Here is a 144,179-nt window from a genome sequence, read left to right as displayed (position 1 = left end):
GTAGGCCTCCTTGCTCGCACATGCTTTTTCAGTTCTGCCCAGAAATTTTCTGGGATTGAGGTCAGGGCTTTTTGATGGCCACTCCAATACCTTTACTTTGTTGTACTTAAGCCATTTTGCCACAACCTTGGAATGATTGAGGTCATTGTCCATTTTTCCATTGTCATTTTGTCCATTGTCCATTTGTCAATTGTCCATTTGGAAGACCCATTTGAAACCCAGCTTTAACTTCCTGACTGATGTCTTGAGAAGTTGCTTCAATATATCCACGTAATTTTCCTCCTCATGATACCATCTATTTTGTGAAGTGCACCAGTCTCTCCTGAAGCAAAGCATCCCCACAACATGATGCTGCCACATCATGCGCCAAAGTAGGTTTTGAGCGATATGACGGCTGCATGGTCCCATGGTGTTTATACTTGCGTACTATTGTAGGTCTTGGACGATTTCTTTTGATTTTCCCATGATGTCAAGCAAAGAGGCACTGAGTTTGAAGGTAGGCTATGAAATACATCCACAGGTACACATCCAACTCAAATTATATCAATTAGCCTATCAGAAGCTTCTAATGCCATGACATCATTTTCTGGAATTTTCCAAGCTGTTTAAAGGCACAGTCAACTTAGTGTCTGTAAACTTCTGACTCACTGGAATTGTGATACAGTGAATTATAAGTGAAATAATCTGTCTGTAAACAATTGTTGGAAAAATTACTTGTGTCATGCACAAAGTAGATGTCCTAACCGACTTACCAAAAGTATAGTTTGTTAACTGGAAATTTGTGGAGTGGTTGAAAAATGAGTTTTAATGACTCCAACCTAAGTGTCTGTAAACTTCCAATTTCAACTGTATATAATAGGCGGTGTCAGAGGAAAGCCCATAAAATTGTCAGAGACTCCAGTCACCCAAGTCATAGACTGTTTTCTCTGCTACCGCACGGTTTGCGGTACCGGAGCGCCAAGTCTAGGACCAAAGGCTCCTTAACAGATTCTACCCCCAAGCCATAAGACTGCTGAACAATTAATCAAATGACCACCAGACTATTACATTGACCCCCCCCCCCCTCCCCATTTGTTTTGTTCACTGCTTCTCCTCGCTGTTTATTATGTATGCATAGTCACTTCACCCCTACCTACGTGTACAAATGACCTCTAACCTGTACCCCCGCACACTGACTCAGTACCGGTACCCCCTGTACATAGCTTCCTTATTGTTATGTTATTGTGTTACTTTTTATATATATTTTTATTTTAAATGTATTTAATTTGGTAAATATTTTCTTAACTCTTCTTGAACTGCACTGTTGGTTATGGGCTTTTAAGTAAGCATTTCACAGTAAGGTCTACGCTTGTTGTATTTGGCGCATGTGACAAATAAAGTTTGATTTCATTTTATTTTATTTTTGATATGATTAATCACTCTTCACCATCTGGAAGTCCATTGGGCGAATCTGGGTTTGGCAGGTGCCAGGAGAGTGCTCCCTGCCCGAATGCATAGTGCCAACTGTAATGTTTGGTGGAGGAGGAATTAGGGTCTGGGACTGTTTTTCATGGTTCGGGCTAGGCCCCTTAGTTCCAGTGAAGGGTAATTCTGAACAATGACATTCTAGACAATTCTGTGCTTCCAACTTTGTGGCAACAGTTTTGGGAAGGCCCATTCCTGTTTCAGCATGACAAAGTGAGGTCCATACAGAAAACGTTTGTCGATATCGGTGTGGAAGAACTTGACTGGCCTGCACAGAGCCCTGACCTCAACCCCATCGAACACCTTTGGGATGAATTGGAACGCTGACTGTGAGCAAGGCCTAATCGCTCAACATCAGTGCCCGAACTCACTAATGCTCTTGTGGCTGAATAAAAGCCAGCACCCACAGCAATGTTCCAATATGTAGTGGAGTGGAAAGCCTTCCCATAGGAATGGAGGCTGTTGTAGCTGGGGCGACAGGTAGCCTAGTGGTTAGAGTGTTTGGTCAGTAACCGTAAAGGTTGCTAGATCAAGTCCCAGAGATGACAAGGTAAAAATATGTTGTTCTGCTCCTGAACAGGGAGTTAACCCACTGTTCCCCGGTAGGCATTGTAAATAAGAATGTGTTCTTAACTGACCTGCCTACATAGTGTCCACATAGTTTTGGTCATGTAGAGTATACACTACCATTCACTTTCCTTGTTTTTTAAAGAAAATCACATTTTTTTCCATTAAAATAACACAAAATTGATCGACATTTTTTACAGTATATGCTACATTGTGTGTGTGCATTTGTAACATAGTGTGCAAATGCATGTGCGTGTGTGAGATAGCTGCAATCAGTTGTATTACGCGGCCTAAGGGCTTTGTGCTGTGGGTGTTTACGTGTACTGTGGATCAAAACATATGCTGATCAGGTGTGGTCATAGGCCTACCTGGCTCTTAGCAAGGAGCCCTCAGGAGCTGTAGTGAGAGGGATCTCATGTCCCATCCATACCTTTACTTCCTGACACCTGGCACAGCTTTCAAAATCACAAGAGAGAGTGTGATTTACATTTCATGTCCTGGCAAATAGTCATTATGAATTCATCTTCAATGTAGAGTCAGTAAGCCAATTCATATTCTAAATATTCACTGTAGATGTATGTAAATGTGATCCCTATATTTCACTCTCTTGAATTCTCTCTGTCTTTCTCTCTCCCTCTCCCTCTTTTTCTCTCTCACTTTCTGGCATGCCCATACTCCACTCATCTCTCTGAGCCAAAAATCTATATGTCGGATTTCGAGAGGAGGGGTATCCATAACACACTGTGGCGGTGACATCTGTTCTGTGTGTGTGTGTGTGTGTGTGTGCGTGCGTGCATGCGTGCGTCCGTGTGTGTATTTGTGTGTGAATACCTGTGTACCTTCAGGTGTCCTGTCCCTTCGATACTCTGATGGCTGCCGATGACCTCCTGTCATCTCTTTATCAGCTTCTATTCACCATCAGATGAGTCTTCTGCAGCTCTCTACCCGACGACTGATACCTAATCATACCTAATCTGTCATACCTAATCACAGGTAGAGAAAGTGTTGCTTGATCATGCATTTCTTCATAATATGTTTAGGTCTCTAGGTTATGTATAGAAGGTAAAATAGTTCCACAAAGATGTATAGGTTGAGACAGACAGACAGACAGACAGACAGACAGACAGACAGACAGACAGACCGACATTGCTAGCGAGAGAGAAAGAGACACACAGACAGACAGACAGGCAGACAGACAGACAGACAGACAGACAGACAGACAGACAGACAGACAGACAGACAGACAGACAGACAGACAGACAGACAGACAGACAGACAGACAGACAGACAGACAGACAGACAGACAGACAGACAGACAGGCAGACAGACAGGCAGACAGACAGACATTGCTAGCGAGAGAGAAAGAGACAGACAGACAGACAGACAGACAGACAGACAGACAGACAGACAGACAGACAGACAGACAGACAGACAGACAGACAGACAGACAGACAGACAGACAGACAGACAGACAGACAGACAGACAGACAGAAAGACAGACATTGCTAGCGATAGAGAAAGAGACAGACAGACAGACAGACAGACAGACAGACAGACAGACAGACAGACAGACAGACAGACAGACATTGCTAGCGAGAGAGAAAGAGACAGACAGACAGACAGACAGACAGACAGACAGACAGACAGACAGACAGACAGACAGACAGACAGACAGACAGACAGGCAGACAGACACACAGACAGACAGACAGACATTGCTAGCGAGAGAGAGAGAAAGAGACAGACAGACAGACAGACAGGCAGACAGACATTGCTAGCGAGAGAGAGCTCACTGACTTCAACGGTGGGTGTCTCAGAATTGTAGGCTACATTTGGCATGTTCAAACATGACCTCCTGCTATTCTTGCCATTGAGCACCAATGCCAAACTGCAAACCGTTTAGGGCATAGCCCTTGGAGACGCTATCACTTTCACAACTTTGAATTACGTTGAGAAAAAAAGAGAAATGTGTCAGGAAGAAAATACCTTGACAGAGAAAACAGGTTCAGTAAAACCAGTCTGAGTCTGATGAATAGAAAACTAAATGGACAGATTCATGAAAAACAACGTTTCAAACTTCAGAGAGGGTTATGGATTACAAATGGAACGTATTAAGTTTTATACATTTTTGCAGTATTTATTGGAGGCACAACAAGTGGGCAAGCCAACCCAAATGACCTCATGACAGCCTCACTCAATCATTCTTGCTCAGACCACATAGACAAACACCACATAGATCCCGAAACCATTGCCTGGTGCAACAGATTCAAAAATAGTTAGAAACTAAAGTAAACTGTTGAACAAATGCTTATTTATTTTTTGTTGTTAACAATGCGTTTGGGAGTTGCCTCAACCAGGCTCAAATCAAAATGTCAGAGTGAGTTGAGTGACAACAAGTGTAAATCAAAACGAAATGTTAAACTGATGTCTGTGCCAGGTGGGTACTGTTATGTGTCAACTCATACTGTACTTTGAGTCAAATTGAAAACAACTTTGAAATGATTTACCTGAATTGAACATGACAAGATGAGTTTTTATATTGGTCTAAATCTCCTGGAGACATTTTACTACGAGCTTAATGACCGAGTCAAAAGAGAAAAGAAATCTGTATGAAACTGCTCCATTACACTGAGAGAGAGAACATTATTATTATTATAATTTTTTTAATTTTACCCCTTTTTCGTGGTATCCAATTGTTGTAGTAGCTACTATCTTGTCTCATCGCTACAACTCCCGTACGGGCTCGGGAGAGACGAAGGTTGAAAGTCATGCATCCTCCGATACACAACCCAACCAAGCCGCACTGCTTCTTAACACAGCGTGCATCCAACCCGGAAGCCAACCACACCAATGCGCCGGAGGAGTCACCGTGCACCTGGCCACCTTGGTTAGCGCACACTGCGCCCAGCCCGCCACAGGAGTCGCTGGTGCGCGATGAGACAAGGACACCCCTACCAACCAAGCCCTCCCTAACCCGGGCGACTCAAGGCCAATTGTGCATCGCCCCACGGACCTCTCGGTCACGGCCGGATACAACAGAGCCTGGGCGCGAACCCAGGGACTCTGATGGCACAGCTGGCGCTGCAGTACAGCGCCCTTAAACACTGCGCCACCCGGGAGGCCTCGAGAGAGAACATTATTAAGCAACGTGCAACAATTTCAAAGATTTGACTGATTTACAGTTCATACAAGGAAATCAGTCAATTTAAATAAATTCATTAGGCCTTAATCACTTGATTTCACGACTGGGAATAAGGATATATATATCTGTTGGTCACAGATACCATAAGAAAAGGTAGGGGTGTGGATAAAAAAAAACAGTCAGTATCTGGTGTGGCCAAGATTTGCCTCATGCATCGCGACACATCTTCTTCGCATTGAGTTGATCAGGCACGGGAATGTTGTCCCATTCCTCTTCAATGGCTGTGCGAAGTTGCTGGATATTGACGGGAACTGGAACATGCTGTCATACACGTCAATCCAGAGCATCCCAAACATGCTCAGTGGGTGACATGTCTGGTGAGTGTGCAGGCCATGGAAAAACTGGGACATTTTCAGCTTCCAGGAATTGTGTACAGATCCTTGAGACATGGGGCCATGCATTATCATGCTGAAACATGAGGTGATGGGGGCGGATGAATGGCCTCAGGATCTCATCACTGTATCCCTGTGCATTCAAATTTCCATCGATAAAATGCAATTGTGTGCGTTGTCTGTAGCTTATACCTGCCCATACCATAACCCCACCGCCACCATGGGGCACTCTGTTCAGAACGTTGACATCAGCAAACCTCTCGCACACATGACACCATACACATGATTTGTGAGGCCGGTTAGATGTACTGCCAAATTCTCTAAAACGACGTTGGAGATGGCTTATGGTAGAGAAATTAACATTAAATTCTCTGGCAACAGCTCTTGTGGACATTCCTGCAGTCAGCATGGCAATTACACGCTCCCTCAAAGCTTGAGTCATCTGTGGCATTGTGTTGTTTGACAAATCTGCACATTTCAGAGTGGCCTTTTATTGTCCCTGCACAAGGTGCACCTGTGTAATGATCATGCTGTTTAATCAGCTTATTGATATGCCACACCTGTCAGATTATCTTTTCAAAGGAGAAATGGTCACTAACAGGGACCAACACTTTACATGTTGCATTTATATTTTTGATGAGTGTATATAATAAATATGTAATACATGTATATAATAAATTATCCGAAAATCAGTTATAACCACCTGCTCAAATACTTTTACCCCCGGTAAAAAACTTCATGGTTGGTTTGTAAATAAGAATATGGCTGAAAGTAGGCCTACCCTAGCATACCTCAAGACAAATAGAAATAGGCCAGCCATATTTTGATTTCCCTTGAAACTTTCATGTGAGCACTCATTGTCAAAAAGTTATTTAACATTTGGAGAATAAACTGTTGCATTGCGTCCTCCAACACTCAAATGGTTTGGCACAAGTTGCCCTTCCTATCCTGGTCCAAATACAGATGGGATTCACAATGAAATATTTCTTCAATTTTCATAATCTACTTCATTCACCTCCTTCAGCCTTTAAACATCAATTCCCTCATCATGAGGCCATAATGATTTATCTGCAAGCCTAATGGGTACCAAACTGCACAAGAAGACACCGGTAAGCAGAATCTACTAGCCCGAGCCAGTGAAATGGTTCTAATACCAAGGCTGTTTAATGTTGGTCCTGGAGGGCAGAAACAGTTCTGGTTTTCATCCTCTCCATCTAATAATGGAATCATGTCGACCTGCAACACCAGCTGAGCATAGCAGTGGGAAGTAGGGGTGCTGAGGGTGCTAAAGCACCCCCTGATCACAGAATAACATTTTAAAAAGTCATATAAAAAATGTAAATGCCCACTAAATTAGTGCACTGGGCCTTTATTACACCTGTATGGGCAGAGGAAAATAGTCAGAGCAGTGAGAAAAACGTTAATTTGCTGGTTGAAATGATGTGGAAACGATGTTGATTCAGACAGTTTTTGCCCAGTGGGCAGGCTTTTAAAAACGTGAATTATATATACAACAGATGCGTCCTGCTAAAACAGAGACTGAGTATTGCTTTGTAGCTAGACTGTGACTTTGTTGTTTGCCCAGTGTGGTCTGTAAACTGGTGTGTTGGTTCGGGGCTGCTGTAACAACAAACTCGGAGAGGAACGGTGACCGTCGAACGACCCCCGAGTTTCCTTTTGGGGGTCAACTGTGTGTTTCTAATCCAATCCGCATCACCCCTGGTACGGAGGGTTCTGACGGGGTTGTAGCTAGTGCACGATAAAGTTCAGCGGTTCCAAAAGGCTCATGCAGGTTACATAATGAATGAAGATAATGAAAGGAGAGGAGAGGGCTCTATAGACAGATGGAAAGAACACTCAAAAAGTATTTTGAATTCAATTGCATATAAGTCTAGCCTACATATAACCTGAACAGACATTGATATGTATATAATAGCATCCATAATAGTTGTAGAGTAGTTGCAAAACATATGTTGACTAGTATAGGCTATAGTAGTAGGCCTAGTGAAACACTGACCATAGTAATATCTGACAGTTTGTCCTAGTTGTGAAACATTATTGCATTAAAAAAAATACATTTTCAATTTAACGATGGATCAATAGTGAAGAATTAAGACTACTGAATTAATGTTGCAAGAGCAATTCCAAATATTATTGGAAATTATATTTTCTATTTAGGAAACTTCTTTTTGATGAAACTAGAACATTATAATATATAAATAACATGTCTTTTGAGATTCAAATTATCAAACTACAAATAAATGAATTAAACGTTGTTTGTGGACTAATACCCTGCAGGCGACGTTGTCTTTAGCTATAGGACACTCTGGCATGCACAATTACGTTGACATGTTTTACAATCAACATCGACATACATTTATTTTCCAATAGGCCTATGTTATTATATGTCATTAATTCCCTGTTCTTCGTGCATTTTTGGCATTTTAAACAAGTCCAAACAGGTAATCGCGTTAATGATTTCGTACGCAAAGGCCTGAACCGTGACCCAAAGGATAGAAACTAGAGGTCTCTATCCTCATGGCAGAAAGAAAACAAATATAATAATTTCGAAAGGTTCGAGACCAAAACAAGGAACAATGTTTATCGGAACGGTATGTCTACTATTTGAAACGATATTGGACGTAGGCTGTTGTCAAATTTAATATTATAGAAAAGTCCCAAATATTGTAAATATTTGAATACATTATATTTCTATTATTTCAAAAAAAATGTGAAGCAAGGAATATAATTGTATTTTAAATAATGTAAGACTATTATGTTATGTTCTATATGTCACAGGCTAAACATTGGTGTAACATGTTATCGAAAGGATGTTTTTTATGTTCGGCCGTCATTGTAAATACGAATTTGTTCATAACTGACTTGTCTAGTTAAATAAAGGTAAAAAAAAATGTAGCATTCACGAGTGAAAGCGAGTGGCCTATAAGTAGGCAAAAGTATGAGCAGCAAAAACGACAATGATGTTAATTGACTATTGGGAACTTTTGGTCACAAATATGAACCATTGTAGGAAAAGTGTGCTATAGGAAAATAGCATAGGCCTATATGTATAGGTCTAAATAGCATAGGCCTATATGTATAGGTCTAAATAGCATAGGCCTATATGTATAGGTCTAAATAACATAGGCCTATATGTATAGGTCTAAATAGCATAGGCCTATATGTATAGGTCTAAATAACATAGGCCTATATGTATAGGTCTAAATAACATAGGCCTATATGTATAGGTCTAAATAACATAGGCCTATATGTATAGGTCTAAATAACATAGGCCTATATGTATAGGTCTAAATAACATAGGCCTATATGTATAGGTCTAAATAACATAGGCCTATATGTATAGGTCTAAATAACATAGGCCTATATGTATAGGTCTAAATAACATATGCCTATATGTATAGGTCTAAATAACATAGGCCTATATGTATAGGTCTAAATAACATATGCCTATATGTATAGGTCTAAATAACATAGGCCTATATGTATAGGTCTAAATAGCATAGGCCTATATGTATAGGTCTAAATAACATATGCCTATATGTATAGGTCTAAATAGCATAGGCCTATATGTATAGGTCTAAATAACATAGGCCTATATGTATAGGTCTAAATAACATAGGCCTATATGTATAGGTCTAAATAACATAGGCCTATATGTATAGGTCTAAATAGCATAGGCCTATATGTATAGGTCTAAATAACATATGCCTATATGTATAGGTCTAAATAACATAGGCCTATATGTATAGGTCTAAATAGCATAGGCCTATATGTATAGGTCTAAATAACATAGGCCTATATGTATAGATCTAAATAGCATACAGTGTATATACTTTGACTGTGCACAGCCTAGGGCCTAAAATAGCTGGTTGTCCTGTTTGAATGAGGCTGGACAACCGACCAACATGACCGGTATGCTCTATCACCCAACACAAATACCAAACCCCTGATCAACACTGCTTTTTACATTTATAACTATTTACACAGAAACACTATTCAGGAATAAGGGTGTCCTTTTTGGAATTTAACCTTAAAAAAAGGATCAATGGGTCCACACTAATGGCTTTTATGATTATTTACACAGAAACAACCCTACTATTCAGGAATGAGGGTGTCTTTTTGGATTTTACCCTCAAAAGAAGGTTAAATGGGACTTCAAAATGCCCATGTCAAATCAAACAATCCAGATTTTTTGGTCCAAAACTGACCAAATGCTCCCGTAATTTCAAACCAGTACAGACAATGTGAAATAAAAACAGATAATTTATCATTAGAAATAACAAAAAAATGACCCAAACTCCACTGAATAAATACAATAGCATTACTTATGCATCTAGTCTCATTGGTCTCTGCTATCTGCTGGGTGTGCAAGTGAGCGGCCCCATGCAATCTGGGGGCTGCTACCAGCTCTCACAGTCTCAGATCGGAATTAGAGCTTCATCCATGTTTCTCAAACGTCAAATTTCGAAGTTGTCCCAAACATCAAATTTCAGAGGGTTAGTAATTAACTCCGAATGGTTAAGGTAAATTGTTGTTGCTATTGTTGCTATTGTTGGATGTGAAGTTGTAACCTTAGAAATGAGTGGCAGGTGCTTATGTCCATATGCCATGCACACATTGACCTAAAAAAATAGAGATTTTAATTTAAAGATCAATTGCCTACATTTGAACACTTAATTTTCCAATTATCAATGAAAACATGTCTGCTAGCTGGCATATAGGTCTATTCTATTTCTTTTGATGTTTTCATTTCTGGTGTGCAAGGTGAGAGTCGATCCTGCCATAAAAAGAAGAGCTCGAGGTTGAAATCGAATCATGATTAATGGATCACTTGCTGTTTTGAGACAGCTTGAAACTCATCAAATTCATGCCAATCTTTTGCTAAGCCACTTTACAACAGCAGATAACCAAATACACATGGTTGCAATCCAAATTCAAAAGACACATGCAAAAAGTCAGATTGATTTGAGAGTTGTGATGTTGATCAATTACAAAGCCCACTGTTCTGGTTCATTTTCATATCATTTTCATGTATTTAATTTCTAGAAGCTATTAAAATGAGTAACAATAGAGGTGTTAGTTCCAGCCCACATGTATTAAAATAACACACGGAACCCAGTCAACATTTGGGAGGCTAAGCACATAGACCTAGTCCGTTGCTTTTTGAAACGCTGCATTTTTAACCTTGTTTTGAGAACCTAATGGAAAATATTGGTGTGTGTGTGTGTGTGTGTGTGTGTGTGTGCATGAGCATGTGCGTGTGTGAGCATGTGTGTGTGTGAGCATGTGTGTGTGTGTGAGCATGTGTGTGTGTGTGAGCATGTGTGCGTGCATGTGTTGTGTGTGTGCATGTGCGTGCGTGCGTGCGTGCGTGCGTGCGTGCGTGCGTGTGTGTGTGTGTGTGTGTGTGTGTGTGTGTGTGTGTGTGTGTGTGTGTGTGTGTGTGTGTGTGTGTGTGTGTGTGTGTGTGTGTGCGTATGTGTCTGTGTGTGTTTGTGTTTCAGCTCCTGACTTTATTACTGACTTTATACACTCCATCATTATGACAGATGCTTCTTGCATAATAATGACACCTTGTGAATTACCTCAACATATTTATATTTCTCTGTACGCAATTTATTGGGCATACAGTGCATTCAGAAAGTTTTCAGACCCCTTGACTTTTTCCACATTTTGTTTAGTTACAGCCTTATTCTAAAATGTATTAAATTGTTTTTTTTCTCATCAATCTACACACAATACCCCATAATGCTGAAGCAAGAACAGGTTTTTAGAAATGTTTGCAAATGCATTTACGAAAAAAATGAAATAGCAAATTTGCATAAGTAGTCAGACCCTTTACCCAGTATTTTGTTGAAGCACCTTTGGCATCGATTCCAGCTGCAAGTCTTCATGGGTATGACGCTACAATCTTGGCACACCTGTGTTTGGGTCACTTTCTCTCATTCTTCTCTGCAGATTTTCTCAAGCTCTGTCAGGTTGGCTGGGAAGTGTTACTGCACAGCAATTTGCAGGTCTCTCCAGAGATGTACAATCAGGTTAAAATCCGGGCTCTGGCTGGGCCACTCAAGGACATTCAGAGACTTGTTCCGAAGCTACTCCTGCGTTGTCTTGGCTGTGTGCTTTGGGTCGTTGTCCTGTTGTAAGGTTACTTCGCCCCAGTCTGAGGTCCTGAGCGCTCTGGAGATGGTTTTCATCTAGGATCTCTCTGTACTTTTCTCTGTTCATCTTTCCCTCAATCCTGACCAGTCTCCCAGTCCCTGCTACTGAAAAACATCCCCACAGCATAGTGCTGCCACCACCATGCTTCACCGTATGGTGCCAGGTCCACCATCAGGCCAAAGAGTTCAATCTTGGTTTTCAGAGCAGAGAATCTTGTTTCTCATGGTCTGAGAGTCCTTTAGGTTCCTTTTGGCATACTCCAAGGGGGATGTCATGTGCCTTTTACTGAGGAGTGGCATCCGTCTGGCTGCAGAGATGATCGTCCTTCTGGAAGGTTCTCCCATCTCCACAGAGGAACTCTGGTGCTCTGTCAGAGTGACCATCAGGTTCTTGGTCACCTCCCTGACCAAGGCCCTTCTTCCCCGATTGCTCAGTTTGGCCAGGCGGACAGCTCCAAGAAGAGTCTTGGTGGTTCCAAACTTCTTCCATTTAAGAATGATGGAGGCCACTGTCTTCTTGGGGACTTTCAATGCTGCAGAAATGTTTGGTACCCTTCCCTATATCTTTGCCTCAACACAATCCTGTCTCTGAGCTCTACAGACAATTCATTCGACCTCATTGCTTGGTTTTTGTTCTGACATGCACTGTCAACTGTGGGACCTTACATAGACAGGTGCGTGCCTTTCCAAATCATATCCAGTCCATTGAATTTACCACAGATGTTGTAGAAACATCTCAAGGATGATCAATGGAAACAGGATGCACCTGAGCTCAATTTATAGTCTCATAGCAATGGGTCTGAATACTTATGTAAATAAGGAATTTCTGTTTATATTTTTTATAAATATGCAAACGTTTCTAAAAAACCTGTTTCCGCTTTGTCATTATGGGGTATTGTGTGTAGATTGACGAGGGGAAATGATTTAATCAATTTTAGAATAAGGCTGTAACGTAACAAAATGGGGGAAAAGTCAAGGGGTGTGAATGCTTTCCGAATGCACTGTAAGTCTCAAATAAATCAAATGACATAGGCCTGCATATGTCCTGTAATTTCCCTCCTCAATGTGGACCGGGCATCCAGAAGGACATGACTGCCATCGCACACTGTTGGCACTTGGCACATTGCTGTATTTACATTGCAATATTTACATTGCAGTATTTACTTGTATGTGTATTGCCACAACCAAGTCACTGCCCATGTTTCTTCTATTTATTTTCTAGAAGCTATTGAAATGAGGAACAATAGAGGTGTTAGTACCAGCCCACATGTATCAAAATTACACACACTGAACATTTGGGAGGCTAAGCACAAATAGGCCTAAGGCAGTCCCTTGCTTGTTGAAACACTGTATTTGTGTGTGTGTGTGTGTGTGTGTGTGTGTGTGTGTGTGTGTGTGTGTGTGTGTGTGTGTGTGTGTGTGTGTGTGTGTGTGTGTGTGTGTGTGTGTGTGTGTGTGTGTGTGTGTGTGTGTGTGTGTGTGTGTGTGTGTATGTGTTTGATTGGACATACAGTGCATTTGGAAAGTATTCAGACCCCTTTACTTTTTTCACACTTTGTTAAGTTACAGCCTTATTCTAAAATGTATTAAGTTGTTTTTCTTCTCTCATCAATCTACACACAATACCCCATAATGCTGAATCAAGAACAGGTTTATATACATTTTTTCAAATGATTAAAATACAAAAAAGGAAATATGACATACACATACACATAAGTATTCAGACCCTTTAACAATGTGTATTTTATTGAAGCACCTTTGGCATCGATTACAGCCTAGAGTCTTCTTGGGTATGACGCTACAAGCTTGGCACACCTGTGTTTGGGGAGTTTCTCTCATTCTTCTCTGTAGATCTTCTCAAACTCTGTCAGGTTGGATGGGGAGCGCCGCTGCACAGCAATTTGCAGGTCTCTCCAGAGATTTCCGATTGGGTTCAAATCCAGGTTCTGGCTGGGCCACTCAAGGACATTCAGAGACTTGTCCCAAAGCTACTCCTCCGTTGTCTTGGCTGTGTGCTTAGGGTAGCTGTCCTGTTGTAAGGTGAACCTTCACCCCAGTCTGAGGTCCTGAGCGCTCTGGAGATGGTTTTCATCTAGGATCTCTCTGTACTTTTCTCTGTTCATCTTTCCCTTGATCCTGACTAATCTCCCAGTCTCTGCCACTGAAAGACATCCCCACAGCATGATGCTACCTCCACCATGCTTCACCGCAGGGATGGTGCCAGGTTTCCTCCAGGCGTGAGGCTTGGCATTCAGGCCAAAGAGTTTAGTCTTGGTTTCAACAGGACAGAGAATCTTGTTTCTCATGGTCTGAGAGTCCTTTAGGTGCCTTTTGACAAACTCCAAGCAGGCTGTCATTTGCCTTTTACTGAGGAGTGGCTTCCTTCTGGCCACCCTACCATAAATGCCTGATTGGTGGAGTGCTGCAGAGACGGTTGTCCTTCTGGAAGGTTCTACCTTCTCCATAGAGGAACTCTGGAGCTCTGTCAGAGTGACCATCAGGTTCTTTGTCACCTACCTGACCAAGGCCAATCTTGTATCTCCTCTGATTGCTCAGTTTGGCCGGACGGCCAGCTCTAGGAAGAGTCTTGGTGGTTCCACACGTCTTCCATTTGAAAATGATGGAGGCAACTGTCTTCTTGGGGACCTTCAATGCTGAAGAAATGTTTTGGTACCCTTCCCCAGATCTGTGCCTCGACACAATCTTGTATCGGAGCTTTACAGACCTCATGGCTTGGTTTTTGCTCTAATATGCACTGCCAACTGTCAGACCTTATATAGACAGGTGTGCCTTTCCAAATCATGTCCAATCAGTTGAATTTACCACAGATGTTGTAGAAACATCTCAAGAATGATCAATGGAAACAGGATGCACCTGAGCTCAATTTCGAGTATCATAGCAAAGGGTCTTAATATTTATGTAAATATTTATATTATTTTTCTCTTTATATATATAAAAAATATATATATATATAAAAATTTCTACAAACCTGTTTCCGCTTTGTCATTATGGGGTACTGTGTGTAGATTGATGAGGGAAAAAATATTTGATCCATTTTAGAATAAGGCTGTAACGTAACAGAATGTGGAAAAAGTCAAGGGGTGTGAATACTTTTCGAATGCACTTTAAGTCTCAAATAAATCAAAGGACATAGGCCTGCATATGTCCTCAATGTGGACCGGGTATCCAGAAGGACATGACTCCCATCGCACACTGTTGGCACTTGGCACATTGCAGTGTTTACATTGCAATATTTACATTGCAGTATTTACTGGTATGTGTATTGCCACAACCAAGTCTCTGCGCATGTTTCTTCTATTTATTTTCTAGAAGCTATTGAAATGAGGAACAATAGAGGTGTTAGTACCAGCCCACATGTATCAAAATTACACACACTGATAACACGCACCATTATCCCAGAAACCCTAGACACACTCCAATTTGCATTCCGCCCTAACAGATCCACAGATCTCTATTTCCAGGAAAACAACATCTCCCTCAGCGTGATCTATACAAAGGAGATGATTGTAGACTACAGGAAAAGGAGGACCGATCACACCCCCATTCTCATCGACGGGGCTGTTGATGAGCAGGTTGACAGCTTCAAGTTCCTTGGTGTCAACATCACCAACAAACTAACATGGTCCAAGCACACCAAGACAGTCGTGAAGACGGCACGACAAAACATTTTCTCCCTCAGGAGACTGAAAATATTTGGCATGGGTCCTCAGATCCTCAAAAGGTTTGACAGCTGCACCATCGAGAGCATGGTTGTATCACTGCCTGGTTGTATCACTGCCTGGTATGGCAACTGCTTGGCCTCCGACCGCAAGGCACTACAGAGGGTAATGCGTAAGGCCCAGTACCTCACTGGGGCCAAGCTCCTGCCACCCAGGACATCTATACCAGGCAGTGTCAGAGGAAGGCCCTAAAAATTGTCAGAGATTTGATCCCATCAATATTTGGGAGGCTAAGCACAGGTAGGCCTAGGTCTGTTGCTTGTTGAAACACACTGCATTTGTGTGTGTGTGTGTGTGTGTGTGTGTGTGTGTGTGTGTGTGTGTGTGTGTGTGTGTGTGTGTGTGTGTGTGTGTGTGTGTGTGTGTTTGTGTGTGTGTATGTGCTGAAACAGCACTTGCCTTTATTGCTGACCTTATTCACTCCAGTAATTATGACAGACACTTCTTGTGTTATAACGGCACATTAGGAATTACCTCAACATATTTACATTTCTCTGCAGGTCATATATTGGACACAGGCCTACATCTGTCCTGTATTTTTTTTTGGGGGGACAGGAGATCTGGAAGAACATGACTCCGATTGCACACCGTTGGCACTTGGCACATTGGAGTGTTTATATTGCAATATTTACATTTTCACCTTTATTTAACCAGGTAGGCAAGTTGAGAACAAGTTCTCATTTACACTTGTGACCTGGCCAAGATAAAGCAAAGCAGTTCGACAGGTACAACAACACAGAATTACACATGGAGTAAAACAAACATACAGTCAATAATACAGTAGAAAAATAAGTCTATATACAATGTGAGCAAATGAGGTGAGATAAGGGAGGTAAAGGCAAAAAAGGCCATGGTGGCGAAGTAAATACAATTTAGCAGGTAAACCACTGGAATGATTGATTTGCAGTGGAAGAATGGGCAAAGTAGAGAGAACTAATGGGGGTAAAAAGGAGCTAAATAAATAAATACAGTAGGGGGAGAGGTTGTTGTTTGGGCTAAATTATAGATGGGCTATGTACAGGTGCAGTAATCTGTGAGCTGCTCTGACAGCTGGTGCTTAAAGCTAGTGAGGGGGATAAGTGTTTCCAGTTTCAGAGATTTTTGAAATTCTTTCCAGTCATTGGCAGCAGAGAACTGGAAGGAGAGGCGGCCAAAGTAAGAATTGGTTTTGGGGGTGACCAGAGAGATATACCTGCTGGAGTGCGTGCTACAGGTGGGTGCTGCTATGGTGACCAGCATGGTGAGATAAGGGGGGACTTTACCTAGCAGGGTCTTGTAGATGACCTGGAGCCAGTGGGTTTGGCGATGAGTATGAAGCGAGGGCCAGCCAACGAGAGCGTACAGGTCGCAGTGGTGGGTAGTATATGGGGCTTTGGTGACATAACGGATGACACTGTGATAGACTGCATCCAATTTATTGAGTAGGGTATTGGAGGCTATTATGTAAATGACGTCGCCGAAGTCGAGGATCAGTAGGATGGTCAGTTTTACAAGGGTATGTTTGGCAGCATGAGTAGTGAAGGAGGATTTGTTGCGAAATAGGAAGCCAATTCTAGATTTAAGTTTGGATTGGAGATGTTTGATGTGAGTCTGGAAGGAGAGTTTACAGTCTAACCAGACACCTAGGTATTTGTAGTTGTCCACATATTCTAAGTCAGAACCGTCCAGAGTAGTGATGTTGGAAGGGTGGGCAGGTGCAAGCAGCGATTGGTTGAAGAGCATGCATTTAGTTTTACTTGTATTTAAGAGCAATTGGAGGCCACGGAAGGAGAGTTGTATGGCATTGAAGCTCGTCTGGAGGGTTGTTAACACAGAGTCCAAAGAAGGGCCAGATGTATACAGAATGGTGTCGTCTGCGTAGAGGTGGATCAGAGACTCACCAGCAGCAAGAGCGACATCATTGATGTATACAGAGAAGAGCGTCGGTCCAAGAATTGAACCCTGTGGCACCCCCATAGAAACTGCCCGGACAACAGGCCCTCCGATTTGACATACTGAACTCTATCAGAGAAATAGTTGGGGAACCAGGCGAGGCAATCATTTGAGAAACCAAGGCTATCGAGTCTGCCGATGAGGATGTGGTGATTGACAGAGTCGAAAGCCTTGGCTAGGTCAATGAATATGACTGCACAGTATTGTTTCTTATCGATGGCGGTTAAGATATCGTTTAGGACCTTGAGCGTAGCTGAGGTGCACCCATGACCAGCTCTGAATAGCATAGCGGAGAAGGTATGGTGGGATTCGAAATATTTGGTAATCTGTTTGTTGACTTGGATTTCGAAGGCCTTAGAAAGGCAGGGTAGGATAGATATAGGTCTGTAGCAGTTTGGGTCAAGAGTGTCCCACCCTTTGAAGAGGGGGATGACCGCAGCTGCTTTCCAATCTTTGGGAATCTCAGACGACACGAAAGAGAGGTTGAACAGGCTGGTAATAGGGGTTGCAACAATTTCGGCAGATAATTTTAGAAAGAAAGGGTCCAGATTGTCTAGCCCGGCTGATTTGTAGGGGTCCAGATTTTGCAGCTCTTTCAGAACATCAGCTGACTGGATTTGGGAGAAGGAGAAATGGGGAAGGCTTGGGCGAGTTGCTGTGGGGGGTGCAGTGCTGTTGACCGGGGTAGGGGTAGTCAGGTGGAAAGCATGGCCAGCCGTAGAAAAATGCTGATTGAAATTCTCAATTATAGTGGATTTATCGGTGGTGACAGTGTTTCCTATCCTCAGTGCAGTGGGCAACTGGGAGGAGGTGTTCTTACTCTCCATGGACTTTACAGTGTCCCAGAACTTTTTTGAGTTTGTGTTGCAGGAAGCAAATTTCTGCTTGAAAAATCTAGCCTTGGCTTTTCTAACTGCCTGTGTGTATTGGTTTCTGAAAAGTTGCATATCACGGGGGCTGTTCGATGCTAATGCAGAACGCCATAGGATGTTTTTGTGTTGGTTAAGGGCAGTCAGGTCTGGAGAGAACCAGGGGCTATATATGTTCCTGGTTCTACATTTCTTGAAAGGGGCATGCTTATTTAAGATGGTGTGGAAGGCATTTAAAAAAAACAGGCATCCTCTACTGACTGAGGTCAATATCCTTCCAGGATACCCCAGGCCAGATCGATTAGAAAGGCCTGCTCGCTGAAATGTTTCAAGGAGCGTTTGACAGTGATGAGTGGAGGTCATTTGACCGCTGACCCGTTACGGATGTAGGCAATGAGGCAGTGATCGTGAGATCTTGGTTGAAAACAGCAGAGGTGTATTTAGAGGGCAAGTTGGTTAGGATGATATCTATGAGGGTGCCCGTGTTTACGGCTTTGGGGTGGTACCTGGCAGGTTCATTGTTAATTTGTGTGAGATTGGGGGCATCAAGCTTAGATTGTAGGATGGCTGGGGTGTTAAGTATGTTCCAGTTAGGTCGCCTAGCAGCACAAGCTCTGAAGATAGATGGGGGGCAATCAGTTCACATATGGTGTCCAGAGCAGGGGGTGAAGGGTGGTCTATAGCAGGTGGCAACAGTAAGAGACTTGTTTTTAGAGAGGTGGATTTTTAAAAGTAGTATTTCAAATTGTTTGGGTCCAGACCTGGATAGTAGGACAGAACTCTGCAGGCTATCTCTGCAGTAGATTGCAACACCGCCCCCTTTGGCCGTTCCATCTTGTCTGAAAATTTTGTAGTTCGGAATGGAGATTTCAGAAGTTTTGGTGGTCTTCCTAAGCCAAGATTCAGACATGGCTAGAACATCCGGGTTGGCAGAGTGTGCTAAAGCAGTGAATAAAACAAGCTTAGGGAGGAGGCTTCTAATGTTAACATGCATGAAACTAAGGCTATTACGGTTACAGAAGTCATCAAAAGAGAGCGCCTCGGGAATAGGAGTGGAGCTAGGCACTGCAGGGCCTGGATTCACCTCTATATCACCAGTGGAACAGAGGAGGAGTAGGATAAGGGTACGGCTAAAAGCTATGAGAATTGGTCGTCTAGAACGTCCGGAACCGAGAGTAAAAGGAGGTTTCTAGGGGTGATAAAATAGCTTCAAGGTATAATGTACAGACAAAGGTATGGTAGGATGTGATTACAGTGGAGGTAAACCTAGGTATTGAGTGATGATGAGAGAGATATTGTCTCTAGAAACATCATTGAAACCTGGTGATGCCATCGCATGTGTGGGTGGTGGAACTGAAAGGTTGGATAAGGTATAATGAGCAGGGCTAGAGGCTCTACAGTGAAATAAGCCAATTAACACTAACCAGAACAGCAATGGACATTGCAATACTTACTTGTATGTGTATTGCCACAACCAAGTCACTGCTCATGTTCAACCTTCAAGGGCGCATTTGTGTCAATATCATCCTCTCGATGTTTTAATCAATGGCCTTTCTTTTCGTCCATTCAATAAGCCAGCAGCTCGATAAGGTTGTCATCGCGAATGACAATGATGTTAGCGCTCTTATCCCCTCCATGGATAAACCTGCCTTTATTATGCCAATAATGCTTACCCCATGAGACAGGGGCAATGCGATCACTGCTGCATGCATTGAGAGCGTTTTAGTGGAACGCTTAAAGCCCTATGCTGGAGACATACTACCGTTGGACTGAAAAACCTTCCCACTGGGCACACACTGGATGAATCAACGTTGTTTCCAAGTCATTTCAATTCAGTTACGTTGACCAAATGTGGAATAGAAGTTGAATTGACATCTGTGCCCAGTTGGTTAAGCTACACTCGTTGAACAAAAGGTTATAGATTGAACTAAAAAGGGTTCTATGCTTGCTTCATATATGGCACCTCTTTATTGATCCAAAATTGGTTCCATATCCAAGGGTTATATACGGAACCAATGTTGGTTCAGTGAAGAAGCACCCCTGGGGTTCTGATTAAAGAACCCCCCTAAAAAAGGGTCCTATATAGAACCTTTAGGGGTGCCATATATGAAGCAAGTATATATAACCCTTTTTCGTTTTATCCAAAACCTTTTTTCTAAGAGTGTATTTTAGTGTAGCCTATTCTTATGGTCGGGTCATTCTCATAGGTGTAACGCGGTTCTTCCTGGGAAGGAGAGGCGGACCAAAATGCAGCGCGGTAGTTGTCCATGGTTTTTTAATTAGAAAACTGAACATGAACACATAACCAAAACAACAAAGTGAAAACAACAAAGTGAAAACAACAAAGTGAAAACAACAAAGTGAAAACCCCAAAACAGTCCCGTGTGGCACAAACACTAACACAGGAAACAATCACCCACAAAACCCAACACCAAACAGGCTACCTAAATATGGTTCCCAATCAGAGACAATGACTAACACCTGCCTCTGATTGAGAACCATATCAGGCCAAACATAGAAACAGACAAACTAGACACACAACATAGAATGCCCACTCAGATCACACCCTGACCAAACAAAACATAGCAACATACAAAGCAAACTATGGTCAGGGTGTGACAATAGGTTTATAAACTTGCAATGCTCTTATATAGAAAAAAAGAACACTATTGTACAAGCCTCTATGAGCCCTTGTGTCTTACTTTCCACTGGTCTCCTTTGTCATTAAAAAACTTCTCTGTGTCATATTTCTTCAACAAACTTTTTTTTTCTTGACTTCTTGAGTGTTTCTGAGCTACACTATCTGGTAATCTTGACCCGTGGAGTTGCTGGATTAATAACAAATCAGATAGTTTGGCTTGGCTTGGTAGTTAAGTAGCTAGCTGGCTACTCATCATTTGATGCATCAATATAGCACTGGCATTTTTTCATCTACTCTGATAACCTGGTCTCAAAGCATTTCGTATTATTCTGTACATAAATCCGAGACTCCATTTACTATGATGAGTTACATTTTGTATGGTATGTATTACTTTGTGGATGTCAATCACAGATTTCATGTGATATGTTACAAATTACAATTGTATTATATGTTATGAAATTGCAAAATGTACACTTGTAAATGTACTTGTTTTTGAAAGATAATCACATTTTTTCCCATTAAAATAACATCAAACTGATCAGAAATACAGTGTAGACATTGTAATGTTGCAAATGACTATTGTAGCTGGAAACAGCAGATTTTTTATGGAATATCTACATCAGAGTACAGAGGCCCATTATCAGCAACCATCACTCCTGTGTTCCAATGGCACGTTGTGTTTGCTGATCCAAGTTATCATTTTAAAAGGCTAATTGATCATTAGAAAACCCTTTTGTAATTGGAACACAGGAGTGATGGTTGCTGACAATGGGCCTCTGTAGGCCTATTTAGATATTCCATTAAAAAATCTGCCGTTTCCAGCTACAATAGTCATTTACATCATTAAAAATGTCTACACTGTATTTCTGATCAGTTTGATGTTATTTTAATGGACAAACATTTTGCTTTTCTTTCAAAAACAAGGAAATCTCTAAGTGACCCCAAACTTTTGAACGGTAGTGTACATTATGTTATGAATTTACTAAATATATGATATGTTATGAATTCTAGCTAGGTGGCTAGCGTTAGCTAGTCTGGGCTTAGGGTTAGGTGTTAGGGTTAAGTTTAGGAGTTAGGTTTAACAGTTAAAGTTAGGTTCAGGGTTAGGGGGAGGGTTAGCTGAAAGGATTATGGTTAAGGTTAGGTTTAGGGAAGGCTTAGCTAACGTGCTAAGTAGTTCAAAAGTAGTAAGTAGTTGAAAAGTTGTTAATTATCTAAAATGCTAAAGTTGTCCGTGATGACATTCAAATTTGCAACTTTTGGGTTGCTAGACGTTCATGTTATAAACCCACCCATCGATCCCGACCAACTACCCTACTTTTGTTTCTGCCTTAAGTAACCATATGTCTTATTTCGGCATTTCAAACAAAATATATCGTACTAATTTTGAGTGTCCCAGATTTAGATTTACTATGTTATGTCTAGTCTATAAGACTAGGCTGATCCTGGTTTCATGACTGATGTGGACTGTGATGTGGGGTTGAGAGAGGCCTGCCTCATAGTGGACTGTTTCCTGACTACTGCCGAGGTGTAGCGGTCTTTCTGGCGCTTATAGCTGCCGAAGCATCACTCAGATGGGTGCTACACTTGAGTAGGGGACTATCCAGCCTAACTACAGAGGAGGAGGAGACAACAAACCTGATGAAGAGCTCAGAGTCCAGACCTGTCTAAGTAACTGGTGCTGCTCCCTCCTCTTATTAAACTACTGCCCAGCCTTTCTGAACTGCCTGATGAAGAGCTACGAGTCTGGACCTGTCTAACTAACTGGTGCTGCTCCCTCCTCTTAAACTACTGCCCAGCCTTTCTGAACTGCCTGTCTGAACAACACATTATCATCTGAATCTGTGGAAGACCTTCGCCCAAGACCTGACAGATCTTTTATACATTTTTACAGTGTCTTTGAGATTGTCTTTGTAATGAAAAGCGCTATAAAAAATAGTAATAATAATTATTATTATATTGATGAGAGATCCAAGTTTGGTCGTACATGGCAAGACAAAGGGCCTGCACCGTTTGCGTCACAATAAACATATCTACAAAAGTCATAGAGGCAAAAGCACTTTAATACACGTATTCTGACCCATAAACAACATGCTGAAAAACACTTTTCATGTGCTCTGCTCGAATAGATAGTAACAGACACAAGCATATAATACATAATCAACCTCCTAACTGATAAAACTCAGTGTCCAATCAAGTATAGTCGACATGAAAGTGTGGCATATCATGCAAACCTCACACAATACATTCAGACTGACACACAACACTAGGATAGCAGGCTACAAACACAGGCCAGAAACACATGTTTGAACATGATTCAGTAGGTATTCTAAGAATGTACCAGCAGTGATTCCATATGAGTTCTCCTTGCTGATTGTGACGTAAAACACAACTTCAAGTGCAACCAACTGTCTGTGTCAGTGATGCATTTTTCAATTAGTCAATTTGATACACAGGTATTTCTTTAGTCCAGCTCGTTACGTAACAATGGTACGTACACTCGGCAGCTTTTGACATGGGAGAGTATAGCATTACACACGAACGTACGAGTGGAATACAAATCGGACAAATTTGAACTCACAACTCCATAGGCTGGTTAGATATTTTACACTGTTCAAACCACAAATTACACAACCTAATCTCCAAATACAACGCCAACCCATGGCATAACTGCAGTAATAGAATTAAGGTAGAGCCAGGACTAAAGTAACAAGAGGTGAAAGTAGCATGCCCATTTTCTCAGATAAGACAGAAGCTACAATGAGGTAGTGAAGTCAGCATGTTCCTAATGCGGAAGACGAGCTCCCTGCAAAAACTTAGCCCAGTCCCACCATGTTTCTCCCAGTTATGGTTATGAGCGATGTACAGTAAGTTTTTAAAAAACAGACCCGGAAGTGTTTTTCTGTTGTTGAGCTTTGTTTAGTTGTTTCAGGTTCCAAACAGGTCATTTTCTTACCCCATCTAGTGACTAAATGACAGCGTTGGTTTCAAGTATCATGCTGGCTAGTCGTGGGTGTTTGTCTGGGAGAAGAGACGGATGGGACGAAAATAGCACAATGATAACTGATGATCTGGAATAAAATAAAATATAAGTTTAAGCAAAAGGCCAATGTCTCCTCTAGTTCATATTGCTTGTATACTGTTAGCAAAATATGAACAAGTGACTGAATGTTTAAACATTATATATGACATCACTAGAATGGCATTTTCTACAGGAAATCTCTCTCCAGAAATAAAAGCTTCTCCCAAATGGATGTGACACCTACTCCCTTTGCCTGCTGCACTGCTGCTTGGATTCCACCTGGTGATCTGTTCACCGTCTGCCCTGGTTGTCTCCCCCTACCTTCACACCACCCCCCCCTTCCTCTCTCCTGAGCTTTTGCTCGCCTCCAACACACAGGCACTGTTGGGGCGAGTAACTCTGAACATTCAATGGCTAGCCCCAAGTCGTTATATATATATTGTTTAATCTTATGCATTTTTCTATTTCACTATTTGCCTGCTTTGTTGACTACAAACTTTCTTTACCCGACTGTGGGACAGACTATGCTTGTTCCCACACTCAGGACTCTGACTCTCTATTGGTTACACGATCTTTTGGCCTCCCATCTCATTCTAACCACCTCTTGCTGGCTTTGTATTCAAGTTACCTGATGAAATTGCTGTACAATATGATCTTGTTGCTATCTGATGCACATTCAGATATCATAAATCAGCACAGCAGAGCTCTCCCTGTACTATGCCGTGCCTTGATTGTATTACTGTTGATGATATCTGGAAATGTGCATGTACACCCTGGCCCACCTACTGTAGCTAGCCCCAATTCAGACATGTGCTCTGATATCTGCTTCACTGATTTCTGCTCTCGTAAAAGCCTGGGTTTTCTGCACGTTAACACTAGAAGCTCATTACCTAAAAATTGATAAATTGAAAGTGTGGGTTCACAGCTCCAATCCAGATGTGTTGGTCATTACTGAGACGTGGTTAAGAAAGAGTGTTTTGAACACTGATGTTAACCTTTCTGGTTATAACCTTTTTCGGCAAGACAGATCTTCCAAAGGTGGGGAGTGGCAATCTTTACCAATGATCGCCTTCAGTGCTCGGTTGTCTCCACCAAGTCTGTCCCCAAACAATTTGATTTGCTAGTTTTAAGTATTACACTTTCAAATAGCTCTATGTTGACTCTTGCTGGGTGCTAACGTCCTCCATCAGCACCGGCCTGTACCCTACCTGCCCTACGCTCTCTCCTGGCCCCTTAAACTAAGTCTGAATTTGTCCTGCTAGGTGACCTAAACTGGGACATGCTCGACATGCTGTCGAAGATGCTTGGACCTTCTTTTTTGATATTTTCAGTGGTATTGTTCAATTTGAATTCAAATTTGAATTAAAAACAGGTTGAGCCCCTGGTTCAACTGTGATCTTGGAGAGTTCCTCCACCTCAAGAATTGCATTTGGCAAAAGGCTCGGCACACACATACTCGGGCTGACTAGCTCTCGTTCAGGCAAATGAGAAATAAGTGCACTCAGGCTATCTGGAATGCCAAACTTAGTTACTTTAAGGAGCAGTTCTCTCTCTGTGGGTCTAACCCCAAGAAGTTCTGGAAACGGTTAAAGACCTGGAGAATAAACCCTCCTCATGTCCCTTAAAGTTGATGATGTGATTGTTAATGACAAGAAACACATGGCTGAGCTCTTTAATCACCACTTCATTAAGTCAGGATTCCTATTTCACTCAGCCATGCCTCCTTGCCTGCCCAACTTTTCCTCAACTCCTACCCCTTCTAATATGACTATATCCGATGCTTCTCCATCTTTTTCCCCTGCTCCGTAACAAAGTTTCTCCCTGCAGGCAGTCACTGAGTCTGAGGTCCTAAAGGAGCTCCTGAAACTTGACCCCAAAAAACCCTCTGGGTCAGACGGTTTAGACCCTTTCTTCTTTAAGGTTGCTGCCCCTATCATCGCCAAGGCTATCTCCAACCTTTTTAACATGTCTCTCCTTTCTGGGGAGGTTCCCATTGCTTGGAAGTCAGCCACGGTTCGTCCTTTATTTAAAGGGGGAGATCAAGCTGATCCTAACTGTTAAAGGCCTATTTCTATTTTGCCCTGTTTATCAAGTGTTGGAAAAACTTTTCAATAATCAACTAACTGGCTTTCTTGATGTCTATAGTATTCTCTCATTCTTGTTGGCTAAGGAGTTTTGGTGTCTCTGAGGGGTCTATGACCTGGTTTGCTAACTACCTCTCTCAAAGAGTGCAGTGTATAAAATCAGAAAATCTGCTGTTTCAGCCACTGCCTGTCACCAAGGGAGTACCCCAATGCTCGATCCTAGGGCCCACGCTCTTCTTAACTTACATCAACAACATAGCTCAGGCAGTAGGAAGCTCTCTCATCCATTTATATGCAGATTATACAGTCTTATACTCAGCTGGCCCCTCTCCGGATTTTGTGTTAAATGCTCTACAACAAGGCTTTCTCAGTGTCCAACAAGCTTTCTCTACCCTTAACCTTGTTCTGATCACCTCCAAAACAAAGGTCATGTGGTTTGGTAAGAAGAATGCTCCTCTCCCCACAAGTGTGATTACTACCTCTGATGGTTTAGAGCCTGGGGTAGTCACCTCATACAAGTACATTGTAGTATGGCTAGATGGTACACTGTCCTTCTCTCAGCACATATCAAAGCTACAGGCTGAAGTTAAATCTAGACTTGGTTTCCTCTATCGTAATCGCTCCTCTTTCACCCCAGCTGCCAAACTAACCCTGATTCAGATGACCATCTAGATTACGGAGACATAATTTATAGATCGACAGGTAAGGGTGCTCTTGAGTGGCTAGACGTTCTTTACCATTCGACCATCAGATTTTCCACCAATGCTCTTTATAGGACTCTATACTCCTCTGTAAACTGGTCATCGCTGTATACCCGTCGCAAGACCCACTGGTTGATGCTTATTTATAAAACCCTCTTAGGCCTCACTCACCCCTATCTGAGATATCTACTGCAGCCCTCATCCTCCACATACCACATCCATTCTGCCAGTCACATTCTGTTAAAGGCCCCGAAAGCACACACATCACTGGGTCGCTCCTCTTTTCAGTTCGCTGCATCTAACGACTGGAACGAGCTGCAGCAAACACTCAAACTGGTCGGTTTTATCTCAATCTCTTCATTCAAAGACCCCACATGGACAGTCTTACTGACAGTTGTTGCTGCTTTGTGTGATGTATTGTTGTCTCTACCTATTTGACCCTTTGTGCTGTTGTTTGTGTCCAATAATGTTTGTACCACGTTTTGTGTTGCTACCATGTTGTTGTCATGTTGTGTTGCTACCATGCTGTGCTGTCATGCGTTGCTGCCTTGCTATGTTGTCGTCTTAGGTCTCTCTTTATGTAGTGTTGTGTTGTCTCTCTTGTCGTGATGTGTGTTTTGTCCTATATATATATATATATATATATATATATATGTGTGTGTGTGTTTTAATCCCAGCCCCCGTCCCCGCAGGAGGCCTTTTGCCTTTTGGTAGGCCGTCATTGTAAATAAGAATTTGTTCTTGATTAACTTGCCTAGGTAAATAAAGGTTAAATAAATAAACAAAATCATTATTTCTTAATCAATTGTCTTGATGGATCATTTTCTCACATAAGTTTTCATCGACGGGTTTAGTGGTTAAAAATATATCTCTTTATGAAGATGGGGGTTAAGTACCTCGTCAAGCCATAGAAATGGGATGAGCCTCGTTAGTTTCCCATTTGTGAAGAGAATAGAAATGTTTATTTTATCAAGTGACAAGGACATCTGGAGTGCACCTGATTGTTAGGGCTAAGTATGAATAGTCATTGAAAATGGTGAGAGACATCCTTCTACATTACCATTATAGTGAGATGAGAAAAGTACGGTTCAAATTTCTACTATGTGACCCATTTTAGTCTGATTAATATTGTCATGCAAAATATTGTGGTTGCGCAACACTGGATGTTGAGACATGGTTCATTTTCATACATTTCGAAACCTATAGCATTAATTATTCAAATCAACACAAACATTAAATTATGTCTTATAGTACATTTGTAAAGTAAGGAGCATTACAAACCAGAAACATGGAGATTAGACAGATATTGTGCACTTCTCGCCACCTGTTACTCCAGTCCCAAGACTGTGTTACTCCCTCCCCACCAGTAGGTGCAATAATAATGTAGCGGTAGTTCTGTTCTCAGTCTATTAAATTTCAACTCATTTACCCTAGAACTGAAGTTACAGTTGCTAAAGATAAAGGACATATATAAGTTGTTAGTCAAGCCGCAAACCTACTAGTAGTCGCTCAAGTAGTGGACAGTATAGGTTCCACATTTCCCCTGGTCCAAACGTAATCTGGAACCTGCAGAATCGGCACCTCTTGGTGTGTTCCATAAGAGAACGGGCTGAAATTTCAACACCATAGATCAGCGGTGGGCAACCCTGGTCCTTCAAGTTTTTGATTTAACTGACCTGGAAGACCAAGTGTGTTGAATTTAGGCAATCACTCAACATATCAATTAGCTAAGTAGCTCAGTGTGGTGCCTAGTAGGGACATAATCCTGAAGTACTTGTGGCACTCCTGTAACAGGGTTGTCTATCTCTGCCATAGATTAACCACCTAGCCTGGACAATCGTCCAATCTCTTTGTCCACTCTCGCTGTCTCAGTATCCCCCAAGTAGTGCATACTTTTTTTTATATTTGCTCTTTTAGAAATAATTGAACATATCCGAGTTAGGACATGTATATCGTCTTTGGTATATGTAGACCATTGTTTCCATGAGGTAAGGGTTCTTTAACTCCCAGAGGACACTGCTGAAGAGGCGGGAGAGGAGGTGGAAGGGGCATAGAGGGACTTCTCAGACTCGGCATCGTCAGCTATCACCAGGTCTGACGCAGGGGCTTTGTTGGGCAGCAGGCCTTCCCTCTCACGCTTCTTCTGTTTCATCCGGCGACTCTGGAAGCAGATTTTGACCTGAGTCTCATTTAGCTGAAACGCTGTGGTGATCTCCACGCACCGTACCCGGGTCAGGTACTTGTTGAAGATTAACTCCTTCTCAAGCGCAGTGATCCTTCTGTGTAATCATCCTATCCTGCCAAACTGATTCCAAACCTGCTTTCTTATTTGTACGTAGGGGTAATGGAGAGGGCTGGTTGGGTAAGTAACTGATCTTGACTCAGGTCTTGGTAGTGGTGGTCAGCTAATGAAGAGGTCCCTACGTAATCATGTCACATAGGCTAGTCTAGTCGTCTCCCTACTGAATTTGAATTGTGGGAAAGACAAATAAAAATGTAGAAGAAAAGACAATCGAGTTAGACATTTTTCATGTCCAACAATCCAGAGAAAGATGGTGAATCAAACCCAGAATGAGTCAGAGAACTGTCAGTGCCGGAGGAGAGGAGTGAGGGGCAAAGTGTTCCTGATGGTGATGCTAATCCCGCCAGTTCAGCATCACCACCGGCATCTCCACTAGCTAGTAGGCCCACTAGTGAGTCAGATTCAGCATGGATGGAGAAGTTATATTCCGATAATGTTATATTTGTTCCACCGCTACATTGACTCACCTTGGGGAGAGCTGTCCATTTCACCACCATAGATAGTAGCCTACTTCCTGCTACATTAACTCACCTTGGAGAGAGCTGTCCATTTCACCACCATAGATAGTAGCCTACTTGGCTGCTACATTGACTCACCTTGGAGAGTGGTGTCCATTTCACCACCATAGATAGTAGCCTACTTGGCTGCTACATTGACTCACCTTGGGGAGAGCTGTCCATTTCACCACCATAGATAGTAGCCTACTTCCTGCTACATTAACTCACCTTGGAGAGAGCTGTCCATTTCACCACCATAGATAGTAGCCTACTTGGCTGCTACATTAACTCACCTTGGAGAGTGCTGTCCATTTCACCACCATAGATAGTAGCCTACTTCCTGCTACATTAACTCACCTTGGAGAGAGCTGTCCATTTCACCACCATAGATAGTAGCCTACTTGGCTGCTACATTGACTCACCTTGGAGAGTGCTGTCCATTTCACCACCATAGATAGTAGCCTACTTGGCTGCTACATTGACTCACCTTGGAGAGTGCTGTCCATTTCACCACCATAGATAGTAGCCTACTTGGCTGCTACATTGACTCACCTTGGAGAGTGGTGTCCATTTCACCACCATAGATAGTAGCCTACTTCCTGCTACATTAACTCACCTTGGAGAGAGCTGTCCATTTCACCACCATAGATAGTAGCCTACTTGGCTGCTACATTGACTCACCTTGGAGAGTGGTGTCCAATTCACCACCATAGATAGTAGCCTACTTGGCTGCTACATTGACTCACCTTGGAGAGTGCTGTCCATTTCACCACCATAGATAGTAGCCTACTTGGCTGCTACATTGACTCACCTTGGAGAGTGCTGTCCATTTCACCACCATAGATAGTAGCCTACTTGGCTGATACATTGACTCACCTTGGAGAGTGCTGTCCATTTCACCACCATAGATAGTAGCCTACTTGGCTGATACATTGACTCACCTTGGAGAGTGCTGTCCATTTCATCACCATAGATAGTAGCCTACTTGGCTGCTACATTGACTCACCTTGGAGAGTGCTGTCCATTTCACCACCATAGATAGTAGCCTACTTGGCTGATACATTGACTCACCTTGGAGAGTGCTGTCCATTTCACCACCATAGATAGTAGCCTACTTGGCTGATACATTGACTCACCTTGGAGAGTGCTGTCCATTTCACCACCATAGATAGTAGCCTACTTGGCTGATACATTGACTCACCTTGGAGAGTGCTGTCCATTTCATCACCATAGATAGTAGCCTACTTGGCTGATACATTGACTCACCTTGGAGAGTGCTGTCCATTTCACCACCATAGATAGTAGCCTACTTGGCTGATACATTGACTCACCTTGGAGAGTGCTGTCCATTTCATCACCATAGATAGTAGCCTACTTGGCTGATACATTGACTCACCTTGGAGAGTGCTGTCCATTTCACCACCATAGATAGTAGCCTACTTGGCTGATACATTGACTCACCTTGGAGAGTGCTGTCCATTTCATCACCATAGATAGTAGCCTACTTGGCTGCTACATTGTGTTTGACACTTTTTAAAAATGTATTTCAGTTGAATGATTTCCTTATTTGAACTGTAACTCAGTATAATCATTGAAATTGTTGTATGTAGCATTTATACTTTCTTTCAGTATATTACTTGGAGTTATGACTTTATGGCTACATTCCTATCCATACCCAATACAGAGAGGTGTTGCATCAATCTGCATTCACCTGTCCCATTCTGCATGACACTCACCTGTCTCCGGCGGGTTCCTCTTCACTTTCATCCTGTCGAAGGTCTGTGAGTTGGAGGCTCTCTCTGACAGGGGCGAGCAGCACGTGTCAAGGTGGGCCGCGTGCAGGGGTGATATCGGGTTCAAGCACCCGTTGAATGGACACAGGTTGGCCTGCTTGTGCTCGCCATCATAGGTAGAATGAGCGCAGTGGAGCTGACCAAGGGCCGCACCCCGTAACCTTGGCAATGCTGCGGTACCATGGATGAGGAAATGTTCCTGGAGTACATTAACCAGGCGCACTGGGGGAACCCCGTGACCGACTCCTGGTTCAGTGCCTAATGGTTGTGGGTGGTACAGAAGCCCTGGCGTCCATAACCCGAGATGCAGGCAGGATGGGCACCATAGGCTAAACCCAGAGAGCTGGTAGGAGTCTGGTATGACCATGTCTGTGAGGGATACCATCTCTACTGGGCATGAACTGCCCCACAGTTGTTCTAATGACCGCGCATGACTGGAAAGTTGTAATTCCGTGATCCGAGTGGAATGACCTCAGTGAGCAGGACCTGCCATCGCCGCTCTTCACTGAGTAATCTAAGGAGATACTCATTGTAGTATCGTCTCAACAGGACTGAGAGACAGTCCACAACAGGCCCGGTCTTCTGATGACTTTCTATCTGTCTCACCCTGGGTAACCATATCACCTTTACCGCTATCAATGAAACGGTGGGCAGTCACGTGGCCCGGGTCAGCCAGTGAGGTGCTCGGCCGTGTCCCCTTAGCGTGACAGATTTTGAGTGGGTCTTTAAATTCCGATTAGTCGATCAAGGTGACGTGCTTCACCACTAATTTATTGGCGGAGCAAACAATGAGCCGGGAGGCAGACGACGGTGGATGGCGCTCAGGTCCCATGTCGAGCGGGGAACAACAAACATGGCTTCTGCTAAGCTGCCCTGCTCGAATGACTGTCAGGAGAAGAGTTATATACGACGACCCTCCACAACAACAAAAAATACGAATATGATTTCAGTGTGAAGTAGGTAATGTGGCATTTCAAGATTAACAAAGGGGCATATGAAAATTGAACTGAATGTATTGAGAAAGAGAAGAAAGAGAGAGACAGAGGGAGAGAGAGAGAGAGAGAGAGAGAGAGAGAGAGAGAGAGCGAGAGAGAGAGAGAGAGAGAAAGTGTGTGTGTGTTTAGGATCCAGAGTTGCTCAGTCTATGCTTAGAGACCATGGTTAAATTGTTCTAGGTTCCCCTGCTAACCATATGTCAGGATCAATAGAGTGCTTTCCCTGTAATATCAGTCATTTTGTCGACATTATAAAGGAAATAAATTCGAGCACAGCTTTTGCACAACCTTTCAAGAATCCTTACATACACTCGATCGGGATAACTATCCATTAATTATAACACTATTGCGTGTTTGCGCGTGCATGCGTGTGAAGTTGTCAGTCAATAGCATCAGCTGGTTGGCATTGAGACGTGAGTCTGGTGCACCAGTCACTCTCAACTGCACCTTACCACAACCGAATGATTCAACGTGCATTATGTTGTTTCACTCGATTGCGGACTGCACATCTAAGTCGTTTTAAGTGTTATCTGCATTGATAGAGGGACAGAGGCATTGTAGGGTTTTTATTTTATTGGGGCAGGCTCGCTGAGCCACATGTAGAGATTCGAAGACCACAAGAATTGGCCCATCAAAAAGAATCAGTGACACAATATTAATAGCATTGCGCCAAAAGCCAGCATGCAGTGTGTCATTTTACGCCCAGTCCTTTTCATTATGTAGAATGATCAGTTGATTTAATAACGGGATGTCGGTGTTGTAATGCTCTTGCAGCCTCAGGAGAAATTGCTGCTTGATCATCCTGTTATGAGGCCGTTTGAGAAATTAATGGTGATTAAATTTTATGTTGCAGAGAAAGGGGGACTGGTGCTCCCATTCCTAGTGCCAAATGCTCGCTCTCCCTTTCTCTCTCTCTCTCTCTCTCTCTCTCTCTCTGTTATGCTCTCTTTATTTATTTTTCTATACAGAAAGGCACACATCGCCACATATCACACACACACGTTACAGTTTTTTTCAATCGGTTTGGTGCAATTTTCACAAGTATGTGGTAGGCTACATTTTCACAACTCTTAGTACAAAACTCAAAACAGACTAAAAGGCTGTTTTTTCAAAACTCTAAGCACATTTTTTATTGACTAAGTACAACAAATAAAATCACACAGTCACTTTATTACCAATGGTAATCAGTTGAATCTAGAAATACATGTTTCACATTGCAATATATGTTCATACAAAGTAATTGAAATGATTGTGTTTCTATAGATCCAACAATGCATTAAAACAATAGAAATACAATACAAAACCAATATGCAAATAATTCAGAAGGTCCAAACAAGAAAGAAATGCATCTCTTATAGAGTTAACATGTATCCAAGGTGAAGTGTCTGGGGTGTTTTTATTGTGTGTGTGTGGGGGGGGGGGGGGGTTCACACTGCTGTACTGGCCAATACCCTACTCTAACACCGTAATATAGGGCATTACAGGACTGTAGTACCGTAGTATAGGCTATTTACATTGCAGACACTTTCGTCCAAAGATACAACAATCCACACATTTTTGTGTGACCCCAGAATCGACGTGTTGCTAGTGCCATGCTCTTGCTAACTGAGCAACACATGACCACCACAATGCATAACAACAATGCAATCCTGTAAAATATACAATACATGATTACAATACAGGTGGAAAGTATATGATTGCCATCCCCATGAGTGTGCCACTCTCCTCCAGGCCATGGGTGAGGCATTCAATGACATCATTCCAGGCCTATGTGAGGCTTGGATCTGCCATGCCAAAAGGTTTTTCCCCATGTGCATAAACAATGAGGACATTTAATGCGATGTTAATGAGAACCTATGGCCAAATGCTCATGACAGGCTTGATGCAAACTAGTGCCTGCTATACGTTATGTTTATTTATTTCATTAATTTAATTTGTTTTGATTTGTTTGATAATGTTGTAATTATATCTGAACAATATATATTTGCATCAGTGATTGTAAAATATGTCTTTAATGATGACAATTTTTATCACACATGGGATAGAAATTATGGAAATTAGATTTGACATTTTTGATGGGTCAATTTTTGATGGGTAGAGCAAGTGTATTTCCTAATGTTAAAACCAGTAATGTAGCATAATACATTCATACATTTTTTCTATTGGATTAACTTGTTGTTAAAACAACTAAATTGAGAAGATATCATTATGTTGTGTTTAAATCAATGTTCTCATGGTATTTCACAGTAAACGTATATTTTGGATCAATGGGTGTGTGGTGAAAGATGTCTCCAAACAAAATGAAAGCACAATAAAATGTTTTGAAGATAAGACTTGGCGGATTACACGTGTTACCAGTTTGGAGTTTTGTACTAAGAGTTTTTAAAAAGTACCAAAGCGATTGAAAAACCTGTAACAGAGAGAGGGGGGGGGGCGAGGGATAAGAGGGGAATAGTGGTTTGCGCCCCTACTGGATGATAAGAGGATTGTATGGCCTAGTGGTGGTTATTCTTCTAACAGCCTCTGTTGGACCTCTCTTTTAGAAGGGGGGGTGGGGGTTCCGAGTGAGGTCGGGCCCCCCAGATAGCATATGAACATATCAGAAACCATTATTTTATTAATTTTTGAATGACAGGCAATTAGCTTTTAAACTGCAAAACAACCTCATGGAAAATCTGTAGAACAGCAGGAAATTAGATCAAGGATTCTTGAAAGTCGGGACAATCCTTGTCTGACAGGGAAACAAAAATGTCAGGCAGGTCACCTTGATACAAGTCAGTATTTGACGTCCATCCATATCCAAGGATATCGAAAGATAACGTGCAAAGCGGCCACTAGGGGCAAAAGTGAGCGCTGTTACCTTAAAGTGGGTTTTGGCGTAGCATCTGCCTCTGGTTCCATAGGAATATAAAATTGTTTTTCATAATTTTGTTTTAAGCCTATCCCAGACCTTAACCCTTACCTTAAAGCTGCATTATGTATGCTTCCCGTGCTTTTTTGCATGATTTACTTTTGGTTTTGTACACTAGCTTCAAACAGCTGAAAACACAACATTATTGGTTATGTAAAATATATTTCACAGCGGTTTAGATGTTACAATGATTCTCTACACTATACCTGCTTGTTTTGTCACATAAACTGAAATTAGGTGAACTATTACAACTATTACAATTTTAGCAACCATTGTAAGCATTTGCCTCTGATTCCAAAGGTTGCATGTTTGAATATAGCATAGAAAGTTGTTTTAAAATATTTTTGTTTTAAGCCTGTCCCACACCTTAACCCTACCTTAACCATTCAGAGTTAATGCCTAACCTTATGAATTTAGAGGTCAAACTTAACCCCAACCTTAAAAATGTGGAGTTAATGCCTAAACGTAAAATGTGATTTTTGGAACAACTTCAAAATTTGAGAAACATGGGGGAAATTGGATCAATGGGTGTCCAATTCTGATGTGAGACTGTGAGAAGTTGTTGTAAAATTTACATTTCTGAAATTTTATAAGGGAAGGATTTGTTTTTGGAATTTTCTAATGCCCTTGTCTGTAGCAAAATATCCCAATTCAAACTCTACAAAAAAAGTGTCTACAATTCTAAAAACTGGCAATAGTGGATTTTAACTGGGAAATTATCTTATGTAGTTATTTGCAATAGCCCTTTGTGACTTTAAAGAATATTTCTCTCAAAACTGTGATTAAAAGATGTGTCCGGAGATTTGGTCAACTCTAAAATGAATCAGGAATGAGCAGGGTCAGCTATACCATAAGGACCCCTTATTCATGTCTTCATTACATGTGGCGCACTCATGGTCTCATGGCACTCAATGTCTGTCAAGTTCTGTACTTTTGGTAGATTAAAACAAAGAATATTGCAATAACCATGGTCATAACCATGAACGGTCAACTCTTCCTGATATTTCTTCCTGATAAGATTAGATAGAATATGAATGTTGATTCAAATAATTTAATTAGGTTTTAGAGTCATAAAGCAACTGAGGAAAAACAAAATTGCTACTGTGTACGCCACTTGAATGAATAAAAACATGCAATTTTTGTCAACTCTGTAAAGCATCAACTGCCTCAGATTTGTATCTCTTGTTGGACACTAATTGAAAAATGAAAGTTAGTTGCATTTGATAAAAATGAAATAAAAATTTGGTTGTTTCTTTACATGATGTGATAGCTGATACTTTGGTCTATCAAAATATATATTTCAAATGTTGTTACTATTAAAACAAATATTTGCGGGGAAAAAAAGTGAAGTACCTTCTTATAAGAATCCATTATCTCTAAAACAGCAACATTTTCTCTCAACCTCATGGCAAATTGTGCAAAATAGCATGATATTAGCTATAAAACTGCAAATTGTTCACTATGTCCCCTAGCAAAACCCCTCTTGGACACAGCAAGACTCCTTAGTTTCGAACCATGAGACAGTACTAAAGTATCCTACACTACCTACGCTTCGCTCTCTCTTTCTCTCGCTCTCTTCAACCGTGCACATAGCGCGTGGGTGCAGCACTCTTCGCCAGGCGGTGAACGTTCCAGAATGCTTTTTCTGCGAACGTGGAATGGGATGAGAGAAAAGGCGCTTTGTTTCGGAATGATTTGGTTACCAGCCTTTGGAAAGGAAAGCCCAAGTTGGACCAGAGTTGTAAAGTAGCTTTCCTCTTGACATATATATGTGCATGGAATATGTGCATAACCTATAGCCTACGCGTGCAGTCGTCCACTGCCAGTTTTTAATAAATTACATATTGGCTAAACGTCACTCCACCAATACGCTACAGTTGAATGTAATATGGTTATGCACTTTGCTTTGCAATGATACATTTTACGATCGATCCATGCTATGTAGCAACCCGTGGTTAGTATGACCACAAGCATTAGCATGTTGAGTGAAATATTGACAACTAGTAGCCCATTCCAAAATTATTACAGAATTGTAATATTTCTGACCAAATCTCATACAACTCCAAGGTGAAATGAGTAAAACATGCATTTCTCCAAGGCTGTGGAAAAATATATATTTCTGCACAAGGACATAAAACGTTTATAGCCGAAAGCCATTTTGCCCTAATAGGTTAATTGTTATGAACGTCTCAATTTAATCAAAAATATTTATTGGCATACACTGCTCCCCAATCACTAAAAGCTTTCGAGCTATTTTTAGAAAATGTAAAACGTGTAAAATGAATACTAATGTATAGGCCTGCAACAGCCTGTTTTGAATTAGGCTACTTATAGCACGAGGGGGAAGAGACTGCTGCACGCTGCTGCACGCTTGGAGAGCCCGCGTGTTTGAACAGCTATAAAAATTCATTATTACCAAAGGCTTACAAAGCTTCAGAGTTTTTGGCCTCGATTCGCGAATCCCATCTGAAAAAGTAAAGAGGGTTGTTATTTGTGCATTTTATATCACAATTGGTCTCTTTGATAACGTTCTCATTCATGACGGGGTTTGATTTATGAGCTCGTGAAGGCAAACATAGCTCGAGCATTTGCCTCCACATGCACACAGCAAAGGAGGCTAGCAATAGGGAGACATGCTATTTATAGCCTAGTATGTTCACAATTTTACTAACTTTACAACCTGGGGAAGTAAAAGAGATTTATTCGATATATTGTAGTAGCCTGTGAAATGTTCTGTATACTCGAATCTGCTTGAAATTGGACAAGGGAGGTTTTCTAAAGAGTTTCTGATTCAAAATTGTAAACTGATATTTCTATTGAACTCCATTCTCAAATTGCATAGCTATTTATATCACTGAAAAATCATGAAAAGGGTGCTAATTTTAATTAACATAAACAGAATACAATATCAAGGGCTCAAGGCCTCCACGATGAAGGTTCGTTTTTATCGACTAAACATTTATGCTTAGCCTATAATAGAATATAAACCATGCATTTATTAGAATAACTATAGGATTTATACTCCGACATACGGCTATATTGGCCTGCTTTCATCACACTATTTTGACTTGCAAATTAATTCGAGTAAATTTGTATTCAGAATGAGCTACTAAACATTGTATCGATTGGTAATGCCTTATTTCTATTTTGGGGGGTTGATAAAAATTCATTTGATCAAAAATACACTTTACACTTGATAAAAAGGTTTGGATAATAATAACAAAACACAATCTTGCAAGTTCCTTATAGCAAGTCAGATTTATTCTAACAAAAATATCCATGGCACTGTAAGCTATACAAAAATAAAATGACCAGAATTCATACTATTGTGCAACTTTTCACATACCCATATTATTGCATCTTAAGAAATCATTGTGTTATTGTAATTGCAGGCCACAATGGTATATTTTTCCAGACTCTTACCTTGAATTAATCGACTAGGCCTAATCAATTCATCAATAAAAAGGAAATGTGCCGATCATATCAAACAACCACCAACATTTACTTCATAGTTAATACCGGAGTTTTTTTCTATCTTTAAATGTTCCAGGTTGAAAGTCTCGCTCTATTTTTCATTGATTTCAATAGCTCAGATGCTGTAAGTCAATTGTAGTTAATGACTCCGAGAAAAAGTAGAAGTTGTCGGTAGATATGTCCAGATTGTCCACGGGGCTGTCCAGGGATTCTGACACACTAGGCGAGGTGGCATCAGAGAAGTGAAGGCAAGAATCCGAGGAGAATACTTGGAAGTCTTGTATCGAGACGTCCAGGGCCGCGGGACTACCGCCATTGTCCTGGCCAGGTGCAGAGCCGGGCCCTATTGTTGACACGCAGCCTGGAACAGTGGGTGACGGGTTGGGGAAATGCTTCAGATTTTTGTCATTGCTGCTCAGTGGTAAAACTGTGTAACTCTGGGCCACGCCATTGTGCGGGCCAACATTCTGGAGCTGCTGGGAAGTACTGAGTGAGTTCTGCTGAAAGGAACAGGCCCCTCTCTCCATAAGGGCCCCGGTCACTATATTGAGGCTCTGCTCAAACACCGAGCCCTCATCCTCCTCCTCGTCGCTCTGGGTCCTGTCCTCAGCACTCGGCTCTTTCCCTTCGCCATTGTGGTTCTCCTTGCACTGGGTCTGCCTCTTGTGCTTCATGCGCCGGTTCTGGAACCATACTTTAACCTGCCGCTCGGTGAGGTCCAGCAGGGCGGCTATCTCCACCCTTCTCGGTCGGCACAGATACTTGTTGAAGTGGAACTCCTTCTCCAGTTCCAGGAGCTGTGTGTTGGTGTACGCAGTCCTCAACCGCCGGGAACCCTCTCCTCCACTCTCTAGAATCTCCGGCGAACCTGAGACAGCAGCACATAAATCACGAGATAAAGAAGCATTTCACAATTAACCACTATGACTTGATAATGCAATATTACTCCTGTATATACACAAACCACCAGAGATCAACCTATTTAACACAGTGGCTATACTGCAGCAAAATGGCTGCTCATAGTAGCACCCTATGCATTCTCCCCCACAAAATAGCCTACTTGTAATATGGCTATTGACTGATTAATGCACACTATTGGACGAAGTCCTATAGCGCACCATATGTACATCATTTCCCCCAAAATACAGCAGAGAAAGACAGAGAGAGAGCAGTAGTGTGGTACAGACTGGGCTACTATACTGATGAATGCGCCAGCTGCCCGGCACGGCAACACTACTCTATCACTCTTCATTACTGTCACACATCAAAACTCTGGCACTGCTCCGCGAGGAAGGGCACCGTGGAAATTAAATAAATCATTTTACATTACTTAACTTTGCCCAAACTTTTCCGAGTAGAGTAACAATATGGATAACCCAATGCACCATTGTGCCCAGCAGATTAATTTCGAATAGGCTCTGCAACTTGGTAATGGCTAGCCTATTGCCACTCCTTCAAGAGCTTGGAAAGTGCATTCTGAATAAAAATGTCTGCCCTCTAAATTACCCCATTAAAACCACCCACCTTCCGGGGAGAAGCATACAAGTCCACTCGTTATGGCAGTCGCGGTGGAAGTCGGCAGGTGATTCTTCTTGGAGGCTTTCTTCTCTCGCATCCAGGGGTATTCCGGGGGTAGGGAGGCAGTGGGCAGCGGGATGCATCCATCGGGGCTGTGTCTGGGCCGGCTATGCCTCGGGTGGATGCCTGGGTTGAGGCTGGGAATGGTCTGCTCAAAAGGAGGAGGAATCAGTGTCGAGTGTGAAAGCGTCGAGCTCTTGATTGATGAACTTTGAAATGAATCACCGACAGGGGGGAAAGATGTCAGGCACTCAGCAAGCGAAGGCTGACTATTGATAAAACCGCTCTCTCGCTCGAATTCGTAATTCATCTCCGCTCGCTGAGAGCCGAGGAAAGTTTGCTGCGCGTATTTTTATAAATGTAGCGGCTCAATGAGAAAGAGGTGGTGGCATTTTTTTCAAATTCACTGATTACGGCCGTATGGTGACCGAACAGCTATTAAACTATTGAATTCATGGAGACATGGTTGAAATTGGAGCCAAGTCACATGATAACTTCTGCCCAATGACAATTTGGGGTTTAATCAAAAGAAGCCACTGTCTGCGTGATTGATCCAAAAACTCTGGTGTGAAGAACGCCTTGTCTCTATGGGGACGGCTGTTTTTATTTACACCTTTTTTACGTCCCCTAGCCTCCTAGTCAACTGAACTATGAATGTGTTTTTAGAATGGCTGCCTGAGCGCTGTGAAAGTGAAGTAACTATATTGCCCGGGCTCATGCAGTCCTATTTTCTCGTATTGTTTGAGTATGTCTGGAGAGAACGCCCCCGCGCCACACAAATTACACCAGTAGCTACACACTATGCATGCAGTCATTAGCAAAGTTAGCCATTCATGTAGAGTTCTCTCTGGGAAAAAACACCCCAAAAACTGATATTTAGAGATCCTGACAGCAACAACCCCTAACAATCCAATGTGTTCCAAAACGGTAGAGTTTACAATGTGTGACAATGTATGACTGTGTTCATAGACTTTCTTTTCAATTCAAGCATAGATGAGCTATAGGTTAAGCTACTAATTGAGGCATACAACTGGGAACAAAACGTCATACCTATTCTGGAGGCATGGGTTAATCATGCCTACTATACCATTTTAGTGTCATCCACTTGTATGCAGTACATTTATTACACATGATGTAGTTACATATTGTGTTTAACGCCCAGATACCCAAATACACATGGAGCATGTAAGCACACGCAGACAAACCTCAGACAAATACACACACACACAACCGACGTTCCTAAAATGATATGCACCTAATGTAAAAAAAATAAGGTTTTAAAATATCACATTTTGTGTGCATGCATACCAATCATGTTCTGTTTAATTTGAGTCTGGAATTTTTGTGGAGTAATTATACTCTTTCTCAGTCTCTGCAATTATATCACTCTGCAGAGCCCTCCCAGTTACACTAAAGCAAGGTTGACCTATATGCTAACAACATACTAAGTTTAGGGAAACAATTTCCAGCCGGTGGGTGGTGGACAAGGGCATTAATGATCCTCTTTACATTTAACCTTATTTCTCACACATTTCAACTTGTGCTATTGCACAGTTAATAAACCCCTGCCATTGGAATAGGTCATTTTAACGAATTCATTGCGGAGAGATTCTGTAGAAGGAATTGTGTATCGACTGAGCAGCTCCCACAGTTTGGCTATGTACCCTTCCAGTACAATCTGTAAAAGCCACACTATGGATGTTTTTCGTCAAACAGCCAGTAAGCAGCTATGTTGTATGCTTCAAAGGAAATAAAATTGGAAGAGTGAGTGGGAGAGGAGGAAAATAAGTGGTAGGCCTTGCTCAGTTTATTGCTTATATAGCAAACAAAGAATCCTGGAAGCCTGCGCGCGATCAATCTTACTCGCCAAAAGGTCTGACAGCTCGGTGCCCTCAGAACACATTTAAGGCTTCTAACTCTCCCCCGGATCAAATGCAGCCAGGAAGCGGCGAGCAACGCTGGCCATTTAGATTATAACACGTTTCTGTTCGCTGTCACATCTTTTCTGTCGCTTAAGGGATGTTTTAAGACATAAAAAATACATGGAACATTTTGCAGAAGGGCGATAATGCGCGTAAATGGTGAGTAAGCTAAACCAACATCGCCACTGTATTTTCTTTCTGGATTTTTTTGGGGGCGTATTTACAAAACGTAATTATTTTCGTTGGAGCATACATTTGAGTTTGTTGGTGGTGAGCAGAGTCTGTGGTAAAGGACGGGCCTGAGGAGGAGACGGATGGATTTTTGGAATTACGCATAGGCTTTGTGTGTGAGGCAAGGAGTGGGTGGCGGCTTTCTGTGAACCCTACTCAGACCTACATTTTTTTTTTTACAGGGGGATTCTGGGGGAATGATTTAGAACACCTTTCCCACGGATGGAAAATGACAATTCCTTTTTTCAACCCAATACCTTATTTATGTTGCGTTAAAATCTCCTACATATGGGTCAAATCAATGGAGTGTGTGAGCGTGTGTGTGCGCGCGCGCGCGAGTGTGTGCGTGTGTGTTTTGGATCCAGAGTTGCTCTGTCTATGCTGACAGACCATGGTTCAATTGTTCTAGGTTCCCCTGCTAACCATATGTCAGGATCAGTATAGTGCCATCCCTGTAATACGTCATTAGTCGAAATTATAAAAGAAATAAATTCGAGTACAGATTTTGTAAAACATTTGAAGGTGATAACTATAATTTTACTACACTGATAATTGTTTCTTCGATTATCAGTTGGGAAATTCTGAATGCACAATGCATGGCATTGTATGTGGAATTGTGTTCTCCATCATTGGCTTATATTGACCTACATTTCATCAATATACTCACTGAATTATATGTGAAAATAAAAACTTGAATGTAGTCAAAGTAATTAAGTTGAAAATATGTTTCATGCCATGTAAGACAGTTCTTTGTGTGAATTGAATTTGGGCCTGCCACAACAAAGGAAACTGCAGTACACAATCCCAAAAGTTAGTCTTAAGAGAGACATACACAAGCTTATTATTTTCATACTTATTTTACACCATTGCACAATAATAACAGCTGAAAATATGTCGATTAATTTTTGTTGCTTGTAAACGCTTGTAATTGTTATTGTGTGCAGCGAATCCAGGCCCACATAGGCCTATTTAGCTGCATCAGATAGCCTATGACTCAAATATTTAAAATGTCCTGTATTACATATCCTTTCATTTAGTCTAATTTACATGTGTAAAGAACTATAATTATGAGCTTAACAGTCCTATAGCGCCATAATAAACGTGAAACATGGGGCCAAAATGTGATTGATTGAATATAGGCCTATCAGCAAACTTTTTTTCCTTAACGGTTTCTCATTTAACCTATTTTATGCTAACAGATACTGCAGAAGATCCTCGTGACACTTTTATTATTATGGATGTGCTCGTGCGGAGGAGGCGCGGGAACAAGGCTACAGCAAAAGCTTCTGATGTGCCCACGCGCTAAGGGAGACAAAACGAGAGGCTTTTATACAATGTTTTCGGTATTTATTGTCACTATCAAATAAACTATTATGTTATAGATTATTATAGGTAATATTGATTCTGAGATAATGTGAATTACATTTTTGTGATGAAATAGCATGCCCTCTAAAGTCCTACCAGTGTTTTTCCTCCTCATAAATAATTTATGAAATAATAAAGATGTTTGTTATTATTATTATGCCTATTATTATTGCTTCCTTATTGTAGTTTGTTCCATGTGTTATATGTTTAAATACCCTCGAAATCCAGGTTGAAAGATACAATGCATATTTAAATTCATTTCTTTATTTATTCGAACTGGAGCAGCATGGAATGTATGACACTGAAAAAGAAACTTGGTGATATCTAGAATATTTGTTCAATAAAGAAACGTCTAATATCTGTCCGTCCTTCCAAGCGTGACTGGTTGATTTGCATTCGTAGAGAAATAAAATACCTCCTCGAAGAAGAAACAAATAACACCAACATATCAGTGTTGTGTCTGTCTGTCTCTCTGTCGTCTGTCTGCTGTCAGGTAAGGGGTAGAACTAGAGCCTAGGCCTGGTTCCAATAGCCTTCTCTCCACATACAAAGAGCACAGGGGGGTCAAATAATACTAAATAACTCCATATAAACGTCATATAAATAAATAACATTTTGAAAGTCCAACAGAACACAAGCTGGTAAGATCGTAGGCTGGAGCTTCCAGGCCTCCCTTTTTTAAGGATCCTTCCACAAGTGCAACAAAATGCAAAACAATAACACAAAACAAATCTTCAACTGCGGATAAATACCAAAAAACTAACACATTCACATTAAAATAATACCATAAGATTTGTTCATATACCCTGTTTGATTTGTTTTTGGAAACAAGTTAAAGATTAAATAGGTCTATGCGTATGTGCCCCCGCGCGTGTTGTCTCAGATAATAGGTCTGTGCGGAACAATAACACTATAGCAAATAGAGTGAACATTTGAAGCAAGCGTGAATACTTTCCTATGCTACTTCACACATTAAACTATATTTAAAAAAGAACAAACATAACCTAGAACAAAGAGAAGGTGGAAAAAGCTACTAAAGAAGAGAATAAACAAAGCGATGGTGGTTCGTCAGGTAAGACAATGGGGCGGAGTGATCCAGGGTGCAACCCGGCTACAGATGTGTCAGTTTGGGCGCTTCCTGAATTCTTCCCTGAGAGTAGTGCGGCGTATTAAGGTCTGTGTATGTCGGGTTTGGATCGCACACTCTTTGATGGTGACTATTGCCCATAGTGATTGCTCCATTGTAGTCCATGTTTGTGGACGGCGGGTGCGAGAGATGGGTCAGGCCGAAAACGGAGGCCCTGTTGTTGGGCATCGAATCGATGTAACCTCCGCCTACATACACAGGGCTGACCTGCTGCAAGTGCGTCCCATAGCCGCCATTTCCTTGGAGAGGATGCGCGTCATACTCGGGCGTGGCCGAGCCGCCAGTCCCGGGATACCTCTTCTGAGAGGGCGGGCAGTTGTTTAGGGAGCTGTTCAAGGGAGGGGGATATGACGTAGGCATACCGTATGCATTATGAGCGGGCTTATTGTAAGACGTTGGCGACTGGGACTCATAGGGTACACTGTTAACCAGAGAATGCATAGAGTTGAGGTATCCTCCACCCCCGCCTCCGGGTGATGGGCCGAGGGGGCTCCGAGGGGACTGTCCCCCGGGAGAGGGCATCATGCCACACCCTTTCTGATCCTTTTTGTACTTCATCCTGCGGTTCTGGAACCAGATCTTAATCTGCCTCTCCGTGAGGTTGAGCAGGTTGGCCATCTCGACCCTGCGGGGTCTGCAGAGGTAGCGGTTGAAGTGGAACTCCTTTTCCAGTTCCACCAGTTGTGCGCTGGTATAAGCCGTCCGGGCTCTCTTCGACGCGGCTGACCCGCCCGGGGGGCTCCTGTCTCCAGGGCAACTCTCAACTGGCGGAAGAGGAAAAGGAAGGCAGTCAATCAGTAACCAACCCCAGCAGCAAGCACAAGAACAAGACACAGAGTGACAAGATACACATAGCTGATAACACACGTTTCTCCACATGAACCGACTCAAATACACATATCAATAAGAGTTCTACAAATAAAGACAAATCAGAGATGTCCTCAACTAGACTGTGGATGTTACTAGTGCAATTATATCAGACATAACATTAACTATGACTGTATACATGCTGGGGACAGCTCTCAACTGTTAGCTATACTTTACTCAAAAGCCAAATCAGAGTGATTATAATTGTGTGTGTGTGTGTGTGTGTGTGTGTGTGTGTGTGTGTGTGTGTGTGTGTGTGTGTGTGTGTGTGTGTGTGTGTGTGTGTGTGTGTGTGTGTGTGTGTTAAACTACCTCATATTTCCCACTGTAGCTTTTTAACCCTCATAGTACACACATGTGCAATGCAAATATCTGTATTCCTCACTGCGCATGAGCTAAATCTCGCCTTGCCATCTCCTATGAGTCTCACCATGCTGAATGGCTTGGGCTCTGCCGCTGCACAGCAAGGTGTTGGTCTAGTTACCGTTTATGGCAGGCTGCCAACACCTAATAAATGTTGCTACTAGCTACTGTACAGCCAGAAGCTGGGCGTGAGGAATGCAGCATGGCATCATGTTATGAGTTAGCTCTTCTTTATATATGGGGATATAATATTTTCACCATCTCTGTTTCAGAAACTTGGCTACTAATACTGCTGTTATTCGAAAAATGCTATAATCGGGCTATAATCCAAATCCTAATAATTATCCAAATAAAACATGTAATATTCAAGATGATCTTGTTTCATTAAGGAGCTACTGTTGAGGGATCTGTGATTAGAATTATTGCAAAAAGCAGACCCACTGGACACAGACTTATTTCAAAGTCTAGTTTTAATTTACATTTGCTGGAAAATCAACAGTGAATTAAACGTGAAATCCAAAATAATTTCACCATGTCATTGGATTTAGGTTAAAAGTTGGGTGAAAAAAATACGAAATCATTTACATTGATGACTTTCTGCCAATCCAATCAGTTTTTCACGTTGATTCAATGTCATCACATATAGTATTTTTGTTGAAATGACGTGGAAACAACGTTAATTCGACCAGTTTTTACCCAATGGGGTAAGCCTTAGGCTAAGGTTTGAAATAGTCCCTTTGGCATCAATTTGGCAGACATCTTGACAGACTCATGATAAATGGGATTCAGCAGACCTTTTAGATGCCTGGATGCCCTACTTATTCACTTCTGACCAAATATATTCCCAAAAGGTGGACATAAATAGGCATACTAGCCTATGGAGACAACACGATTTGGTAAGGCCATGGGAATTTAAGCATCTTTCAACTTTGGGTAAACAACTTCCTCCCCCAGGTCTCCTAGCTTTTCCTCTAATCAAAACAAGAGAACAAATTGGAACAACTGTTTTTGTATGTTTGTTTGTTGTCCTGCATGGAATGTTGTGTGATCACGGACAATATATTATGTTTATTCTAGCAGAAAGTCAACGATAGAGCATATGGACAACAAATGGTGGAGCTAGGCCTAAAACTATGAGGAAGGGATCACAATTGAGTATTTCTAATGAACATGCATAAATCATAATAGATCATAAGGAATGCATACTAATGGGGGACCCTATTGACATCACAAGAGGGTGTGCGTAATAGGGGTATTATACGAAATGGGTCGTTTTCAATAAAACGTCACAATACGTTCGATTTGGCTTCTGGGGGGCAAGTAGACTACAGCTCCGCTAAAACCATTGGCAACTAGGTGCGGTTTCCAAGGTATTGTTAAATAAATGTTAGAAATATTTGGTTTTAATATCATCACCTATTGAGCATAGTCATAACTACAAATTTACGACCATTCCATGCAAAACATGATCAGTAAACATCAATGATAACCTAATTTCAGATATGTGAAGGTACCTATCATTTAGCTTGCTTCAACAGAGATTAGGCTTTTGGAAAGAGCTTGACATCGGCAAGTCCTAGTTCTGGTAAAGTTGTCAGTCGGCTCTACGGTCATCTCCACTATAGATGGCAAGCAAATCAAGCAATATTTGGATATAGTCATCTAATTTATCCCGCGAAAGTTTGCTTGTTAACTAGCTAGCCAATTTGACATGGTCTATCAATCAATGTAAGCTATATCATGTCTGTCAGCAGCAATTGTAATTAAATACTCTTAAAAACAATGTTGAAAAGGGGATCATGTTAGTTAACTTTGATAGGTAAGCCAATATTGTTTGGAGAAAAAAGTAGCCTACATTAGGTCTACTTACCACTCACTATATGTCTAGCTAACTGTACAGTTTCTACCTATAGCATGCAAAGTAAACATTATCAGCTGACAGTAGCACGGCATATGCGCTCTTCTGCTGCTTGACAGGCAGAGCCCACAAAATATGGGAAATTAACCTAAACCATTCATACTTGTCTGGTATAGTTCACTTTTATTTGATATCACTCAAATATCCAATTAATGGTGGCCAGTACTGAGATATGTTGTGAGGCTTGATGTGTACTGATGCAGTTACATGCAGTAAAATTCCGATCATTGTTTTGCATGAAGCGGCAGGTAGCCAAGTGGTTAGACATTGGGCCAGTAACCGAAATGTTGATAGCTCGAATCCCCGAGCTGACAAGGTAAAAATCTGTTATTCTGCCCCTGAACAAGGCCGTTAACACGCAGTTTCTAGGCTGACATCGTAAATAAGAATTTGTTATTAACTGACTTGCCTAGTTAAATAATTGGACATGTTTAGGTCTGACTCTGCTCTTCAAGAGGTAATGATATTACTACCAAATATTTAACAATCCTTTGATTGTTGTCAACGGTTTAAGCGGAGCTGTGAGTCTCCTTGCCCGGACCTTGAGAACTAGATCATAAAGAATATCACGATGGAGTAGGCCCGAGCCATACATTCAGAGTTAACCAAATTTTTGAACATCGTTCTAATTCTTGATAATACAGTTACATAGCATTGTTTAAATATTCTCCATGTAACGTTACTGGGGAGCTAACATGAACACGTTGAAGTGTTATCCTTATTCAACCGGGGAACAGTGGGTTAACTGCCTTGTTCAGGGGCAGAAGGACAGATTTTAAATGCATCAGGATGTCGAATGGCCCAACTCTCTAAATACATGGCTCTGAGTGGGCTTGCATAATAGATAATACGCCATACATCATAATGGTAAACTATATTTTGTTCAACTGTGAGGGAAAAGTTTGAGAATTCGAATGTATGCATAATATGGAAATAATCAAACATGTTGGTTCATCTGATGAAAATATATTTATAATTGGTGACTTGGGGGGTATGGATGTAAGCTAACTGTTTCATGTATCAGTAATGGATCACAGAACCACGCATGAATAATGAGGTGTATTTTATCACGTGTCTCCTCAGAAGTGGCGCCTAGGTAATATACCTGAGCTGGAGCTACTGGTTTTAGGCTTCTGGTTCTGACGGGACTCTTTCATCCAGGGGAAGATGTGCTTCCGGGTGGTGGTCGGCGAGCTGTGCACCGAGGTCTTTGAGTTGGGTTGACAGGAGCCGTTGCTCGTGTTCTGGTTGAGAGAACCGGGGGACTGTGACTGGGGAGGGGGTGGTGGGACAGACACTGACATCTGCGGTTGATTGCTTTCAGTGAGGACGGGTGGCTGCGCTGCCTGGATGGCCGTACCCCTATCGCAGTTCTCCGCCATCTCCCCCGGCTTCTGCAGGGCGACCAAGCCGTCTGGGGACTGCAAGGAGCAGGCTGGTCGATGGTACTCACTTTCCACATGAGAGGCCCGGGGATATTGGACCTGATTGGCATCATAACTGAAGCCATTTGCGCTTTGATACGGGTAGCCACTGTAAATTGCGGAGCTGTCGTAGTAGGTTGCCTTCTGCATCTCGCCGTTTCCCAATATTTATTTCAGAAACTGACAGGGTCTTGACACCCTTGTTGAATAACATTGGCACCCCTTGGTCACGTGACACCTCTTCGCCAATGGCCTCCTCGGGTGAACCTAGGGTTACAAGAAGCACGGTGAGGAGAAGAAATGGTGGCGATCCATCTTACTTTTCAATAAAGGGCTGACACCAGATACTATGGAGGCAAGATAGGGGCAACAGTTCTCTGGCTATTCTCGTTTACCTTCTGGTTACCAACAAAGGGAACAAAGGCATGCACAAACCTCATCTGCACTTAACTGAATCAAAATAAATACGTTTATAAAAGCATACCAATTGTGCAATATTACAATTAATTGTAAACCACCAAACGAAAGGCCTGTCGTGAACTGGGCCTATGACTTCTCTATGCTTTCTCTCCACAGACCCGGCCAGCCTTCACCGCAGTGTGCTGTAGTCTCTGCCCCAGCCCAGCCACCTTGCTAAAAGCATAAACAACCACATTCCCCAGTTTTTGCTGCATGTGTGTGTGGAACCAAGGTGGATGAGGGCCAGGAAGAAACCTGTAAAACTGCATCTCCATGACCACGACGTGAACTTTCCCTCGCAGGCCTATAATAAAGGCTCCTGTCGGTGCTGTCGGCGAAGTCGCGCATCCCGGTGATGTATGCAAGGGCGGGATGGCGCACTGCAGACAGCGGCCCGGTGAACAGCTAGGCTATGGCTCGGTATTTAGGAATGTAGTCTAGAACTATAGGCGTACTTCTAGGCTAGGAAATAGCTATTGTGGATCTAATGAGTGGGAATGCCCAACTACTGCTAGTAGTCTACTCACTGAGGTAGGCAAACTGGGGTCATATCAATTGAGAAGTAATTGAAAAACTATCAAATTGAAATTATATATATATATTTTGATAATCGATGTGGGCAAATGGGTACAACATACACGTTTTTAAAATAAAATAGTAGAGTTTTCCTTAGAAGGATTTTAGCCTTAATTTGTGAAGCATTGTTGTCTGGATAAAATAGCAACTATAGGCAAAAGCTATTGTCACACCTGCTAATGTAATTTTTGTGAATCATTAAATATAAACAAGTTACTCGATGCAGCAGTATCAATTCACAAACTATCTCAAATGTGAAACTAGTTTCGTAGCTAAAGAAATATAGGCAGGTTATTGTAGGCTATAGTGGAATCCAAAATGAAAACATGAACATCCTATTGTGTAGCCTAGTTAAGGCAGTGCAAGAGACATACCACCACGATAAAATTATGATAGCCAACAAGTGGAGAAGGTTTGTGATAATGATTGATATTCATTGTATTTTTATTAGAAATACATATATTACTACTCTTTTAGTACAATATAGAACTAACTTGGGCAAAAGTAATACTAGGCCTAGCGATACTATTATAAATCAATCATGTCAATATTAAAAATGACCATGATCTTCATATTAGATCACCTGAGATATGTTTTTATAAAAGAACATGGATAGATAATTCGTTAACTACGGCTCGTTACAGCACAATACACACCACGACAAGCAAAAACTGTTTGAAAACCAGACCCTCTTGCCCTCAACACACCGCAGAATTCAAATGAATATCACATCCCATCCCATCACCAGATCTGCGATGAAAGCATTGCTTTGGAATACATATCAGAAAGCTTTTTGATGCATTTCCAAAATAAATAGTAGTCTGGTCGAAAAAAGAAAGACCGGGCAGAAAAGAGAAGAGAAGACAGGTTCGAGCCTTCGAATACTCAGCCCCCCGCTCCGCGCGCGAGAGAAATCTGGCTGCCTGTGTTGTGTGTGAACTCTTCCTGAACCGAGATGTAAGTCATACGGTGATAAATCACCGCGCGACACGAACTCTGCCTTTTACAACCGAGAGAGAGACAATTTCTGGCCTGCTTACCTTATCCTCTGACGATGAATGCAAAGCACAAGACAATATGTTCTCATTCAGCGACGAAATCGATCAAAACAGTAGTCCGGAGAAAAAGTTTAGGAAGAGCGAGCTGGGGTATAAGCAGCAGCACCAGCATGCGCCAAGCTCATACAGGACTCATCCGCCACAACAAAAAAGGGAAGGGGCGAGAGGCTCTGTGTGTAGAAGAAACAAAATCCCATTTTTTCTGTTCGATGTTTGAAGGGTAAACCAAGATAATGAAAGCAGGCGCGAGCACTCGGGTCGTCCAGATAACCGCTATCGGCCCTCGGGGTTGAACTTATCACACGCTAGAGCAGTGCCCATGTCTTATACCAATATTAAACCTAGCCAGGGCTATGGACTATGTGTTTGGGCACAAGTACCATGCAGACATCACCAGAACAGTGAACTCCCCGAAACATAGCGTCACCATAGACAAGGAAGATTATGCAAATGAACTAGTGCCTTGGACACAAAAAGTCACTTCAAATCCTGCCCCCCCCCCCTCCAAAAAAAATAGCATCACAAAAACCACGAACACCCATCCCAAGTGTTTTATGGCATTTGTTGTTATTTATTAAACACAGAATCGAATAATGACTGGATGAAATGATGGGAGAGTACACAGATTTACGCAGCACAGCTGATGGTGACAACCGCACATTACCATTACTATGAGAGGGATAAAGGGCGCCCATCCGCAGCTTAATCATTAACCAACACTTTTGCATTTTATTTAGCCTATCAAGCCTTTCATTTACGAATTGTGCTTGTATTATTACTTTTTTGTGTGTGTTGCAATAATCGTCAAATTTCTAAATTCCTAGGATCGAATATGTATTTTTCCTGAATGGTTAGAAAATACATAAATGCGTTTATGAACTGGGGACGCCGCCGATCAAAGCCTTGGTTGGGGTGAACCAAGGGAAAGACCCCATCGGGTTAGACATCTCCAAAAGGGAAAACAGAGGAGGTAGACAAGAGAAACCGGCGAGAGAGAAACCGAGAGCATGGGGAATCCCTCTGCATGTGAATGGTGTCGTTTGCGGACAAAGCAAAACGATTTATGTCCTCTTGCATCTCAAGGCAGTAAACACGTCTAGAGCACTGCTTCTCTGGTCTGAGGCCGCATGGTGGATGGATAGAAGGACAGATTCAGCCACACAATAAAAAGGTAGAACATTCAGACGGCGTGGGAGGGTGAGTGGGACCAAAATTCGTGCGTGAGGATATTTTTTAGCAAACGTTGCCTTTCTTTTTTCAAAGCAGAATAGTGACTTGGTATAATTATTTACTGCTTTGTGTTTTCTCGAAATGCTGAGTCGTGATTTTCCTTAATTTGGGCCCTAGCTACGGGGTTAGATGTCATGGAGATAGTGGGAACAGAAGGCGGATTGATATTATTACAAAAAGGACGAACACAAACCACCCCAAAACTACTTTTTGGGAGTAATATTTTGCCAACTTTACAGCAAGTGTAATCTATAGCCTTCGCCAAGGCGGATGGTTTTCAGAGAGGGATCTTTTGAAAGGAACAACAAGGCATCGCTGCAAGAGCTGCGATTCCCCCGTCGTTTTTATAGTGACAAATTACACTACAAAAGACATGTGGAAGAGAACGAATTATTGCTCTCAGGCGTTTCATATCACCACTATAAGCTATATAGGAAGTCTACAGGCTATGGATGTGTGTGTACAGGCCTGTGTGTGAGTGTGCTGGTGTAGGCGTCTCAGTGCTACTTATTAGAATTGAATCAGGATATGACCATCAAGCATTTCTAACAGAAATCAATGAGGACATAATATGGACTTACCGAAGGCAGGGCAGGGTCTCGTGAAGACCGTAGGACGGATGGGATTTATTTAGGTAGAATTCTGAAAGAAAATTTCAAATCCACGTTACTTTAGCCAACCAGTTTTTTCCTTAATAAACCTATAGGTCCAATATTCCACCTAACATGTAAATGCTAAGTTCATATCAATAATAACAATGTGCATAATATATTAGTAGGCTAATATCATATTTCCAGAAGAGAGTAGGCTAGGCCTAATGAAAACTCCAAGTAGCCTAACAATAGACTAATTACTTTGAACAATAAATTGATTCAACATTAGCAGCCAAAACCAGTCAAGTAAATACACAAATTTACGATAATAGGCTTTAGCCCAGTAGTTTAAAGAATTGCAATGTGAGCTATCTTGTGTCCAAATGTAAATATTGAATCATATTGTAATCATATGTGTTCGTTGTGCAACAAAGTTAGTGAATATTCTTTATTTTAAACTTAATAACCACATTATTATACATATTTTTCTCTTATTAATCAAATTATTGCTAGTAATAAAAAATAATACATTTCAAAACAGTCACATTTATATTTCAACATCAATGTTACAAAAACAAAACTATCCAGAAAACTAAAAAAGTAGCTTGGACAATCATTTTAGTAGCTTTTTTGTTTTTGTGTGTATTTTTGTCCACCATTGGAATTGGATCGAATAGTCATTAGCGCTCGTGCAATGGCTGCCCCAAGTCCCTGCGCCCATAAATCACACCCGAGCGCCGTGACCTCAGCGCGGCCGCGCGGTCCTATATGGCACTCCGTCTACCATTATCCTCGTCTTCGTGGCAGAGCCGCACAACCCCAAAGCCTTTCTTCGCTTTTTATGTACCTCAACTTGATGTATCCTTTCCCGAGAAAACCCATGTTTAACACCACAAATTGATGTATTTTATAGGGAAATTAATTACTCCTCGGAGCAGGCTTTCACCTCAGTTTTTTTTCTTATTTTCTAACCAGCAGAGGTTTAAATGGCTGGGTTTATTTACAAACCGCTATCTAGGCCAACTGCAAATCTGATGTAGGCTATCTGTGGCTATGGCTGCATGAACTGCATACGGGTTTCTAGCTAAACACTTGAGTGTCTGCACTATTCCGAGCTAGGAATCTGATCAAAATTAAACTGAAAATCAAACATTTAAAAATCTATATTTTATTGTGATATATAACACCAATGGAGTAAGGCTATAGACCATGGGATGGGGAATTGTTGTGAGGACTTTGAAGCCAAGCTAAAATGTTCACACAGGATATTGAAGCAAATATAACTGAAGTTATGTTTCATGTAGTATAATTCATTTTAGTAGCCTGACACTGAAAATCGACGATATCTCTAACAACATGACAATATATACTCTTTAAAAATGTTTCAGTTTTATTTTCCAGCCCGACACAAACATGGAGTCTTTTTTGCTTACTGACCTCTGCCTCGCGCGGCAATAACTCACGACAGTAATGAACAATCGGCGGAAATACCTCAAAATAAAATCCATCATCCCCAAGCACAAGCTCTGACTCTGTCCGCGAGGAAAAACATATCCGTCCGTGACAGCAGTATAATAGCATCCACAACAAGCAAGAACCTCCCTCTCTCCCTGTCTCTCTTTCTCGTTCCCTCTTTCTTTCTCTCCTCAGCAAAAGTCTACAAAGCCCCGACTAAACTCACGGAAAGTGGGGGGATGCGCGTAATCAGCATCGTATGGCCAGACCAGGGCTCCGGTTTTCTCCCGGTGCCATAACACCGCGCCGTATTATGCGCCCTGCTCACGTGACACCACGTCAACTTAAATCCCTTTTATTTGAGCCCGTGAATCATTCATGTAGGCAGTCATTGCCCCTGAGGAAAACGGATCACTTTAGAGGGAGGAAAAAGAAGGGTACATGAGACTACAATGTACGATGGGACAGGTCTCTCGCAGTGCCTCTCGAATTCCACACAACTCGCCTGATTCCGAGGCGTGTGTGTTCTGTCAGTTTTGAAGGCTCCTATATTTAGTGCCTATTAACGTAATCAGAGAGCGCTAATCCCGATGTACAATACTGTGATGCTAGGCTAACTAGCCTTGGGCCACGGGTAGAGCCAGGGATGTGTTTGGCGTGGTGGTGTGACAATTCTCACTATGTGAGATAGATAGAGGGCTTTTCCTCAAGGAAGCCCCTTATGGATGGCGGATTGCTCACTCAACACCCGAGTCACCCCTTTCTTTTTTATAGAGAGATATGGCTGGGGCTATTGTGTGCAGAGTGTGCAGAGGCACTCAATATCGCCACCACTCCACTATACATCACCCCACACCCCCGAGCTATACAACCAATCACTCACCCACTCACTCACTCAGTCAATAGCCACATACTGGCGGCCGAATCGAAATCAAATATCTCATAGTTACCTGTCCGAACGCTGCGTAAAGGTGTGCGTCCCAGTAGCCGGGAGGTGTGAGTGTCAGTTAGTCAGTCAGTGCTGATCTGAGAGGAGATGGTGCACGAGTAAGCGCAATGAGCTGGTTCTTTACCCCCCTGGTCAGTGCAGCGACCCTCCATTCAACCTGCAGCTCTTACGCATTTCCTACCGCCAGTTGAGTGATGCTGGAAATTATAGGTTTGCGCAGAGGACATACTCAAATCCCAGTATGGGGAGGGGGAAGGATCAGGTGGTAATATGGCAACTAGCCTACTCTTCTTGTTCACATGAAAACGTATGAGATGAGGGTCATCGACAATAATTATCTTTGAATGTATATTCTACTGCAATGTCTAATAGACCCACAACTTAAGTTATGAACGGTATGGTGGCCCACTACATTATATCGTTTAGACTTCCCGGGTACAGCCTAAACCTTGTCCGGAAGAGCAGCCCTTCTCTCGGCGCCGTTTGGCGCTTGTTTTCTGTCAACACTGAGCAGCGGGCGTGGAAATGTTCCACCATAACTATTAATCACGTAAAGCGGACATGGAGCGCATCCCACTCCCACACCACGCCACCCTTTGTCTTCTCAAACTACAACTTGAGCCGTTTAAACTTTTAAAAATCCGAGCAGGAGGGGACCATCTCTTATCAGTTTACCTTTCAGACTACTTTGTGGAAGATTGGGAGTGAGGAGGTTCTGATTTTATGATTTATGTTGGGTTAGAATTATGGGTGAATCAGATTTGATTAGCATAATTGTTTTTTTGTTTTTTTTTATGTGAAGAGGGGACGTCGTTTAAACTCAGAGAAAGGCCTTTACTTTGGGATACATTTTGGTGATACAGAAATGTGATTTATGTCTTTCTCTGTTCTAGTTCGGCCAGATTTGCATACCACTGCACCAGCTCAGAGTGCACATGCATGGCATGCCGGGGAGCGTCTGTGACTGGAGCTGACCGTGGACGGAAAACAGACCCTCTCTCCCACGCCGGGTTTCGCCACCGCACCTGAACTTTTTCCTGACCCAAGCCGAGGCCCAGAGAGTCGAGTGTGAAGTTATTTGGGGTCAAAAACAAGGAGAGGATGGAGACTACAAAACCAATTACGAACATAGCTAAACCTCCGTTTTCAGCTGGGAAAGTTTTGGATACTTTTTAGGATGGGTGTTTGTTCTTTTCAGCAGTTTCAAGTTTCAAAGTTTATTCGCCACTGCACAGAATTCAACAGGTGTAAAACCGTACAGTGGAATTCTTGATTTGAGAGCTAGTTCCAATAATCCGTGATAATACTATAGTAATACTATACACTAGTGATAATACTATAGAAAATACCCGAATATATAATACAAAATGCAATCAAGAATAAAAACCACACAAGATGATTAGCATATTACAGCATTTGGTTAGTTTCTTTGTTTATACTTTTTCTGAGTTATTTCTTCAGATATATCAAACTCCCAACATTCCCCGGCCACCAAGAGGACTTGAGCTGTCGACCTCTCCACACCCTCTGTCTTTGGGTGTTCGCCAGACGGCGGTGGCTATAGGCTACATATCTCCCCACAATGTTGACATTTGAAGCTCTTAACAGCGAGCCTTGGGTTACCGATACACTCAGCAGAAGATAACTCTTTCTCAGGGGTTTACATTGACCAACATCAAGGCTAATGCGAAATTCAACGCCTTAAACTGGCATGGCGTCCAAGCTAAGACAAAGAAGCCTCGGTGGATCACGCTATACACGACTACACGGACTGACTTCTGTTCTGCTGGTTTGTTTCAGTACGTATTGTAGAAATAAAATTGTATTAATGTTGACTTTTTGTTGTAATACTTTAAAATGTATTTCAATTGCCACTTTTGATAGGTTAACGTTATATTTAGTGTTTTGAAGAGCTGATTATAACAATTCTAGGGTAAGAACAAGAGACTAAACTTCCTAATTTGACCTCAGAGCAATAATAATGCTGTATAATAATATTAATAATGATATTAATAATAATAATATCAACAATAATAGTAGGCCTACACATTACCAATGGCACATTTGATTCAACTAGCCTCTGGCAAGCTAAAACTAAAACTAACCGCTCAAAGTCATTTTGAACATATTTTTAGACTTAACGTTATTACACGTGTTTATATTGTATGTTACATTAATGTTCAATAACAGCCTTATAGCCTAAAGTCAGTCTTTCGTGGACAGGATGGTGATCTGTTAATGTTTAACTTAGTTCTTGATTGTTCTTTGTGCCTTCTCTGTATAAGGCGCCCATTCAATAATGTGGACAAGTCATTCATGCACAATAGCCTTTTAAAACTTTGCGTGTGTGGCTCACAAGACCAGACATGGGTTAACATGCACATAAATTGTTAATAAAAATGTATTTTTACAAAATACGGAAAACGGAATATAAAGTCAATGAGTACTGTACTACTTCTACGTGAATGCATTGTTTTTATCAGAATCTTACAATCCTTTCAATTAATTTCAACGCAACTTTATTTATACAATCAGAGACAAATGTGAAAGTATGTTGAGTGTGCAAAAAGCATGGAACCTCTTCCTTGCTCAGGGTCATTGGGTTGCTCTAAGGTAATCTTGTGATCACTTATGTCCGATGCCAATATACATTTGAGTTCATTGCAGTGTTTATTTTCAATTAGGCCTACTTTATTTATGCTCAATTAACGAAGTGGCATTTCTGCTCTACACCCTTGAATGTAAGCCACAGGTCAGAAGCGAACAAGAAGTCTCACTGCACAGCTTTGTCAATCGCAGCAGTCCTATAACAACGGGGTATCAGTTCATATTTTATCAATTAAATGTTCAGAATTATAAAAGTTCGTTGCTGCCACATTGCAATTCCGTATCCCCCTCCTCTTCCTTTTGAGTCATTTTAGGGTAAATTTAGCCAGAAATGTTATGTTATGGAAAAGCACAGATGCTATGCAGAAGTTTGTACTTTTCCACATGCTGATGCGCCTTGTGTATAACGCCTGGGTGTGAGCCTTGATCACAAGTTGAATGCCATATCCTACCATAATAACTGCCTCATATAGTCTATTATCATTGAAAAAGTACATCTTCATATGAGTAATATTCAGATTCCAGGTAACAATTTAGAAATTGATAGTTTTCAAGTTTTTAAATTGCTACGTGAAGGTAACGCTTGCGCATTTTGCTTACGCATTTTTGCCACAAGGAACCAGTCTCCTAGCAGAGTCTAACCCACAAAGCTGCGGGTTAACAGGAGGTTGATGCTGGTGAGCAAGAAAGCCTTATAACAAAGCAGCAGCTGAATATACACTGTTACAAATCAGTCACAACCAAATACCAATGACGTGGACAGTTACATTGCTCTCAACCTTTAACATATCGCTATGTAAAGAAATGAAAAACAAGTTATTTAGGACAGAAAGTGTCCAAATCTACTCACAATCAGACAACATGGGCTCTATCCACCAGGGAACGGACCGACAGGAGCGAGAATTTAGCAGAGAGGAATATTTGATTCGTGCTCTGCCGAGGATCATTTCAAATGAAAATACTGCCGATTTTCATATCTATTTCTGACCCGAGGGCATTCATTATTGAATACGTCACGTGAGTTATCATATTAAAATGTAGTACATTGGGGGTGACCTCTATTCGGGTATTAAATTAGCACAAATGTCTAATTTAACTATCTTGACATCGTGAGATATTGCGTAAAACCTGTGCCAATCAAACAAAATGGCAATTTCTCAACTCCACGCCTACGCCAACTGCTGGCACAGAAAAGGCCTAGACTAAGTTGGCAAGATAATTCTGTGTAATTTAAAAATGTTCCATAATGCATTACATTGAATTGCACTTGTATCCACTTAAAGCTCAGATGGAGTTTACGAAGATGTAGCCATATTACGCATTCCTTTCCTGCTGTGCCCAATGCCATTTGATAAGAAAATACGCTGATTGTTATGCATATGCTATAACATTCCACTCAGGCCTACTTATATAATATATATATATATATAACATAGCAATCGCTTCTGTCTATCAAGGATGGATTATGAATGCTTGTAAAGTCAGATACATAGACAAAATGCTGCTTATGGCGAACAATAATAATGGCCTTGAATAACTGTTTTTTCATTTCGTTAACATATCTACTCGAAACTCAATGTTAGAGTCCATAATTATAAGAATGGTTTTCATTTACTAGAATAATGTAGATCCTTTGGAGAGGTCAACGAGGTCCCTTTTATAGCTACAGTAAATGGAAAAGTAGTTTTTTCTAATAGCTCTAAGCGTGGTCTATCTCAATCTTCCCTTTGCACTCATGATCTGACAGAGGCGTTTGTGGGACGAATAGCAGTAGAGACGACTTTGAGTGAATGAACAGCACGTTTGCACACCTTCACAAAAATGTTGTTGCCGCATTGTCTCGTGGGCAAATATATATATATATATTAAAAGCTATGGAGGACTGGACATTGTGTGTCGTAAGGTCAGAGGTCAAGCGGAGTGCTGCTAGTCGATGATTGGTCAGAAACTGATGTGTCCTCTCGTTGAACCCTCTGATTGTTTAGATGTAGCAGGTAGTGACCAACACACGCTGGTATACTCGGGTTTGAGAAGAAAATGCACATTATCCTTGTAATAAAAAAGGAAAACAGGAGCAGCCAAATGTGTGGCCAAATACTTCGCTAGAATATAACAGGTCTCTATGGGGCTACATAAAGTTTGTGGAACATGTATTATTATGGTAGTAAGTAATATCCTATTTCAATTTGCAACACTCTCATACTTTCGAAATACTAACCTATAGTAGTAGTTTACAGATTATTAACAAATATGCACACACGATTTAGTTTTGCATTGTGTTAACTGTGTATGCAATGTTGTAACAGAGAAACATGGCCCGTAAATCAACTTGTTTAGTTTAATAGCAGTTTTATAGCAATCTGGAAAGTCCACTGAGAAAGATGCATCTGGGTGAAAAATAAAATGTTATTGGAGTTTTATGCTCACTTTATGCACAACGATATTTCTGGATAATTGTGCGTCTTTGGCTGTGAAACTACATTGACTGAATGTCTTAGGACTGTGAACTTGCAAGGAGTGGGCTTTTGTATATATTTACTGACGTTTTAGGTGCTGCCCATTGGAATATCACTGGTCTGAGTTGTTTTGTCCAGAAAAAACGAAAGTGGACAAACAAAGCAAAATGTAACACCCAGCACAGCTATCATAATTAGGTGAATTGTATTTCTTATAACGTTCATTACGCACGCACATTCGAAGCACTGGCTAGCTCATTCAAATGTTTCAATCCCTGTTTGGGAATAGTGTTATGTCATTAAACGTTAAAGAAACAAGCACTATGCGTATTGAGTTTGTGAGCCTTGTTAAATCATCCACAACCTTTGTGCGGCCTTTGACATAGGCCTACGCTATAGACAAGTTATGCTATTGTTACCATAGCATTCAAAAATGTGATCTAACTCAATGCATATTATTCTGAAATATCTTACAATATTATATGCAAACCAACATCAGCCATACAATTGAAGTACATATTTATTTCACGGGAAACGTTTCTTGCATGTGCCTAAACTACAATACATTATTACACCGTTCATTAATCAAACAACATATACAAATATTCACAGTTTAGATCACACCACAAAATAGGGACACACTATCACAGATGAAACGAGTCTACACTACTACACGAACAAACAAACGAGGATGTCTTTTTTTAGCCGACAAAATGGATTCAGTATTGTGCCTTCGCTATGATTTGTCTATGTACATTAGGGGTGAAAGTCACCTGGACATTACACGAGTTAATAACAATTTCAACAGTAAACCAACTCATTCACACATCACGAGCTAAACCCTAACTACTACCCTGTCCCGTTCTAAGCCTCGTGATAGGTCTCAGACCGGGCACTCGAGCTTTCCTAAAACATCGTCATTCTTTCAAGTATATTAAAACTTTCCACGAGAATAAACAAAAACATTGCATAGAAGAAAAAGAAAAACGCGGCCTCACATATCTCTCGTCTCATTCTCTTTCTTTTTATTCTATGCAATGATACATATAATTCAAGGTCCTGTGGTGCATTTGAATGTGCGTTAACCTTCTGTCTTAATAAACAAGTACATACATTTCAGTTGCCATCTTGGGCAGTACGTGGCGGATTTCGAGCTCAATAATGAGGAGAGTGAACAAACAGAAAGAGGAGGTTGAGAGGGGAAATGGTTTTGAAAGGACGCGACAGGCCCAAGGGCCAAGGGATTTGGGGTAATACCATGGGGGCCATACTCGAGAATCGGGCCACAAAATTCAGTTTCTGTGTTCTGTTCTCAGTCTGTTGGTTTGGCGCGAGGGTTCCATCACTATAGGCTCGCGGTGCAAGGCGTGGGAACAAGCTGCTGGTGCGTGGCTGTTTTGATTTTCTGTTGTTGCTGCTGCTGCTGTGCTCCCAAGGACGAGGCTGAGCTTGCGGAGCGGATCTTTGTGTTCGGCAGCTTGTGATCTTTCTTCCACTTCATTCTTCTGTTCTGGAACCAGATCTTCACCTGACGTTCGGTCAGGCACATCGTGTGCGCGATCTCCACGCGCCTGCGTCGGGTCAGGTAGCGGTTGAAGTGGAATTCTTTCTCCAGCTCGAGAGCCTGCTGGCGGGTGTAGGCAGTGCGAGACCTCTTGGGCACTCCTCCATTGTAAGTAGCATTGACTGAAGAAAAGCAAGCACACACACATACAAGCAAGCAGTTGTTACTGCCACATGAAGCACTACAGTTCAAACACCACCTCCATTGGATACATTACAACTGTTGTTCTCCATAAAGGCTCGTTGGTAGTCTAATGGAGGTATAAAGCCTACGATGTTTTGTTCGGGGTTTCGCCTCAATTTCTATTGCATAGAAAGACCTTAATTTGGAGACTCCATGTGTACAAGCGCTCGCATCCAGGGACAAATCAAGCCTTAGAAAATGATTAACAAAATCGGCCGGGTTGTATATTACAGTTTGGCTGGGGTCCAGCCATGGAGGTATAGTTCTAGTTAAAAGACAACATAGACACATGGCCCCGGCAGACAAACACAGGCAATAAAATTTATGAGGGTTCTTAATTACCGACCCCGCTGCTCGATGGTCGTAAATTGCCGTTGTAAGGGGTGCTACTAGTGCTGCCTCGATGGGCGTGCATACGTTCCAGTGGCGGCTTGCTCTGTGGTTCCGGTATTTAAACGTGGCGATAACTCACCAACATGGACCTTCTTCATCCAGGGGTAGACCACCGGCACTTCCTTTCCCTTCTGTGCGCTGGAATAAGACTCAGTGGCGAGACTGCAGTCTTTGCTCACGTCCGCCACGGCACCGCTGTCTGGGACTGGGTTGAGGCGAGGGCCATGGTTCTGGGCAACGGGGTGAGCATGTGCGTGATGCCTGTCGGTGAAATCGTCGAGACCGTTGTTAGGGACATTACCGTAGTCGTAGCTCGGTTCTGTGTAGTTTGACCTCGGATAGGACGCCTCGTCGTGATGGGGAAAGCCCGAATCTTTTGGCCGTTCGTAGTACTCAGTAGGGGCGGGAATGTATCCGTTCTGTTGATATTCGTCGCATGGAGGAAAGGAAGGTTCGATATAGTTCGAGTTTATCAAGTATGAACTCATGATCATTAATTTGTGAAGTGCAACAATACTAATTTTTATCGCTCTGTCGTTATTCTGATCTCCACAAAACCCTCCTACTCTCTGTCAAATGTACAAAGTTGTCTGGTCACGTGTAAACCGCCACCAATCACCGCGTCTCCTGTGGGCATCATGTAAACAGGAACCAATGGAAAGCCTGGCATTGGCACAACGAAAATGTCTCAGACTAGCCTACGTTGGTGATTTCCTTATTTAATCAAAATAGATAAAGAAAAAAGTATCAAGGCAGTTGTTTACCACATTGACTCAACTAGAGTAAGTAACCCCTTTATTTAGAAGTAACCCACAGTAGACCACGGCCTTGAGGAGATGATGATGAGGAGGATGATGATGATGTTGGGTATCTCATACTGTTGCCCAGGAAAAGGATGGGCTCTTTGGAAACAAGCAAACTGTACGTGTCTTATTTTCTGTCAAAGATGACATTGGAGCGCCTTTCCAATCCACTCCTTTCCAAGATGCGTTCCTTTCTAGTCAATTCTCAGTTGGTAATTCCGTTCGTAAAATGTAAATCTGTATTGTAACATTTTACTGATGGTGATGAACTAAATGAAATGGAAACGTGTTTACATAGATACTGATATTGATCGTGAACTGGAGACTAGAGAGTGACAGATTATGTGCACGCACAATCGAGGAAGTCAAATATTTAACTTGATTTGTGCCACACACACACACACACACACACACAAAGCGAGGCAAAGATAAAACATTGCCTGGGCGCATTTACGCGGCTCTGCGGTACACATTGTCACTTAAACCTATGATAACTCTGCATTTTAATTGTAACATCAAATAGTTTATATTTGGCTCATCATATACAAGATGGCATCTTAAAAGAAGGCCAAAAGAAGGCCAAATAACCGGTTGCGAATTTGCAATGATGTTAGTAGATGAGAAGTGAACACTTGTGTTGAAATGAAAAGCAACTCAATACAAAAGTAAGTGATCAACATGCATCCGCCTATCTACCGACGCACCGTCTACTGACAAAGCGCTTGTCAGTAAGCACAAAGATAGGCCTATACGACTCATTTTTAGAAGTAACTGCCTGCGATTGATTATAACTAACCTACTAGGTTAGTTGTTGACTTTACTCAAATATCCAACATAAACACCCATCATTTGTGCAGCATTTTAAACTATTGAGGTGGATGTCAGTTAATAATTAGGCCTACAACATAAGACTAAGGGCATAGTAATAATAATAATTATCATAAATATAGTATACTATTAATAAGTACAATGCCAAACAACTGAAATACACAACTAGACCTAAAATAACAATATTCAAGCCATCACCTGAAAATATATTCAACCTCACGAACATGTATCCTACAATTAACCAAACACACTTCTCGTTTCATTTCACTATGACAAAAGTGCAATTATATACAGTTTATAATAGCAGCATCCCTGACCGTATCTCTTCTGTGCCATCAGTGTCTTGTCAACTGCCATCTCCACGACCTGCTTGCCCTCCATCTCACTATTCCGAATCCGAGGTGAAAATATCGAGGAAGCCTCCTCAACTGCACGAACAACTCTAGGGAAAGTGTCCGCGACTGTCCACGTGAAGAAGGCCCGGTGCGCGGTGGCAAGGGGAGGCCAAACTTCGGAAATATTGACAGCTTTATTTTTTTATTTTTCGCTCCCGCTTTCTATTCGCTCCCCTAAACAGCGATAACTTCTCTCTGACCCTAAAGTGACACCGTTTCCATTTTGTTTCTGATTAATCTTGCCCATTGACAGTCTTTGTTAAACAACAAGGCGTGCCCTTCTCCAAAGAGGCGACATTTTCATATTTGTTAGACGCAGTGACCTGAAGTTCACCCCGGACTTGGACTTCGGTTTTCGGGTCTACTCGACTCTGGGGAGATAACGGTGCACTTAGTACGGGTCAGCACCCAACAGCGCCCCAAAAATAATAATAATTTGTAATATATATATATATATTTTAAACAGTACAAAACCCACGTAAGTCCACGTTAAAAAGACTTACGTCGATTGTGGCACTCCTGTAGCGATGTTAGCCAACTGAAGGGACGCTTCAGTGTATCCTTGTCAAGGTTTGATTTAGAAGGATATACATATGTATATTTATTCAATTTGTATCATACTGTTAGGCTTATGTTATTGTTGCTCACCTAGGCTCCTGTTTTTCCCGTTCAAACAAGGTCCTGCTCCGAGCTTTGTATGGATAAGACGGAAACGAAAGCCATCTCTATGGGATTTGTATTTTTGTCAGATTTAGGCCTATGGCATTCTACGCATCTAAATAGCCAAAGTTGACAGGTGTTATATTACGATGTAATGTATTCTGCACCTGTAACTCATTGTGAATGACAAGGGGGGATATTTTATTCTGTAGATCTGGCCTCCAGAACGCATGTAGCCAAGACCACCTGAGAGCCTATCTATCAAGATAATATCCAAGGTAAGAATACTTGACTTGATATCTAAATCACATACACCCACCCACCACTTATGGTGCTGCCATATGGTGTATTATTATTATTATTATTTATCCTGCTACCAGTCACGTTCTCCTGATCCCTGCCTACATGTAAGCTACACATCTACCTCAGTATCCCTGCACATTGTAAATGTGGTACTAACACTGACCCTGTATATAGCTGACATTCTCAACAACAACAAAAATTCTGTCTCATATTTCTTATTTCTCTTCTTTTTAATAAAAAAACATTATATTAAATATTGCATTGTTGGGAAGGGCTAGCAATTTAACCATTTCACTGTACTTGTGCATGTGACAAAGAAAAGTTGAAAGTTGAAATGTACAGTCAGTGTGTTATATATGTGCTATATAAATATGGGCAGGGTTGGCTATTATCCACTCTCTAGCCATACAGTAGCACAACCTTGAATGAGAGACCGGCTAAGTCGGTAATGCTTTACAGCTATTTGCAGTTGATTGCGTTTAATACACTGCCTTTTGTACTTACTATAGTCATTTTTTATTTAACATCTTGAGATGGGAAAACGTGTTTATTCTGAAGTTGAACATGTTTTTTATGACCTAATGTTAAACTTAGGTAAAATCACAAGTTTTCTTTTGACACTTCTCAAACGTGATGATCTAATAAACTTTTCAGCGACATACATATGCTATTTTAAACAAACACATTCAGTGTTTTACGATTTTAGATGGAAAATGTGAAATATGATCAATTGACTTTCACAATATCAAAAAAAAGAAGCATTAATAAATATGGGACCGGTACCAATCTTATTTGTGCAATGTGGCTCAGGCTATGGCAACGTTTCAGTAACAATTATTCTAAATAAAACTCGTCCAAGGCATCTAAGTAAATTAGCAAAAGAGCAAAAAGTCTAGTTATATATTTGAAAAATCTCGCCTACTATTCTATTCATTTGCTAAAGTAATGTGTGAGAAAGAAGTGTATTGCCACGCCTTCTGTCCTTCCCACATATAACGAATATAATATATATATCAAACTGACACAGTGCTGTAAATGTAGACAGTAAGGAAAGTGCTCTGATGATAGTGACTGATCACACATGGTTGCTACAAGGCCCCTTGTCTGTTAGGAGGACCAGGCTGCAGAGGAAAATATTCACTAGATGCTAAAGGTAAGGGTGCAAATTAATGTTGCAAATATAAGGATTTTGATCATGCAACATGTTGTGAGTTTTGTATAACGATATATTGATATGTTTGCTGAAACAGGAAGGCCACCAACAGAGCTCCTTGCACATTCAACACACCTTTAGAGGAAGATAGGTGGGTGAAATAGTATATTACCTTGTTTATGTTGTCGTCTTAAAAAAAGGACATAAATCAAAGCAAAAGCAACTGCATCAAGCTAGTGTTTTATGGAGCTTTTAGTGATACACAAACGTTTAGAACAACAAGGTCTTAGTTAGGTCTGTGTTATCATACTATTTTGCCCAATCCGTATCTTCTAAATTTATACGACAGAACATATACTCAATTTTCTTCAATAAACAGTTGTTAGAATTGTGCCATAACCCAATTCGTTATTATCCTATAAGAAAAAGATAACTTGCGGGAGCTATTTATTTATTTATTTATGATAAAGACACACCTCTAATTACCATATTATTCCTTTAGCTCTTGACTCTTTTTAAATAAATGAAGATTGAATAACCAATAGTTAGGCTATTTTATAATAGGCCACTTGTTTGTTTAACAAAACGAAATATGAATGAACAGTTTGGGAATAAATTGTTACTGACATGGCTATGGCAGATCTCACAATTTCGAGTGCACAGTTTCATTAGACGTTTTAGGAAAATAGCCTACATTAGCCTACATTTTGCCATGTCTTGAAAACCAATTGTATCTATTACAATATAGGCTAGATGCATATTTTCAGAAAAATTATCCCCATGAAAGCGTATTGGGTTAGCAATTTTCATGTAGAATTAGATGGGGATGGGGCTCATATTCTCACAGTTTTACGGGAAAGGAAAACGCTTGGGTTCGATCTCTTTATGCAGCTCCATCCCTTTAGAAGCTTTATAGCCTAAAGACTAACGCATTTTCAAAACCTAATACAATTATAACGGTGTTTTTGTTCTTATTCAGAAAAGTTTATAACACTTCACGGTTTTCATTTATTATTATTATTATTATTTTTTTTTACATATTTCTTCTTTGTAACCAAAATCAACTTGTGGGTGACTTTTTGTAAGGCAAAAAACAAGACGTGTTGCTTAGCAGAGCGAGAGAAAGGCTAAATGTTTTTTAAGGAGTCCGGAGGCTCCATTTGGGGGTCTGTGGCCATAGCCTACCCATCACCCTGTGACCTGGGTAAGAATATCAATCCTCAAAATGCTAATTTTGCCCTGGTCCCTAAACATAACCAATGCAATTTATTCAAAGGAAATTCACCAATCCACAGCCTTAATAAAATGCTGGCCACTCAATCTTGGGTCTGGGGACGGGCGGGGGTCCACTCCCCTCGGTCCCTAACTCGGGGTCACCCCGCTTTCAGGGTTCACCTGGAGTGCACCGTCAAACATATGTAATTCAAAGCTATTCTATCTTTTGTGTGGAGAGTCAAGATCGCTATTATAACGCTGGCATCAGGCCCCGGCTGAACAGATGAAGGAGACTTGTTCAGCGGGTAAACTTTTGACCCCAATTTTTCCTCCTCTTCCCCGCTATCTCGAGTTCATCAGTCCCACCCCTGCGAGGCTGTGCTGCCCAGGCGAGGTTTCTGGCTGTTCAGGACGAAAAATGTATTTGCGCTATATTCATTTCTTTTATCATTAGTGTAATTATTCTCATGAATATTATAATTAATGGTATCCTATAGTAACAATAAAGGCAGGCCTATAACAGAATAACTGTAGTTGTACTGTACTGTCTCACTGTGGGTTTTGGTTACAACACACCGCTCTGCATACCTCTAATACAGTATGTACATTATATTTAAGTAATAGGCCCGAGGGGTTGGGGTATATGGTCAATATGACACTGCTAAGGGCTGTTCTTACTCACGAAGCAACACGGAGTGCCTGGATACAGCCCTTAGCCGTGGTATATTGGCCATATATCACAAACCCCTGAGGTGCCCTTATTGCTATTATAAACTGGTTACCGACGTAATTAGAGCAGTAAAAATAAATGTTTTGTCATACCAGTGGTATATGGTCTGATATACCACGGCTGTCAGCCAATCAGCATTCAGTGCTCGAACCACCCAGTTTATAATGACATTTTTGTCATTTAGCAGGCCCTCTTATCCAGAACAACTTACGTTATTCATTCGTTTGTATCAAGCAAACCACTCAGGGATGCATGTGTGTCCTTCATACTTGTGTGTGCCTCACATCTACCTACTATGCCATACTGCCCAAATGTACCACAGGCTATCCAACAAAAAAACGAATGTAATATGCAAATGTTTTTTTGCCACTGCAATGTGTATGTATTAAGGCAAGCAAACCGGTCAAGTATATGTGTGTCCTATCCTACTATCGTGTGTGCGTGTGTGTGTGGGTGTGTGTGTGTGTGTGTGTGTGTGTGTGTGCGCGCGTGCGCGTGTGTTCTCCTCCTATCAGAAGCTGGCTGCGGATGACACTGAACTTGGCCTAAAGCGAGCTCTGCTGGTGGCTCCGGGAGGATGCAGATTTATCTTTCTGCTATGGCTGACCTCGCGGTGAACCGCGCGCTGGGGACGGTTCTTTTTTTCTGCCTGGCATTGTCTGCCTTGCTGTGCAACGCATAAGGGACCCCGATTTTGACATTTTAATTGTGTAACAATGGTGTAAATTTCTCCCCAGACATCACAATGATAATGGCATAGAATAAGGGTTTTACTTATATTTTCAACACCACAAACTGTAATGGAAATAAAGTTACATTTCGTTGCATTGGCTATCTGTTTACACGACTTAGTGATATATGTCAACTATTAGGTTACTGGGCGGAGAAGGGGAGGATGGGGAATATGGTTGGGGTCAAACCACGTCAAATCACCAGATGAGTCAGTTTGAATTCCATCGATGTATTGATATAAAGTCCTATGAAGATAATTGTTTTCAGATGTATTCATTGAATTTCAATCAAATACTTTGAGATTACATTGATTGAAATCGAATTCACCGATGAAAAAAAGGTTATGAATAGACTGTAAGAACTCATTTATACTTTATGATAACCATTTCTGATACTTCAAATATAATGTTTTCTACTTACAGTAGGCCAACATGCACTTCTTAATTAGACATGAGCAATGCACCCATTATCCAAATGCTTTAATCATCACGACATGATAAAGGCCTAATTTAAATGTGTCAACATATAAGAGCAACACACAACGATGGAAATTGAGTCAGAAATCCATAACTGTCAAATAGTAAAACACTGTTATACACATCAAATAGGCCTGACACATAGCTACGTACTAGAAACACAGTTTAACTAAACCTAGACTGTTGCCACAGAGTCTACATTACAGTCCACATTACAGCCAAAACAACAACGTAATTAGGCTATATACTAAGCTAAGCCAGAAACTGATGCAGAGCAGTTGTCCCAGCAAACGAAAAAAACGCAATCTAAAGGAAACTATTGTGATTGTGAAAATGCGTCACAATACAAAAGTTACACACACTTTTGTGACGCATTTACAAATTGGCTACTTTGATAAATCTATCATTTCCTGGAGATATTGGTATCTGAGTGACCACCTCCGCACGGACGTACGCGCCCAGTCACCATGCAGCGAGAGTGACACTCTCCAAGAGGTCAACTGAACTTTATAACCCCAAAACACAAAATGACGTGGCTGACACAAAACGGAATTCCTTTTTAAATGTGGCCCTGCTGCTTTTTGTCATGTGTTGTGTTAACTCTACAGTGTGTTTAAGGAACACATGAGGAAACCTGACCAAAGCGACAACTGCAGCTCCAAGGTTTTTAAGTTGTGCTTTAACTTCCCACTCACCCACCAAAAAACATTATACCGCAAGTGTTGTATGATAGTCAAGTACTGTATACAAACATATTTCAGTTAAGCAATGACAATGCAAACACCATAAAACAGCTCAAATAGCTTTTTGGCTTGTCCAGCACATGAATAGCTATGAAGAGGCCAAATAACCCCCCTTGTGTTATACAGGAAGTGAAAAAACAACGTACTAAAAAGTTAAGTTTGTGGGGGTGGAAGTGGACAGAAGCATAATTATCCCACACGCAGTAATGGATTATGAGTTTCACCACAGATGGAGGGAAACAAGTTCCACTGGGAAGGAAGCAATTAAATATCCATGAGCCGGACCCAACCCTGGCCAACATCTGCCGAGAAAGACCAGTATTCAGCTCATAACCAACTGACAAATTAGCGTAATAGACTAATAAGGACAAATAGAGCGTCCGAATACAATCATAATGCTGTTTCGAACAGGGTGGCTGTTCGGAGCCAAGGGAATGGAAGGCTACAGGCTACCCAAGGGCAATAGAGGCAGAAACTTACCTCGAGACAGAAGCTCTCTCCTCATGTGAGTCTGGTGCGCAGGGTCCATCGCGAGGCGTTCTGGTGAACGAGGAGCAGCTGTAACGGGCAAGGAACACTTTTTACAGCCTGCAAGGAGAGAGTCAGACGAAGCCTCGCGTCAGTGCGATTATATGTTATGTGCAATATACTGTCAACTCCCCAAAACCATAAAACTTACTTTAATGGCCACCACGTGACCGTTTATGGCCAGTGAGCCTATCTGGCCGCGCTCTAGATGATTTTTACGATCTAATTCATAGACAAAACCCCCATTCATTTGGCACCCAAATGTCAGGCCGGAACCGGCATAATAAAGTTTACGGCTCAAAAAGTCGAACGGATTTCATGAGAGTAGTGAGCTCGAGCACAGGGGACGCAGAGCCCCTAGAGCAGGTCACTGGCTAGGACCCGCTTTTGACCCACGTGCAAAGGTGAGTAAAGAAAGCGGATATAGATTTGTCTACCTGTTGATTTTCTCGACCTTGAAACTAGCTGGGAAAGTGTAGCTTTTTAAGTTTCAAATGCAATCAATGGGGTGAAAGGGTTACACTGGGGGGGGGGACGAACATTTCAGGACTGCATTTCAGTTAGACATAGTCTTGACCTACAAAAACAAGTTACAGCAGGCCTATGAAGTTTGCATTCAACAACTAAAATGTTGGACAATTCTGAGACATACAAACATGCGTTTTACCACCTAGGCACATGAAGAAATCATCGAAATAACAAATAATTTACAGTCTGTTGTTCCCGTAGAAAGTTTATTATAATCAGCGTCACCATAACAATATTATTTTAATTTTCCAGTCATTCTTTAAAAACATTTATAAAAAGCTTATATCACGATGGCGCTTACGCGATGGGATCCACTATGTAACCCTTCCCATCCAAACTAACGAGGGAAAAAACGTACACACAAAAGACAGAAACACATTGTAAGAAGATGCGCCAGGTGAAACAACTTTACAGCAGCTCGTGCAAAAGAAGGATACATAGGCACAGCTACACACACTGGGTCGGAACTGCGGTTCCATCACGTGTTCACAACGCACAACAATCACATAGGGCTTATTAAGTGTGTCTACAATAAGGAACAAGTTATCTGAGTTTGGTACAATACATTCAACAAATAAATACATAGGCCTACTTACATACATACATATAAAACAAAGGCTATACACAAAAGCAACTACATTTCTTATCAGGTCATTATTTATTTGATTTCCTATACTGTTTTATGAGTGCAATAGGCTACACAACTTTTATTGGATAGTTAATAGACTTATTTGTGGTAAGTTTTTTCCATTTTTAACAAGAAATAAGTTAAACAAACATGTATTTCCCATTGGTTTTTCCTTTAAGACAAACATTTACAGAACGCAAGTAATTTTTTTTTACTCACACAAGCATTATCATGGTCAAAATAAAATAAATAAAGAGGAAATTATTTTTAAAGGCTGGAGCTTGCATGGACACGTGGATGTTCACTGTCCTAAGAAGCCCTCGGAAAGTCTCTTGGGCTTTTGACATGATGGGAAGTTTTCCCAAGATTTGTATTATTTTATTAGTGCTCATCGGGGAACCGAATATCAGGGATGGTGGTAACCTATACCCCCTGCCGCTGCCATGCTCATGCTTTTTAGTTTGTTGTCCTTTTTCCACTTCATCCTCCGGTTCTGGAACCAGATTTTGATCTGGCGTTCTGATAGGCAGAGCGCGTGCGCTATCTCGATCCTCCGTCTGCGGGTCAGATAACGGTTGAAGTGAAACTCTTTCTCGAGCTCCAGTGTCTGGTAACGCGTGTAGGCTGTCCTCGCCCTCTTTCCCTCTGGTCCGGTCAGACTGTCTGGTGGTAACACACACAGGATGCAACCATGAGCCCACAATCAAAATAGCAACCTACACAACTATGTTTACTAACGCTTTATGCAGGCAATGCATTTTACTGATCACTCTTCCATGGAGCCTAATCCACATAAACACACATTTATACACTATTCACACACATTTCACATACACCTTAAAACGCAGTGGAAGTGCCAATCAATTTCACAAAGTGTGTCTTGTAAAAATGCCATACAAATATAGAATAATCCGAAAGAATGGCAAAAGAAAACCTATCATCCTATATTTACATCAAATGTTCACCTCCTGCATTTTGGTAAGAAGAAAATGTCCTGTGTTTTCATGCCACGTTGAATTATTTCCCCAACGCCTGAGGTACAATATGCAGTTAAACAGGTGGCGTAAATCTCGCCAATACACACGCCCCTTAAAACTACCATTAATAAAATATCGAATAGATGTGATTTTTCTCTCATATAATGATTTGGGAAAATACTTTTGAGCTCCGAAAATGGCAACAAGCACACCTTAAAATGGCTATAGGGCACACCATCCCCACACACACCACAAACCCACACAGAGACAATACGAGCTGTATCAAGTACAAAACACAAACACAAGCGTCGACCTAAACAAAATACAAAGCTGTTTTACCATGATTTATGTGCAGTTTCCTCATCCAGGGGTAAATATGGGGCTGGGCACCGTCGGTGACATTTTGGGAAGTTGTCTGCGCCCTTCCCGCGGGCTTCTCTTCCTGGAGGGGGGACGCTTTGGATACACACACCCGGTTCAACAGCGTGCCTCCATTCGAACTCGGGGTCGTGCAGGGGCTCGTTATGGAGTTCTTTATGTCTCGGTGTTGAGGTTGAGACTCGCTGACCGGAGACGAGCAGCTCGCGACAGAGGAGGAGCACGGGAGCGGGTCAGGTGGAGGCGAGAGGGACGTCGTCTCGGTGGCGCTCGCGGGCTGGGTGTACCTGGGCGTCTCGACCGAGGACGTTGTTGTCGCCACCGACTGGTTCGGGGAGTAGCCCTGTGGCCGCACGCTGGCCATAAAGTGCCCGTTACCGCGACTGACAGTGAGGTCCATCCCGTTGTAGCCATAACCGTACCTGCTGGAATGCATGGTCGTGGGGTCCCTGTATTGCTCGTTTGCAGAGCTGTGGTCTCCATAATTATGTAACTGGAAATCCGCGCCATTGGGATAGCGACCGCAGAATGAGTTTACAAAATAGGAGCTCATTGGTTGATAATTCCAATATTGTTGTTTAGCAGGTATTTGTTGATTTTTTGTGGAGAAAGTAATAACGTGTGTACTTGATTTGTGGCTCTTGATGGTTTTGCGCGTTCTATAGCACCCTTGCACAATTTATGATGAATTATGGAAATGAGTAGAACATGTACTTGATTCTCTCTTACGTAGGCACCCAAATATGGGGTACGGCTGAGAATCACGTGCTTTTGTTGACCAGTCGTAAATCCTGCTTGATGACCTCCAGAGGTAAACTCGTGCACAAATAGGAAATCTTGGTGGGATGTTAGGGAGGCGCGCCTGGGTATGCGCCTAGCAGGGCGCTCGCGGGGCCCGGGTTGCGTCTCTTGGATTGTCGTCGCGCGCCATCTTCTGGTCGCAGTCTGGCACTGCCTGCGACAGTGTTTGAGGCGTGGGCTCCGAACGGGGTCGTTCAGAGGTTAACGACCATTGCGGCAAAAGCATGGTCTCCCCAAACAATACAACAAGAAACGCAGTGTATACTGAATATGCAACCTCTCCACTGATAGAGAGTATAGAGAGAAATCTGTATTCAATGTTATCCTCATTAACCTTCGCGTTGGGAATAAAACACGTACAGTACAAGAAAAATGTATATGTCTAGAACCTTAAATGTAGTTAAATATTTCGTTAAACCATGTTGGAATATCCTATATGAATCAACTCTTTGGACATTTGAATAAATTGCAAATGTGTTTATCACTAATAATCATTTAACAGGTGAAGCTTAGTTTACTGATATGCATAGAGCCGTCACAACCTGCAGTTATAATCCAACCTAATAGAAAGGCAGTCATTCATAAATGTTAGATACGCAAAAAAATTGGCATTTGAAACAACGTAAGTTTCGTCTTTTAGATGACGACAGAAAGTAGGCTACACTACAGTAGTCTCAATAGACAACACTTCACCCCTCAAGTGAAATTCCATAAATAATTTTAGAAGTCTGAATGAAAATAACCCAGGTTTTGATCAACAAATTATGACTGAATTATGCTAATTAGATAATTAGGCACAAAAAAAATCTGCATCAAATCTTGCAGCTGTGTGTAATGAATAGCCTCATCTCTAGAAAACATGAATTGCATAACAATAATATACATTTTGCTTTAGTTTTTTTGCAAATATGGATAACTAAAGTCCATTTTCAGAACAGGAAAAGGAGGAGCAGAAAAATTATAGGTATGTTTGAAAATAATCTATACACATATTGTAATGTAAGCACATGTCATAATTTAAACACATGTTGTAATCTAAACACATGTTGTAATCTAAACACATGTTGTAATCTAAACACATGTTGTAATCTAAACACATGTTGTAATCTAAACACATGTTTTAATCTAAACACATGTTGTAATCTAAACACATGTTGTAATCTAAACACATGTTGTAATCTAAACACATGTTGTAATCTAAACACATGTTGTAATCTAAACACATGTTTTAATCTAAACACATGTTGTTATCTAAACACATGTTGTAATCTAAACACATGTTGTAATCTAAACACATGTTGTAATCTAAACACATGTTGTAATCTAAACAAATGTTTTAATCTAAACACATGTTGTAATCTAAACACATGTTGTAATCTAAACACATGTTTTAATCTAAACACATGTTGTAATCTAAACACATGTTGTAATCTAAACGCAGATTAGAATATACATTTTCAAAGAATGTCTGACGATAGGCGAAATAAACTTGATCTTTTTGTTTAGGAATGTTCGTTCATTTTACATGGATAAATAACAAAGGGAAAATGAAATTATTTCCCTTGGCCTTGCTCGGCATCTTCCCCACACCCATTTCCTTCCATCAATAATGTCCTCGGAGTGAGGAAGCGAAAGAAGTAGGCTAAGTGATAAGTGTTGTCAAGTTTTCAAAATACAAAGATAAGGCACTACGTAATGACAATCTAAAATTAGGTTCGAAATATGATATGAAGAAAGACATATATCGGTAACAGCAGAAGTAATAATAATGTAGGCCCAATCAATACAAGCAATAACAATAACAAACATATGACGACATTCATTTAGCACTATTTGATTATAGCTGCTGTTCATCGGTGTTGAGTTGCTGGTTTGTTGGTGTAACGTAGAGATAAACTGTATATAGGCCTAAACTAAAATCGGAGAAGTGGTGATGATTATAATAATAGTTGATGAGAATGTGACTCTATAGCTGGAGCAGGGTTATATTAGTGTACAAGCAGGACAGGCAGAGCGATAACTTTTTAAATAATGTAGCCTTACAAAAGAGACGTGGCTATTAAGCGGGAAATGGTGCAGTTAATCTGGAACGTCTATTTAGGCTACTAGAAACTGGGGCACGCGACTGCAGGTTTACAGTAGTCTCGTTTTGGCAACGAAGGCCCTAGTTATCCAAAATCCATTGGACCTCTGGGTCCTATAGTCCCCAAAAGACGATGGCCCGTATTTAGGCTATACGACGCCCCACACAGTCAGTTTAGAGCGTCGGCACTAACTGCGTGATGGATAAGTACGCTGTACGAAGGATGCAGACTCACAGCGGTAATAGGGCCCCTTCAGGCACTGCAGTAGCCGAGGAACAAGCTGCACTCAGGACCAGATGTGTACAGCGGTGTCTAAAGGAGCCCTGTATGCGAGCCCAGGTCTTACATTTCAGTGATAGTTTGAGAGCGCATACAAGCATGTTCCGGATGTTGGAAGGAGCAAGGATAGGTTCTGTGCTTTAGAATGTCCAGTAGTGTTTGTGATTGTGGCTTTAAAGAGGTTGTTAGGGAGTCTAAGAGCTAACATCTGATTCATCAATGGCCAATAGAAACAAAGTTCCCAAGAAATTATCCCACCCAGGGAAAGGGGGCAAATCAGGAAGTGCGAGAGTAAAAAAAAACGACCGGACTAGTTGCGTTCTACTCAAGTGTCAGCATCTGCTAAAAACGTAAGGATGTAAAAAAAAAAAAGTAAAAGAGAGAAAAGAATCAGGATTAAGGACTCTGTGTGCGTGCTTGTGGCGCACAGAGCAGGGAGGGGCGCGTGCTCTCCAGATGGTAAAATGCTAACAGTTTGAAATGCAGCTTCAAACCTTGATGAGTGAGTAAAATGTCACGATGCTTCAGTTTTATTTGCTCATAAATTTCATTAGCTACATAGGATGTATTACGTGCGTAACATACAAAACTGTTCAAGCAGCATTTCAGATACCTTAGATTTTGTATAGTGTAGGGGAGTAGCAGTACGGCTATATTCTAATGTTTGGAGCTCGGAGCCTAAGGGTTTCACTGTACCCTGCAATCACACCTGCAACAATGTACATGTGACTATTAAACACTCTTAATCTGAATATATGAAATGTTTTCTCGACTAGTTTCATTACCACTGTAAATATCGAGGAGGATATTGAATTGGAGCCACTAAGGTAAACGGAACTCTAAAAACACATTTAAGAGGTGAACCATAACGGATTCAATTCTAAAACGCAACTCGTCGAAGAAAACTATGCAAACTGACACGCACGCATACAGTAATAAAATGCATCACAACAATAGGCTATTGTCTTTTTCCAAAAGACCATGTCTTTTTCCATGGTATTGATGCCTATTGTGACATTTCGGTCTCTCGGTGTCTAATTTGTGTCATATTTTGAGGTAATAATCTTGCCATATCAATTGTGACGTTTCGGTCTCACAGGTTCTATTCTATGACATCATTTGGAGGTGACAATCTATTGTTATATGAATGGTGTCTATTGTGACGTTCTGGCTCTCTGTGATGTCCCGTGATCTTATGTAAAGAACACTTGACCATCTGTTGTCACAATCAGAACTCCATTTTAAGGGGGAGTGTATTTTCTTTCTGCCTGTGCTCATAATGATTGCATTTATCTCGTCATCAGGTCTTGATGTTTGACCATTCTGCAGGTTATCTGCATAACCCTACACCTTGCCATTTTCTATATCTAGTCTGAATTTACACAGACAAAATATATGTAGTATTAGCTCACCTATCATATAGTTGAATAAAAAAACGTTGAGCACTACTGCTATTCAGAACAATAGATTCCAGCTATATTGGGCCTTATGCAGTGCCAATGTAGAGGATTTAAAACTCTTATGAAAATGAATTGCATATTACCAGCAAAATAGCAATAATAGCATATTTTTTGTAGCCATATCGTTTCTAAATATTATAAGCGTGAACATCATCGAGATTAATGGGTCATTGATAAAAGGTCCTTTCGATGATGTGGTTCTGATGTTACATCACGGAGGAGAGGAAAACTGGAGCAAGAATACTCTAGATTAAGCTAATCTATAATTTCCTCAAATCAAAACAACTGCAACATCTGTCGAAACCATGCTATCATGATACAAACAGCAATGTACAACCCTGTTTTATGGTTTAACGAATAGCACGAATAAAAAGACAAAGGGAAGTTCTGTGTTGGCACAATTAACAAATAGAATGTAAATGAGAGAAAATGGACAGAACGCTGTGACCAAAACACCACCTCACTTCTCCCACAAGAGGGCGACAAAGAGTAGGCCTATTGGCCACAGTTCCAATTCGGAGCTGGTGAAAGACCATCCCATTTGAATAGCAACAAATAAACACAAATAGCATGCATCGCCAATAAATTATTCAAATCCTGATAATGAAAAAGCATTTGCCTACATTAGTACTGAATAACATATTTAGATAGGTCAAGCCCAGAGACCACAATCAACGAACCATAGCATTGATATTAATCATGCAAATAATTATCATATTGTTATTATCAAATTACATTTTCGGACATAACCCGTTTAACCCTGCAACACAACATTCCAACCACTCTTCTGAAAGCCATCGCTATTTAAAACTAAACAAGCATAGAAAGTTGTTTTTACTTGAATGCTCACTCTATTATGATTTTGCATGATTACAAAATCATATCCAATCATGATAAGCAAGTAGTATTCTTACCGTATGTGAGGTGTTCGGGTCTCATGGTGTGTGGTGATGTCACAGGGAGAGGACGGACAAGTGCCGCTGGCGCAAAGCGACCAGATCCCCTGTTCTGACAGCTGGATCCTGGACGAATCCAAACGCTCCCGGGATCAGGCAACGACGCACTCAACCCGTCCAATGTGCCAAACCGTCACGAGGACCCCGGTAATGAATCCAAACCGTCCGGTTCCATGAGAAGGGAACTGCTCCTTGCACTGCGTGTAAAATAAACAACAACTAAAAAGCAAAACAGCGTTACCCACGACGAAAAGAAATGGAAGAGTGAAAGCTTTTACATTACAGAAAGGGTTGGATGGCAGACACAGGCTTTTAAATGAGTGCGGTTCTATTCTGGAAAAGGAAATTATGTATAAAAAGTTCATGTTCACGGCTCCATGCCATGTGACCAGCGGAAACCAATGGGGAGCCGAGGAGCCTCGTAAAGTTGCATTGCAATGTTGTAAATTTTCATAAACAACAACGGATTTATGACCCAGTGAGAGAGCGACAGGAGGAGAGAGAGGAAGAAACAGAGAGGGAGAGGACGGGGCAGGTCAGAACTTGGGCGCCATTTTACCGAAAGGAGGGGGAATGCAGTAATATCCCCTTCACAATAGACTATACACACACACACAGCCTGTACAGTCTGTGTCCTCATAGTTACCATACTGTAGTCTCTTCATTAAGCAAATGTTGCATTGGTTTAATCTTTTTTTTTCACTTTTCGTGCTAAATAGACTATGTTAAAATAGGCCACCGTGTTCTTATGTAATAGCGTATTTGTAGGCTCAGTATTTCTTGTCATATAAAAACAAATGGTTTAAATGTTAAAATGTTAGAATAACTAAATGAACGTGAAAAGGTCACTCATGCCTAATGTAGGGTAGGTAGTACCATCGATTTTAGCATGTAAGTTGAATTTCATAATGTTTTGGCTAAAGATTGAATCAATGTATGGTTGGCTTACAGGAAATTCGTTACGAAGCTATTTTTCAAACCGAATGGTCTTGTTTTTATTCGATTACTATTGCATCTTACATAATGTCACAATATGAATACCGCCGAGGGAAAGCGGTGAGTGTCGAATCAGTCTATTTACACCAGTCACATTGCAAAACAAATGCTCATTTCTGAACATTGGACCGCTTCTCTTCTATAGCCTAGATTCAAATAAAACAAACACACACATTCCCAAACGTACAGACTTACACGTGCAAGCAGACACACTCACGTCCATAACAATGATATTGACCCTAGGCTATAGCTAGTTAGAATAATTGAAAGCAAAAAAGGAGATGAAAATACAATAGCAACACGACGTTACAATACAGTGTTTATAAGTCCTTCTTAGGCAGTGTTGAAATTCAGTGAGACAGTAGTAGGCTATAGGTTTAGTCTCTGACGTAAAATCTGAGGTAGGGTATACAAATTGGACAATTCATTTTTTTGATTGCTGTTTGGAAATCATGCAAATATCTATTCAAATCTCTACAAATCTCGACCCCAAAAGACAAGCTCTCACAACATTAGACATGATAACAGACAGCAGCGCAATACAACGTTAATAAGCTACAGTTAAACGTTAAAGCCATATTCACCAGATGATTCAACATTTGCATTTATTTCGCTTTGAAATAGAGACAAAAAGAGTGCGAAAAAGGTTCCTCGAAGTCAATTGAAACTGGAGGTAAATTCTTTGCATGAATGCAACTGTCGCCATAGGTAGTTCTCTGTTCAGGAATGTTATTTCAGTAGTAAAATATCTAATAGTTCCCAACGATTAACATTAAATATTGTATAACATTTATAGTAGACTTGTTCTACATTCAAGGATCAAATTGAGTTTTCATAGTAATAGCGTAGAGTAAATAGGTAGTATCCGTTCCCTTTCATCTTCCTTTAGCTATATTCATTTTTATAGCTATAGCCAGTGTTTTCACTAGCTTGTATATATTAAATTAGTGCGTCTCAATTTCAGCCCTGCAAGTCGTTTCCTCAATCAGGCTTCTAAGCTCTGATCGAACAGAGTGTATCGATTCTGTGACAGTCTGCATCTAGAACATTTCCTTAGTGACCAATATGAACATTTCCTTAGTGACCAATATGAACATTTATGGAGTGTTTCTAATCGCCTCCATCTCCTCTTGCAGGGGTTTCTGACGCCACACGGGTGGACTGGGAATCTCCGTCCTCGGCGTCCTCGGCCTTGGACTGTCCGTCGGTTACCGGATCACTGTCATCATCCTCGTTTACGTCCTCGCTGGTGGCACCGGGGGTCGAGCTTGAGGACTCGTCCTTGTGATCTTTCTTCCATTTCATCCTCCGGTTCTGGAACCAGATTTTGATTTGGCGCTCGGTCAGGCAGAGCACTTGTGCTATCTCCACGCGCCTACGACGGGTCAGGTACCGGTTGAAGTGGAATTCTTTCTCCATCTCCAGTGTCTGGTACCGGGAGTAGGTCTGACGTCCACGCTTTCGGTTTGGATCTACAAGAGAAAAGGGTTTCAATCTGCTAGGTCCAAGAATAAAAATACTACAATACTAAAACCATGTTCTACACAAGCATGACATATCATGATATTGATAATGACATATGTGACAACTCTGATAATATCATGATATTGATAATGACATATGTAACAACTCTGATAATATCATGATATTGATAATGACATATGTAACAACTCTGATAATATCATGATATTGATAATGACATATGTAACAACTCTGATAATATCATGATATTGATAATGACATATGTGACAATTGTGTGATTTTGCATTCATGTATTATTTCTATAGAAGTTAATCAATGAATAAATAAAAACATGTTGTGCCTGTGACACAGTTTGTGCCTGTGACACAGTTTGTGCCTGTGACATTGTTACTAAGATGTCTTTCTCAAAATGTTTTAGGACAGTCGATGTTTTGCCTCATGTAGCCTATATACACTTCAATAAACTTTATTTTTTTAAAGACTTCCTTCCATTAAAAATATTCCAGTTGGGATTCTAGCCTGTAGCCTATAGCTAATGCACTGCATACCTCTCCAATTAGAAGGATGTGCTTGTCCACCACTTCTAGGTCATACCCACATAACCCTTAGGCAATTACTACTGCTAGTTTCATTGGTAGGGTATATCTTTATTAAACACTGGCTTGCCTACCAATTCCCTACTAGCCAGAAACTATACTATTAATAGGCTACCACTGCCAATCATTGATATTATTTACAACCACCATTAATATAGATTATATCCATGTCTACAAAAAGGTTTCTGAAACTGATGAGGATAATCACATCTGCTATCCCTATCCCATTCAAAAGGTTGAACTGCGGAGCGCACGGTCACTGATTTACACTATAACATACAGGTAACTGCCAAAATAATGGAAACACTTGAGTAAATTAGGGATATAAAGTATACTGAAAGCAGGTGCTTCCACATAGGTGTGGTTCCTGAGTTAACTAAGCAATTAACATCCCATCAGGCTTAGGGTCATATATAAAAATGTTGGGTAGGCCACTATTTTGGCTACCATGGCTATGCCCCCATAGGATGACAATGCCCCATCCACAGGGCAAGTATGTTCACTGAATGGTTTGATGAGCATGGAAACGATGTAAATCATATGCGATGGTCCACTCATTCACCAGATCTCAAACCAATTAAACACTTATGGGAGATTCTGGAGCGTGGCTGAGACAGCATTCTCCACAACCATCAATAAAACACCAAATGGTGGAATTTCTGGTGTTAGAATGGTGTTGCATTCCTCCAACAGAGTTCCAGACACTTGTAGAATCTATGCCAAGGAGCATTAAAAGCTGTTCTGGCTCGTGCTGGCCCAAATCCCCTTTAAGACACTTTATGTTGGTGTTTCCTTTATTTTGTCGTTACCTAGTCTGGTATTTTATTGTCACAAAGGGGAGTAGAAGCAGTAAGAAAGCAGAGTCAAAAAGCATTGCAGAAGCAAAGGGATAATACGTTTATGGCCACAGAACTCATTATTTGCGCAATAAAAGTTGAACAATTCTTTCCATGAAATACCAATGGCTTCAAGTAATTAATTGCGCCATTAAGACCACGGTAAGTATTCCAAGGTTTTGTAGATTCATTGACATTACAGCAGAGCTCTGCAGGAGCCGGTTGGGAAGGAAGGACTCATCTTAGACAGTACCTGATGTTTTCATCCAGGGGTACATCCGGTAGTGATTGTCCTCTGGCGAGGTGAGGGGCCCCGGCTGGACACAGCTGTCCCCGAACAGACGACTCTGGTCGAAGGAGCTGCAGTGCAGACTGCGAATGTCCGGCCCCTGGCCATAACCAGGGCTAAACATCGGGTGGCTCTGGTAGATTGCATTGTTCACGTTGTAAAGTCCGGACAGGGACGGTGGGAAGGCAGGGGCTGCGGCGTTGTGAGCAGATGCGGGTCCTTCTCCATCGGGTACAAGAGTGCACGAACCTAGGTCTGCGTTTGGGAAGAAAGAACCGCTCGCCGTATATTTGTTAAAAAGACCATCCACATAATAAGAACTCATATTTTTTTCTCTGTGATTTGTTGGGCCAGAATCTTCAGTGTCGTTTTTACGAGGTAGTGTGATATATGACAGCAATACACCCTGGATTTACACCAAACCCCATTTTCCCCAGGACCAAAGAACTCACCCACGTGATCCAGCCCTGTGACCGATGTAGCCAATCACCGGCGGGACCAGAGATTTCATTATAATGCACAGACTGCAGAGTAGGAGGGCCATTCCATTGTAACAAAGTGATGGTGAGACTCCGAATTTTCACTTAAAAATATGTCAAACAAAAAACTGTGGAAATGTATAAAAGTACCCATTGTGCATAGAGTTGTATGATTTATTTAACTTTGCAATCATTGTTTTTTGTTAGACATTTTAAAGTGGACAATCTGAGTCTCAGCATCACTCTGTTACCATGGAATTTCCCAGGATTAACTCGCACACACACACACACACACACACACACACACACCCTCTCTTCTCTTTGGACACACAGCCTCTCATAAACACTGTGGGAAGCCTATACATATGAAGTGTCATCAAAATAAAAGAAACGTACTGTGGCATTTAGGCTTTCATAACACACCATACTACACCATACTAGACCATAATACACCATAATACCACCCTAATACAATCGTTTTCACCACCTCATAACATCTGTAATTTATACACAACTAAGAGTATAAAACTGCATTGTGTACTCATTCAAAAGGTTTTGTTCAATTCATATAAATATATTTCTCCATATGGGTAAAACTGAACTATGTGACACAACAAACATCAAAACATGATAATTGTATTATAGGCTACAAAGGACTGATCAATTCAAAGTTGAAACATTTTACAATAGTTTCTTTGATATTGTGTTGATTGAAATAATACCATTTACAATTGTAAATATTTTCAGTTACCATTGTTGCGTCTCAAATAAGATAATATAAAAGTAATTGTTGCAAGTAAATATAGGCCTAAGTGAAATATTTGAGAATTATTTTGAGTGGTAACCTAATGCTAGATTCAACAAAGTATTAACTGAAAACATAAAAGTTAGGTAAGCAAATGAAATAAAACCATTTGAATATTTAAAACTAACAACGTTATTTGCAGAGGTACATTTAAACGTCTACTACTTTTGTATTATTTTTGCTTTCTTGGAGGTTGAAATAATCAGATGTATATATATATATATTGAAAAAAATACCATTGAAAAAGACCATTGAAGGTATCTGTCCCTATTAGGATAGGTCAGTAAATCCCAAAAAGAATCCTCCCAAATTATGTAAAACACACATTTAACGAGGGATAGCTATACATATTTATATGCAATAGGCCGTGGTCTAATTTGGTAACGTTTATGTAAATTCTTCCGCATTCCACAATGTTATCTGGAAGAAAACACAGAAGGGACAACAAAAAACAACTAAATTCTATATGTGGAGTTACTGAGCATATAGCTAACCCATTTAGGCTAATCTAAATACCACCAAACATATGATATTTTAGTACGCCATATCATAAAATTCCAAAATTGATTAGCCTAAAGCAAATTGAACACATATCACATTTTATGTAGAGATATTGCAAATGTAGAGTATGAAAGATAAGCCTATTTGAAAAGGGCAAATTATTTCCCAATTACTTTACGAATCATATGTACAAACCATTTTACTATTCCTATAGGCCTAAACTAAAGATGTAAATAAACACATTTGAACTATAATAGTTAGGCCTTCTAAAAGCCTGATTTCTTTCATTTGACACGCGGAACAACTACGTTTCAGGTTTTTCTGTAGCGTCAAGTAAAAGATAGGCCTTCACGTTTTGACTAGACTAAGGCGTACTATTTTAAATGTTAGATGTATATTACTATTAAATATTAAATACTGCCGCGGATGTGTCAACGTCTACAAGAGCTAACATCATTATAAAGACTATAATAGCAAGCATCAATTAGAATTACAATGTTATAAAACGAAAATCCACCAATAGGCCAAAACATGTCAAAATATGTTCATCCGAAAATAATCAGAAAGGATAAGTGTTTAAACGAGGCCATTTTGAGCCTTGTTATATGGAACATCAGCGCCATCGTCTGGTCACTACACGTAGTTGCAGGGTGGAAAAGGTGCAGTGCCCTGAGAACTGCAATCACACCCATTCCCCATTAGGGGCCAAATACATAAATAAATCACATAATAGGAATGCGATTAATGTTTGTGGCTCTCATTGCCTGCAGTTCTATTTCCACATGGAATATAGATGTTGGAGGTCCGATGATGACAATCGAGAGTAGTATATCTAAAATGTTCATGTTGGTCTCATCTATACTGAGATTAGGTCTTGACTCATATAAGGCTGTTGTTTTATTGCCCTTTTTGTTTTTTCAGCGCGTGAACAGAACACTAGCTACTACCAGAGAAACTGAGAGAGAACTTTCCCAGGCCAGGTACAAACAAAGGGTCGCTCGAGATGACCATGAGTCCGGCGAGCAACATTCGGGGGAGAGGCCAATAAAGCTGATCATTTCCGCTAGGCCTTTTGTCCATGCTGCAGTCCCACAGAAAAGAGAAAAAACAAATGGGTGCCGAGTTCTGGAAACGGTCTAATTGTGTCTGGACGGCCATAAACCCATTAAAAGTGGAATGCCAGACAGTATAGCAGACCAGGCGTTTTATTGCTATGTCTCTGGCTGAGCCTTTGAAGTTTGGGGTCCATCTGCGTCCTCAAGGCCTAGCGCGTCACAACACCACTATATGGCTCCATACAACTGCAATTTCCTTGTTTTTATTTACTAAAGCTAATATATTCGTGCATTAAAATATATGTGCGTGTCTGATGTGAATGATGTTGTCTGATAAAACAAGGTCGGTTCTGTGAGGATGTGGCTTTACAGTTCCAAGGTCCAGTTGTAGCCTATTTCACAAGTAGGCCTATCTATAATTTCAATTTTTATTGGCTACTCTTTGTCGATATAAATTGTTTGCTAGGCTACAGCGCAGATTTTAGGGAACTTCTCTAGATTTATAATCCAAAGGTTTTTGGTGGAAGCAGGCCCACATCGATAGACCTAACTCATTCTTGATACAAATGTTAAATAGAAGCTCAGATCAAATATATTGTAATCAGAATGACGCCAAAGCTACATTTTAAATAGTAAATCTTTGAACGCTGAATACGTCGACCGCCCTGCTCATGTTGACGGTTTCAAAACATAGCGACCATTATGTGTCCAGAAGCACCGGGTCTAAACTGAGCGGTGGTGTCAGATCATAGCTGAAGAATACATATACTACATTATTTTAGGCATCAGCTGTCAAAGCTTTCGACATCTTTCTTGTGTTGTGTCCTCTCGCCCTGCAGCGCTTTGCACCCCATAAACGGTTATAGTGGTAATTGTCTTTTATGGCTGTATACAGCTAACAACCTCCTCTGCCAAGGCGCGCGGAGCAGAGCAGAGCAGAGCAGCAAGCGTGCAGCGATCCGCCGGGCCTGCCTGTTTTCCCGGTGTGTGTGTGTGTGTGTGTGTGTGTAGCGTGCGAGCTTGAAGGAAGAATAACAAAGGGCGAGTTCAAAATATCGAATTCCCTCACGGAAAATGAAATAAATGGGTAATTGTTATTATTTTCTAACACCCCGTGAATAGTGTTTTTGCTAGTATTATTCCAATATTTTGTTTGAAAGAAAATATATGTGCAAACTAATGTTAGAATAGTCCTATACACATTACATTTGGTAAACTACAATACATCTGAGTGTCAATAGCTTTAAGAATTTGATCATTTTCTTTTAGAGCATCACATTAATTTGAATTAAATCTTAGAGTGAACAGTGACATGCAAATGCACAAGAAATTATAATAATTCAACGTGGCTGCATTCGCAGATATAATTTGTTTTATTCAATAAATAGTACAAATTACATTTGAGAACCAAAAATCTGAAAGTCCCCAGACCATGAGGTATTCATTAGGTAGCATACAGTGTTTCTGTTTATTTAGCCTCTCTCCTTTCTAACAAATATGTCCTCTCAAATGTTACTCCCTGAAATTCAGACATAGTTTACGATCTATACACGCATTCTGTCTCTTCACAACGAAAAGTCATGTTAAAATGAAATGAGGTTCTTACAATTATAGGTAGTTGAGAGACAATATCATTGTATGTAGATTCTAGTAAAATTATCAACAGGCCAAAATGCATTTTAAAGAGGCTTTTTGATGCTCATGCACCCGCTTCAAAATGCCACCATTACGTTAGCCTATCCCTCCAACTCAAATCGACCAATAGTTGAAATAACGACAACAACAAAAACATTTGAAACTAAATTCAGTTTAACCTGAAATACACATAGGCCTATATCTACAAACCAGAGAACACACACATAGCTACTCACATCCACACACAAACGAGCACAGAGAACAGGCCTATCAATAGGGTACATGCCTTACACAGATGCCCTCACAGCCGAGGCTTTAATTCATTCATTAACATCTTAATAACAATAACAAAAAATAATGCGCACTGCTAAATTGTGCAATATAAAGGTAGTTAGTTGCATCAAACCGACGACTAGAGCCGGACATGCTTTTTACAAGACACATAACAGCTTCTGTTAGGGATAAAACAATGAAACAACGACTATAAAAATGCAGTCCAGCAGAGAAAGAGCCTTTTCACAGATATCCCCCTTATTTCGGATATGTTTTTACGTTCTCATTTCAATCAATCATACCTATAAATCATCTTTTGGTCCACCATCTTTATTACATTTCTTCCTCTTCATTCTGCGGTTCTGAAACCAGATTTTGACTTGTCTCTCCGTAAGGTTGAGCTGCCTCGCGACCTCATACCTACGGTCCCGCGTGAGGTACGTGTTAAAGAGGAACTCTTTCTCCAGCTCGAGGATCTGGTGCTTGGTGTATGGACAGCGCTTTTTTCTCGTGGCGCTAGCGTGGAGCCAGTTGGATACCGGGTTATCTGGAGAGAGGGAGTGCGAGACGAGACTGGTGTGAGCCCGGTGCTGCTGGGCAAAATGTCCTAAAAACATATGACCCACAAGGGACGAGGCTGATAACAAAAGCTCTGGATATTAATTCTGAATATAAAAATATAAATGCGTTCCAAAGTAGCAATGCACTCCCATTCTTGGCTCTTGCTCCTGTTTAAAATCTGAAACCCATATTATTAGAACACGGAAATGAGTGAGAGAACGCTAGCCTATTATCAAGTCGCTATAAATGAATGGCACGCCTTGAATGGCATATTTTCAAACACGCGCCCCCTCTTCTACTCACACATTTCTATCTGCATCCCCGAGGCTTTACAGAACATAGCATGGCCAAATGTCAAAGGATGAAGCAGCACTTACTTGGATCAAGGGCCGGTTTCTCCTCGTTCAGGTCCCCGGTCTGGCCTGGTAGTGTGTCCTTGTCCACCGGGGATGCAGTCGCCGCCGTTCCGTCGGCGAAATCCGACAGGAGCAGCGCCGTGTGGGATCCAGGCAGCACGCTGTCCGCTCCCGCATCCAGGTTCTCGGATTTGATCCCGTAGTTGTGACTAGTTGGTAATCCAGTTAAAGGCAAGGACCCTGACATGGGCTCCAGCAGCCAGGACTGCATGTAGCGACCCTCCAGGTCGCCTGGAGCCGGGCTTCGGTGATTCCCGTAAGGGTGGTGGTACACCGACGACACGGCGGCTGGAAACTGGGTCGGTACATGGCCCCAGGACGGGCTGAAGACCGGGGCTTTCGTCGGGAAGGTGCAGGGCCCAAGCTCAGTGTGATCGGTGATCGATGTGGGCTGCCTCGCGTGCTGGAGCCCCCCCGGTCCGGAGGAGTATCTGGGCACGGAGAGCGCCTCACTCTCAGGCAAGATGAGGGAGTCGACGTAGTAGCTAGTCAACGTTCCAGATGTCGACATGGCAAAAGAGACTTTCACATGTACGCACACATACACTGATACTTACAAATACAAGCGCGACACACACACCACACACACATACACTGATACTTACAAATACAAGCGCGACACACACACCACACACACATACACAGATACTTACAAATACAAGCGCGACACACACACCACACACACATACACACGCACTAAACCCCACTCTCACAAAATAAAAATCTGAAGAAATCAAGTAGCAACTTGGCACCACAAAGAACTACAGTCTACTAATAGTTCGGACGCAGGGCTGCCATTCGATTGGGTGATGCGCGCACGTGATCACAAAGGCTGAACAATAAATAATAAATCAATCCCTTTGACTATTAAATGCTCGCGGGTCTCTTGTCTTAAAACGTGACAACGTCTAGTTTTAAAAGCGAATTATTATTATTTTATATGATTAGTACGCAATTTCTGATATAAATGTTAGGCCGTGACAAAGGAGAGGCTGAACTCCATTGAGAAAAATACGATTGAAAGTATCTGTCCCTGTTAGCATAGGCCAGTAAATCCCCTAATAATCCTCCCAAATGACGTAAAACACACATTTAACGAGGGATATCTACACATACGTTACAGAGTAATAAGCATTACCAATGATACTCACAACAAAACACACAGTGGCTGAAATTAACCAGAATAACTTCTCCATATTGGGGCTTATTAACAAAACCAAATGTCTGAAATTGCATTCTTTCTATGGCGCAAAAAAACGTAAATGAATGCTCTGGGAAGCTTTCCATCCTAGTATATAACCTCTTTCATCTTCCGTCAAAATGTTTCAACCTTTCATATTTTCATTGTCTTCGAACCAGAGAAAGTTATGACCAACATTCCCAAAGAAAAAACGTTTTACGACACCCCATATTAAAGATAAGCACATAATGTTGTGCTATATCGTGCTATTTTGTATAGCCTATTAACATATTAGTTTGGTATTATACAATAATAATATAGTATCAGATTAAAGACTAATCGGACTAAAACCCCGCTGAGAATAATATCTGACTAGTTTCATTTGTTATTTCCTCAACATCCTATGATATTGTTTATATATCAGCTACTGAAAAAAAACATTATTTCAGTAAATGTAAGATTATTTTGAGCATGGAAATGGAAATGAGTATAGAATTGTATTTGTGTTTGCATAGTAGGCCCATTTACTCACAGCTATAGAACCCTAATATGTTCGTTAATTTACTGATGTCTTAAAAAAAATACATTTGGAAAAAAATCATGTTATTGTCCTAGGCTAATATTATATTCGTATATCCATGGACAAGATAAAAACGTATTCTGGTTATTAAACAGAACCGAGGAATTAAACGACTTTTATATTGAGCCTACAGAAAAAAAACATACATGTTTATTCATGTATCTCAATAGCCTAATGGTGAAGCATAAAAGCATGGCCTAGTTGTGGCATATTTAAATAATTCAGCTAAAACAAATAAACGACAATTATGAAAACTCGTCGTAGAAAATAGTGTGCACATAGTAGCATGTAAATCGATACCTGGCTTCTTTTTTAAATACATTATCCTATTAAATACATTATCCTATTATTACTAGGAATGTTATTAGCCTATTATGAGAGACCACTATCATAAGAAACACTAGCACTATTACAAATATCAGCACTATCGAGTCAATTATGAAATCCGCCGTGGCTAACGAAAACAACAATGCACTATTAAGTAGAAAATTATAACAAAGATAGCATTATGTAAACTACTAAATCACTTAGAAGTTTAGGAGTTTCCCTACAAAAAAAATGGAGATCGGCCTACGTCGTGACATTTACATGCAACTAATAGATAATAGATAGGCACTAGATAGTTTACAAATGGGGTCATTCAGACACATAGATCACGTTGTAATCAAATTTGATAGCAGAAATCTAACACATTTTCAATCTCCAGCCACCCAAGCCATAGACTGTCCTCTTGGCTTCCGCACGGGTGCATCAATTCTGACACCAACAGGCTCCTGAACAGCTTCTATCCCCAAGCCATAAGAGTAATAAATAGCTAACTAAATAGCTAGCAAAATGGCTACAATGACTATCTGAGTTGACCCTTGTATTTTATTTTTGCAAAGTCTCTATGCACACTCACAGGATACTACACACTCACTCACGCACACTGACAATCCAACAGACACACACAAACACTCACTCCATCATGTGTTCACACACACATAATATTAACATACATTTATACTGACTCTACACACACCCGTTGACATACAATCATAATATACGCTGCCTAGTCACCTCACCCCTATAGGCCTGCCTACATATCTACCTCTACCACTGCAGTATCCCTGCACATTGTAAATATGGTATTGGAACTGACTGACCTTGTATATAGTACGCGGACTGACTTTCGTGTATACTTCTCATTTCTTATTTTTATTTCCTGTGTGTTTTGGGTCTACCTCATGTTATTTTTAGTATTACATTGTTATTGATTACTGCATTGTTGAGGTTAGAGCTTGCAAGAAAGGCATTTCACTGTAATTGTGCATGTGACATTAAAACTTGAAACACGGGGACGCTGGAAATTATAGTCAAGCCTACACTATATATGCATTTGATTTTCAGGTGTATCTTTTGAATGGATAAGCAACACAACACAAACTAATACTTGTGGGGTAACTAATACATGTGGGGTAATTCAAGAGCAGGTGAGAAGCTACTGAACGTGCACCCCAAGTCTGGACACAACATATGATACTATATGGACTAGTAGGAAGAGAGGAAACGCCGGCGTAACACTTTACAGACATTGCACCCCCACCCCCCACCATAGCCTTAGAGAATGGAGATAGCTGCACACAGAATACGTGTTCTATTTATTACCATCCAATAAAAGTGAAAGCTAGGCCAACACCCTACATGGCCACCGGCGGTTCACTGCTGCTAAAGAATCCACTCCAGCATATTTTCCTACTGAATGAAAAAACAGTAGGCTATGCCACACACCTATTTTACATTTTACCTTTATTTAACCAGGCAAGTCAGTTAAGAACACATTCTTATTTTCAATGACGGCCTGGGAACAGTGGGTTAACTGCCTGTTCAGGGGCAGAACGACAGATTTGTCAGCTCGGGGGTTTGAACTCGCAACCTTCCGGTTACTAGTCCAATGCTCTAACCACTAGGCTACCCTGCCGCCCCACACCTATAACTGAACAGATAATATTTCATCCTCGAACGTATACCACTGTGCAGAATCAGATAAGGAATGGATGAAAATGTGTTAGAGACATTAGAAACAAACAAAGAGGATAGTGGATAGGGAAAGGCTATGCGCACTAAAACACAGAACAGACGGGCATTTTCAAAAGAAAAGACACAAGGGAAGGCAATGGCACTTTGAGGCTGTAAACTAAATCAGGGTGTTTTTCAACACGGACCCAGTTAACCGCAGGGGCTATTTACTTATTTTGCCCACAGATAACAGCTTGTCTGGCGGATCTAAATATCGCCATAAAGCCCTTCGCCTCTTTTGTGTTCGGGCTATATTGCGCAGCGGAAGCATCCGGCTCAATTGCCCACCGGCGCGCCACTGAGGTCGCTGTTGCCCACTCAACTTCCCCTTCCTTTCCAATGTAGTGGTCGTAACCGAGGCCTTGTCTGACGTCGCCGCGTCACGACTGACAGAAAACATGCTTATAGCTTTACGCTAATTCCAAGTCCAACCCTCCTATAGCTGAGCTTTTACCAAGATAAATATAGGACGCAGGCATCCAGGGGCTTAATTTAACGATGAAAAATAACAAATAGAGTTTGTATAAATATTACTGACGATATGATAAGAGATATACACGACAGCAAGTCTTTCCCAACAGGTCAAGGCAATAAGAAAGGTCCTATTTTTTATTTATGTCACCACAAATAACACTCCCAATACTATTCAATATTATCAAATCCAGTTAAATTGCACGTGTCCCAGATTAAGTTGACTGACGTTTCGATGTATTAAACTGGGCCAATTAAGACAGTTTCGTGTTGTAGAGCTAGAAAATGGATCCCAACAACATGAAACTACCTAAACCACTCCACAGTCCGCTCGACGCCTCAAGACGCACAGCAGCCAATGCATAACGCACGTCTTCTTTTGGTTTTCGATCTCAATCACCCATGCTGTTCATAAGAGGCCTGTATTAAAAATAGCCTACAATGTTTTTACATGTTCAGTATCAAATCTTACGCTGGAAACCTGAATGTTTTAAACATGTGGTGTCCCGAAAACCCAAATCCAAAACAACAAATTGACTCACCCACTCATCGAAGTTATTGCGCTATTCCAATCACAAGAAAAAAGAAGATGACTTCGTCCAATTCTGTCTAAATGCAGTGTAACTTTCTACGACTGTCTCTAGCCTCCTCTCCGGCTTAATGGCTCTCTCGACTGAAGCCAGTCTTTGGGGAGAGTGAAAATCGTCATATACGAGCAAGTCATAAAACTCTACTAAAGCCGGTTAGGCTTGCAGTGTTCTATGCCTATACCGCTGAGACATAATGGCTGGTGTAATATCTAAATCGTTTCCGAGAGCTACTCCATGGATCCTAAAAACATTTCTGAAGACAAAAGCCAAGCAATCCACAAACAACCCAAAGTGCACTTACAACCTCAACTTGCCTGTACAAAATGCCTATTCTCTTTACAGACAAAGAATTAGCGAGAAATACAGAGTTCTGAACAAGGACATCAAAAGCATACTAATCCAGTTTTTGTGAACTGATAATTTATTACGCAATACACGAAAACACAACCTCATATGTACATAATGATATACACAATAAAAACAATTTCACAATGTAGACTGCTCACGTAGCCTACATTTCCCTTAGTTCGAGTCTGCACAACAATATCATCCTAAAGTGGATCAAATGTATCTTGTTCTATGTACACTTACAATCAGCTCATCATAATATCTCCATACATGAATTACATCGGAAGAATACATTTACAGGGCGACTCATCTTATTCCCTTACAGGCCTTACATTTTTGTGTGATCCACATTGCAAAATGCAGGAAAAGATGGATTTGAATCATGTTGTTTCATGCAGTATAAATGTAAAGGAAACTCCCCACATATATGCAATATAAACGTACATCTCAATTGCGATTTATATTTGTATCTACAACAAACATATATTTATTTTTAAGTATTTTAAGTAGGCTACAATCCTATAAGACCCAAAGCAAATTCCTTCCATTGTTTTACTCAACACAGCTATCCCAACAAGTGACAGCAACAGAACCGAATCAACGAACAATTAAGAAAAAAGAAAGAAAAAGAGTCAACCCAATAACATTCACGTTTTACCAGTAGCTTATATATTATATAGGACGATGCAAAGACAAGGTTTTTATGTAGGCCTATTAAAGATGTGCCCTTTACATCTTGCATTTTAACTAAAGCTAGTTCAATACAAAGCTTATTGAAAACATTCAAAGTTATCACGAGAAACCAAAATTTGACGTGAGCTCACGAATCCTGTTTTCCCGTGTCATTTTCTTCAGTTTCATTCTGCGATTCTGGAACCATATTTTGACCTGCCTGTCCGTCAGGTGCACGCTCCTACTGATCTCTAGGCGACGCTCGCGAGTCAGGTACATGTTGTAGAGGAACTCCTTCTCGAGCTCCAGTGTCTGGTGCTTGGTGTATGGGCAACGTTTCTTCCGTCCGCTTTTTGCTGTTAGCCAGTTGGCCGTGCATTCGCTTTCTGTGTCTCCTAAAGAAAATGGTATACATGTTTTCAGGCTATCAACTATGTATGTAAGATATAAGATAGGGTGTGTGTGTGTGTGTGTGTGTGTGTGTGTGTGTGTGTGTGTGTGTGTGTGTGTGTGTGTGTGTGTGTGTGTGTGTGTGTGTGTGTGTGTGTGTGTGTGTGTGTGTGTGTGTGTGTGTGTGTGTGTCAATGGTTTGATATAGGTATTTTCATAAGGACGGTTCCATGGCCTTGTGTACTTTGCTTGGACTTGAAACATTTGCTAATAATAACAAAAGAAAATCAGAAATGTATAGCATTTTCTATCATTCTAGATCTACTATAATAAGAACAAATATCACCGCCCCAAAATAAAAACGGTTTTAGTAGCCTATTTGTTTATGGGTAGATATACGATTGTTAGCCCTATATTGGGTGCCAGTCAAGTCATTTTTTGTCCAAAGAAACAAAGTCCTAAAATGTAAAATAAACCTGCAGTAGTCTAAGCCTAAGCAAGTAATTGCATTTATTTTTAATAATACACGTTTTTTTTTACCACAGCATTTTTACTGGTTTACTTCTATTCTTTTTTCAAAACTTTAACACCCGCTTGACTTTTAGGCAGCGAAATTCTCTGAACTAAAGCATGGTGTCTCCTCTGCTAATGCTAATGACAAAACATTTAGCCTTTGGGTTACGGCAAGACCACATAGACCATATATAATCACTAAATAAAAACACCCGAATGACCTTAGAATGCAAAAGACGAAATCAGTCTCTCGGCAGGTGTTACCATATAACCTTTTTACGCATCCCCATACCTGCTTTACTATACAGCACGCAATAAAAACCAACCGTAGCAGAGTGAGTGACCACACCTTTTAATGACCTCAGCTCACCTTTAGGTGTTTTCGCTGGCTTCTCCTTCTCGAGCTCCTCTTCAGCTTCCTCGGGAGATGAAGGTTCCGCGTCGGAGGACGCTCGTGCCTCCTCGTCCCCCAGTGGGGCGTGCGTCTGCTGGGGCTGGGACGCGGTACCGGAAGACAGAGCCTCCTCGGTGTCTCTTCTCTTGTAAGCCGCCGTGGCTGAGCAGGCTAAGGCTGAGGACGGTGGGGGGGTCGGGGTGTGGAAGCGAGTATGTGCAGGGGGGTGTAGGCCAAAGTGAGAATGAGAGGGGTTCGATTGGGCGCCGTGGTAAACTTTATGAGAGTGTGCGTGCATCTGAGACAAGCGGAAGTAGCCAGGCACTGGTACAGTACCCCCACCACCGCCGCCGTCGGTGACTGTGCACGAGCCTGAACCTGGGCCTGTCGTGGTTAGCCTGGAGTATGTCAGGTCTTCGGCGGTCGAGGCTTTGGGGCACTTCTGCGGCTCGTAGAGACAGTACGCGCTCTCCTCCTTAATGCTCGGCGGGAACGAGCAGGGCGCGACCTGGGGACCCACAGTTTGTTGCTGGTCCATTCGGCACGACCTCTGCGCGTCCATCCACATCTCCATGCCTGACATATACGCGCCTGACGCGGCAGACATCATGTTTTGGGGACCTGCGTCGCTCCGCTTGCCTATACCTGGGAAGTATCCACAGTTCTGTAGCCCGTAAGACACCTCTGATGTGGCGTTATGGGGCAGACACACGCTGCTGCCCGGGTAGTAGTGTCCCCCTCCACCCTCGGTCCGGCCGCTGATCAGAGAATCCACAAAAAACGCGTTTCCTGCGGGGCTGTCCGAGCATGCCATTATTGTGGTGTATTTTGGCGAGGGGAGAAGATAGCCCTTTCTGGTTGACATTTCTTGTGCAAAACATGCTGGATATGATTAGAGGTACCCCCCTCTCCACCGTGCAGACTCTGGAGCCAATAGGAACGCTCGGATACGCAGAGCCCCTCCCCTTCCAGAGCCACGTAGCAACCGGGACCATATCCATCATGGGTCTGAGGCAGATAAAGGAGACAGCACAGCAATCAGTGGGTATCTCTCACCTCGCTTTAATGCACCACCATAACGCCGGAGGGGCGAGGCCCTATGTGCAGAACGCAAACATTCGAAAATAAAAAAAAGAGGTATATGCACGCCCATGCATGCGCATAGGGGGGTTGTGCAGCATACCTATCGACTATCAATTTGGTTTGCAGCATTAAGAGAAGTTTGTCTGAACCCCTATCCGTTTGAACTATGCATAACATAAAAGTATTATAATAAAAGTATTCGTTTGCTATAAGCACTATATGGCTGCCTATTGCTCCCTATGCCTCTATAGTTAATACATTCCACATGCATATATCTCACAGAAGAAGACAACATGGAAACCATTTTAGGTTCAAATAAGACACAGACGCAACAACAGGCCCAATAAAGGCCTATACCTTTTCAGCCGCAAACATTTTCAACAATCCTGTGAGGCAACATTAAGGTTCCCAGGTTCAAACAGGTATAGTAAACAGGGCGTAAACAAAAAAAGAAAACGACACTTTCCTTTACAGTGCTTTAATAAAAGAGATCACTGCGTGGGTCTAATTCATTGACAAGTCAATGGATTTTAGAGAAATAAAAGACTGATGAAGGCAGCAGGCCTACGGCAACTGCATCGGTGTTCAAAGGAGTTGTTGCTTTACATCTATTTCATATATATATAAGATATAAATATGGTGATATCAAAAGAGACTGTGTATATCTGACTCAAATAGCAGCACTAGATTCTTTTGGGGTGTCTGATGAATTGTAAATAATTGTACATTTAGCATCGAAGCATGATAACATAAAGCCTGCTGATGTACATTGTGTGTGATTACCATGTGTAAAAGCGTGTTATAGCCTAAAGGCATTGTAAAATAAAAACTATTGCAGATGTTAATTACTAGGATTTTATCGAAATATAAAAAGGTGTGCCATGTCCTATCTGTACATGCATTATTCACACAACTCGCCACACGTGCATAACATCACTGTGGGTTATAGGTATACATTTAAGGACACATTTATGTTTTGGGGGTTTCAATGACCATGTTTACGTACTTGCTCAGGCTATTCCCTTTCCCTTTTAGGGGTATTATAGGGACACAGTTGGTATCCCTCCATTTTGTTGCGTCCATGGTCTCTCCATCCCCAGGTAGAAGTTAATATCGGACAGCTTTGACCATTACCAGGACCAGGTGGCTTGTGGCCTCCCGGCTCGGTTTTCACCCTGTGGTGTCCATCTGAAGGCAGAATGGAAATAGAATTATACATTAACATGTTAAAACAGCATGCCCATTAGATGCCCATTTCTACATCATTATATGGGTTCATAGTTGTAGGTCTAGTGTGATATAGGCTACTCGAGGGTTAGAAATTATTTCAAATTCCACTGTCAGGAAAAATTACATCTAATATAATATGTCTCACAATTAAACATAGATGTGAAACTGGTATTAGTGTATTCACTTCTAAAGTATAAGGAAGGAAAAATTTTATATGATGCATAACTGGGGTTGACTATATACCGGGGACAAATGCCGTGCGCCAACCATTTATTTGCCTGTTCTATAAAATGAACAATGAATAAACTTTGCATAACATTATGTGTGAACTTTACTACCAGACACATCAGCAAAAACACCATCAGCAAAAAATATCCTATGATCTTATGAAGTATCAGCCATTGGAAATTCAACACTCAATGTTGACATTAATTCATGTTGTGCACATGCAGCTCGGAAACGTCAGCACTAACCCCACGCTCCTGTATTGACTTGTAGCCTATCAGTTATATCTCCGTGTTACAGTTATTAGCCTAATTGTGGCTACTAAATCTTCATTTCACAGCTGTCCAGCTATCATTTCCACCAAAACAGTTTACTCTGGCCAATGTCTTTGATCAACCTCATATAATGGTGGCCGGGGAGACCGTTTCGAACGGATCATGTTCGTCGCGTGTGCAGTTATGAACAATAATGCGGATTTTTATTACATCCGGCGGAAGTATTTATTTTTCACGAGAAACAAAGGAGTAGGAGACGGGAGTCCACGCGCATGCAACAGCCATGGAGAACCCCCCCCCCCCCCCCCCCCCCCCGCCTCTTGGACTGATACCGAATCTCTCCCCCTCTGTTTAGCTTTCTATAACAGGAAGGAAAGGGACACACGTTCCTGGCGTTTCACAATCAAATACTTTCCCAATCACATAATTTATACTTTGGCACCGCCCAGAGTGTAATGCATTCTGGAAGGACACCAAAGGCAGATTGAGTCCAAAAAGCTAAGCTTTGAGTGAGAGTAGTGACTTCATAGGTGATTTTTGTGATTTAAGAGGGCGTACATTAGTTCCAGGTCATCAGAAAAATCATGAATTATATATATATATATATTTAACACCCGCTGACTGAAGATGTAATGATGAAAAACTTCAGATAAGACATTAATTACATCTGTCCCTGATTGGGAAAGAATACTTTCAGCCTGTAAATAGCCTCGATATCTTAAATTAGGCCTGTGTGCTGGATATTTTGGGCATAGATTTTGCAAGATATTTTGGGCCTTGCTCATAGCCTACATATAAAATATACAAGTCCAACACAATTAGCAGAGCACACAGCATCGCACAGATGTGTTGCATTATTAGGTTACTACATTTCATATCTTACCTAGGCCCTCAACAATTCTACTGCCAATCATTCTCTAATACTGACCACCATATTGACTTGTGAAACGTAATGATCAAAACAGCTAAATTAAATAAATATTTAAATACAGCAGGGCATAATAAAACTATTCAAAGAATCGACTTACAGGATAAGCCAGTTATCTCACAGAATATGAAGCTATGCAAGGGCTTTGTTCGAGAATTTACCTGCATTTCAAGTTTCCCTCGAGAATCTTGAAGGTTTATTACGCTGGGTTCTTCTTGCAGATGAAAAGATCCACGGCAATGACTTTGATCTCAACAGCGCCGCCCGGTGGCAGGAGGAAGCGTCTGCGAATGAGTACCAGGCCATGGCCACTACTCTGATCCAAGAAGGACAACCTGCAATGGGGGAAATGCACTCTCAAATGAAGTCGAAGCAGCCAGTGAGCAGAGGCTTTTCTTATCCGTCCTCTCCTCAATCGTCGCTCTCGTCTCCTTGGTAAGAGAGTGAATAACCTTGGGTCTCAGACGGTTTATTGCACTGCACTCCAATTGTACAAATGCTCCAGACTCTCAGACAGGTTTTATGGTCGCGTTGCTGCGGCAACGGGGAGGATGTCTAGTAATTAGGGACGGAATTCCAGCGCGCCATAAAGGATGAGCCTGGCAAGGCTAGGCCGGACTATGGCGGAGAGAGGCAACCATAAACTTCAGCCTCTCTCTCCCTGCGTTAATGGCCCATTTGACTGTCATATATGAACGCCATTGCGCTGCGGCTGGCACTCATAAACAGAGTGATAATAACAGCAAATATGGCGGTTCTCACTTAGGAGGTTGTTGTGGAAGAAGGGGTGGTTTTAATCTTATCTGTGAGAGACAAGTCACAAGCAGGTGAATGAAAATTAGATGCATATGGAGACTGTATTAGGCTTGTTTACCACAGCTTTGTGGGTAACTGAGACAAAAATATTCAAAGTTCAAAGCCAATGAATGAACTCCATTGAGCGATAACCCACTGGGCACATACATCAGTTCGTCTAGTTTTGATTTAAATTTGGTTGAGTTGTCAACAAACGTGAATTCAGCATAAAGTCAACCAACAATTTCCCAGTCATTGGATTTACTTTAAAATTTGGGTGACTTTTTGCAAATCCAATCCGTTTTCCACGTTGATTCAAAGTAATCACATTGATTGTATTGGTTGAAATGACGTGGAAACAACGTTGATTCAACCAGTTTTTGACTATAGTGGGAAGCATGCATGTCAGCCTATAAAATTGCAATGAGCAAAAGCCATTAGAAAATACAACGTCACACAAATAAGAAATATAAATCTAACTAATTAGTAGCCTAACATGTATGTGCATATCAACGTTTACGATAAATAAGTCATCTTAGTAGCTTGAAGAAATAATGTTATTAATCAATAAATCTCTCACATAAATATAGTTCACACGAATAAGGTTTCAAATTCGAGTAAATTACTCTTAAACATACTTACCAAATGTAGGATGTTTAATCTATCAATTATTAATTAACAAAACAGGTTGAACAATTCAAAATTATATTTTCTTGTCTTATTTTTGTGCGTAAAATGTTTTGAGTTGTACGTAGAAGGCCTATGCGAAGGTAAAGTGTTCGGGAAATAACAGCTTTCAAAACAGGTTCGAGTCTGAGTACAATAACCAGTCACATTTGTACATTCCTTCAATAATATTTTCATTTTTAATTTGGAAATATAGGATAATACAGAATGTGTCGGACATAACAAGCAGTTTGATACAATATTATGTCCCTGACAGTATATTCAAAACGCATTTAACATTCATGTTAATTCAATGAAAAACATGAAGACCTGTGAATAATGGAAAAAATATTTCGCCCTATTTGAACAAAACCTGGATGCATATTTTCTCAATCTGGGTATCAAAAAACTGCGGCCTTGTCCGTTACCTGTACTATCTACACGCATGTCGCAAGGCAACAATTCGACTATAGGCTGCTACAGCAATGAGGTTAAACAAGCTTATATCTGGTTCTGTCTGTATGGGGTTAACATTCTTCTCATTGTGGGTTTTCCGTGCATTAACATCAAATTCAAAGCCAAATTGGGTGTGGTAATCAAGTACACAAAATATAAACAACCAGATTACATATATTGTTTTGAAACTATTACAATGGTAGAGGGTTTGGAGTCAACAAAATGTAACAGCGAATCCCCATAATTTTACTGATAGAGCTTTGCAGTTGGTATTCTTTAGGAAATTAGTGGCTACAAAATAGATAACCTTACAAAAAAAGACACTTTACAATCTCACCCTCCCAAGTCTCATTATTTGGTCACACCAAAGTCCTAGCCCCCATTATTAAATGCACAACATCACATATTCACTGTCACAGGAAACCTACCACGTCACCACTTGTACGATCTTAAAAACCGAAAATTTAGACTGATAAGGCTCTCCGCCTTGTGAGAAGAAAATGAAGGCGACTCTGTGTCACAATAATATTAGGATACACAAGAAAGAGAACATAGTCTTGGTGAGGACAACATCCGCAGATTTTTTTTTTTTTTAAGTCTGATGGCCAAAATGCCGTCAGTGTGTCAGTTAAATCATGCTCATTCTCAAACGGTTTGAAATCAGGAGAGATTATGTTGCCTGTCCACGAACTTGAAATTAACAGTTGAGCATCGTGTTGCAGCTACAGCCATTGCTGTTGTTGTGTTGTTGTTGCTGACACATATGTCAGGGGAAAGAGACCACAGCGAGTCAATAAGTCTGTAAACGCATATGACAAGTCACTCCTAAAGCAGCGGGTTCGTGGTGTAATACTGTAATCTGTCTCTGTTTAATTTCTTTTCCTTCATTCTTCGGTTCTGAAACCAGATTTTGACTTGGCGGTCGGTGAGGTTCAGCATACGAGAGAGCTGCAGTCTCTTCTCTTTGTTGATATACACACTGAAGAAGAACTCCCTCTCCAGTTCTCGGATCTGATATTTTGTATAAGGACATCTTTTTTTACGAGTCCTCTGTCCATCTAGAAGAGAAGAAAATGTCGGTCATATAAAAAAATCTAAATATCTCAAATCATCCATGACTATGTTATAGGATTTATAGGCAAGGTTATATAGGCTTTTAGGTAGACTATAATTACGCATTGGCCAAATCAATCCAAATAAAATATTGCCATTAACTTTAATTTCTACAGCTTAATTATGCAGTGATTTAAATTAGAATATGAAACCATGAAATAGCATATGCAGTGTTCTGGATAGGAATGTACACTAATACATGATCATTGACAGTTTGCAGCATGCATGTAAGCATGCATATGTATGTATAGACAAAATTAAATAAAATTTTAAATAATATAAGCAGTAATAACACATCAATATATGATATTTGATCAGCGTCATGATTTCTCACGTTAGGAAATAACATCATACTAGTGTAAAACAGTCTGACTGAATGCTTTAGGACACGAGCTCCAATGTGCTAACCCCTAAACCAGAGGAACCACCCTCATTACACGGGAGTGCTATTTTAACGCCAAGAAACCCGTGAAATTAGGCTACATTTATGATTCAAAAGATGAATGTTCGACCAGGAGTGTTAGGGCTACCTTAAAATTCACAGTCATAACTACGTGCTTGTTTTATACTTTAGGGAATGTTTAGAAAAATCACTAGCCCTGATGTCTTTCACAGCCAATTTCAATTCAAAGCACGTGATCCTGTAGTTTATAACAAAGTTTTGTTGGGGGAAATCTACAGGCCCTATATAAACCTTATACGCTTATAAAACAGCATATAAAAATTTAACTGCAGCGCGCTAGATTGCAAACTTTCTCTCATAACCAGGGTGCTGACTTAATACGTACTGCTGCTGCTCGATTTCTCCTCATTGTTGCCGGAAGAGGACTCCGGGCTGCTGGTATCTTCGCGCGGCTCCTTCCCCTCCGTTTCCCGGCACGATGGCGCGTGTTCTGCGGCGGAGCTTGTCTGCTTGGTGGCCGTTTTGTCCCCTGAGTAGTCGTTAGACGACGGAGTTTCTAAGGCGTTAGCGTACGCTGTGTCGAAAAACTGGTCGAATGCTTGGGGCAGCACCCCATTTCTGCCAACGTTCCCGTAGAAATTGGACACTGCACAGCCCGCGCCGGAGTGGTGGTGATACGCAGCAGCGGCGGTAGGGTTGTTCTTGGCAAACATTTCCCCCATGGTGGGCTGCGAGGACATACAGTCCCGATGTACCATGTCCTCCGTGGTGGGGTAACACTGGGGCAGGTTCCCCCGGTGTGACCATTTACCGGACGCGTCAATGGCGGCATAGTCCCTGAACGTCACCTCTCTCACCGGCTGGACCTGAGGCAGGTTAGAGGAGTACGAGTATGTCATGGGCCGAGTAGACGGGGTCTGGGACAAAAACGAGGGTAGACCGGAGAAGTCTGCCCCCGCCGAGACGTAGTAGGTGCAACTGGGCAAATACATGTTCGAACCGACGGGGACCCGCTCGTCAAAATCCATCACTCCTTCACTCTACTACTCTATGTGGGTCATGCCTCTAGAGCCGCCCTTTACATGGCTCTGGAGCGCCCTGGCTCTTGCCTCTTTGAAGCAGGTCCGCGAGGCAGAAATTTTTAGACGTAGGCTGACGTGGAGAGCAATCTCCATCCATTCCAGGGAGGCGTGGGTCACGTGACCAGCGGCAGAAATTGACAGCTTTCGCGTGTATGAGAGCGTGTGTGTGTGCGCAATGAGAGAGGGTGTGTGAGTGTATGTGTGAGTCAGCGTGAACGCGCGTGCGCGAGCACGAGGAGTTATTCAGTGACTGAGTGTGAGTGTGGGACAGACTGCAAGTTGTCCTGAAGCTTGACATTGGTGGTTTATCGCTATGTCGGTCTAAAATTAATTCCCTTATATGCTGCAAGTCAGAGAAAAAAATATAATTTCATTGGTTGTTAAAATGTAGAGAAGTGACATATTGCTATCGAAGGATTAACCTGATTCAATATCAATTTTAAAGATGCTATGTCCATTTCGACATTTAATCTGGGGGTGCTCGTTGAATCCATGCGTCTTGTAAGCTTTATGGTATTCCTGAGGGTTTGATGTCGTCTTTGGTAAAAACCTTATGCATTTGAGGCGTGCCAACACGTGTAATATCTGTATCCTCTGGACTTGACCAAAGGACGAGCATTTCAATCAATAGGTCTGGAGGTCATTTATAATATAAGAGCCCTCACAAAAGCCCGAAATGTACTGATGGACCACAGACATCCTCTTTACCAGGAGTTTGAGCTACTCCCCTCAGGGAGATGACACAGGGCACCAGGGCATAAAGTAATAGTGCCAAACAATCCTTTGTCCCAGCGACAGTAACGCTCCTGAATGTTTAAAACGACCAGTGGGACCTGCGGGCTGGCCTACAGCTAACATTGTAGTTGACATAGTGTTTTGTTGTGTATACCCACTGAGCAAAACTGGTTGAATCAAAGTTTTTTCCACATCATTTCAACCCCCAAAAAATATGTGATGACGTGGAAAAGTAATTGGATTTGCCAAAAGTCATCAAGGTAAGGGCATTTCGATTTTTTTTTCAACCAACTTTTAACCTAAATCCAATGACATGGTGAATTGTTTATGTTCATTACGCGTTGAATTCACGTTGACAACTCAACCAAATGTAAATCGCGCGTTGATCTGACATCTGTGCCCAGTGAGTATTGTAGTGTACAGATAATCACTGATCGCTCATGAATTGCACTTTTTCTAATACTGCTGAATATGATTGTTTTTACTAGGCAAGTCAGTTAAGAACACATTCTTATTTACAATGACGGCCTACCGGGGAACAGTGGGTTCAGGGGTAGAACAATATCATTTTACCTTGTCAGCTCCGGGATTTGATACAGCAACCTTTCGGTTATTGGCCAAACGCTCTAACCACTAGGCTACCTGCGCACCAGTTGCAAAAAGAACAACGCAAATATTATTTTCATGTTATGTTTGATGTTTGTCACAGGTGTGTGCTCATACTTTACAATATTATATCAGGACCGTGTGGCTTCACGGCAACATTTGTCAATCAGGGTCATGTTGAAGTAACCCTTGATGTTTGGCCATGTCTCCAGTCAGGTGTCGACGACGCGGCTACCAAACAGACATTTTAGGCCATGCAGCACGCATACAACAACAACAGACATAGCTCATATCGACGCTTGGCTTTTAGAATAATCCAAACCCGTAGATCATCTCACTTTTGCCACCTAAAAAAAGACGGACGTTTTCTAAACGGTATTTAAAAAGTTGCCAATATTGCACAATATTGTTTACGACAGCAATAACCAAGGAGCCACTGGATCAGTAGGCTTACTTCATATTGGACCACAGGAAGTATGTAAATAGATAGAGAGAAATGTGCGATTGTGGGTGTCTGTCTGAATATTTGGAAAATTGGAAATGCCTAATTGGAAATGGACGTTTGTTGAATCATACATATTATACAAATTATAGTTAATTACTAGTTAGGTTACACAATTAGGCTTCTACTACACAATTAGATTGTTTTTAGCTTGAACTCCACAACTTGTGAATGATAGGCCTATACGGATATTGCTCTCACCGCCTATAAGTAAGGCTAAGAATATTAATACGCACAGATCGCACAATGCGTAACTTCCCGTTTCACGCACAGATATTTCTATGCATTGAGTAAATAAGCATGCCTCTATGATCTACAAGACATTGTGAAATACAATACAATTTTGTTTTTGCCGACTGAGCCCCCTTCAGCGGTCCAGAAAATAGTCCAGACAATATTCGAATTCTTGGTGAGAACGTCAACACCCTACAACTGTCACTATTGTGGAATACATTGATTTTGAATCAACTTTTTGTTTTGAATGATTTCTCCAGATATTATCCTCGTTTAAACCCAATTTCCCGAGAAACGTTTAAACAATTTTCATGGAATCCGTAGGCCTATGGGCAATATTTATTTTCGAAACCATTATTCGTTCTGAAGACCATGTTGGGTAAACACTTATTTCATCATTAACACGTGATGTATAGACAATCTAACCAAAGGTGGAACACTAGTCAAAAAAGGTTAATGCTTAAACATTAAAAAAAGGCCAACGCTCTATCTCATAATTACACAAAATACAATAAACTGCATGTTCCTCACGAGTGTTGTAGGCCTACCCATTTCGCAACCATTAAATAGAATGAAAACACATAGGCATATGAATCATTAACAACCCAATAAAGTATATTATACAATTAAGATGTTGCCTTGAAATAAAAAACAATATCTATCTCGATGTATCCTTTTGGAGTGTGTTGTTTGATGATACCTTTTCATTACAATGCTAAGAGTATAGCATTATTCTCTTGTCTTGACTACAGGATAGCTAAGATATCAGTCTCCTTGCGTGTTATGCGTTAATTTCCAAAGCACAACAACAGTGTAAAGGACCACAGCGGTGTGCTGTGTGCCTTGTGAGACTGTGGAATCTGACTCCAATGTTCTGTGAACGAGCAACCAGAGGACGGATTAGGACCGCGGGGACTCTCTCCTTGTCCCGCAGCGCTTTACCCAAATCTACTCTGCCTTTCCCTCCACACACACGGAGCTTCAGGACGCGCCAACATGACACATGTAGGCCTAATGTAATACGACTTCGAAAGCATAACATGTACAAAGAAACGGTACGTATGAGCTAAACCCCTCTTCCCCTCCAAAAAAGAGAAGCATTAGAATATCCCTGGTTATCCGTCCATGCATCGTCACGTTAAATAATTGTGGAGACACAAACAAACACAATGCCTTCGCGACCACACGCTCCGCCTCTTCGTCAAACCAGACACATTCTACGACTTGTGCTAAGCCGTAATTGAGCACAGGGTGCCCAGGAAAACCAGTGGCTGCTCTGCACAGACCTGAGTTTTTATAGTGCCTTAGCTCCTATTTTTCCTTCCCCGCCAGACACCATCAAACCGACCAGGCGTGATAGGAAGTTGCCACCTACAACGGACTCAGGAGGCAAAGCCGTGCAGCGACATATAAAAAAACAGACATTCTAAACCTAAACAGGTAAGATTCTAACTTATCAAAATTGAAATGAGCTGCAAACACTTTTTTGTCAATGTAAACAATTTGTCTATACTGACCCAGATTTTTTAAATAGTTAGCTAAAGTTAGAAACAAGCAATAGATATACATTTAAGTTTCAACATTTCATGTAAACAGTTTTTATGTTCGAGGAAGACGCTTCATAACACACTTGATTCATGTCGACCCTAAGACATCCCTCTTTAGTTATTGTGGCTTTTCTTCGGTGGCCAAAAAACGAGACGGCATTTCTGCGTAAAAGCCCCCCACGCCATAGCTTTGTCTGTGCGGTCGACTTCAAGTTCGGGGGAGGGAGAGGGTCACCGCCCACGGGGTAGGCCCTTAAAGTAAGGACTGCAGACGCCATTTAAGGGCACGGTATGCCCCGGATGAAGTTTCCCTGAGTACAAATGCATTTTCAGCTCCTGGCAGCAACTCTGTGAGTTAAGGAAAGAAGAAGGTGGCTTTAGGTTACCAGACCGATCGACGTCTGCATGTGTGAAGTGAGGTCTAAAAATGAACTTAACTTGCGTGGACTGCGTCCTAGACTTTGGAATAGCAGATGTTTTGGTGTAGTTTTCAGTAGAACCCTAGACACCAGTAAGTTTACACTGAGATTAGTTGCAAACTTGATATTACTTCAGAGAATTGTAATGATCAAGAGCACATTGATTATAGTCTTCTCCATTTGCTACATTAAACAATGCACTTTACGCACAGTAAAATATTCACTTCACTAGATCTGTTCTCAACAAAGGGATATGAATAGGGATTTATATAGTCCCACTGATGGTAATGAAGGCGAAAGGACTGCCAGAGTAAGCATTATTAAAGAGAAAGACCAAACGCTAACTTTAGACATATCTGAGTCAATATTAGGTACTTTTGCAGTATTGGTTGTCGTTTCCTTTGACAAATATGGCACACATGGCATAAATCGTTTTACATGATGAAACAATTCAATCTTTACTGTCCGGGGATATGTCTTTAAAATGTCCCTACATTTTCCACTGTTTCTGTCTCTGTTGTTCAATTATATTTAAACGTACTACTAAAGCCCAGGGATTGTTGATAGCCTACACAACAATATCAAGTTAGAGGTTGACAATCATTCACTTTTGTTGCTGGTCAAAGTGCGATTGTACTATTCATAAAGTGGTGTATACCATTTATTTGTGGCGTGTACCATGTTTCGTGGTGTGTACCATGTTTCGTGGTGTGTACCATGTTTTGTGTACCGTTTATTTGTTCAGCTTAGAGTCGATGAATGGGAAACAAAATGTCGCATGCTACTCAAATTGACCTTTGCATTAGGCGTGAAGTCTACTGTTTTCAAAGAAAAAACGTTGGTGATGTCCTATACATCTTCAGCAATGGCAGTTGAATGATTGTTTACATGTTTAAAGTAAACATCGAATACGCTACTCCAATGGGGCTATATGCATAATGTATCTATCTCATCAACCCATTCTCACGTTACAATAACATTCATTCTAAACCCAACCCAGAATATCTCCGTGTAGAGTCAGTATAAATGTGTGAGCATATTATGTGTGTGTGGAGTGTCAGTGTGCGTGAGTGAGTAGAGTCCCGTGAGTGAGTAGAGTCCCGTGAGTGAGTAGAGTCCCGTGAGTGTGCATAGAAAAAGTGCAGAAATAAAATCATAATATACGCTGCTGCTACTCTGTTTATGGTATACCCTGATGCCTTACCCCTATAGGCCTGCCTACATATCTACCTCTACCACTGCAGTATCCCTGCACATTGTAAATATGGTATTGGAATTGACCCTGTAGAAAGTACTTTATCGTGTTCTTCTTATTTCTTATTTGTATTGATCGTGTGTTTTTGTTCTACGTTATGTTATTTTAGTGCTATATTGATATTGATAAAAGGTTTAGAGTTTGCAAGAAAGGCATTTCACTGTACTTGTGCACGTGACATTAAAACTTGAAACTTAACAGTTAATGAACAGTATTCGACCTTTCTGTATTTTGTGCATAGGCGCAACTCAATTACGCACAGCCTCAACACAAAACACAACGCCTTTACCATTAACGTGACGGCTCTGGATTTCCATACAAACACGTGCTTCCTTTGATTCGTAAAAAGTAGAACTAAAATGTAGTTTACGATTATCTCGCCCAAATTATAAAAAAATATATAGGTGTTTTTTAAAACTTATATCCCATATTGGCTGTTGAGTTGTAGGCCGTTATCAAGTCTATGAATATAAGCGAAGAGGGCGTCAAGGAGGGCGATTACTACTACACAGATATATTCATATGAAACTTGATCAAAAAGCCCTGGCATGTACGTCAATACGAATTAACAAACACGAAGATACCAGGAGGCGTGAACTTTATTTAAATCAGTAAAGAACTGTTGATTTATCCACAGGTCACAGAAATGTTGGGAGAGGGCGATGGCGACGACAGAGGGACAGAGGAGGGACCACACAAGGACAAACCCCGACTAGTGGGAACACGATTCAACTCCATGGTCAATGGGAGGACGTGGCTTTAGCCGTACCATCTCTTGGATCAATTCAAGGGAAACGACTGATATCAGTCTCTCATTTAACTCTCAAGGACAGAGTACCACAAAACGAGTAAAATGACATCAGCGATGGAGAGTGGACAACCGCAAGAACCGAACTAAACTTGTGTTGGAATATGGGTTATAATCATGTGGATTTAGCTCAGAATTGGCGAGCAAATAACTTCACAAGGCAAAAGCTACATTTTAAAAATTGTCGCCATGGACCTTTGGCTTAGCCTATGTACATAATGTTGCAATGGCTATTGCTTAATAAATTGTGAAACAAAACTGCGTATTTTTCTCTCCATTTTAAAGCCTTCTATAAGATTCACAGCAGTTTTGGGCATGTAGTCTAAAATAGGGTAAAGTAGACCCACCAATAGCAGCAACCTATGTATATCCAAATATTTTTTCTCTGACGGCGACAGAAGCAACAAAACAGGCCTGCTTTTTGTCGACGCATCTCGTGCGTTTGAACTTGATTTTCTCATATGGACGTCACGTGTGATTATTCTATTACATTATTCACTAGTGAAAAAAAAACATGTGATAGTAAAATGAATTGCCCATATAGAGGTGTGACAACAATGCATACGCGTGCACTGTTCCTTGGGTCAAATCGACATTTAGCTCAATCAGAAGCTAAATTATCTCCACTGTAGCCTTTTTTAATTTCATGTTTAGTAGCCTAGTTGATTTTAGCTGTATTTTAGCTAGGCTACATTCTCCGTTATTATTCTAGTTTAAACAAATATCACGCCGAACATAGGCCTACAAACAAGCCTAAATCATACATACGCTAATTTTCTCCGATTCTAAATTCACCCTATATCTGAGTAACAACATTTAAAAAAATGGCGTGTGTATGATTTAGGCCTATGTTCTGCGTGATATTATCTGAGGCTAGAACATTAACAGAGAATTTAGCCTAACTAACATACAACTCAGTGTGTTCAACTAGACTACTAAATATGAAACTAGCGTATAGTAGGCTATACCATAAAATAATATAATGTTTTAGAGTTCGGAGTATAAATAAATACGGGAAGAAATTATATAGGGATTGGTATGAAACGAAAACGAACCACATGTGTCTATAATGATACGTATGCTCAGATTATTCTTTAGTTTATATGAGCTGTGTTGCCGTTCAAAATAACAAAGAATTCCATCGAGAACAAAGCAAAATGCCCAAGAAAACGGATGTATAGGCTACCTGTATTCCGTCAATACGAAGTGGAGAACAATAGCATCGTGTAATTAAGACACAAATGACTAACAAAGTGTGTAAGTAAGACCTCATTTAAAGAATAGACTACACAGCCAGACTCATTTGCGCGCACACAAGGTTAATTTTGGAGAGAACTACAAAATCATCATCCTCGTGGAAATTGAGAATTAACCTACGGATTTATATCGTCAGAGGATAAAATACCACCGCTTACACAAATGAGTAAATGAATAGGCCAGGGCATGAGTGCAGCCTACAGAGGCGTGTTGAACATAGTCTCGGGCAAGATCCTCTGCTTAACTGTTGTTAAAACACCGGTATCCCACGGTGTTTACCAGCCTAAAGTTGACTGCTTTTAAAACGGAGTATCCCACGTTGTCTACCGGGTTAAGACACAACTGTATGCGCTATTCTGGCAAGCAGGCTAGGCATATGGAAAACGCTATCGGTATCTCTCGGCTATAGCCAGTTGAAGATTACAGCCCTCGCCATAGTCTCCATTACCCAGGTAGACAGTGAAGGTCAAAGTAAAGAGCACACCATTAGCCCCGGCCTTTACTCATCTCCCCGCCTGACAAACTGGAGAGCGAGGCTCAGTGTGAGAGTATAGGCTGCTCCTCCACCAGACAAACTATTCGGTTAATACAATAGACCTACATATAGGCTATTCATGTGGATTTCTATTTCATTATTCATGTTTGAAAGCTTACAAAAAGGTATGTTTGTGTTTTTGTTTCGTGTGATTCGACACCAACAGCTGTTAAAAAGGATAAAAAAGTCGTACTCCATGGAAGAAGGCAACAATTTTTAGTGCAGATATGAAATGGAAAATGTATAGTGAAATGACATAGCCTGTAAACACATCAGGTTGATTTGATAACGCAGCAAAAAAGATTTACAGACGAACATGTACTTCTTACTTCACGTTGCCCATTTGCCGCTAAGCGTGAATCAAGCAAGACAGTGAGTAATGTGAAGCTCTCTCAACCTATTTAATTCATTTTACGCAACACGGAATTCCAAATTGAATTGCTCCATGGAGTATTTGCAGAAGCTGTCATTCCTAGTTTTGCCTTTGGGTGGCAGCAAAACTCCAACAATGCAGTGAGCACTGGGAGTGTGTCAAATATGGAATCCAGTCCAGCTCTGCTCTGCTCTGTCCGCCTGCCACAGTTTGAATATTTCTCTCCCTGGGTTGTGTGCACGTTCACGTGTGTTTGCGTCTGAACGGTGTTAAGCGCACGCAGACTGTGCTCTCAGCTGAGGCGTTCTTGATCCTGACTTCAATTTGTCAGAAAGAGGAATAGTGTCATGTTTAATAAATAATAATTAACAAACTAAGACGTTAAATGTCTTTATATATTTAGCATATTTTTACATTATAATTCTTTATGAATTTTGGACAACACATTAATTGAAGTTTTGCTCATCATTGTTTAAACAGTTATTATTACATAGCTTGTTACCAATTAAATTTTTTTTTACTTAACTAAAAATCCTAATTTATTTTCAACCATAAACCATATTTTATTAATGTATTACTATTTGCCTAATACAGAATTAAACTATTTCTTTTGAGCACTTGCGGCCTTAAGCTTATAGCCTCATTTGGGTTAGATATGTTCATAAGTTATACCATTTTGATGTGATGACCCATTAGTATTGCCTTGACTAGGCCTATAGACTATGAAAATGAAATTTACAACGATGTTAAATCGTTAATCATAGAAACAACGTTTCGAACCAGCAAAAATATAAGGACGAGACGGTTCTAATCCAAATGTATGTGTGATTCCGAATGAGAGGTGGCTAGGCAAATACCATGCACCACAAGTGTGAGTCCACTGATTCAGAATAGCAAAAGACAAGGCTACAGGTAGCTTACAAGAATAAGGTGTAGAGTAGGCTACGCTGTCTTTATTTCCCTATGCACTATACCCTACTACGCCCTATGACACGAAGTATTTTCTTAAAATCGTAAATTTTCTTTAAGAATATACATTTTCTGTTAAAGCCTACTTTCCCGCAGCAATGAAATCAATATCTTTACAAAATATGGATAGCACAACCTCTTACAGGGCGAAAATATGGATAGCACAACCTCTTACAGGGCGAAAATATGGATAGCACAACCTCTTACAGGGCGAAAATATGGATACCACAACCTCTTACAGGGCGAAAATATGGATAGCACAACCTCTTACAGGGCGAAAATATGGATACCACAACCTCTTACAGGGCGAAAATATGGATAGCACAACCTCTTACAGGGCGAAAATATGGATAGCACAACCTCTTACAGGGCGAAAATATGGATAGCACAACCTCTTACAGGGCGAAAATATGGATAGCACAACCTCTTACAGGGCGAAAATATGGATAGCACAACCTCTTACAGGGCGAAAATATGGATAGCACAACCTCTTACAGGGCGAAAATATGGATAGCACAACCTCTTACAGGGCGAAAATATGGATAGCACAACCTCTTACAGGGCGAAAATATGGATAGCACAACCTCTTACAGGGCGAAAATATGGATAGCACAACCTCTTACAGGGCGAAAATATGGATAGCACAACCTCTTACAGGGCGAAAATATGGAATATGTTGGTATGTTTTCCTGTATAGGCTTCATGGTTGACTTTGCTGGTTCATGCGTTAAACGCATTGTATGTGCAATGCGACATAGCCTGCACTCAGCATATTTATTCATAAAACAAACATAACTTACCTCAATGAAATTGAAATATGTAGCCACACTTGGCGAAGGCCTACAGTGTGATTCGTGGGTGAAATTTTAGTACAGCTTGTAAAAACATTTTTCATTCACTTTTTTTCGAGGTGTTTATATTTTTTGGCTAAATTCAGTGACCGCAGGATTCATTTTTTTCTATTTGATCATAGTAAATGTGGATAGCCTGCATTCACGACGATAACAACAAGGAGCTATTGGCATCTGTGAGTGTAAACCCCTTCCCTTCTATAATCACCATGTGTTTGTTTGCTTTGCTAGTTTCATGTCTGCGTTGTTTTTTATATTTGCAGAATGGTCTCCCACTGGGCACAGACGTCATTTCGACGTCTAGTTATGATTTACATTTTGAATAAGTTATCAACTAACGTGAATTCAACGTGAAATCACCAAAACATTTCACTATGTCATTGGATTCAGGTTAAAAGTTGGGTGACAACAATACGAAATTCTTTATGTTGATGACTTTTTTCAAATTCTATAATTTTTCCATGTTGATTCAACATCATCACATTTACATTTTTTGTTGAAATGACGTGGAAACAACGTCGATTTAACCAGTTTTTGTCCAGTGAGCTGTGCAATAGTATACATTTATGATGCAGGCCTAAACCTAGTACACAGAGACTAAAACGGATATGATGTCACTAATACAATAATATAACCATAAGTGGTAGGCAACACGCTAGAAATGATGATCTTCATCAATCACCAGAGCATGGTGCAAGTCAAAATAGTATTTAAGAAATTGATATTTTAGAAATTATAAATTTAAACCCCTTATTATTCACAATCGTATAGGCTAATAGTTGTACTGCTACGGCTGGTGGGTGGAATACTGCAGCATCAGCGAATCAAAATGCAGAGGCCCATTTCTTCTCTCGATGTCACATTCAAGGGCTATAGGCCTACATTACATACTACAGATGTGCATGTAATCAGCCAACACTGCAACAGTTAGCCCAAGAACCAAAATCTATATGTTAGTTGTTTTCCATGAAAATTAAAAAGTGAGAGCATTCATGGCCTTGCGCATCAGGTTACCTCACTGACATCGTAGTCCTGTTATTATCAGCAGACATGATAGCGAGACGGTCACCAGTTATAACAAAATATGATCAGTCATATATTTGGGGATTAAGAAATGCCAAAATGGTAAACATGTTCATGCATGCTTTGTTCTTGGGATGACGAAATGATTGAAGAACTGATTGAAAATACATTTCACAACCAAAGCTAATTGCAAGACCTCAAGGAAATCGAAAACAACAATACACTCCGCATGGTTATTATCTGCAGCACATTGGCCTACTCATTTTCAAAAACACAAATGTGATACCTCTGTGACGCTGGAAGCAACTTTTAAATAGTTGAAATCTGTGACCGACTCAGTGGTGGTAATTTTAGCTGTGGCTGAGGCAACGTGCATCCGACTGAAGATTCTACTCATCTTATTACGACTTGATGATAAGAATGCTTATGGGAGTGTATTAAATAACAAGACCATGTAAGTGAATATAAAGAATCGAAAATAACTGAACGTACACACAACTGATGTCTACAGGAAACACTATAGGCCAAACAAAGAGTTGTTGGAGCAGGTAGGCGTATCGTTTCAAATAGGCTAATGTTTGTGTAAATATTGTTCCTAAATATTTCCACAATGTTATCGTGTAAATGTAGCCTATAGGCCTATTATTATTATTGTTGTTGTTGTTGTTGTTATTATTATTATCAGATTGTGGTAGTAAATCTACTTGAAGTAGCGTAGTAGACTAGGCCTATTCAGATGCAAGTGTGTCTCCACTAACAGTCACCTGTAGTGCTTGAGACAATCTCATCACTAGATGGCGATATAGGCCTTATAATAATCCACATACACACAACAACACTTCCATTATTTGCTTGAGTGAGACATTTTCGATACACTCAACAGGTAGATTCAGACACTTCGTAATACCATCGCACCCAGGCGACACCTGGAATTAACGTCGAAATGGATAGAGCCCAGAGTAGTTCTACACAGTCTGGCCAAACACTGATCTTCCGCATTCAAGCATAAAATCATACGCCGGTCAGACATGTTCCTCACACACGGTAAACAGGCCTGACAATTGAGCCTCTCACACAGCTTCTGAATCTAAGAATATCTTCAACCAATTCAAAACGTCACACCAAAAACGAAACCATCTCTGTAATATACTGGACAGATGTTCAAATCAGAGGTCGTGGATATATATGATTCAACAATGTCCGGATTTTATTGGACAGATTTTTGTGTCAATAGTTTTACACCGACATATTTAACAGACACAGATAGCCTTGACATATTATAGTTTTGTCTGTATAGTTTACCTTTATATACAACCACATGAATACACACACAATATAAAAGACATATGGTTCACATGGGCACACATTTCCCAGAAAATGATGTATGCATTACAAGCGGGATTGCACCTTGGATTGGTTATGAGTGAGAGCAGGAGAACCGTTTGAAGAAGCTAAACTTTAAATTAAGATGCACGTGTTTAGTGGAGTGTTGAAGGGGTAATGGAACGGATTAATATTTAACCGTGGAAGCTATAATCCTAAAGGCCGTCACTTCCTGGGGATTTCCAAATGTTTTTTTTCTCCACACGGTGAAGTTAGAGTGTCTGTTTTCCTGAGGTTACTGCATGCCAGTTGCAAAAATTATACGTCCCTAACTTTCTCCTTGCTTTGGTCTCCATTCACCGAAAACAATACACAATGGAGGAAAATGGAAGGTCCAGAGTTTTTCTACATTTTCGTTCCATAAATGTCTCGGCACGCATTTGGCAGAGTATATTTGTGAACCATGTTCGGTGGGAAATAAGGGTTAAATTGTTCCAATCAAAAGGCGTGAATAGCATATTGTGTGTGTGTGTGTGTTCAATTCCCATCCCATTGTTGTATGTCAGTCAAAACTAGCTGATACTCTTCACTTTGACGACCACCTTCTTCTCCTTAACGCGTCTGTTCTGAAACCAGATAGTGACCTGTCGCTCGGACAGGTTCGTCTGGGCCGATATCCTCCTTCGTTTGTCCTTTGTTATGAATTTATTGGCCGCGTACTCGCGCTCAAGTTCCTTCAGTTGCACCTTGGTGTATGGCACGCGCTTCTTTCTTCCACGTCGGAAGGAGCTCAGGTCCCCTCCCACAGGAGACACCGCGTCTGGTGGAGCAAAACGGAAAGCGAAATGGATATAGTAAGCCGTTCACAAACCATACACAAAAAAGGTTACGTCTAAAATAGAAAGGGGGTCTTCGGCTGTCCCTATAGGAGAAGCCTTCGAATAACCGTTTTTGGTTCCCGATAGAACCCCATTGGGTTCCATGTAGAACCCTTTCCACAGAAGGTTATACATGGAACCCAAAGGGGTTCATCCAGGAACCAAAAAGGGTTGTCCTATGGGGACAGCCGAATGACCCTTTTGGAACCCTTTTTTCTAAGACTGTATTCTCAAAAACGAATTTACAAACGCGTTATATTATTTTACAGAAAAGGTATCGTCTCTAACATTTTGTTGTGGATTAAGCAAAAACAAACACAATGAAAAGTTGTTCTGGTTTATTGCGTAAAACCTGAGGGCTCTCTACCTATGTTGTACCTGGTATGGAGGATTTCCACATGTGTCCGAGCTGAGGCTGCTCCTTGGTGCAGTAGACCTGCCCGTTCCAGCCGTTAGTTAGAGCCCACGGCTGGTAGCTCTCCATGGGCAGCAGGGGCTCGTGTCTGTGTTCTGCTGGCCCGCTCATAGTTGGTACAACTGGCACGTCCAGGTAACTGGGTACGGGCTGGTATGGGACCGAAGCATAGCTCGGATAGAAGGCGAACTCCTTGGCCCTAGAGGTGAAGTCATCGCCCGAAGCGGATGTGTCCATGTACTTCTCCCCGTACGCAGAGGGGGGCTGTGTTCCGCACGACTTTATGCTACTGTGGTGCGACATTCTGCACGGATAGTAGCCGCTACCGAAGTATCCATAGGGCAGGGACGCGCTGGAGGAGCTTTGCACAGCCGAGCAAGGGCTGCACTGCTTGGATGGCTCGCCCATTCCCGAGGTTGGGACGTCGCTTGACGAGTATGCCGTGCTCGGAGCGAGGGACGCGGGGTGCGCCATCAGGTTCCTGCATTGGTTTGCCGCAAAGTTGCCTCCCGCAAAACCACCACCGCCAGCGTCCATGTTCTTGCTCACTTCATCGGAACCGCCGCCGTTGTCGTAGAGGAACATCACCGACGGGTCGACCCAGCGAGGACGGAAGAGCAGTGACGTTGTCATAGCACGACATCCAGCATTGAGGCTTCTGGCTCTTTTTTAAAAAAGCATAGAGGCTGAAAAAAGGAGATACTGATTCCGAGAGAGTAAGCGACTCTGACGCGCCCGGGTGCACCAAGGTCGCGCCTCTATTGGCCAAGAAGGGGCCACGTGATAGGCTATGCAAAGAGGACGATAAATATCTCCCAGTGCGGATAATTAAATGTAGAAAAAATGCGGCTTTGTAAGATGACCGTACCTATCAAGGGATTTGGCTTGTCTTTTTGCCGCTCAAAACGAGAGGGTTTCGTGTGTAAATAGAAAAATAAATATCTATATCTATATTTATATATCTATACTTATATATATATTATATATATATATATCACTCCTATATACGGTTACACTTCAAACCTAAATTGGTTTGAAAAGGGTTTTTATTTTATCATTGGAAAGCAAAATAAAAGTAGTCCAGACGGGTTCAAAAGACTGCGGTGACTCACCAACTTAAATACATCCATAGACGTTGCTTTTACGCACATAAAGGCAGTCCGTGTAAACATGTCTATGACACAATGTCATTGCTGATTATTTTGTACATGGTGGGCCTATATTAATTCCACAAAGTATAATCCATTCAAAGCCACACACCCCAATACAGCTCACATAATTAGTACATAGCGTAAGGAATGGTCGCCAAGGACACGTTTCCCAATATCCCATAAACGACAATGGAGATGGACTACTAGCTAATGTTAACAGTGTTTGAACAGACCGAACCACTGTGGGGAACACGGATGACTCATCCAAGAGACACGTATCGGATAGGGAGTGGAATAAAGAAGGGAAATAAACAAGCTTTAGAACAACACGTCCATCTCATTTTTCAACTAAAGATAATTCAGCTCAAATCCATGGGAGATGCTCTCAATCAAAATGCCCCGTTTTCATATCACTCAAATTAGAGCGACAGGTTCGAGCATTCAAGAAATTAGTGAGAATTCGGATAGACAGTGTGCCCAACAAATACCAGATCCCTCGCTTCCGACATGTTTACAATATGCAAAGACAGAAAACAGTTCTCAATGTTGGCAACTCGGTTGTTTTTCACATAGCCTACGGGGTAGACGCGGTTAGAGGCCAAGGTCAAGTTGAAAGTTGCTGTCTAGCCGACGAGTCTGTTGGGTTGTTCAGTCTTTGAAGGACCCGGCTGAGTTCTTGAAAAGGGCGGAAGAGGGGTGAGAATTCCTGGCCTAATGAAAGCTTTGGAGGGCATTAACTTTTACTATCATTTTGTTTTCTCGAACGTTTTATTCTCGTTGTGTCTAAGGAAACATGTTATGCATCATGTGTTTTGCACACGTTGGAAAAGTAGGCTAATCGGAAAGTTTCATTTGCAAACCAGTCTCGTGTTTTGGAGACTTTTGGTGAAGACGGGTGAAAATGATGTGAAGTAGTATAGGCATGTCGTTGTGTTTTGTCTGCTTTGTCGTGTTTATGTCTCTCCTTAAGGCTCTCCTTCCAAATATATTGTTTCAGGAGAAAAAAGCAAGAATATTATAGGCAAAACCAGCCTGGACTTACCTATATCCTATTTTCTCTGGTACAGTATAATGCCATGAAAAATATGGTCATTTGGTTGTAGTTAGTGAACTTCATTGCTGTAAAACCAATAATAGGCCTAAATGAAATAATGCAAGCCGTCAAATGGCAACGTTTGTTTCAGGCTATAAATGGAAGCCAACAAAAGTGCTCAAAGATTCATTCATATAGAATTCAAGCATTTTTCATAGACATTCTTGCCTATTTTCGCGCCATAATACTATTAATGTGGTGCGATCACATAATTCAGGATGCATTTTTCCATAGGCATTCTCATCTATTATTACGTCATAATAATGTTAATAAAAACGTCAAAAGCACTGTGCCTCAGCCACAGTATAAATACCACCATTACGAATTCGATATTAAAGCAAGATCGCGTAACAAACGTAGGCATTATTAGCACGTCAAACCAGTTATTTATTTTGTAGGCCTATTATTTGAATATTCTTGATGGATGCGGGACTTAATAAACTGTCGTAGTCATCTTGGACCGCAGGAAGAGTAGAAGAGTAGATCCCCTAATTGGCGATCCTAATAAATACTACTACAGACGTCAGATATGAGACAGAACATAAAGCCTCAAACAATGTCTATCTGAATCCGAAAAACGTTGAAAAACATAACCTTATTGATTAACATTAGTGTTCCACATGATTTCCAATACAAATGTACTCAATGTTGTTTAACCTGTCGGCTATACAGGCACGATCGCGTGTAGGGTCCAAACCAGTTAATTCTTTGTAGTTATTTGTATATTCTGTATATTCTGGATAAGATTTTTAAAAAACAAGGCAGTTAACCCACTGTTCGCCGGTAGGCCTTCGGTTTTCGCCGGAGGCCTTCGGCCCCTTGTTCAGGGGCAGAACGACAGATTTCTACCTTGTCTGCTCTGGGACTCGATCCAGCAACCTTTCGCTCTAACAACTTGGCTACCTGCCGCCGGTGACTGCGATAGTTTATTAAACATAAAAAAGAAAGATAACATTATGACAGAGATTGCGCATGCACTCAGATGTTAACATGCCGTAACGGGACATTAAAACACATCAATACATATGTTCGGCTGTTAGGATAGCCTAGATTCTTCATGATGTATATCCTTAAGGAGTAGACGACTGATATCTTCCTAGAAAAACTTGATTAAACTAACCCAGTCCTGATTCGTCGGACATAGATTGTTGACGTTGTACCTCTTTTCTTGTGAACGGGCAATCTATTCTTGCAATATTGAAATAAGTGTGTGTTTTTTTTAACCAACAATTATATGTGTGGTTTATATGTGGCTTATATGTCCAATCTATAGCCTATGTTTTATCAATTTCATGTTCCGGGAAGGAGAATCTGTGATACATAAGTTGATATGTCAGCTTGTCAGATAGGCCTATTAGACATAATCCACATCCGGTGCTTAACTTTATATTTATCTTTATAGCCTAATTAGTCATGAACAAATTTGAGAAAGCTACTCAATATTTATCGTGAAATGACACGATTTAGCGTTATCAAATATCTAGCTATTTCTTTTTCTTTTCTATGTAGCTAACCATGATGTGTAAAGGCCTAACTAACCTATAACAATGAAGCTATGACACAAATAGAACGGTTTGTGAATCAGGTTTAAATCATCAGGCTACATTTGGACTTTCTCTTTTTGTTTACATTAACATGGGTTGATCCAACAAAGATGTTCCAAAATCAAACGTTTGAAATGGTAATACATTACATTAAATATTTACATGAACTTGTAAAATAAATGGCAATGTAAGCAAGGTTCTGTCTTAAACCCGGGTTTTCTGGCGCGGGGCCTGCAATCAAACAATCGGGAGCTGTCATGGAGACCATGGCGCGCGCAGATGCAGTCTGTTTTGGTGGTCTGACCCGAACAGACATCCCTATCGAGGAACTGACCACCGCCATGCGCCACAACAATGCCCAGACATTCTACTGGCTAGGGAGACCCGTCTGTAAAGTCATTACCAAAAGAGCATAGACATTCTTAGTTTCGACTGGCATTGTCATTTCGCAGCAAATAACAATGTTTTCATCCTATCTGACGTAACAATAGGCTTACAAAATAATTGTAAAACCATTAAAGGAAAATCTAAACCATTTGGAAAGCTATGAATTATCATCATATCACCGTTTTCCAATAACAATTGGTGAAATGCAGAATACGTTGCAAAGATGCGGGCCTATTCCCAACCCGTCTATTCTTTCCAATCCATAAAGTGAGAAAAATGTGGCTTATCCAGTTGTTGTGGTGTGATGTGAAACTAAATTGTAGTATAGAAAGTAAAGCCAAATCAATACAAATATGTTTCTGCGGTAGAGCCAGTGAACCACAGGACGGCCTGGCACGTAACTCTTCTATGTTCTCCGGCCCTTAACGTGATGTGGCACTAAAGGATAAAATAAAAAGGAAATTGGCAAATAAGAGTCAACAGGGTGGCTCTTGAATCGCGCCTTTGACTGACAGCTCCGTTATACATTCGCTCTGACTCAAAGTGTCACAAAGTAGAAGTCTTAAACATTTTGTTAACGGGCTGCTAAAACCGTAAGCTACATGTTACATTTATTGCCACAATGGAATCCCAGTAAATATATAGGCCTACAGTTAATTTCAATGAAACTTCAGCCGCTAGCCAGTTGCACATCTGTTGTATTTTCGAACGTTACCAGTTCCCCATCAGTGGACTGATTAGGCTAATTTGCACCAGCCCCTGTAAGATACTGTTGCTCTTTCTGATGAATGAGCCCTTCCTACACATTATTGTCCCAAGGACGAGGCCATGGAACTCTTTCCAGTTAACATACAAAGGGAAATGCATTATGTTTAAAGCAAATTATAATCAAGACGTCTGTATATATGCTGCAGAACATCCAGCCACTCACTCACTACCTATCAACAAGTTCACTCAGATCGAGTCACCATGGAATTAGGCTAACATTTTCTTTTACCAATTTCTTTACTGATGACGTTATTACTATGGCACAAACGCTTCACTATTTATAACCATTTGCGTTTCTGTATGGCCAAACGATTCGTCATTAACAATAAACAGCAAAAGCAGAATTTCCCACTAGCTTTAACATAAAATAAAGTTCTTAAAAAACAGCAGGCTATATTACACAATAGTTTACGGAAACGAACATCAAAAAAGTGTTAACAAATTACACCAAAACACCTATATCCTATAGTCTGCAAGTGTTCAACAATAATGCCCATTCGCCTAAATATATAGGCTAGCCTACATTTTTAGATGGGCTTTACCGTTCCTAGTTTTCATGAGAAAAAAAAAACACAATTTGTGCAAAAGCCAAACTTTAAATACATAAAAAATGTCAAAACTTCACAGACCTTTGATTCCTGTGAACGGAATTGTATTTTATGTTTTACTTTGTCCTCGGTTAAGAAATACTTCTAATCCGTCGTGATTTAGTCGTATGTCTCATCATTCCAAAGGAAAATTCATTTTTGTAAAGGAAATTCCTACATGTTTTGCATTTGTAAGACAAACAATCAATGGTGCAATGGTTATCCGCTATACACGATTTTGTAAGGGAAAAATTAATAGATCGAATAATATAGAACCTTCATTTCACTTTCTGAATGAAATATGCCAAATAAAATCTATTCAAATACATGCCATGTTAGTCACATTACAAGGAGCTTCGATTTCACATAAACCAAATATACATTCTTAAAGAAACACAAAGTATTGCACAATGTCAGATTCAGTTGTTCATTCAAAAAGTTCTATAGACATTTCATCACGTCAATAAGTTACAATGGGTCGACGACACAACAGAACTCCCCATACATCACAGGTAGACACAATAACACACCGATAACAACATGAACATCGTATTGGACACAATACAATTAATATCAAATTAGGCTACATTCCAATTGCATTGTTATATAACCAACGCACAAACCCACCTCGTCTCACCTTCTTTATCAATATAACATTTGCACATAGGCTTCAAATGATGTGGTCAACATTTGGTCTTCAGTGAAACTAGGTTTCGGTGAACCTGGTCAAACTTGTAAAGGATAAACACAAATAAACGTGTGACCATGATGCAATAGGCTACACAAAGTCAGGACATTCGTTGAAGGCCATATTTCTAAAATACTATCATTTCAATGGCTTCATATCCTGGAAAGTTAAAGAAAAGTCATGGCGCTCTCCATTTTCGATTCCCAAAGCTAACATGTGGATCTCCTCGACCATAATAAGACAACGGATCAGGTGTGTTGGCTTTTCAGTTAGGCAAGCTTTGTGTATTCCATTCCATAGGCTTTACCAACTCAAAAGGATAACTCGGATCGATAAGGATTCTACATTGATTTCCTACACTAGAACAGCGGTAGAATGAAGGTGAAAGATATACTAGCCTATATATTATTACGAGTCTCTTTCAAGCCCAATATATGGAAATACAACGTCAGCCGAGTTATAGTTATAAAGATGAAAACAGGTAGGCCTATGGAGCGTTTCAGGTTCTCGCCAGGTGAGTGTTACGTGTCACGATTTTCCACGCTACGGATGACATTGTGGTAAACCATACCGTCGGCTACTGAATGGTGTTTTCGTTTTAATGGGGTGATGTAGGTTTCAGTGGCTCGTTAATCTCTTCGTTATACGGAAATGCAGTGCGTGTGAGAAGACCAGTTAGAGGTAACATATAGAGGCGCGAGGATCTATGAAGAGGGGCTTAAAATTACAAGAGAAGAGATCTCCAGCTCGAACCACCTTGCATTCTCTTGACATATTTCCGGGCGCGTTTCAAGGTCAAAGCATTTAAAGCTCTGGTGGCTGCGTCATCCAGGTTCAAGGCCAAGTTGAAGCCGGGATGGTGGAGGTGCTAGGATAGCAGAACACGTATTCTTCCGTTGGCATATCCTCTTTACTAACAATCCTAACCAAATCCATTGAAATTGAACGTGTTTGATTTGTTTTGCCCTGGTGGGTATTGATGGAATAGCTCACTCTCGTTCAAAACGAAAATACTGAGACAGTAGGGTTGCAGGTTTCACAGGGTTGCATCGCGCACTGCGCAGACTCCATGGTCAAGTTCACTTTAGGCCCGCTTGTAAAACCGAGAGGGGCGCAATCTGCAATGTCTGCTGAGGGGGCCGCTTCCCCTTTTAATCGCGGTGTATAAGACACTAGAGCAAAGACTAGAGCAAAACCACAACACACTGTGTCCCGTTTTCTTTCCGGTTCTTGCACTTATGTTGCCCACCTATATAGAGAACAGACATGTATTTGGGTATATCCAACAATGAACGAGTCATATTAACTCATCCGTTGTCCTCCCAGTTACATTATCTAAAACACACACAATAAAGTGCCACTACTGTAAACGAACAAGGTCATCTTTGAATTGCGCAAAAGAGCATTATAAGTGTTAGCCTATCTGCTGACAGATCACAAGATAGTATCTGTCTTGACTGCAAAGTTGCATAACTCCTCACAGGTAACACAGGGGCTATCTTGTATCCTATAGCACAAAGAGTGGCAAACGAGGATATCCCAAGAGAGCATGAGATATGTCTATGTGAAAAAGAGGTAGGGTGAATTCAGAAAGATTGGGGCATCATAACAGTTTACTCCTGATGTGTTTATTTCTTGGTCTGGCAAGAGAAAATTAAAGCGATTGTTAAAGCCCTTGAAGAGAAACCACATGACCAATATTACATCACAGGAAGCTCACCACACAAAACACACGGTATGATCAGTGACATATCTTTTATTCTATTTTTATGTTAAGGTTATAAAACTGTCATAAATGATGCACAGTGCCACATTGTGATGTAAATGTGCATACTATGTACTGGTGCATCAAAATGCATAAAACAGTTGCCAATATTATGTATCAATTTTATAAATCAGTATTTTTGTTGTTGGCTTTACCAACCATAGCTAAAGTAGAACAGCATGGAGTAGCTAAAGTAGGACAGCATGGAGTAGCTAAAGTAGGAAAGCATGGAGTAGCTAAAGTAGGACAGCATGGAGTAGCTAAAGTAGGACAGCATGGAGTAGCTAAAGTAGACCAGCATGGAGTAGCTAAAGTAGGACAGCATGGAGTAGCTAAAGTAGGACAGCATGGAGTAGCTAAAGTAAGACAGCATGGAGTAGCTAAAGTAGGACAGCATGGAGTAGATAAAGTAGGACAGCATGGAGTAGCTGAAGTAGACCAGCATGGAGTAGATAAAGTAGGACAGCATGGAGTAGCTAAAGTAGGACAGCATGGAGTAGCTAAAGTAAGACAGCATGGAGTAGCTAAAGTAGGACAGCATGGAGTAGCTAAAGTAGGACAGCATGGAGTAGCTAAAGTAGGACAGCATGGAGTAGCTAAAGTAAGACAGCATGGAGTAGCTAAAGTAGGACTGCATGGAGTAGATAAAGTAGGACAGCATGGAGTAGCTAAAGTAGGACAGCATGGAGTAGCTAAAGTAGGACAGCATGGAGTAGCTAAAGTAAGACAGCATGGAGTAGCTAAAGTAGGACAGCATGGAGTAGCTAAAGCAGGACAGCATGGAGTAGCTAAAGTAGGACAGCATGGAGTAGATAAAGTAGGACAGCATGGAGTAGCTAAAGTAGGACAGCATGGAGTAGCTAAAGTAGGACAGCATGGAGTAGATAAAGTAGGACAGCATGAGTAGCTAAAGTAGACCAGCATGGAGTAGCTAAAGTAGGACAGCATGGAGTAGCTAAAGTAGGACAGCATGGAGTAGCTAAAGTAGGACAGCGTGGAGTAGCTAAAGTAGGACAGCATGGAGTAGCTAAAGTAAGACAGCATGGAGTAGCTAAAGTAGGACAGCATGGAGTAGATAAAGTAGGACAGCATGGAGTAGCTAAAGTAAGACAGCATGGAGTAGCTAAAGTAAGACAGCATGGAGTCGCTAAAGTAGGACAGCATGGAGTAGCTAAAGTAGGACAGCATGGAGTAGCTAAAATGGGACAGTCATATAGGCTTTTCCAATGGAGGAAAGATATCCAGTTTCCATTAGAGACCCCTGTACTTAGGTTAGGCAGAGCTCTGATTCTTGTAGTGCTATATCCTGTTCATTTTTTATTTATTGTCGTGCTGTTGTTTGTACTGTTACATGACTGAATTTAGAAAAGGTGGGACACTTTATGCATTTCCCTCTTCTGTAACCTCTTCAGACATCTATCCAACATTTCTGAAACCCATTGGCGTATAATTAGGACTATAATAATAGTGTCCAATTTATCTAACCAGAGAGGAAGAGGCGAAGTGAGAGGTACAACTGAGCCCAAAATCTGTCTTCTACAGTTAGTTGCGTTTTTCGTTTTTTTTCGCTAACCAAGCGCAGAGTTTTTGTATGGAGGTCAATGAGAGAGTGTCGAATTTGGATAACAATAAATTGAATGGCTTATTTGCTATGTGTTGCTTATTTGATTGAATTGAAGATTCGTAATCATTAGGTTGTTAGAAGTGCACTGATATAAGTAAGACACCTAAGATCCCGGCAACTTTGAGAAAAAACACTTTATATCAGAGTTGTGGCTAGTTCTCACTAGTTACCACAGCCACAAAGTCGTAAACCCCGCCTTTCTAGAATGTCGCTTCTTAAAATGTGTTTTAAAGCTAACTCTAACCTTAACCACACTGTGAACATTATGCCTAACCCTAACCCTAACCTTAAATTAAAACAAAAAAGCAAATGATTGTTTTCATACATTTTTATGATGTACCCAATTCCTACTTTGTGGCTGTGGTAACTAGTGGAGACTGTTGGTCTTCTCATTGGCTAGAATGGTCCCACCTGATCTTCCTCCTCCCGACTGCCTTCCATTTTTAAGACATTTATTTTAATTGATAGAGCGGCCACTTGTTTCCCAAAAGCACAAATGGGTGTGTCATGCCTCCTGTGAATAAGATATATTTTTTTGTGTGTGTGAGTGTGATTAGGAGACATCTTGAGGATTTCAGAGATGTATCATGTGTTGGGCTAATGTGTTGGATAGATGTCAAAAGAGGTAACAGAAGACTGAAATGCAAATTGGGTCCCACTTATACCTAATTCACCATAGGGATTCATTGAAAATAAAACACGACTATCAATTTAAATATTTATATTTGCAATGATTCTCTAAATTAGATGTTTAATATACCCGATGCAACCTGATTAATTAATTAATTGCAAAACGTGTAGCAGCCTAACTAATACACAAGAAATGGAAACGTGTGATGTGGGCCTACAAGAAATATTTCAAAAAAATATTTCACTTTAATGTTCGTCTACTTGGTATATAGAAACAAATACAGACCAATGGAATCCATTTTCAATAGGCGTTACAGTACAAAAAATGCATTTGTATTTCACCCCACACAAAGGATTGTGCAAATACATATTTAATGTATAACAAGTTTATATGGTTTTAAAAACTCAACATTATCTTGCAAAATTCGAAGATAGGCAGAAATAGAAACCTAAAATATACTTACTGATTATGCCACAGAGGGTATCATCAGATCAGAGATTCAGAATAAAACAATTGATAACCAACTATGTAGCTAGGCCTATGGAGTAGCCTAGTATGCTTTACTGCCAAAATACACAGAGGGTTTACATTTGGCTGTGATTGTGGGTATGTCTACTACAAATATTTAGCCTTGGGCTATAAAATAAGCTTCAGTGTTCTCAGACAAGTCGGTGTATTTCCATGAACCCAGATGAATGGAGCGAAAACAGTTGAATGAGAGTGGAACCTAGCATAATGGCCTAACCAACAGATGTTTTTGAAATGGAAACGTTGGGATTTTCGGGTTTGCACAGTATTAAATGCAATTCGTTTTAAATTATCCAATATTATGAATACAAGGGGGCATTATAAGCAGGCCTAGGCCCCCGTGGTACAGTGGTCAGCATTAATTAGTATTGTAGTTAGTTACTCATTATTACATTGTACTTATGGCAGCAGGTTAACCCTAAACTTCACCCCAACATGAATCATGGTGTGGAAGTCTTTCTTAATCTGAACAAGTATTAGTAATGATTATTTACACAATAGGACTAACGGCAGTATTCTTAAGTGTTAACAAAATCCAAGTAAGATAGTTTGAAGAAATAAGACATTTTGGTATCAATTAATGCAATATTATGAATACAACAACGCTCAATGGAATATAGACTATATATTATGTATATAGAGTATATATAGGGTATAGCCTATAACGCAAAGTTTCTCAAACCACCCACAATAGTTTAAAACTATGTCTTGTTGATAACTCAAACTTCAAAACATCGAGGAACTCATACACTTTCAGTAGTGTTGATTGATCCAGGTAGCCAGGTCCCTATCTCTGGACATAGGCTTAAGGAAACAGTCTTGACTTACCGAAATAATTTCCCTCTAGTGTCTCTCCCAACCGTGGAATTGTATCTGCTGAAGTAAAAAGCGAAATATTAGTTAGGTTCTAATGATACATTTTATTACCATGGTTCCGACTGTGACTCGGTGGATCGAATACGTCATAAACGTTTATGTCTCTCGCGCTTGTCTTGACCTATCTATCTATCTATCTATCTATCTATCTATCTATCTATCTATCTATCTATCTATCTATCTATCTATCTATCTATCTATCTATCTATCTATCTATCTATCTATCTATCTATCTATCTATCTAGCACTGACAACGTCCTCAATGATAACTTCTCATGGAGGGACAATAACATAACATTATTTTCTCCACTTTCTCATTTTAATTTCAAGAACTTCCATTTTATCACACAGGTGGAATAATTGTATGGTAGACTACTAGGGCTTCAAATGATTGATGTGACATTTCTTACAAAATTAAATGACAGACAGAAATATAAATCTAAAATATATAATTCCCTAAATTGCTTTTTAGTATAGAAGATTCAAAATTATTTAGCAACAAGTTACTGCTTTTGCCAGACAGAGCATCATCAGATGGGAGATAAAGAATACAACAATTCCTATGCAAGTGTAAATTGACCTATGGGCAAAGAGAGTAGCCTATGATTAGACAAAGGAATGAGAGTACAATCCTATCTGAAACGTTTATAGTTTTAACAGTATACTGTAGTGTGTTTCAGAGGGATACAGAGAATCGCGAGATAAAAGATGCAGACCTTAAAAACGGCATCTAATATCCTTACAGAACCGGCTCAAACACCTTTACTGTGAACTGTCATTGTAAGCGGAGAGTAGAGGGAGTGAGAGCTAGAGAAGAAAAGGAAGACAGAGGGGGAAGGGGAGATGGGCCTGTGTGCAATGTGAGAGAGGAATTTCACTCGGTCAGTCGCCCCCCTAAGAATCCGTGAGGGCTCATGTGCCTTCCTATTTTTCAACAGGCGAGGGCGCACGAGGACAGCAATGGCTGCGCGAGACTGCTTGGTGGCATCCCCTTGTCACGACGACCCCTGACGTCATCCTAGTCCCCAGTACACTGATACTGTGTATGAACTGTAGGACATGTAATATGAGTCAATGCACCTATTCTACAGACATGTTCCCTGCCCCATCCCTAACCTGCTCAATCTAACAGTGGAATCAGAGGACACAAGAACTGGATAGTCCATTAAGGAGTGGAGAAAGAATGATTATCACTAGCATCCCGATTCTCCACCCTTCGCCCAAAGCGTGCACTTGTACACTCCTCATCATGAATTTAAAAGCATTGCATTGGTGTAAGCACCATGTTTTATCCATGATGGTTATTGTTGTGCAAGTGCACTTTGGTAGAATTTTGGAGAATCGGGACCCAGCTTTCCATACTTCATCTCCGTCAATGAGGTAATAACAGCTTGATCTGGATGCTTATATTTAGCCTATTCATATAAATCATATTAAATTAATATTAGGTATCCTAATCCCTAATTATACGAGCCCATCCTTCAATAGTAATGATAAAGAATACCTAGGATGCTATGTGTAATGTGTGACGCATAAGCAGAAAACAAACAGACAGGAGAGTTGTAATGGGCCCCATTACGATTCCAGGGCTCAACTTAAAACACCGTGAAATCTTTAAAGTGGTAATATCAAGTTCAACCTCCCCCAAAGGCCATAGCCTTAATAAAAGCCTTGTCCTTTATCACTGTGTTTAGTGAATGTTTACTGCGCTAGAGTACATAGATCAAAGAGAGGTTGGGAGACGTCTCGCATCCAGAAAACATGCCCGGCGTCGCCTTTATCTGCGCGTGCGCAATCCCCAATAGAACACAGGCGTGTGTGCACATTAAATGTCAGAAATCGTTTTTTTTGTTTTACTCGGGAGACATGGCTGGACAAAAAAGAAAATCACAATAATCAAATGGTTGACTAGTCCAGTAATGTGTAGCCCTCTAACATTTCTTAAGTTACAGACGTTTGCGACATGCTTATTTTGTATTTTCTAAAGTTTCACCCTCTATGTTCAAATATGCCTAGCCATTATGAAGGCTATAGTATACCTGGTAAAACTATGCAATTACAGTAAAACAATGCTTCCTAAATTATAGATCTTGGGCTGTAATCAAAAATGTTCCTGTAGCCCAACCTGGTTTCACAGTATTTCGTATTATTCTGTACTTAAATCCGAGAGACACCATCTAGTATGATATATTACGTTTCATATGGTATGTGTTAATTTGTGGATGTCCATCACCCATTTCGTATGATATGTTATGAATTACAATTCGTATTATAAGTTAATAATTAGAAAAAGGTACAATATGTTACGAATTTGCAAAAGTACTATATGTTACAAATGTGTATAATATCTTCTAGCTAGGTGGCTAGGCGGCTAACGTAAGCTAGCTGGCTAAAGTTATCTAGGCTAGGGTTTAGGGTTAGGGTTTAAGGTTAGGGGAAGGGTTAGCTCAATTAGTTAAGGTTAGGGGAAGGGTTAGCTCAAATAGTTAAGGTTAGGGTTAGGGGAAGAATTGGCTAACATGCTAAGTAGTTGCAAAGTAGCTATAAGTAGTAAGTAGTATAAAAGTAGCTTATTAGCAAAAATGCGAAAGTTGTCCATCAAATCAAATCAAAATCAAATCAAATCAAATGTATTTATATAGCCCTTCGTACATCAGCTGATATCTCAAAGTGCTGTACAGAAACCCAGCCTAAAACCCCAAACAGCAAGCAATGCAGGTGTAGAAGCATGGTGGCTAGGAAAAACTCCCTAGAAAAGCCAAAACCTAGGAAGAAACCAAAAGAGGAACTAGGCTATGTGGGGTGGCCAGTCCTCTTCTGGCTTTGCCGGGTGTAGATTATAACAGAACATGGCCAAGATGTTCAAATGTTCATAAATGACCAGCATGGTTAAATAATAATAAGGCAGAACAGTTGAAACTGGAGCAGCAGCACGGCCAGGTGGACTGGGGACAGCAAGGAGTCATCATGTCAGGTAGTCCTGAGGCATGGTCCTAGGGCTCAGGTCCTCCGAGAGAGAGAAAGAAAGAGAGAAAGAGAGAATTAGAGAGAGCACACTTAAATTCACACAGGACACCGAATAGGACAGGAGAAGTACTCCAGATATAACAAACTGACCCTAGCCCCCCGACACATAAACTACTGCAGCATAAATACTGGAGGCTGAGACAGGACAACATTCAAACCCACAGCCTTTGGGTTGCTAGACATTTGCATTATACGCCCACCCATCCACCCCGTCCAACCACCCTACTTTCCTTTTCGCCTTAAGCAACCATCTAGGTAACCATACCAAGTAAGATATACTACTTTTAGTGTCCCGGATTTACATTTCTATGTTACGTCTAGTCTATGAGACCAGGCTGTGTAGCCCCATGTTGTTGGTTGTTCAGACCAATATGTCAAATGGTAGGTAATCTTAACTCTGACCACCAGGACTTGACCTCTGAGCACTTTACTTGACACCACTTTAGAGGAGGGGGTGAGAGAGGGACAGGGGGGATGGAGAGGGATAGGACGGGGCATTGTGATGTGAGGAAGATTGCGTGTTCTGTTCCAATTACGCAGGGTTCTATGGACACTTGGACAGGCCACTAAAGAGTGGACATCTCCATTTCATTTCATTAGACGTTTCGAGGCGCGCACAAAGCATGTTGATCCAAATGGAACATGTTTTAAACGCCTCTATTAAGCACCACTGAGAATAGATCTGATTTAACTTCCCTGTGGAATGGAAGTCTCAGGGACAATGTATTAAAACAACGTGGTCATTTTGTTATAAGATGGTCCTATGCATTGGTGGCTACAACGGTTTTGATTGTATTGCTTGCAACGCTTTCCTTTAAGCTGAATAACTTGGCAAATACATTAATATGGTCTTCATTCTGTCCAGTGCAGCTTCCTGCAATCAGATTTTCAATTGAATAACAGGCCTTATATTGTTATGCATTGTTCTTCACATTAGACAGGGTTTTGTTTCAGACAAGCCATACGTTTTGAAAGCTGACAACTTCAGATTCACTCACACATACAGTACTACATGACAAAATTAAAGGGGAGCCTTTGCACGTTGCAACAAACCTCACCATACTGTTATATTGTGCTCCTGCTGTGGATTACAAATATCACAATGGTAAACCAATTAGCTTCACCATTTAGCTTCAAATACACACTATAATATTTCCCCCAAAAAATATGTGTGGGCTATTTGATGACCACGTCACAACAAACAACGCAAATAATTTGCCCCTTGTTATGTAAATAGTGGGTTAATAATATGGATTATTTCATGGCATCACATTACACATAACCTGGTGTCCTATAAATTAGTGAATAATTATTTCTCATTATAATTGACATATCAATATTGTTCATCATTTTAATAACTGAGTACCTCTTAAGAATGACCTTTAGAACGGTTTAAAAATATATATAATTGAAATCTTGAAGATTTTTCAGAATTCTTGTTCCATTGTGGAAATTGAGGATTAGAGAACATTGACGTTCAGTGGACTATATATACTCTTTATACCTGCACAAAATAATTTGCTCGTTAACTCATGCGGTAATAATGTGCTTGTAGCCAACACTGTCCAAAGATGCCTGTCTTCCCTAGTATCTCTCATCCCGCGGTTGTGATTGCTCGTTCTCTGTTTATCCACATCCAATCGATGCGTGGCGTCATCAGGGGTGCCATTATGACGACTGCCCTATTAAGAATGACAGCTCGAGAGAAAGAGAATGCAATGGTGATCCCTCCCAGGGCTTGTGCCGCACTCTGAAGCGCTCGCCTCGCAGGATCAGAACGTACATCCCCCTCTCTTCTCTCCTCTCATTTCAATCAATTCCTCTACTCTTTTTTTCTCCACTCTCACGACTGAATCCCCTCGCCATCCGTAGCCTGCAGTGTCACAGACAGCTTGGCTCTCTCCATAGTGATTTGGCGCCCGTTCATTCCACGCGCGTTCGTTCGTTCGTCGGTAATGGAAAACAGAAAGGAGATGGTGATGCTCGCGGAGGGAGGTCAACTTGGCACGGTGGTTGGCAAGACGGGCTCTAATTTCTCGGAAGCAGTTGGAAGCCCCGCGCAAGAACCGCAAGGAAAGACGGTCAACAGGAACTGCCTGAGCCCGGGTTCTGCACCCTACTCGCGAGACAGAGCGGACGAAGAGGTGGAAGGCGCACAGGGACGCGTGTGCGCTGATGTAAGGCCGGTTGGTATGTCCTCTTCTACCGAGAGACATCGGATGGATCACACCAACAAAGAAACCAGCAGCTCGGACACTGAGTCAGACTTCTATGAGGAAATTGATGTGAGCTGCACGCCAGAAAGCATGGACTACCCCAATGGGAAAGGTAATGAAAAAAACGTCATGACACTATTCATTTCGTTTTCTCAACACATTGCATGGATGTGATTTTGAAGGTGGGAAAATGTAAATTAATGAATGCAATCGATGTGACTGTGTAAACATGGTCTACAATCGATTGCTAGTAGCCTATTTCTGTGCATGCAGAGTCCAGAATTTAAAAAAAAGTAAATATACTGGCGTAACATACTCAAGATATTCCGTACGATTGAATTATGGATAGGGAGTGACAATTTACTGAACATAATTGTTATTGTTTTTATAACAACGTTCATTTGTAATTAATTAATTTCTCTATAGATTGTTACATCCACACTCATGAGAGATCTCAGCTTGTTATTGGGTTGCACCTTCTTAGCTAGGGTTTTAACCACTGTGTCACTTTTAAAACGAGTTACCCCGGGGCCAGACACCCTGTCGCAAATGAACCAATCTGCACGCATACTGCTCGTAGAGATTTTAAGTAAACAAACCACAAATAAAAATGGCAGACCCCAAAACACTAAAATAGCTTATTAATTCGTTGGTAGACTGATTGGAACTATCTAGGGACCATACCCCAGGAGAACTGACATCAGACTGGTCATGTCTTTATGAAAAAGAGGCTCCAAATTAATTGTCTAATGCTTAACATATGTATTTTTAGGTCCTGCTTTCAAATGAATGGGAAACAGTATCCTACATGTTGAACGAATGATTATATATGCTATTATCTTCACATCGGGTTCTGCGTAACACATCACAATGATGGATTAATATAATTATCCCTTCTGCAGTTAGCTATGGTATTCATTTATCTGGATTATTTAGTTTACTCTAGGCCTACATAGGCTTAATTTATGATGAGATGCCTTTTAGCTAGTTGTGGTGCTCTGTTTTCGATTTTTGTCAACCTCAGCCAAACGAAAAATAAAGGCTGCAGTGACAATTATACAAAAACCAAAATAACAAAAGAAAACCTGTACAACACTTAATTGTAGGATACTATTGTCATCAAATGTACCTTTAGGCTATTCTATAACTAATAATCTGATTGATGTTTTCAACCCATTCCAGGTCGAAACGGTGATTCCCCCTGCCACCCGAGTGACAGCGGCATGGATCTTGGTAAGATGGGTTCGGGACAGGGCTCGCTGTCCTACGGGGCCGACGCGATGCGACGGTACCGGACAGCATTCACTCGGGAGCAAATCGGTCGGTTGGAGAAGGAATTCTACCGGGAGAATTACGTGTCCAGGCCGAGGAGATGTGAACTGGCGGCTTCACTAAATTTACCAGAGACCACAATCAAGGTAAGATGAGGCTCTTCGGCTTTAACAGTGGCCTATTTCAACATCATAATGTTTCTCTACAACATATAAGCCTATTTCCAATATAACATATTTGGCATAGAAAGGACATATCTTAGTTGCAAATCTAAAAAGAAAATATGAGTTCACTTGAAATCATATCAGACAAATGGAGGCCTAGGCGACTCAGCCTATATTTATGTGGGTTCTCAAAACAATACAGTAAATGCAATTTCACGGGCAATATTTACCTAAATTAAACGTTAATTCATTGTGTTAATGATTAAACAGAAAACATTTAAGGGGCGAGCTTAAGTATCCATTAATGAGCTGGAATTTGCATAGGCCTATAGTATATATATATATATATATATACTGAGCTTGCAAAACATTAGGAACACCTTTCGAATATTGAGCTGCACCCCCTTTTGCCCTCAGAACAGCCTCTATTCGTTGGGGCATGGACTCTACAAGGTGTGGAAAGCATTCCACAGGGATGCTGGCCCATGTTGACTCCAATGCTTCTCACAGTTGTGTCAAGTTGGCTGGATGTCCTTTGGGTGGTCGGCCATTCTTGATACACACAGAAAACTGTTGAGAGTGAAAAACCCTGCAGCGTTGCAGTTCTTGACACACTCAAACCCGTGCACCTGCCTGCCTACCACCTGCTACCATACCCCGTTCAAAGGCACTTAAATATTTTGTCATTTGGAACCCTGGGTAAACGTACAAAAACAGCTGTAAATCTGTTATCTGTCTCATCACAGACGTATGAAGGATCATATTTTACCCCGCCTGTCTGTATGTTTGTGTTCCATAGGTGTGGTTCCAGAACCGCCGAATGAAGGACAAGCGGCAGCGTCTGGCCATGACGTGGCCTCACCCTGCCGACCCCGCCTTCTACGCCTACATGATGAACCACGCGGCCGCCACTGGGAATCTCGGTTACTCCTTCCCGTCCCACCTGCCATTACCGTATTACTCCCACCTTGGGGTCGGAGCCGGCTCGGCCTCCTCCGCCACTCCATTCTCCAACCCACTCAGGTCCCTCGACAGTTTCCGGATGTTGTCTCATCCCTACCAGAGGCCGGAGCTGCTGTGTGCGTTCAGGCACCCATCCCTGTACCCCAGCCCGGCCCACAGCCTCGGTCCCGGGGGAAGCCCCTGTTCCTGCCTCGCCTGTCACTCCGCTCAAACAAACGGCTTTCCACAGAGGCCCACCGGGTCAGACTTCCCGTGCTCCCCAACGAGCAGGACTGACACGTTTCTGACGTTTACACCGTCGGTGCTGAGCAAGTCCTCGCCGGTGACTTTGGACCAGAGAGAGGAGGTGCCATTGACCAGATAAAACGAAGAGAACACATCTAAATGTGTTCATTAGACTGAGTCAATGAAGCGCAGAAGAGATGCGCAGAAGAGATGCGCAGAAGAGGGCCATACGCTTTTACCATGATGAGCTTTTATCAAACTTAAAGAAAACACATGAACAAGACTCAAACAGCATGAATAGAACGCTCGTGTGGAGCAGACTCGATACCCGCAGCAGCATAAGCGACAGGTACTGCAGCGCGTGCTGTTACATACACCTGCTACATAACAAAAAGGAGAGATGAGCGAGCTCGGAGTGCAAATAAATAGCCTACCCAGTTTTTAAGCTATATGTTTTCAAGCACCAACGCGATGATCTCACACATCATGCTATCCACTGAAAAAAAATAATTTCAGTTACAAAACCCCATGCAGACCATGAAATATTCCGAGATCGGACAAAAAACACATTTGATTTATGTAAGATTAATTTGGTGCGAAGAAAGAGAGAGCCCAGGCGGACTGGGAATTACAGACAAACGTTTATCTCTGTGATGGATGGTGTTAACGGTTTATCATTATTTGTAGTCTCTTCACATGTCCAAATTGACCTACATATATGGGTAGGCTAGTTACAAGAGAATGATGTTTTCCATCTTCTTTTTTTAACAAGGGAATTTGTTAACAGACTGCACCGTCTCATTATGGCTCCCTCTCCCTGCCCGAGTGTCCCTTTTTTGAAGGTCTGGGTCGGAAATGTGCAGATGCTGGTAAAATTAGTAAGTGATGTATATGTACGTGGCAGATGAATTTTGAGTGTTGAATTAATGATAATACCGGCCGCGCGCGGAGACCGGGAGGGATCGTTTCTGCCAAACCGTAACAAGGCGCCAGGGGAACGGATTAGCTCGCTTTGGCTTGACGGGGGAAGAGAGAGAGACAAGCCATTGGACAATCACACCAGGCAAATTAGGCCGAGTTCGCTCGAGCTGCCCATCTCACCCATATACCCTCGACTGAACACTAGCCACCACCTCTCTCCCCCTGCCCACCCCCAATTCTACCCCATTCTATTTTACCCTCAGCCAATAAGACCGAATGCTTGGATAAATGCATTTATAACGACTGATTCTGATACTATAAGCCTTATATTTATTATCCTCATTCTAAAATAGTTTGAGGAAATTGCTATTATTTCTTTGTTTCCATGTATCGCTTTGCACTGTTACTGGCATAGTATTTCATCGAAATAACCCTGTCATGTTTTAGGGAAATTGCTGCAAAAAGGCTCAAGAGAGCGAATTCACTCTGTGGTAATTTTTGCTGAATATATTGTTGGATTGTTCTGGACATCAAATTTGCAATAAACAGCATTTCAAACAACAAAAATCAATCGAATGTTTTATTCTACAGCTCACGGAATAGGCATACTAAGTTTTCATTGCAGCCTGGGCATCAAGGGAAGGCCTACATGTAGAATAGTAATCTAAATAAAATCAAAACAATTATATTCCAAAAGGTTATTCATATTCTATTGATATAGAACCAAGTGTAATTGCACATTGTTAGGCCTAGGCCTAAAATAATATAAGTAGGCCTATGTAACTTCCTAGCAATCTATTGACTTACAGGACTATTATAGACAAATGCCACAGAAAAATATAATATAAAATAGACCTAAGGTACAGGGCATTGTCATTGCATATTGCTCCTAACGAGAGCAGTAATTTGACCGAAGTGGTCGGTGTCAAAACACAGAATTGCTGGGCGTCGTCTTGTGATGGGCGCGCGAGAGGATATGACAGCTAAGTGGTCCCCGGGATCCGTTAACGCCAGTCATTATTTTCTCTCCCACCGGTTAATAGACAACGGCAGAATCTGTTGTCTCGAGAAGATATTGGAATGCTAAAAGATCGATGATCTAACTAGCCCCACCAATCAGCGCGAGCTTAATTTGTTGCGTTTGACGCGTAATTGAGTCGCAGGCTCTCGGTAAACGAGATATTTCTGTATATACTGGGACACTAGAAAGAGGCTGTAGCACCACGAGCTCAGGGGCTTTTAATATGTGTTTACATCGTCGAGAGGGTAGATTAGAAGTTATTTCAGCAAATGAGTAGTGTAAATGTGTGACATTTAAGTCGAGGGTGGATAAAAGCATTCCAACATGAAATGTGAAATTCCATTTTTCAATGGTCTTGAATATAGTAGATCTATATAGGCCTAACTATGTATTGAGGGTAAAATGAGATAAACTAAGTCATGGTGGTGCTCTAGTTAACACATTTCCAATCGTTATCTAACGAATAAACGAGACAGCATTAGTTTACTGTTGTTTTAACTTAGCCTACCATTTTAGAAAACAATACGGTCTTATTATCGTGATACATATCACCTTCCTATAAACACACGTTTCTAAAATATATTAGCCTATATCTATTTTTCTATCTGAAGAGAAAATAATGTGTTGGCTAATTATTCGTTAAATCATGCTCCCATCCGGCGTGCATTCCGGTGTGTCACGAGGTAAAAGGTTCGCCCTAATCAGACAGCCCCCGCGAGCCCCCTCTGAAATACCCTCCACCCTACCCGCGCCCGTCTGATTGATCGCCTTATTAACTGGAGTTCTTGTAAGTGTGACCGAGCTGATTAAAATGCATATGTTTGGAATAATACACCGTTTAAGCCGCCCGGCAGAAGCCACAAGGCAGATTTATGTAAACCATCACGCCATATTTCTGCCTTATACGGAGATTGCAGGACGAAAATAAAAAAATGTTTTGGCTTGTGCATAATAAAATAATAGCAAAAAAAAACATTTTAACGAAATAGATATTAAAATGCATTTGCCATTTCACAATTGTTTCCCATTGGACAGTGGCAGTGTGAGTTATGGTTAGTGGCCAGGACTGGTTGGGGCTGATTTGGATGAACCCATACAGTAGCAGCCCCCACCACCACCATATGATCCTCTTTTCAAGCGCGCATCACAGCGCCAGAATGACACATAGTGATACAAATTACAACCACATTTACCCAACAACACATATGGATCCCCAGCTATCCCTTCCTACGTTGGATCCTCAATGGCCTAATCCACCATTAACACTCAATTTAATCGCTGGAAGACAGTATTCGACCGAGCTACAAGATATGATAGACTTCTCTATTGCACACGTAACAGCAATTACCTCGGCCTTAGAAGATGTTATTAGTGAGAATTGGCGCAGGGCTCGTCGGAACCCTGACTAGCACAAAGCGTTCTGATAGGGGAGGTGCGGAGCAGCTGTCCACTGAATGGAGAAAAAAACACAGCCATCCTATCCGTGACTGCTGCTGCTGTTTAAATTGTACTATATTCTAATTTACAGGCCCCTGTCGTAGCGCGCGGGGCTGGCGAGGAGGCGTGGATGGACCAATCACAGAGTAATGATGATGAATGGGGAATTAATGCACACACAAGCGAGACAATTTAAGCCTTCATCTGTTTAAATAGACCTCCAATATCATTTGGAAACGGAGGTCACGTTAAATCAATCGGGCGACGCGTGAAAGTCGTTTTCGGTGGCGTCTTTATCAACATTATTTACGGCGCACGGGAGAGGGCTTTAATGCCAGGCCGGGCTCGGGAGGGGGGAGGGAGGAGGTAGAAGGGTCCCGCTGCTCAAAGCTGGTGACATGAGAGTTGGGGTGTCTCTTCAATTGTCACCGGTTATTTTATTCAGGTGGAACTAAACAGGTTGTAGCTATAGCGTTTGTTTATGCGAGTCAATTCAGACTGGCCCATAACAATTTCCCTCACCTAACAGAGCTGTATGGATATAAAGCCAGAGTTTAATGGCCCAATATCGTATGTATGCATGTTTACACCATATGTCTAAACACAATGTAGCCCCAGAGACAAGAATAAAGCAATGGCTGGCAAGAGGCAAGATAGGGGGATGCTTTCAAACTGCCTCTTTTTGCAACGCCATCGTTGTCTTTTAAGTCAATATGATTACATAATTCCCTGTTTATTTCACATGATTCTTTATCAAATATTACTCACCCAAACTGTTTACCACTAACACTTCTGGGAAACACTATAGTTCTCAAGAACCAAAGTGGGCTCAAGGGGCCTACAGTTTCCCCCTCTTGGATTCTCAGCTGAAGGTATGGCCAGTTGTGAACTACAATACCGGCGCTCTGTTTTAACGTTTAGAAACCTTAATAATCCTCCCTTGCGATATGGTTTTGGAAACATAAAGCCCTCTACTTTCACAACACATCAAAATAATTTCACAAATAGAAAATATACACTTGGGCCGCCTACTGTACACCGTTTTAACCGGTTTTAACACATTTGTAGCCGACAGTATTTTTCGGTTACAACACTATTCTGGCGTCCTCCCGTTACGCACAGGTGTTACGAAGTGAAATGCTTCAAGAGATAAGTAGAGCAGTTGGTCGCCTCTGTCTTCTGTAAAAAAAAAAAACAGCTGTAACATGGCCTTGTGGGAACCAGAACCATATAAAGGTGCGTAGTAACCTAATTAACATTTGATTTTGTTTTAATTCTTGCCGATGAGAAAGTTCCAAATGTTTCTAAAACCATATTGCAAGCGAGGCGTATTGACGTTTAGACATATCTTCTGGACAACGTTGGAGCGTCGGTGCATTTGCTTCAGGCGACAGACAGGTTCATGATAAGAAGGTATATGTTTTACATTACCTGTCTATGAATGGGCTAGATTGAAACAACACGAATTTCGCATAGATTATGCTGCGTTCAAGTGATGCCCCTTCAACTCTTATTTATGACTAAGAACCTCGGGTATGATCTCTGGACCCAGATCTGTCCCAGATGCTGAACTCTGACGTCACGGGGCACTGAAAATGTAAACAAAATGGCCGTGAGTTCAGCTGTAAATGGTGAGAATGGTTCTTGCGTCCCTTCCGAGCGCCTGAAAGCTCCAAATCGTTGACATGAAAGCGGCATTAGGAGCCTATATGGCTGCTGGAATAGGTGATGTAGCTCTTTCACAATCAAATAGGCTTATACCACAACGGAGGTCCTCTTAACTTTAACTACATTTGACCGTCTACTTCTGTGATTAATAAAACAAATAGTCAACAACAAAAATTAAACTGTCATCCAACTCGGAAATTCCAAGTCGACCTTCCCCTTCCCCTTCCCAGTAACTCTTACCCTAGTAACGTTGTTGACTCATCCTATACTCGTATTCGTAGTCAAAGCGTAAATTGACAACAACCAAAAAACACAAAAAAAAAACACCACCTCAAACTTGTATCTCAAACAGGCCATTTCAAAATGCTTGCTATTTCCTCACAGAAGATGATGTCATCCTTAGGAGAACGAGCTGACCAATCAGTGATATATTGATGTTAATATTTTGAACGACCAGTACATGCCCAAGCCATTCTGTTGTTACTTTAACTGAACAAATAGAGATGTTATCAAGAGTTTCAGACTTTTGGGCATTATGGTTAAGGTGTTGGCTGGACCGTCACTGGACCTTGGTTCAAATCCCAGTCAGGGCTACTCTTTGAATTTGCTACAATATGTACTCCATATACAGTGCCTTCAGAAAGTATTCACACCCCTCCACTTATTTCAAATGTTGTTGTTACAGCCTGAATTACCAATTGATTAAATTGTTGTTTTTTCTTCACCCATCTACACACAATACCCCATAATGACAAAGTGATCAGATATTTTTAGAATTCTTAGCAAATTTATTGAAAATTAAATACAGAAATAAC

At 41.1% G+C, this 144,179-nt stretch overlaps 10 protein-coding genes, 3 long non-coding RNA genes and 1 pseudogene across 22 annotated transcripts; 4 read left to right on the top strand and 10 right to left on the bottom strand.

Annotated features, from left to right (window-relative positions):
* Window positions 1-28,734: 28,734 nt before the first annotated feature.
* On the bottom strand, window positions 28,735-31,857 carry LOC109908528 (homeobox protein Hox-A1a-like; annotated as a pseudogene).
* A 6,202-nt stretch (window positions 31,858-38,059) lies between these two features.
* On the bottom strand, window positions 38,060-42,079 carry LOC109907266 (homeobox protein Hox-A2a). Its single transcript, XM_020505143.2, has 2 exons — window positions 40,232-42,079; window positions 38,060-39,575 (listed from the first exon to the last, which is right to left on the bottom strand). Exons 1-2 carry the CDS (start codon window positions 40,593-40,595, stop codon window positions 38,815-38,817), a joined length of 1,125 nt encoding a protein of 374 aa, XP_020360732.1. The 5' UTR covers window positions 40,596-42,079; the 3' UTR covers window positions 38,060-38,814.
* Window positions 42,080-44,218: 2,139 nt separating this feature from the next.
* On the bottom strand, window positions 44,219-79,772 carry LOC109907261 (homeobox protein Hox-A3a-like). Of its 6 annotated transcripts, XM_020505136.2 has the most exons (5): window positions 79,661-79,772; window positions 71,564-71,671; window positions 53,427-53,487; window positions 49,204-49,789; window positions 44,219-45,714 (listed from the first exon to the last, which is right to left on the bottom strand). In XM_020505136.2, exons 4-5 carry the CDS (start codon window positions 49,670-49,672, stop codon window positions 44,915-44,917), a joined length of 1,269 nt encoding a protein of 422 aa, XP_020360725.1. In that variant the 5' UTR covers window positions 49,673-49,789; window positions 53,427-53,487; window positions 71,564-71,671; window positions 79,661-79,772; the 3' UTR covers window positions 44,219-44,914. The 6 variants fall into 6 exon arrangements, with proteins under 6 accessions (XP_020360725.1, XP_020360727.1, XP_031648991.1 ...); XM_020505138.2 differs by lacking the exons at window positions 71,564-71,671; window positions 79,661-79,772 and adding an exon at window positions 55,844-56,254; XM_031793131.1 differs by lacking the exons at window positions 71,564-71,671; window positions 79,661-79,772 and adding an exon at window positions 55,120-55,182.
* Window positions 56,270-69,964, top strand: LOC109907265 (uncharacterized). Of its 3 annotated transcripts, XR_004203551.1 has the most exons (5): window positions 56,270-56,554; window positions 56,736-57,641; window positions 65,944-66,009; window positions 67,285-67,338; window positions 69,648-69,964. It is a non-coding gene; the product is annotated as an uncharacterized LOC109907265 (long non-coding RNA). The 3 variants fall into 3 exon arrangements; XR_004203550.1 differs by lacking the exon at window positions 67,285-67,338; XR_004203549.1 differs by lacking the exons at window positions 65,944-66,009; window positions 67,285-67,338; window positions 69,648-69,964 and having other exon boundaries at window positions 56,736-58,259.
* LOC116354328 (homeobox protein Hox-A4-like) lies at window positions 61,408-63,749 on the bottom strand. The gene is made up of 2 exons (XM_031793133.1): window positions 63,125-63,749; window positions 61,408-62,591 (listed from the first exon to the last, which is right to left on the bottom strand). The coding sequence occupies exons 1-2, from the start codon at window positions 63,537-63,539 to the stop codon at window positions 62,251-62,253; spliced, it is 756 nt and encodes a 251-aa protein (XP_031648993.1). The 5' UTR covers window positions 63,540-63,749; the 3' UTR covers window positions 61,408-62,250.
* LOC109907262 (homeobox protein Hox-A5-like) lies at window positions 72,327-77,548 on the bottom strand. Its single transcript, XM_020505141.2, has 2 exons — window positions 74,084-77,548; window positions 72,327-73,430 (listed from the first exon to the last, which is right to left on the bottom strand). Exons 1-2 carry the CDS (start codon window positions 74,673-74,675, stop codon window positions 73,174-73,176), a joined length of 849 nt encoding a protein of 282 aa, XP_020360730.1. The 5' UTR covers window positions 74,676-77,548; the 3' UTR covers window positions 72,327-73,173.
* Window positions 79,704-82,662, top strand: LOC116354329 (uncharacterized). Its single transcript, XR_004203552.1, has 2 exons — window positions 79,704-79,849; window positions 81,835-82,662. It is a non-coding gene; the product is annotated as an uncharacterized LOC116354329 (long non-coding RNA).
* Window positions 81,278-84,506, bottom strand: LOC109907264 (homeobox protein Hox-A7-like). The gene is made up of 2 exons (XM_020505142.2): window positions 83,866-84,506; window positions 81,278-82,170 (listed from the first exon to the last, which is right to left on the bottom strand). The coding sequence occupies exons 1-2, from the start codon at window positions 84,224-84,226 to the stop codon at window positions 81,809-81,811; spliced, it is 723 nt and encodes a 240-aa protein (XP_020360731.1). The 5' UTR covers window positions 84,227-84,506; the 3' UTR covers window positions 81,278-81,808.
* Window positions 84,507-88,087: 3,581 nt separating this feature from the next.
* On the bottom strand, window positions 88,088-94,589 carry LOC109907260 (homeobox protein Hox-A9-like). Of its 3 annotated transcripts, none has more exons than XM_031793129.1 (3): window positions 94,458-94,589; window positions 89,588-90,111; window positions 88,088-89,196 (listed from the first exon to the last, which is right to left on the bottom strand). In XM_031793129.1, exons 1-3 carry the CDS (start codon window positions 94,463-94,465, stop codon window positions 88,952-88,954), a joined length of 777 nt encoding a protein of 258 aa, XP_031648989.1. In that variant the 5' UTR covers window positions 94,466-94,589; the 3' UTR covers window positions 88,088-88,951. The 3 variants fall into 3 exon arrangements, with proteins under 3 accessions (XP_031648989.1, XP_031648988.1, XP_020360724.1); XM_031793128.1 differs by lacking the exon at window positions 94,458-94,589 and adding an exon at window positions 93,356-94,386 and having other exon boundaries at window positions 89,588-93,156; XM_020505135.2 differs by lacking the exon at window positions 94,458-94,589 and having other exon boundaries at window positions 89,588-94,386.
* Window positions 94,590-94,903: 314 nt separating this feature from the next.
* Window positions 94,904-97,839, bottom strand: LOC109907259 (homeobox protein Hox-A10). Its single transcript, XM_020505134.2, has 2 exons — window positions 96,799-97,839; window positions 94,904-95,920 (listed from the first exon to the last, which is right to left on the bottom strand). Exons 1-2 carry the CDS (start codon window positions 97,685-97,687, stop codon window positions 95,646-95,648), a joined length of 1,164 nt encoding a protein of 387 aa, XP_020360723.1. The 5' UTR covers window positions 97,688-97,839; the 3' UTR covers window positions 94,904-95,645.
* Window positions 97,840-102,193: 4,354 nt separating this feature from the next.
* LOC109907258 (homeobox protein Hox-A11a) lies at window positions 102,194-105,096 on the bottom strand. The gene is made up of 2 exons (XM_020505133.2): window positions 104,382-105,096; window positions 102,194-103,538 (listed from the first exon to the last, which is right to left on the bottom strand). The coding sequence occupies exons 1-2, from the start codon at window positions 105,022-105,024 to the stop codon at window positions 103,306-103,308; spliced, it is 876 nt and encodes a 291-aa protein (XP_020360722.1). The 5' UTR covers window positions 105,025-105,096; the 3' UTR covers window positions 102,194-103,305.
* LOC109908518 (uncharacterized) lies at window positions 104,404-111,445 on the top strand. Its single transcript, XR_004203548.1, has 2 exons — window positions 104,404-108,595; window positions 111,014-111,445. It is a non-coding gene; the product is annotated as an uncharacterized LOC109908518 (long non-coding RNA).
* A 5,931-nt stretch (window positions 111,446-117,376) lies between these two features.
* On the bottom strand, window positions 117,377-119,530 carry LOC109908589 (homeobox protein Hox-A13a). Its single transcript, XM_020507256.2, has 2 exons — window positions 118,772-119,530; window positions 117,377-118,335 (listed from the first exon to the last, which is right to left on the bottom strand). Exons 1-2 carry the CDS (start codon window positions 119,439-119,441, stop codon window positions 118,088-118,090), a joined length of 918 nt encoding a protein of 305 aa, XP_020362845.1. The 5' UTR covers window positions 119,442-119,530; the 3' UTR covers window positions 117,377-118,087.
* A 15,423-nt stretch (window positions 119,531-134,953) lies between these two features.
* Window positions 134,954-139,823, top strand: LOC109907112 (homeobox protein XHOX-3-like). The gene is made up of 3 exons (XM_020504892.2): window positions 134,954-135,805; window positions 136,876-137,111; window positions 137,929-139,823. The coding sequence occupies exons 1-3, from the start codon at window positions 135,433-135,435 to the stop codon at window positions 138,454-138,456; spliced, it is 1,137 nt and encodes a 378-aa protein (XP_020360481.1). The 5' UTR covers window positions 134,954-135,432; the 3' UTR covers window positions 138,457-139,823.
* Window positions 139,824-144,179: the final 4,356 nt, after the last annotated feature.

Source organism: Oncorhynchus kisutch, linkage group LG17 (assembly GCF_002021735.2).
Source record: "Oncorhynchus kisutch isolate 150728-3 linkage group LG17, Okis_V2, whole genome shotgun sequence".
Lineage (NCBI taxonomy): Eukaryota > Metazoa > Chordata > Actinopteri > Salmoniformes > Salmonidae > Oncorhynchus > Oncorhynchus kisutch.
The sequence above is the reverse complement of the archived record's forward strand: the minus strand, read 5'-3'. Positions and strand labels throughout refer to the sequence as shown.

Excerpts from the sequence above, each read along its gene's own strand:
- LOC109907264 (XM_020505142.2), bottom strand. The coding sequence starts at position 84,226 with ATGAGTTCTTATTATGTGGATGGTCTTTTTAACAAATATACGGCGAGC. Across the intron at positions 82,171-83,865 it reads CCCCTGGATGAAAACATCAG|ATCCAAACCGAAAGCGTGGA; the intron begins GTACTGTCTAAG and ends TTTCTCTTGTAG.
- LOC109907112 (XM_020504892.2), top strand. The coding sequence starts at position 135,433 with ATGGAAAACAGAAAGGAGATGGTGATGCTCGCGGAGGGAGGTCAACTT. Across the intron at positions 135,806-136,875 it reads GGACTACCCCAATGGGAAAG|GTCGAAACGGTGATTCCCCC; the intron begins GTAATGAAAAAA and ends AACCCATTCCAG. Across the intron at positions 137,112-137,928 it reads TACCAGAGACCACAATCAAG|GTGTGGTTCCAGAACCGCCG; the intron begins GTAAGATGAGGC and ends TGTGTTCCATAG.
- LOC109908589 (XM_020507256.2), bottom strand. The coding sequence starts at position 119,441 with ATGACAACGTCACTGCTCTTCCGTCCTCGCTGGGTCGACCCGTCGGTG. Across the intron at positions 118,336-118,771 it reads GTGGAAATCCTCCATACCAG|ACGCGGTGTCTCCTGTGGGA; the intron begins GTACAACATAGG and ends TTGCTCCACCAG.
- LOC109907262 (XM_020505141.2), bottom strand. The coding sequence starts at position 74,675 with ATGAGCTCCTATTTTGTAAACTCATTCTGCGGTCGCTATCCCAATGGC. Across the intron at positions 73,431-74,083 it reads GAAACTGCACATAAATCATG|ACAGTCTGACCGGACCAGAG; the intron begins GTAAAACAGCTT and ends TGTTACCACCAG.
- LOC109907258 (XM_020505133.2), bottom strand. The coding sequence starts at position 105,024 with ATGGATTTTGACGAGCGGGTCCCCGTCGGTTCGAACATGTATTTGCCC. Across the intron at positions 103,539-104,381 it reads GGAGAAATCGAGCAGCAGCA|ATGGACAGAGGACTCGTAAA; the intron begins GTACGTATTAAG and ends CTTCTCTTCTAG.
- LOC109907259 (XM_020505134.2), bottom strand. The coding sequence starts at position 97,687 with ATGTCAACCAGAAAGGGCTATCTTCTCCCCTCGCCAAAATACACCACA. Across the intron at positions 95,921-96,798 it reads GCCAGCGAAAACACCTAAAG|GAGACACAGAAAGCGAATGC; the intron begins GTGAGCTGAGGT and ends CATTTTCTTTAG.
- LOC109907260 (XM_020505135.2), bottom strand. The coding sequence starts at position 90,137 with ATGTCGACATCTGGAACGTTGACTAGCTACTACGTCGACTCCCTCATC. Across the intron at positions 89,197-89,587 it reads GAAACCGGCCCTTGATCCAA|ATAACCCGGTATCCAACTGG; the intron begins GTAAGTGCTGCT and ends CCCTCTCTCCAG.
- LOC109907261 (XM_020505136.2), bottom strand. The coding sequence starts at position 49,672 with ATGCAGAAGGCAACCTACTACGACAGCTCCGCAATTTACAGTGGCTAC. Across the intron at positions 45,715-49,203 it reads AACCAGTAGCTCCAGCTCAG|TTGAGAGTTGCCCTGGAGAC; the intron begins GTATATTACCTA and ends CTCTTCCGCCAG.
- LOC116354328 (XM_031793133.1), bottom strand. The coding sequence starts at position 63,539 with ATGATCATGAGTTCATACTTGATAAACTCGAACTATATCGAACCTTCC. Across the intron at positions 62,592-63,124 it reads GATGAAGAAGGTCCATGTTG|TCAATGCTACTTACAATGGA; the intron begins GTGAGTTATCGC and ends GCTTTTCTTCAG.
- LOC109907266 (XM_020505143.2), bottom strand. The coding sequence starts at position 40,595 with ATGAATTACGAATTCGAGCGAGAGAGCGGTTTTATCAATAGTCAGCCT. Across the intron at positions 39,576-40,231 it reads TGTATGCTTCTCCCCGGAAG|GTTCGCCGGAGATTCTAGAG; the intron begins GTGGGTGGTTTT and ends CTGCTGTCTCAG.